This window comes from Pithys albifrons, chromosome 2 (assembly GCF_047495875.1).
Source record: "Pithys albifrons albifrons isolate INPA30051 chromosome 2, PitAlb_v1, whole genome shotgun sequence".
NCBI classification, from domain to species: Eukaryota; Metazoa; Chordata; class Aves; order Passeriformes; family Thamnophilidae; genus Pithys; species Pithys albifrons.
The window spans coordinates 55,863,643-56,007,821 of record NC_092459.1 but is presented as its reverse complement, the minus strand read 5'-3'; the positions used below and the strand labels follow the sequence as shown (position 1 = coordinate 56,007,821).

Genomic DNA, 144,179 nt, shown 5'->3' with positions numbered 1-144,179 from the left:
AATACAGAAACTGCCCTGCAACCTGCTAACCCTTATGAGTCATGGTCCCTTTCCCTCTCTTCCTGGCCCAGCGAGCACTTGGATCCCACATTGCATAAGGTTTCCTCTTTAACAGAACCTGTGGAAAACAAGTTCTCCAAAAGCCAGAAGATGAAGAAATTCTTCAAGGACTTCTAAAAGCAGACATCCCATGGACTGGGCAACTGTACTATTAGATGAAGTAACTTTTTGAGAATTAAGGCAGGCTAATTCCTACTCAAATGTCCATTAAAATATAAGCTATGGCTTAAAATCAGAACTGGACATTGCACTCCTGATAAAGAACTAGTTGGAGTCCAGACTTCTGAAGCTCAGAGATAACTAGATTTGAAATGCTTTAAATTAACTTGTTTGTTTTTATAAACAGTGACTTCTACTCAGGGATCCACAGAAGTAACAGCACAGCACTTTGAGCCTATTCACACCCATTCACTACAGAAACAGATCAATATTTTGTTCTTTTTATAACACGCCTTTTATATTATGTCTTTCTGTATCTGGGGTCTAGTAACAGAGATACTATTTTAGGTCACGGAGTACATATTCCCTTCACATAGCTTGCATTCACAGGAAGTCCAGAAACAAGCAAGCAGTAGGAGGGGCCAGCTTGCCATGCTGCACTTCTGCTCAGCAGTGAGGACTGAAATTGATGTGTGAAAGTTTTCTGCTAAATACTTCTGGTATAAATAGAGTCTGGGGGCTGACCTGCTGGAGAGCAGCTCTGTAGAGAGGGACCTGGAGGTTCTGGTGGACAGCAAGTTGTCCATGAGCCAGCAGTGTGTCCTTGTGGCCAAGAGGGCCAATGGTATCCTGGGGTGCATTAGGAAGAGCATTGCCACCAGGATGAGGGAGATCCTGCCCCTCCACTCAGCCCTAGTGAGGCCACATTTAGAGTACTACAGCATAGGAGACACACAGAGCTCCTGAAGCAGGTCCACAAGAAGGGAACAAAGATGACTGGGGGACTGGAGAATCTCTCTTATGAGGAAAGACTGAGACAGTTCAGACTGTTCAGTCTCAAAAAGAGATGACTGAGAGAACCTTTTCGATGTCTATAAGTATGTGAAGAAAGGGTGTCAAGACGATGGAGTCAGGCTCTTCTCAGTGATGCCTAGCAACAGGACAAGAGGCAACAGGCAGAAACTGATGCACAGGAAGTTTCCCCTGAATATGAGGAAGAACTTGGTTATTGTGTGGGTGACCATGGACTGGAAAAGCCCAAACTTGTGTTGTATGACACCTGCCATGCACACGATGGTTCCAAAGACATTGACTTGAGAATTTCCACACCCTCATGAACCTCAGAAAGTTAAGCCCCTTAGAACTCAATCCAGCTGTATTTCAGACAACCAGAAGATTGCCACTGGCCACAGTCAGGAGTGAAATGACAGAAATATTTCCTGCTAAGAGTAGCATTTCCTTTAACAATGGCTGGGTATCCTGGAAGTTTTCAATCATGGGAAACAACTGGAATCTGTAATGCTGTGTGCTGTAAGCATCCCCAGGAATTTGCTTACAAAAAGGAAGCTGAGGATACAAAAACACTCCTTTGTTTTATTCTTCAAGTACCCTAACAAATTAATTATATCCTGTAATATTTAATCTGCCTTTTCCCAGCAAAGTACTTTTGTGAAGCTTTTTTTAAATATAATCTGTCTGGAACTTTTGCATTTTGTCTCTCTCAAAATCCCTCTCCCTCCTATTAAAATTAATAAAAAATGTATCCTGTTCTGAGCTATTGACCCATCTCAAGGTAGGGCACATCTGTGACTTGGAAAGTATTACCCCCCACTGGCTCTTGTGGGCAAGTGTTTCCTACCCACTCTGCTTTCTGTGAACTGTTATATGCATGTTAAAGGACATTATTACAGAAAAAATTCCCAACATCCTGGACAAACTGCAGCATGCCTTTTAAAAAATCCTGTGAAGGAATACAGCCTCATACTGTTCCTCTGGCTCACACTGTCTCAGATGCAGTTTCTTGGAATATCCAACCCTGTATCAACCCTGTATGGATTACACTTTTCCATGGCCTACCCCTATCCTAAAAACATTAAACAAACAAACAGAGAAAACACCTAGAGCTCCTTGAGAACTGAGACTGAAGAGGAAAGCAAAGACTTTCCATTGAAAATATGGTAACAAATTAACAAAAAATAATAAATATTAGAACATTTATACCTCACTGAAAAGAGAAATGGTAACATAATACCAAAATGTTATAGCTGGTGGGCTTTACGCTCTCATGTCCTTTTTTAGGCAGAGTTCTCTGGTTAAATCACATTTTTCAGGGCACAATACAGCCTTCTTACTTGGAGAGGAGACCTGGTTCATTACAGCATCCAGAGGTCAACACAGGATTGTGCCTTTTCAGAAAATTTGAACACAAAGGTTCAAGTATAATTTTGTACCCCAAATTAATTTGTTCTTACTACTGTAATTCTACTTTTCCATAGGTAGCAATATGCAGTATAGTAGATAAATAGACAGGTACATAGACAGGCAGATAGACAGGCAAATTTTCTACCAAAGGCAAATATTTTCTCATGCCCTGTTTTTGGAAAGACAGTTCTCAAACATTTATAAAAGACACTGATTATCAGAGAATAATCAAAATTTGAAATCATCAGCCATTATAAGTCAAATTATCATGTACAGATTAATAACCCACCTACAACTCTGTGATTCTGGCCACATCTATCTGTTTATATGGAAACTGCACTGTAAGCCGGACCTGAGATATGGTCCTGCAAGACTAAGAGGAAGCTGGATGCTTTTAGCCACAGAAGTAACAGACATACTTGAATTCATAGTCCTCAAGGTGCATTTGATGTCTTGACATGGAAATGTTTTTCTGATCCACAAAATTAGTCGTTTAAGCTGTACCCATTTAGAAAATTATGTCCTTGCAAGATTTATCATTTCATTCCTGGATGTTTTATGCAGGCAACAAATGATGTAGAATCAACTATGTGGAAAGAAAAGATAATTTCACTTCAGGGCTCATACTCGCAGATGTTGGGAATAAGTCCTTCTTCTCTTGTCTCTTTAATTCTTATTTTGAAAATGTAATTATTGTCTGGGAAATCTGACTCCAGTTAGCCACCTGCCAAGTATTGACTCACATCTGTGTACAAGATGTTCCCGGCTCTTGTACTTTTATCTATTTGTAAAAGGTATCACATGAGCCACTTTCTGAATACATAGAAAGAAAAGGAAAAGGATCCCCAGCACAACCGAAATGTCAGGTTCTGGGGGTTCTTTCCCTTCTAGTTGGCCCTGATTCCATCTTTCCATTCTTGATGCCTTTTGACAGAATTGCTGGCTAAAATGGCTTAGTTCTCATTCCTGAATTACCAACTTAGAGCATTTCTCTAGCAATGGGAGCATTCAAATGTAATAACATTCCTGGTATCAGCCTTACACTGATGCCACTTTCCAGCACACTCAATGACATCTGGGCATTCCTGAAATTAATTTGGGCTTTTTTGTGTGTGTATGTGTGCACATGAGTGCATGTACATGCTGACTGAGAACAAGGGGAAAGAGAGAGTTGCTGATTTACATTTGGTATGGTTCCTGAAAAGGCTTGACTGCTAATAAACACTAAAAATCACTTATAATCAATCACTTAGGCTGGCCTTGCACTCAAATTTGGTTCAATCTCCCATCAAGGCACTTAGTATGCTGGAATGATACCCTAAGGGGAAGAGGAGCACTGCAGGTAATCACTGCTGGGTGCAGATGAAGCAGGGCAGTCATTGCACCCAGAACCCTAATGTCTACCATTGGATAGCAGGCAAATAACTTCTCTTACTAACACATCAGTAATTTATGCAGACTAGGAAAGAAATTCCTATAGAAACTTGCAATTTTTTCATGTTAGTCTATTGCTGATCTGCCTGTTGGCTGTCCTTGCTGTATAGTACTCATGGAAACCTGAAGTCACATTGTCAGGCCTTGCAGGCTTTCATCTGGTGAGCTGCAAAAGATCCTGGAATTTTCATAAGCTGGAAATAGCAGGAAACTTGTATTAAGGCACTATGGGACAGCATCCCTGATCTCTCTGAAGTGCATTGATACCAATCTGGTTCGGCAGAAATGTGATGAGTCAATATGGTTGTGACTGTATTGGAAAAACAATTGCTATGTAAATAGCACTGTACAAATCACTTAATGATTTGGTCCTGAATGTCTCTGAAGCACAACTTCATCAAAATGATACAGACCAAAGGAAGGGTTAGGGTTAGGGTTAGGGTTAGGGTTAGGGTTAGGGTTAGGGTTAGGGTTAGGGTTAGGTGCTGATGAAGCAAACCCCAAAAGTCCCTTCTGCTAAACTCTTAAACAGATGTGTCCTGCAGGTTTGAAGTTTTGGGGTAGCCCAAAGAAGATTGCTTCATAATAATGCAGTATGGTACCAGAGAAGGGGTGGGTTCTGGCAGGTGGGTTTACTCATATGGAGAGGTAGATAAACCCATTTCCTTAGCATTCTTCCTTGCCCAGTGGCCAACTGTGGCTGAGGAAAAGTACAAGGACAAAACAAGCACTGAGAGATGCATTCATCTGGAAGAAATGGCTGCAGCTTTCTGGCTATAAATCAGCATAGCTTGACTTTCTCAGTGCGTACTTGGTTTTGAAATTTGGAATTCTTAAATGATTCAAAGGATGGAACACTAAAAGAAGAAAAGAATGGAAAAATCAGAGAAAACAGTCTGATGTCTCTTGAAAAGCAACTTGAGATGCTGGCTGTTACTTCATCCACTGGTTCCATTTGGCAGAATTCAACCACATAATGCCCCACAGCACACATGACTGCTTCAGAGCACCTTCAGATTGCTTTTATGATGTTTCTACTAAGTGCAGAGTGTATTCCTTGCTGTCTTCTATCATGATCACCTTCAGCCCTTGCTATTTCTATAGGAGAGGTACAGAAAAAAACTCGAGTCTTTCCCGCCAAGGAACAAAACATATTCCCATTACGTAAAGACTAGATGCATGGAATTCGCTTCCACAAAATAAGCAATACTTTGTTTAAGCAGCTGTATCTGAAAGAGGTGTATGTTAGAACCAAGCAAGAAAAATTAATTAAATGTGAAATTGTCCACAGTAAATAATGTTACAGGTACAAAGCTCCAGTGAAGGAGCTTTGTGAGATGGAAAAAAAGATTATCAGCCAAGATAATGATGCCTTCAACCATGAACCATTGAAATGACAGCTATAGTATTGAGTTTTCCCTAGATTCCTGAATATGACTGATATGACCTCACAGATGTACTCTAGGATGTTCATAATAGTCTCATTACCTTCTGGAAGGTCTTGCACTTACCATGAAAGTTGTGCCATACCAATCATCAGCAGTCCCAGTTTTAGCACACTGGCTGGCCAACTTTCAGCAGCAGCTGCAGTGGCAGCATGGCTGGAGCTGCTCCTGTGAGCTTTGGAGATAAAAAAAGAACACCCTATCTGACTCACTGAGTTAATATCTGTCAGCCCTGCCAACACTGTATTCAGTGTCTGGGAAGCTGATATAGTAAATTTCTGCCCATATTGGTAATGGCAGTGATTCACTGAAAGCAGTTGGAAAGATGTTAACAGGATTAAGATTTCTCTACCTGGCAAAAGAAATAGGGATTTAAAGTACCATAAATTCACACTGATTTTTTTTTTTTGCATTGGTTTTCTTTTCCACTTTTCTTGACTTTCTATTCTTGATTTTCTTTCTTTTCTTGACTTTCTTTCTTTCTTTCTTTCTTTCTTTCTTTCTTTCTTTCTTTCTTTCTTTCTTTCTTTCTTTCTTTCTTTCTTTCTTTCTTTCTTTCTTTCTTTCTTTCTTTCTTTTTCTTTCTTTTTCTTTCTTTTCTTTCTCTTTGTCCCTTTCTCTTTTTTTTCTTCCTTCCTTCTCTCTCTGTCCCACTTTATCTTTCATTTGTGTTTTTGATCACGCTCTGTTTTTGTCTTTTCTCAAAAAGAGGAAACCCAGGAGTAACTGTTATAACTTACACATAAAATTCATGTGCATCTTCCTAGTAATTTGCAGATCATTGTTTACCCTTGTTGCAAGTGAGAGGATGTGTTTCAAAAGTCAATTTTAGAAAAACAGACTAAGTTACAAGAAACATATTGATTATACCAGAGTGTATGATCTTGCATTTTCACCCGTTGGTACTGGTTATTGCTGTGAGCCAAAAGTTTTGCCAACATGACTCTACAGATAGTTGAGACCTTGAAGTTTCCCCAGGACATACCTAAACCTATTTCCCTTCCTGAGAATTCATATTAACTTACTAACCAATGATTTACCACACCAGAAAAATAATATGTAGAAATACAGTATTAGATGTGAAGGAGCTAAAACAGAAACTCTAAAGGATTAATGGTGAAGGTTAGGGGAAACGAGGTTGCAGGGTTCAGACACAGCAAACATTGTTTTTATTTTGGATGGGTCTGCAGAAAGGAAGGAGGTTGGACTCAATGATCTCAAAGGTATTTTCCAACATAGTTTATTCTGTGATTCTGAGTCTGATGGGTAGAAGACCATGTGGACATAGAGTTGAACTGAAATTGAATTTAAGTGCTCCAGGAAGTGGCAGAAGAGCCTCACTGAGCAGTTGCCACAGAATCATTAGAAACTGAACTCCTGTGACTCTACTTGGGAAAGCTGGACTTTCAAAGAGGGAAACCCTTCCTTTCACTGGTCATCATGCCCCCAGTCTCCCTTCAGCAATAGCTCTGGATATCAAGAATGACATGATACTGAAGTAAGTGGAGTTCCAGGGATGCATCATCAGTGAAGTCTATCTAGTATTTATTAACTTCCACTAACTTTTTTAGTTCTATCTTCAGCCATACCTCTGAAAAGAGTACTATATTTGGCTGGGTCAAAAGAGAATCCTGGCTTATTCTGGTTCAAATCAGCACAGGCTGAATTTTACTCATTTAGGCGAGAAGGGAGACCCAGAAGTCTGCCAAGGATGCATTTCCTTTAAGTGAAAACCCCAAAATAAATCTTTATAAGGGCCTGGCAATGGCAGGGGAGAGAGGGGTGGCAGTGGTGGGGTGTGTGTGGGGGTGTGTGTGTGTGCACGTTTTTTTGGTTGTTTTTTTTGGAAAATTAGACAGAAAGACACAAAACAAAGTATGCAGCTCAGTTCATTCGAGGTGGCATAACAACAACAGACAAGACTGATGTCTCACAACAACATACCATCATGGACTGTACTCAGTACGTAGCATTCTTCAAATATTGAAATAGAACAGTGTTTAGATCCCGAGTTTGCTCAAAAACACTGGAATGAGAAAAATACTAAAAGAAAATAGTTGGCTACCGCTTATTTGGCTTCTGTTTCCTTGGAGTTGGGAGAAAATATGTTACTAGAAGCAGTAATTAGTGAAATTTTAGGACAAGACAAATTAAAGTCTAGGTTAGTTGGATGTACCTACTGACCACCAGCTGGGGAAAAATAAAAAAGTAACACCTTTTTTTTTGCAAAAAGTATCCTGGGGCTTCATGAAGGAACTAGAAAACCTCCTCACCTTGGCACACCCATGGCATATGGTGCTCCATGATTTTTTTCCCATGTGTCTTACTTTGACTTTTTGCCATGTAATCAAAGATTGTAAATCAAAAAAAAATCAAAACCAAAGAAAAACCTAAGGCTCTATGGGCAAAGAATATGTAGTACCAAGTAACATTTAAGGCTGATGTGGCAGAAGAAGAAAATGAATCAACAATTTGTGAATTACAGGTTTGACACTAATGGGGGAAAATGTTGCAACACATTTCGCACCCTCAAATATTCACTGTTTTCCTGTCTTTGCATGGGACCAAGTTCTGGAGTTCTTGTATGCATCTACTCATTACAGTTCAACAGCATCAAATGCCAGTGCAGAATGACATTTACCAGTTCCCTTTTAAGTATCTTTACTGGGAAGTGAGAATATTTGCAGATTAACTGAAGGCTAATTACTGAACTTCCTCAGTCAAAGAGAAAATTTTGCTTTTTTGACTTGACTTTTTCTTTTTGGCTGGGGGGTGGGGGGTGGGGACATTAAAAACATTTGATTTGGCCTGAACTAAAAGTGCATACTTCACACATATTTCTAACCAACCCCCAAAAACAGTCTCTGGCTTTGAACGTGTTGAACAGGAAGCCATTTAATGTTGGAATGCTTGCTTTGCTGGTCCAAGAAACACACATACTTATTACTCCTGGGCTATCTAAAAAGTTTGATGGTGAAAAAGTTTAATTTATATGTAGAAATTTGTTTCCTGTTTTGTTTTTTCCCCTTGTGTGCCAAGTCTGTTTTTTAAACTTAGTGATAGGAAACACATTTCCCTTTTTCTCCCTTTCGTCTCACTTTATTTACCCAGCTGTATAATTCACTTCAATTTATAGCTCATGCTCTTACCTGGTTTAAAATCCAAAGACACAGTGAGAGAGAGGGAAAGATGGATGTTGTGTTTTCATGGTTACTGAGGAAAGGGAAGAATCTGGGTGAATGTGAAGCTGCCTTTATAGCAATATCAAGGGAGTGGTGGTGAGAGAGTTCTCTTTCAGGATGTACCACAGTATATGTGTAAGAAAGGTGAGAACGAGGGCACAGGGAAAGCTGTGGCAGTGTAGAGTGTCCCATGATTATTGAATGAAGTTATGTGTGTTTTAACTCTACTTACTTTCTCCAAGAGATACCCATCTTAGCAATTTTGCTCCCTTTGAAACTACTTGCATGTAGAAGCATGAGTAGTTAAAAATAAAATTAAGTGAAGTAAAACAAAATGAAATAAATAAATAAATACATACATACATACATACATACATACATACATACATAAATAATAAAAGACCACTTCATAGATCTTTGGTGTGCCTAATACATGTATTTATGCATGAACTCTGCAAGCTCCGCAAAGAGGAAGAAAAGCCTTCCTGAACAAGAACTGTGGCATTTTAAAATAAAATTGTGCACATAAATTGAGATTTCTTCAATTAAAACAAAACCAGTGAGTGCTTGTAGAACTGTTTTTTATTATCATTAATTTAGGATTATTGTTTCAACTAGACTTATAGTAAATGAATTAATTTTTGCTATAGAAGTAAACTGATGGCTAACAAAAGCCATTGAGCTAGTAGCTATACATGTCTATCATAGCTAAAGGAAACTGCCAGGCAAACTACTTTATTTAGTTTACTACTTAAATTTTAAGACTGCAACAGTCTTTGGAATAGTTTGAGGCTTGGTTTGTGCTTTTTGTTGGTTTCTTTTTTGTTTTCTTTTGGTTTTTGCTGGTTTTATTTTTTTTCTGTTCTAGCATTTAAATATTTCAATATATTAAAAAAAAAAAGGAATCCAGGCTGTTAAGCAGAGGGAATGCATCAAGAAGAAACCTGACCTGTGATATAAATATACCTCTCCTCTGTTTTGCATTGCTCTTCCTTTGGATATCAATTGGTTTATGTTCATAGCCTCAAATTAAAGTTTAGCATACATGCATATGATTTCTTCTGTATGTGCAACAGATCCTCCACTTCCTTATACCTCTATTGCTAAGAAAGCCTGAGAGGTCAATAAAATAGTGAGTACACCTACCAAATCTGTCCAAATCAATCTCCATTCCTTCAGGATTGGGTGGCTGGGACAGACAGGCTGCCAAGGGTCATTACCTGCAGAGGAAATCACTGCTGCAGTGAGCTCTCACAGACCACCACACCTCATTGCTTCTGTGCAGGTTGATAGAAGGCCAAGCACGGGACTGAAGATATTTCATTTGGCATTTGCCCACATTTCTGCCAGTATTCCTGGCCAGACTGCCTGACACATCCTGGCCGGTGCTGAGGCACGATTGTCAAGTCTCTCTGGGAAGCAGAAATTCTTGAAAAAGACTGTTGTATTTGTTGCACCTTTCCCGCTTTCCATAGATCTGCAAACAGTTGCTTCCTAAAGTTGGTAGCACATCCCAGATGGTGGCATGCTGAGAAGGCTCTCCTGTGTGTCAGCCACAGCAGGTCTAGAGTTCGAGATTTTTCATCTCCCTGGTCCATGTCTTCTTCTGAAGAGAATGTATAAGAACAGAAAAAAAATTGTTCCTAATTTTTGCCGGAACAGCGCAATCCTTGCTACAGTGTCTCTGAAATGAAGCCTCATGCTTGCTGGTTTGAGGAACTGTTCTGCCTCTTTTCTCTCCAAGGATTTGGGATATGACAAGGAAGGAAGGCTGAGCCTTCAGTGCATATCACCCTGCTCAAAGACAAAAGATGCTGCATTTAACTCTCAGTGTTTAGATGCCAAATGTTCTGCAAGGGTCTCTCCTAACCTCTGGACAGCAAAATAGAGCCTTCCTTGCTCTGCCAGAATACTTGCAAAACAAAGTGAAATTATTACTTTTTCTGACTAAATAATATAAAAATAAGGCACTTAGTGCACCATTTCAAAGGCTGACTGCTAACCACCAGCAATAAATATATTTCACTGGTAACTAAATGCAGGAATTATGGTAGAGCAAATCACTATTTGGGGCCTGGTTGAGGCATATTACAATGAAAAATTGGCAGAAGTAGAATGAGCTCCTTTTACCCAACTAATATGCTTTTCATCTGTCATCACTTTTATTGTCTGAATAGACTGTAAATATATTTTTCCTTAGATCTTGTTCATTCTTCTGAGAATCCTCAAAAATACCTCTGTTTCCTCCCTTTTTTAGGAACTCTCAATTTTGTCTCTCTAGCACCAGCTACAGCCACATTACTACAGATTTCTGCCCAGGGAGTGATCCCACACCAGGTTGCACAGGGTGACTTGCATCCATGCTGCTCAGGGCTATGCTATGGAGCACCTCACCTACTGTCACTTCTGGAGTCCATTAGAAGTCACCAAGGCCATAAGACATAATTATTTTATGTTGTGAACTTTCAGAACACTTCAGCCTGCTGCAGTGGTGTCATTGTAGCCTGCTGTGAAATTATTGCACACCATGGAGCATAGTATGAGTCTGTGTGAGGGTACCTAAGAGCGTGAATTTGCTAGAATGACATAGAAAAACTGAACAGATCTTAACAAGCTGAAATATTCTGGAAATAAATTATCCCCAAAATAATTAGTGCATTCCACCTCAGGGAAGAATAGAGTTATTCCAAAGGGCAGGCCAGGACTCTGGTATCCATGGAATAAAGGTTCAGAGCCTGAGAACAGGCTGAGCACCTGAGTTAACAGTGCGGATATATCTACAGCCTCCGGCATTTCTAAGTAACCCCTAGTTCTCTCAACTCTTCTTCTTAATTAGCCATAAGTGATCATGCAAATGACAGCTGAGCACATCCTTGCTGCTGAGGGGCTCTGGGATTTCTGAAAGTTTCCAAAAGGTTGGATGGCTCAGAACATGTTCCATTCCTTCTTACCAACACAAAAATGAAAACTAATGGGCTTTTTTCATACTTTTTTTCCATATTAAAAAAATCCCCAAACATTGATCAGAACTTGGTGTAATAGACCTCCTTCCAATAGTTTTTATTTTATCCCTATAGGGTCATTCCAATCTTGGTCATTACTGTGCAAGCAAATCTAGCTACCTGCACTGGTGAGAGGGAGTTGAGAGCCCAAGTCCAATGTTCTGACAGGTCTCCAGTCACACTAGTTTTGGCCTGACATTTACAAAACTTCCAGACTCTATTCTCAGCAAAATTAGTAGCAACACTTCCATTGACTTCCAAAATTCCTTCATCTGTGTCAAAGCACACATTTCATAAGGAAGTCACTGGGGTTTGTGGAAAAGAAAATTTTGGAGAAATAGTGCCCTAAAAGAGGTTACTGGAGATCCCTTAGATCAGGGACAGGGACCTTGTACAATGCACATTAAAACTGAAGGTAAGTTTTCCTGCAAGTGAAAGCAGGCAGTCACACTGGGCTTTTGGAAGTCACTTACCACCAGCTAAGGTGTAAAGCCTAAACACATACTTAAGAGTAGGAGTTTGCTGATAAAGCCTAGGAACCCAAAATCCTTGGTTAGTGGTTATGAGTTTCCCTTGCTGATATTAGAAAACTAACTGATAAGGACGTAAAAAACCTGGCAAACACTTTGTAAACTTGGGCCAAATAATTCAAGCTTATTAGAGACCTCGTTACCTTCTGTATCCTGCTGGTATTAGCCCAAGAAACAGTGCCTTTATATCCATTTTTACAGAGGTCTGCCAATGTAGCAATTCCCTTGCATGCATAAACTTAAATCCTGCTTAATCTGTGAATCCCGACACACAGCCTGCCACCTCCAGGATCTGCCTCTCATCTAACCAAAGTGAGCCCTAGTGGTCCACTGTAAAACAAAATACACCTTTCCAAAACCTTGTTAGTGTGTGTTCCTTTCAGTTTATTATATCATACCAGTAGGAAACACAGAAGAATTTTCTCATTGTGCATAGCTCTCAGTGACTAGAAGTCATCTTCAGTCTTATATGTAAGTCTTATATATACCATATAGAGAAAGATACAGTTTATAATTCCATATCTGAGTTAGGCCGAAATAGAATGCCTGAGCTCTGCAGGCAATTAATGAGAATCAGGTGTAATTTTTAAAATGCATTTTATTTTTCTTTTCCAACACTGTGGGAAATGTGAGCAGCTTTTAAGGATTCCATGTCATTGACTTCAGCTTTCTCAAATCCCACAGCAAACTTTTTTAATTCTACTAAAATTATTTTCATTTTCCAAATCTTGCTATATCTGTATATTTGGTGATTCCTTCATCAGTGTATTTCACACAAAAATAGTTTTATACCACTTGTATAAAGATATTAGGATGTCTACAAGAAAAATAAACTTTTTTAAATCGTGTGTCTATGGAGATAAGCCTAGTGAAACTTTTTGCATTACATCTTCGTCAGCTGTAATTTACTTTGAAGATTAAAAATGGAAACATTTGTATAGGTAGTAGATTCTGGGGAAAAGAAAGTGACTTTTGCATTGAATCCAAAGAACCAAGAGGCATTTCCATTAATTTTAGATGAACTGTCAAAAAATAATCCTGAGGAATTTTAAGAACCAAAGTATGTATTTCCCTCTGCTCCTCAAACACTTGAGGTTGATGTTTTCAACCCAAATTTATTATGAGAGTCTTCCTACTATATATAATAATAAGGTCACGTTTTTAGTGAAGTTTTTATGTTTTGGGTGAGTATGCAAGAATACACACGTACATGTGGAAAATTGCACACACATAGTGTCAGGATGGTTTTCTGTCTGAATAAGGCTGTATTTTACAATTAATGGTATCTCTAGAAATTGTTATCTGAGAGTTCTTGTGTCTTTCAAGGACGTAGCTCACTCTTAAAAGAAGTTAGCTATACATACAAGAAACTAATTCCTTTCTGTGAAACCTTTGACTGCTTCCAGTTAGTAGCATTTTCAGAAATGGAACTTTATAAACACATTACTTTCCTTTGAGTTTTGCAAGTTTATACATATCTGCAGATATCTGTACATCAATGACTTCATTGTTTATCAAGGCAAACCCTCCCACACCATAAAAAAAACAAACACCACCAATTCATGTGTTAATGATCTTGTAATCCTGGTGGGATTTGGGTTTTTTTACTGTTTCATTTATAGATTATGTAAACATTACTATTTTCATTGTATTTGCACCAACTCTGCAGAAGTCTTCTAAATCTCAAAATAAGTAGTTTTCTGTGTATTGCCAAAGCACTGTTTAAATCCAGGCTGGCATTTAAAAGTGGTTCACATTTACTGTCTGTAAGTGACTTCCCATCACTTTTCCTGTTTAAAAGCAAAAGGATGCTGGTGGTTTCAGCTGTCAGGTCAAAGAGTTTTTTCTTGGTTTGAAAATAAGGTGGAGCTCTTCCTAGGTTAATGTATCATCACCTCTAAACTAGCTGCAGTTGCAGTAAGACATTAATGTAGAAAACTGGAGAGATCTTGAGAAGCCCAAATAACAGGAAAGCACCACAAGGTCACAATCATTTATAACAATGAGGTATGTTATTTGGCGTTGGGTAAGTGCACAGACATTGCACAGGAATAAGATTACTAGCTTATACTTATCAACAAGAAACAAGACCCATGGGACAGAAAGAAAAATAATATTTTACCTGTAAATGCATTCAAACTATTTTAAGCCAGACGAAGACAAAAACTGTGGCCATACCAGCATTTCTAGAGAAATATTTCAGAAGATAAAACTCTGCCTACCCATAAATACATTGGTCTGAGAGAAGGGCCCCTCTCTTCTTCATGGATATCTACCACTATTTAACAAATACAATTAATTTATCTTTGATAACACAGTTCATCATTATTTTCCTTTCACTAATACATATACTACATCACTACATTTGTCTTTGTTCATCTAAGGGATCTACATTTTAATATCTTGAGTTTCTTAACAGATGCTAAGGTGAAGATGGGCAAAGCAATTGAACTGAAATAAAACACCTTTGCCTATTCTTAAAAACAGTACTGCCCAAAGCTTGACTTCCTTCCTGAAATGTCAGGTTGGTCTTAAAAAAAATGTTTTGAATTTTGTGCTTCTAGAACTGGGAGAGACATGGAAATAAATGCCAACATTACAACATAAAAGCTAAAACTGCAGTAGTGCCAACTGGGAGCAGACATACAGGAAATCTGTCAAAAAATTCTTATATTCAAATAGCTTCCTCTCCAATTTTGCAGTATCAAGCATTTGACTTACTCAGATAAGGTCTGAATAGAAGGCTGGGCTCTCCAACATGTATCTGAAACTAAAATGAAGTTGCCAACATTTTGGAACAAAAATATTTGGGCACTAGCACATTTTAAATGTTATAGGAAGAATATTCTAAAAACTTCAATACTTATCTGCTGTATAAAATCCTGATTGTTTGAAATCTCACCATTAGTCAACTTTTTGCTAAACGGTGGAATAAAACCTGAATGTGAAAAAAAAATCTCATTAATGCAGTGCCTGCGCCTATTCTGGGAGCAGCTACTGAAATCTAGGGAATACATTATGAGGAAAAGTCCTGTTCAGAGCACCAGAGCAGACTGATGCTTAGCTAGTAGTCTTTCTAGTGACCTTGTTGAATTTTGGATCAGCCCACAAGATGTCAGATTATGTGTACTTTGGAATACAAATGCTATACAGATGCTTGTGTACACTGTGCCTTAGAATCTGCAAAAGTACAGATCAAAAATACAAGTTGGAGAGAAAGACAAATGTGATGGTAATTAAGTCTGATGAAACAAACAGATTTAAGAGCTGTTAAGCAAATGGCAGTTATGTATCTCCATCTTTCTAACATAGAAATGCAAGTATTTTATAGCTGTTGAAAGACAATCTTTGTAAACAATATTGTCAAAGTATGAGCAATCAGTTTTTATTTTAATTTTCCCAAGGTTCTGTGTTTTCACAGTAACATTAAAATGGTTCTTTGAGGGGAAAAACAAAACAGTTCAGACTGTTCAGCTAATAATGATAGTTAGATATGAAATAATACTTTCTAATTATAGATACAGAGTGGAGTTCCTATGTTAACCTAATTTATGGAGTCAACAAAAATATCAACACTAAGTACAAGGAAGTTGACTGAAGCCAGCATTTTGAGAAGCTGTTTTTTACAAATCTGTCCTTAGTTATTATTTGCTAGTTCATAGGTAAATGTAATGCTGCTTCCTATTACTGCTGTTGTTTTAAACATCACCTTTCAAAAACTTATTTTCTGTTAGTTAAAAATGTACCAAATTGAACTTTTGCATATGGCATATCTTTCTCATGATGAACATTTCTGAAATGTTTCAGCCAAGTCTATAGGGATGTTCCTGTGAACATGCAAGAATTTAGAGATTCAGTGCTTTTGATTTCCTGAGCAGACTCATTTCACAACTTAGCCATGTTTCAGCTGGAAGTGGCTAAGACTGCCCAGCTCAGTGCTGTGGGCATGTGCTAAGCACACTAAGCTATTGCTTACAACATGCAGTCCCACTGGACTTGTTCACAGGGCTTCTTAGCTTACAAAGCAGCAGAAAGAGGTCATTATGTAAAGACAAGCCAACAAAACCACTAGAACTAAGGCCTAGTGGGGATGTTTTGTGTTGGCTGCTCAGGTGTCTGCAGACTCTGCCTCAGAAGACAAGCCATTTCTCACAGATTACTTGAACAGCAAAATGTCTTCATCCTACCTTAAGTGACATTTATTACTTTTCTGAATCTGGGATGTGAATAAAAAGCAAGTCGTGCAATGAACAAATATCAAACTGTTTCTTCTTTATTGAGCACCAGTCAATCTGTGCCTCAAATGGAGCAGAACTGCTCTTGTATAACAGACTCACTGAAATGTGAGGCATGTGTTGATCACCTGAATATACAATTAGGTCTTAGTATCGACCTGCCTCAGTTCTGAGTGAAAACATATTAATATCAGCATTAAGTCTTCAATAAGTTGCAAAAGGGTTGCAGGAGGCATCTCTCCACTCAGGATGAGGTCTAAGACCTTTGTTCCAACCCTCAGAACTGCAGGAACTGCACCAGGTGTTAAAACACATATTATATCCAGCAGGTCCTGTATTACACAGTTACAGTCCGTGAATTTCCACTTTATAATTGTCAATCAATTGCAATAACTTGAATCATTTAGGAAAAAAAAACACAAAAAAACCCTCCAAAACAACAACAAAAAACCTCTACCCCAGAAAATGCTTCTTTTGCATTGTACAGGAAATTGTACCGATGTTAGAGTCATATGAATGTCCTGCAGAGGCAAGTTGTCTTCTGCATGCAATGGGTCTCCAATGAACCAACGTCAGCAGAAAGGTGATCTGGCTGTTGCATTTCACTTTTAGTTAGATTTCAGTTTTAAAAACAGCCCTCTGCTGTTTGTTTCGTTTCCCAATTAAAATCTTGCACTGGGAAAATGTGATGACTCACCTCCTGCTCCCTTTTTGCTACAGGTAGATAAAAGAGGCTGGTAAGCAGCTGCAGAGTAAGATGAAGTCAGGAAGAGATGCCCATTCTCCTATCCCATCATGAGCCACATCTAGCAACTGCTGCCTCTGCAGACCTTTTCTTCAGGTGACTCAATCTCCCAAATTGACTGTGATCCTGGAAAAATGGCTCATGCCAAATAGCCATCCAGATAATGCTGTAAATTCCAAGCTAATCAGGGAAATTGCCTATTCACTTGAACAACAGTCACAGGCCTGGGAGGCACCAGCCTCCAACTGCAGTCATGCCTTGGTTCATTAGTCCTATGTGTCCCCAAAACTAAACTGTCAAAGGGGTGTTGAGTGCACAAAGCACTGGGCAGCATCTGAATTAAATTCCTGCACAGAACCAAAAATAGAACACTTTGAGCCCCTCCTCTGTTGTAAAGAAAAAATTCCCGGACAAAAAAAATGCTTTTCTTGGTATTATTTAATGTGTTTTTCTGTCTAAAAAGCTAAAGATTTTTGGCCTCAAGGGGTGCTAGCCTGTTACCTTAGAGACTGTTTCTTTTAGAGGCAGTGGAGTGGCAGAGGGCATGCCTTTGTTGCTTACCTTGGCAACCATGAATTGCTAAATGCTGTTCCCATGAATGCAAGTCTTTCACTGCCATTAGTGCTTGCCCACAGGTATAAACATTCCTTCATGAAAAGGTCTAGGGGAATGTACACTACCTCGATAAAAATCAAGATGACAAACAAAAGCATATTATATAACAGAGCAGTTATATAAAATTAGATTTTAAAACAAGATGTGTCTTTAATGACATTGATCCTGGACGTGGTCAAATTTCCTGTTCCATTTTTATTCCCTACAGCCATAGCAAGTGGTGGCAGTGGGGAAGGGAGGAAAGTGAGAAAGCTCAACAGGATATTCTTGTTTCTGTAACAGCAAAATGGAAGACCACTGTGTCTATACTCAGAATAAACCTGCTGGATGGTTTCAGAGGAATAGTACAACTCCACTGGTCTCCCTCCCTGGCACCAGGGCAGATAGAGGCGGGAGGCAAGCAGAACTTTCTGGGGCTGTGCAATGGCACTAGATCCCCCCTGCTCACAGGAATTCTTTATGGTCTAGCTGGGCAAACACTACAGGCAACATTCTCAACGTGTTTACCTGTATAAAGCCCTTCTGCTGCAAAAACAAGAGATTTGTTGTATTCTTCCTGTAAAAGAGGCTGTTGAGTGTGGAGGAATTAAGGTCTAAACTTAATTCTCCCTCCCTTCCCACTCCCTGGTCTCCATTTTGTAAACTTAAAAAGCAAGATTTTCATTCCATTAGCAAGTCAATCCACTTTCTCAGATCCCATCTGATAGTCAGTACTTCTAATAAAACCTTGGCCCACTGGATTTTTATATTGCAGCAACGTGTATTTAGAAAGAGAACAACCTCATGGGAAAAGGGTGTAGCGTGTAAACAAGTCAAAAATATGTTTCTCCATTGTTTTCTGCCTCTCAATACATTCTGCTAACATTGCTATGTCAGCTTTAGTGGAAAAGCTTTCTCAAAGAAGTACTTCCTGCCAGAAAATCCTGCTTTTGTGGTCAGTTTCCCACATCTGGACCTGACTACGTGCCAAAAAACATGTGTAGAGATTGGGAAAGCATTATAAAAACCTGAAGATGAATTCAGAAGTTGGAGGAACAAGAGACAAGGAGAAACTAGGAAGCCTTGCCTAGTCTTCTTCTGATCTCTCCTCTCAGCTCGTCTTACCTTTCTTCCAACACCACCAGCCGTCATCTGCCTCTAAGGAGAGGCTGCTTGTCAGCCTGGAGAGAGAGCATCATCCTAGAGTGAGACTGCCTGGCAGCCTGAATGGTCTGTGACTGTCTGTGGAGGTATATCCTTTCTCTGAATTTTTCTCTTACAGGCTAAAATAAAGCACCCTCTTTTGCAGCTACACCAGAAGCTGGTCCGGTCGTGAGGGGAAATAACTGCATTTTGCATTTCAAAGACTCACCATCCTCTTGCAGCCAAGAGATAACATCGTGGCAGAAACAGAGAGAGCATCTGCATCCCCCCCCTTCCTCTCAGTTACATGGAGAAGGCACTCAAGTAGTTTTTCATGGTGGTATCTTTTCTCTGCTTCTATAAATAATCTTAAGCATTTTTCCTAACTGTTCTTATTTTTCCTCTTTTCCTTTCGCATCTCTCTTGCAATCAATTAATAAAAATCAGTTTTTGGTATTTACAGATAACTTGTTTGAGTTTTAATTTTGCTCAAGAGAATGATTCGAACTTGTAGTTCAATCTGCATAAAAAATTAAGCAGATCTGAACGTCACAAAGGGCCACTACAATGTCAATTTCTAAGGGTCTCTAAATGTCTGTCAAAGGGGACCCAGAAAGAAACTAGTGGCTCATGGGAACTGAAAAGTTTAGACTGCAGCAATGCACAAGGAGGCATGGTCTTATTTGCCTATACAAGAGCAACTTTGTACAATGAGATTAGGGTATAGTTCTATGGCAGGTTTGTTGGGCCAGGAAAAGTCTTCTTTTGCCTTGAGAAAATCCATGTGGCAATGATGCTTGGCACCTCCTATGTATCCCTCCCTTTGAGCACAGTGGGCTGGCCTTGTATCCACCACATGCCATGACACCTGGCAGTCAAATGAGCTCTTGAAAGCTGAGCCTAATGCAAGGTCACTGTCTTAAACCTTCAGCTGACAGCCATACAGCTGCACCAGTTAGCCACGTGTACACAGATGGACTGCTGCTTCTGAAATATTTGCATGGACCCAGGAGATGTCAGTGGAATGGCAGCTCTTATGATACCATGGAGTAGAGCATATCCATGGGCCATATCCCTAAAGAGCCCCACTGACACCAGAAGGATGACCAAGCTATTGGTGTTGCCCCTCTTCGCACAAAGGGCAAATGCTCATTGCTGTGAAAAAAAAATGGCAGCAGGGTCAGCATGTCAAGAGAGGTGATTCTTTCCCTCTGCTCTTCTCTGGTGAGACCCTACCTGGAGTACTGCATCTGTCTCTGGAGTCCTTAGCATAGGAAAGAAATTGGAGCAAGTCCAGAGGAGGGTCATAAAAATGATCAGAGGGATGGAGCACCTTTCTTATGAAGAGAGGCTGAGAAAGTTGGGGTTGTTCAGTCTGGAGAAGAGAACGCTCCAGGGAGACCTCATTGTGGCCTTCCAGTACCTAAAGGGGCCCTACAAGAAAGATGGGGACAGACTTTTTAGTAGGGCCTGTAGTGATAGGACAAGGGGTAATTGTTTTAAACTAAAAGAGGCTCCATTTGTACTAGAAATGAGGAAGAAATATTCTTATGATGAGGGTGCTGAAACACTGGAGCTAACAGGCTGCCCAGAGAGGTGGTAGGTGCCCCATCCCTGGAAACATTCAGGTCAGGCTGGATGGGGACTCTGAGCACTGTGATCTAGCTGGTTATCCCTATTTGTGGCAGAGGGCTTGGAACCAGAACACCTTTAATGATCCTTTCAAACCCAAACTATTCTATAAAAACATGCACAGCATTTCAGCAGGCATAAGCAACAGCCACACACCAGGCAAGGACAGCTGTCACAGGAAGAACCTGGTCTGTTGGCCAAGCTCTGCCCTTCCTGGCTCCCAGCAGGGTAGCTGGAGGCTGAGCAGACAGGACATGCAGAACAGGAGACCAAAGCCTGATCTGGAAACCTGACTGGCCTTTCCCTTACTCTTGAAACCTATGGAGTTGATTTTTCTCTCTCAAAAGAAGAAATGTTACACTTATGGAAAAAAAACCACAGATGTCACTTTTTAAGACACTTCTCTCTTTCCCCTCTTGGGTGGTTCTCAATTCTTTTCTAGTAAAGCAGCTACATTTTTGTTTTCCTTTGCCCTCATGTTGTAGAACTGTCAGAAGGTGAAGGATGGGGTAGAGGCTCCTCCTGGGCAGGGGTTGGCCAGCTGACCCTGGAGATCCTCCCTCAGCAGCTTCCCTCACTCTCCAGCCTTCTCACTTCCCCTCATGAGGTATGATATCAGGCACTGACAGCCACTATGAAACCATGGATGTTCCCAGCACCCTGCAAGTGCCAGCCAACAAGCCAGTATCCTCACACACTGCTATGGCACAAGATTCATGCTTGCTGGCCAGTTGGTGCTATAACTTTGAGCTTCTGATGGTGTCAGTGGGGGAACAGTTTTGAGCTTCTTTCTGCTAATCACATTGATGATCACACCATCACTGTTCCCTTGTGGGAATGAGGTCTTTACTGATTTACATCATGTTTTTCTGTTGAAATACTGTCTGTTCTACTACTTTCACACACCTTTGTTGATATTTCCATTCCTAGTGCAACCTTAAGAGAATGAGGAACTTCCTGGTCTGTTGCACTGGGCAGTGCCCATGGACTCCGCAGCCTCAGGGATTTTCAGGGGTGAGGTGAAGATCTAAACACCTCATTGTTAGAGGTTTCCTCTGAAAAGAAAACCAAAAAACTTGCAGAGCACAGAACTTACTGCTGCTTAAATTTCAAATCTTATGAAAAATTACCAGCCTCTCTCTCTATGTATATAAAAATACAACCAAACCAACACACGGCAAGTCCACCAGGAAAAAAAATAAACAAAAAGGACAAAATAATACTTACAGTTTTGGTCCCCAAAAAAGTGACTGTTCTGTTTGGCAGTACTAAATGCAAAAATAACAAAAAATGAGAGCAGCTCCTTGGTTTCTTGATCAAAACAACCTTCCTTCATGAAACAAACAATATCACCTTCCATGTGTTTGTTAAGAAAGAGACAATGGTAGTTGTGGGATATTTCTATAATCCACAAGTGAGAAAAACTTAAAATACATTTGATATGTGAGACACAAAACAGTTGTGAAGTGATGCAGCTGTGAAAACCATTAGCGCAAACATCTTACAAGGAATACTGAAAAACTGGGGACATGTAGATGAAGTTCAGCAAGCTTCTCAGTTTTACAAACTTAAAATGCTTGCAGTGTAGAGTTATGGTCCATCTCAAGAAAGCAAGCCAAAACATTTCTTCATGACACTTTTTTTCTGTTTTTTCTACATCAAGTAATTGCACGAAAATATTCCAAGAAGCAGAACATTTGCTCTGCTCACTTCAAAGAAGAATGTATGTAGAAATTGAAGAGATTAAACAAAAAAAAAATCATAAACATTTCTGAACTGAATATGCATTTCAGAAAAATATTCTGTCCTACAGTTCTTTGTTCAAAACTGGTTGCTTGAGTTCTGCTCTGAAGTCCCTACCATATTGAGAAGCTCTAGCATCTCCTTCAGGAAAAACAAAAAAGAAGAAGAAAGGAAAATTATCATGAGGGCTGGAGTACCTGTCAGCATCCACCATCTGAGCTGGTAACAATTAGACTTTAAGATTTAGAGTTAATTATTTATTTAGTGAAAAATCATCAGAATTCTGCTTCCTTTTAAAGTGTGGATGGTTCAGACTTGGAGTCCCTTCCTTTCTCTACCCCAAAGGCATCCTTACCTCCCTCCCTTGCCTGACATCCTCGTGGAAGTGCAGGCCAATGTCTGCCACTGTTCCTTTCCTTGCATGGAGAAATTATAACCATTTACATCAATGAAACATAAATCTGTGAGCAAAACTGCATCAGAAATTAATCAAAACAAACCAGCTATTAAACAAACATGAAGACTGGTAGAGGAATGAAGACAAGATCAAAGGCTACAATTCTCACTGCAATGTGAGCTTTTCCACTGCTTCCCAGTTGTGTCATTACTACTCAACTGAATGACAATAGACCAACACTCTTCAGAACTACTAAAGAAATTTCCACTATAGGAAACACACAGAAGGTCAGATATTTCATTATTTTAGTTTTCTAGCACCAATGTTAGGTCACATTTAGATTCACTCAGCTGTATATCCTACATCTGAACTGTAAATTCTTGACATATTCAGCAGTTCCTCCATAACTACAGCACCCAGAAGAAAGTATTCTTGCCTTGTCTTGTCTTGCCTTCCATTCCTTCCCACAAAAACTCCCGTCCCTCTCAAAGACAGGAATTTGGTGTGGTTTTGCCACCAAGTCTGGACACATCAGGTTTTGGAGGGTGGCTTCCCCCAGGTTCACCCTGACCTCAACCCCCCCGCAGACAGCCAGACGGTGGCCCTGGAAAGGTAGCACAGCCCTAGCCTTGACCCAAGAACATCTATATGATCACTAGGTCTGGTATCCCTCTCAGCCACACACAGAGCTTGCTTCCAGGGTATAATAGTCTGAGTGGATGTAATCAAATAAACTGGTATTATTGCATGGAAAGAAAGTAGCAGTAGTTTTGGTTCACTACACTGAATGTGTTAAAGGCTGAGGGTTGCCAGGGAAAGGACCATGCAAATTAAGGGATAATTTTTTCTGTAACATGGTGAAATTAAAGAAAAGCTAAAGTTAGTATTCTAACACTAGCCTCACAGGTCCCAATTCCACCATTATTGAATGAATGTCCTGAAATGTGAAGAAAAGAAGGCTTACTTCTGTCAGGAAGTGCTGAAATGCTGTGATTATTAGGCAGTAATGGAAAAGTTTCCTGGATTTATCTAGTGATCATGTATTGGGCTGTTTCAACTCATACTTGAACAACTCATATGTACTGTGGGCACACCAAGAGAGCAGCCCTCATCTCTCCTCCAGATTTTACCTGTGGGTTGGTTAGTCCTGATCATTCTCTTCATCTACTTGCAGCAAACATGTTCTAATTCACCCACCAATGTAATTTGTCATCTTCTGTTGTAAAACAAGTCACAGTTTGAAGGTACCAGTACACATGACTCATAGTGATCCTCTTATATTGCTCTACCAAAGTCACCATCAAACACTCCTCATTTGAAAGCAATCACAGCTGATTCTGTTGCTGATTTATATCATAAATTATTGTACTACCTAGTCATGGTTAAAAGCACTTTCCTCTGAAGTTTTGGACTAACAAGTATTTTGGATAGTAAATTCCATGAGAAGGTACTACTAATTTTTATCTATCTAGTGGCTTACTTTAATCACAGTGAAGTCACTGCTGGGATGGTAGACAGCAAATGTTTAACAGTAGTCAATAATGCTATGCAAAAATGTAGGGAACAAACTGAGGAAGAACACCATATCCAATTGAAGTGGCAGAGGAATGCAGTAGGCAGAATGTAATTACTTTTGTGAGAATTTGCCTAGGAAACTAAAGCAAATGCCTCCACTCCTTTGAAAAATGTACTTTTTAGCATATAATGATCTAAGTCTCTTTACTAGGTGAACATTGATTGCATTGCTAGAATGCTGGAAGCAAAGTTATAGTGAAAAAATCACACCAAATACAACTGAATAAATATTTCTCAAATGCTTACTAATTTCAATTTTATATAAGGAAAAATTGTCATAACTGTCTAAGAAAAGCAAAATCAAGGGAAAATAGGGCTAATTTTCATCTTCACACATTTCTAAACTTCTAGAAGCCAGTGCCACGGGAGAAAGAATCAGGGATACTTCTGACCCAGGAAATGCTAAATTTGATACAAATGCCTTTCTTCTTTCATAGGATTTAAGACCTGAGGTTAGGTACACATTTGGAAACTGTTGAAAATGGTTCAGCAATTCATTATGATTTTGATGACAGCACTCAATTTTTTTTAAAGATAATCTGGGATGTTTTGGATGCCTTTAAGTCCTGGAAGGAAGTTCTGAAGTCTACAGTCATTAGTAAGAGCAAAAGTCTACATCCACAAAGTGCTTCAGAGGTGGGGCACTGCAGGGATGTATTTAGAAACCAGCACCCAGCCTGGTGATGCTGGGCCCCTACCAGCCATTGTGAAGGGAGTGGCTACAGGGAATTCACTCTGTGCACTGCTGAGACTAACAGAGAACCTCTCCAGCTAGCAAACAGGGAAACCCTGAGGACAAGGCCCATCTATTGTACTCAAAGCTATTGGAAGGTGCTCTGCCTTCTTCAAACCAATGTCTCAGCTTGTAGGAAAACTGCCTAAATTACAACAAAAAGCAGAGGTGTCCAGCCATGCTTTGCAAAAATGACCTCAGAACAGTCTACAGAGCAGTTCCATGGGGAGTGGCTGACTGCTACTCACCTTGGTCCTTCAAAGCTGGGAGAAATCCTATTTCTTTTGAAAGCTCTCCAACCAGCATAAAACAGGCGTGTGCCCTCTTGTCTACTCAGACATCCTGTGCAACAGGACAGATGCTCTCAGACAAAGTGAGAGACTGGGGAGACAAATTTCAAATATAAAATTCACTTCAATAACATATCATGTTTTGGGCCAGCCTTCTTTCACAATGTTCCGCAAAATCAGTCTTAATAGAGACATTTACAAGCACAGAGTATAGATTTGGAAGAAACCAAGACTCCTTTTATTCCAGGAAATTGAGAGAAACTTTCCATACAGACATACACAGCCATGCGATCACAAAATCTCCTCGAGTGTAACTTTAAGAGACACAGCAGACCTGCTTGTCAGATCAGCCAGAACCACTACATTTTGATTGAAGAGAGGAAAAACAACAACAGCAAAACCGCTGGGTTCAACAATTTAGGCCAAGTCCTAAAAATAGAACTGCTTTCTTATGGAAAGAAATAAAAAACCTCAATCCAAAACAAACAAACAAACAAAAATCCCGAGAAAAACACCCTCCAGAAGATCTGAACTGTTCTCAAAGCTGTCTGAATTTGGTGCCAAGCACACAGGGGCAGTCTAGTACTTAAGAGGGTGCCTGTGCCAGCTCTGAATCCCTCCTGTAACTAGACACTGTATAGCCAAGACTGGGAAGTGACTATGGAAAAAGCCCCTCTTTTCTAGTGGGCAAGATGTCCACCCATTTTAACCTTTACTTGAACACTTGCCTTGAGGCCTCATGAGGCACACTCTTTCCCCAGCATACTGCTTCCAGCTGCCAGTGCTTGCAGCCTGGCATGGCTCCACAGTGGGACCAACCTCCAGCACCCATGTTCCAGCAGCGCCTGGGGTTAAGCAGCAGATTTGCTGCTTGCAAGGAAAGGGTTCAGCGCTGCTGGTGAGGCTGGCAACTCCAGCCTTCCCCACTGCACTGACCAGGTGTCTTTGGTAGTATATGAGTCAGCAGTACCCTGGCAGCCAGAAGGGCCAATCATGTCCTGGAGGGCATCAGGCACAGCATCTCCAGCTGGTCAAGGGAGGGAATTATCCTGCTCTGCCCGGCAATGATATGGCCTCACCTTGACTATTGTGTGCAGTTTGAGGTGCCACAATATAAGAAAGATATTAAGCTATTAGAGAGCATCCAAAAGGAACGAAACAAAGATGCTGAAGGGCCTTGAGGGGAAGCCAAATGAGGAGTGACTGAGGTCACTTGGTCTGTCCAGCCTGGAGAAGAGGAGCCTGAGGGGAGACCTCATTGAAGATACAACTTCCTTGTGAGGGGCAGACACTGATCTTTTCTCTGTGGTAACCAGTGACAGGACTGGAGGGAGTGGCCTGAAATTGTGTCAGGGGAGGTTTAGGTTAGATATTAGAAAAAGGTTCTTCACCAAGATGGTGATTGGGCATGGGAACAGGCTTCCCAGGGAAGTGGTCACAGCACGAAGGCTGACAGAGTTCAGGAAGCATTTGGCTGATACTCTCAGGCATGTGGTGTGACTCTTGGGGATGGTTCTCTGAAGAGCTAACATTTGGACTCGATGATCCCTGTGGATTCCTTTCAATTTAGCATACTCTGTGATTCTGTGATATGCCCTCAAGAAGGGTTCAGCCTCACATTTTGACCAAAGGGTCTTTGCATAGGGTCACTGTCCTGGGTTGAGCTAGCAAAACGCCAACTGTCCAGAACAGAGTGAAGAGGGTTCCTCCTCCCCTCAACCAGCTAAGGGAAAAAGAAGAGAGAGAGAAAAGAAAAACCCTCAAAACCAGGTTTATGCTGGAACTAACTACAAGTATTTATACAGAAAGGAGAAAATTAAGAGGAAACTACAATATAACACACACTTACACAAGTTACATATATATATAACAAGGAATAACTTCCCACTCCCCAATTAATACAAAGCCCATTACTCTAAATTCATAAGTACTCCAAAAGACACTCAGCAAGAAAGAGAAAGTATAACAACAAAATATTTCTACTTCCCTGAATGCAAACAAAATGCAAGCACAGGCAACAGGAACAGGGCCTAGCATAGTAGAGGAGCTGCTAGATGTCCTCCTCTTAGTGCAGCCATGATGAAACTAACTAAGCCACTCCCACACACTGGATTTTACACCCTTTGAGATGATGTAGTATGGTATGGAATACAATATTATTGGCTGGAAGAAGTCAGCTGTGAGCTAGCTCAACCCAGCTTAAATCAGCTGACAATCCTAGGCCTAGCTGAACTTTAAAACCTAAATTTAGGCCCACCTGGCTAAACCCCTAACATATTCCACCCCTTATTCTATACCATATTACATCACTCATATCTTAAATCTATCTATTCCCGCGCTTAAACAGTCTTTGTTCTTTCCAGGGCTGTCTTCTACCCCTCCATATTGTAGGCAATAGTCCATTAGGACGGGGTAGGTACTTTAGGCAGGAAAAAACAGTTCATCATTAGACACCAACACCAGTTCAGCTCAGGTCTTCTTCATCTGATGGTTAATGTCCTGCAACACAGAACTCAAAATGCAAGTTACCTTTTTTCTTCAAGGTTAAATGTCCTTGAGGCACACACTGGGACCATCCCATCCCCTTTCCAGGGGTCACTATACCCTCATTAGGGTCACCATCCCCACACTGGGGGCACTATCCCCTTTTCAGGGGTCACTATCCCCTTCTCAGGGGTTTCACAATAGCAGATAACCTGGGAAATAATGTCCATGGTTAAATCCACCCCTCGGTCTCGTCTATCTGCAGGTGGCCTGAGGCATCGTGGGCCCATTGAGCCAGGAACAACTCTCCCTTATGCTAGTCCAGGTGTGATGTTCCTTATTAGCTCAGCCTTTGGGCACATGAGCATCCACATGATGAATCTTTACAGATTCTACTCAAGCAGCAGTGTCCTGCCACACACCAACAGCCCACATGGGCCTCTCTATGCTTCAATTAATCTTCTATCAGTCCAGCCACCCTCAGAGGGGCACTGGCTGTCATCTACAAGTCAGTGTAGAGGTACAGTCTTGGCTAGTTTTCTGGTTCAGCAATGTCCAGTAGACTTGGTCATTCTCCTCCTCCTCTCGGCTGGAGGCAGGGTGGCTTAATTGCTGTTCTTGGCTCTGTTCTGGGATCTCTGTTTCAACATGTGGCAGCTTTTTTACCAGCTTTCTTACATTTTGATTTTCATACTTGGACTTCAAGCACAGAAGTAGATGCACTGTCCCACCTCCTCATGCCTTTCCCCTGGTCACACAGGAAGGACGACAGTTCACCACGTGACTCACGCTTGGGGTTTGTTCTCTGTTGAGGTGAGGCAGGAGAGAAAGACAGCTTGCTTTGGCTGTAAGGCTTCTCCTTGCAGTGGCTGCATTCACAGCAGCTACGAGTTGAGCTGTCTGAACTCACAAAAACAGTCAGTACAAGGAATAACATGAGGATCCAGTTGCAAGAGGACATTCTTATCTAGGTTGTTCTAGATGTACCATAACAAAGCAGAAATCAAAGAATGTTTCTACAACAATGCTCCCGGGAACCCTGCCAACTCTCTGGGACACTTGCTAGTGTCCTTCGTTTCCCGGCCAATGCACCATTTATTTGTCCTGGGTTGAGCTGGCAAAATGCCAACTGTCCAGGAGAGTGAAAGAGTTCCTCCTCCCCTCAACCAGCTAAGGAAAAAAGAAGAGAGAGAGAAAAGAAAAACCCTCAAAACCAGGTTTATGCTGGAACTAACTACAAGTATTTATACAGAAAGGAGGAAATTAAGAGGAAACTACAATATAACACACACTTACACAAGTTACATATATATATAACAAGGAATAACTTCCCACTCCCCAATTAATACAAAGCCCATTACTCTAAATTCATAAGCACTCCAAAAGACACTCAGCAAGAAAGAGAAAGTATAACAACAAAATATTTCTACTTCCCTGAATGCAAACAAAATGCAAGCACAGGCAACAGGAGCAGGGCCTAGCATAGTAGAGAAGCTGCTAGATGTCCTCCTCTTAGTGTAGCCATGATGGAACTAACTAAGCCACTCCCACACACTGGATTTTACACCCTTTGAGATGATGTAGTATGGTATGGAATACAATATTATTGGCTGGAAGAAGTCAGCTGTGAGCTAGCTCAACCCAGCTTAAATCAGCTGACAATCCTAGGCCTAGCTGAACTTTAAAACCTAAATTTAGGCCCACCTGGCTAAACCCCTAACAGTCACTCCCGCCATGCCCACTGGACAGAGAGAAACGCTGCAGCTTCCTTCCACCAGGGAACTAGTGGAGTATGGATCTGCTTTTGCACAAAAAAAAATCACTACTGGGGATGATTTGCCTGAAATTACCATCTTGGAGCAAGTCCTTGCTGTGCTAAGGGCTGTATAAACTCAGAAGTGCCTGTGTAGGACTGGAAAGGCACATGGGAATGGGCTGTTCCTGGCATGCAAAATAACTGAAGAGGAAAGGCAGTTTTCTGTTTCCCTGCCTGCACCATTCAGAATGGGCAAAACACAAAAAATAATGTTAAGAAAATAAGTCACAAAGTAGCTTACGTTTATCCCTTGTGAGACTTCCTATTATCTCACTAAGAACCAGGCAGAAATAGAGCTCCTCATGATTTTGCTTTCATGCTTTGTTCAATCTCAAAATGTATGGTACTAAGAGAAGGTGTCCCTTCAGGGACAGAATAAAGGACTAAATGCTTTCTGCACATTATACTGGCAAGAAATACAGGTCCTCTTTGTTCATGAAAAGCCAGGATTCTGGATTTTCACAAATCACCTGAGAGCTTCATGCCAAAACACCTATTGACATCTGGCAAGAGTTCTCAAGTGTTATCAAGCCTGCACCTCCTTCTCTTTCTCTCCGAGACCAATGGCCTAATAACTGTTTGTCTAGAACACCTGAAGGTGCTGCCTGGAAAGACTCTGGGAGGGCAACTCCATCAGTTCCTCTGAAATCTTTCCCACTCCCTTCTGCTCTTGTGAGCATTTCACTGGTATTCTAAAGCAACCTCTGTATTAGTGATTTTGACTTTTGCCTATGGTATAAAAATGTATTTTAAACAAGCACATAAAAGATTTCTAGCCGTAGTTTTAGCTAATCTTCATCAGTTTAATTGTTGCTAAACAGGCTCCAATGTAGCTCCACCAGTTTTCACATGAACTCAAGACACAGTCCTTGCTTCAGTTTCCTGAAAACCTTTGTTAGAATGACTGGATAAGCTAGTTTCTTCCATTCTACATGGCTGAAATTGGTCTAAGGACCAAGAGAGGCCAGTACATTTAAGGAAGAAAGGCCACTTTTTATGCAAAAATGGGTCTTCAAGAAGCCAGGATCACAGCTGAATTTTCACATGCCAACTACAAGAAATATAATATGAGAGAAATACTATTTTGGGTCATGTAATATCATATTCTGAATAATCCTTTTATTAGCAGGCTGCTCTTTCCTGCCTCATCTTTCTTGCCCGCATTTAACTCAGGCTTATACATTTCCATCACTGTGGAGAGAAGGGCATTTGTCAGCTTCCTGTCCTTAAAAAATATAAGTAAATCTGAACTTGAACTTGCCAAGAATTACAACACAAAGCACAGAGCAGCAACTCTCACAGTTGTATAAAAACGTATTTTTAGGAGGTCAATATTTTTTATATGATATTTATCTTCTTTCTAAATGTCTGATCCAAATAAGTAATCAAAGAGAATGAAAGCCTAAAGCAATCAGTTTGAATTTCATCATGTGATTCTGGCCTGGTGTGTAAGAAAATACTCTTTGAACTTAACAAGCAAAGTGTGCATTGGAAATATTATTCTAATGAAGTTGCATAACTTGTGTGTTTGCTAAAGATAGTAAAAATAATAAAGAAACACTTTTGCAATAAAAATGCTCTTTTATTTAAAAAAATAAAAGTTGCTCATGGTTTTTACAGAAAAATACTATCAAAGTGCATCTAATAAACATTTATTAAGGCTCTCCAGGTAACATTGCTTAACAAAAATACTCACTAAAATATAGTTTCTTTTAGCATGATAAAATGGGAATTGAAACTTTTTGCAAAAATTTTTCTTTCCAAACTGCTATCACAAACACTTTACTTCAGAGTACAGTGTGGTTAAATTGTTTACTCAAGAGACTAAAGCATTAGCACATTTCTTCCACTCTGTCTTTTTAAGTTTAACCCTATGTGTAAGTTTTGAAGCTTTCATATGATTTGGACCAACTACAGAAGCCCCTTGGAACAGAAGTTATGCCTGTACTAGGCATGGCTCTGATGTCAAGGCCAACTGAGTCAGTGCAGGAGCATTTTTAATTACAGCACCACCTTATGCATTTATGATTATTTAAGTGCACTTGACCCACCAGTTGACTAATCCTCTCTTTTAACTTCTCCACAGTCTATTAAACATCCCCATTTACAAGATTCTCTGCTGGAATCAAACCCTTGGTAGCTGCAATGTCTGCCTTTCCTGCTTACAATGTTCTGACAGCCCTTAACATATTCCAGTCCAGATCTGACCTCTCAATGTTACGTGTCTAAACTGAGCCAATCTCATTGACAAAGATCAAACCACTACTTAAAATGTCTCGTGGCTGGATTTCCTTCCCAGCAGACTCACAGCTCCAAGCTGAAGTAGACATGAAAGTCTGCATGCAGTTGCAAGCAGTATTAAGCAAAAGAACAGGGAAAGCCTCACATGATCTGAGCAGCCAGTGTTCCTGTGGCAGCAGTACAGGGAGAAGAGAGGGGAAATGGGTAACAGGCTTCTGACCCTACAGTAAATCCGTGCCTAGAAAGCATGATGGTGACACTCACCCATGCATGACGGTGATAGTCCCTGCACACTACACAGGCACAAAGATGATACAGACAGCACTAGATAAATGGCTTCTCTGAATGGAAAAGAAAGATTTTATGCTATTTCTCTTCTTTGTGGTGTTACTTGATTCATTTGTACTTATGGCTCAGAACTTTAACAAATATCATCTGGAAAAACAACTTGCAGGTGATCCAACAGTACAACACACATTATAGGTATTTTGTATGGAAAAAAGAATTGCTGTTTTCAAGTACATAGAGTAATTTATGAATTATGTCCTGAAGGTGATTGCCAGTTGACATTAAACTACAATAGACAATACAATTCCTACTGTTTTCCACTGAGAAGTCACAATGTAGTCAAAACCACTGCTTTTGCAGGGAGATGAAGAGGCTATGCAAAGAGCTATAGCATCTACAGTTTTACCTGTGATTTCATTATTTACTGACAATCAGGCATTTCATTTTTCTTTTAAGTTATATATTCTTCTTTAGGACAGTTATTCTCTCAAGGAGCAAGGAGAAAGCTCTTGATTTCCATTTCTTGAAAAGGCTATTTTCCCATTAATATGCTGGGTACCAGTCAACAACTATCTTCCTGCAGGGCCTATAGAAACCGAACTAGTAAAAAAAAGGTTGTAACTAATTCTTCCAATAGTCAAATAAAAGAAAATCATGTGCTTCCCAGACAAGTTCTTTAGGTCAAGTACAGCCAGAATGTGTACTTTGAAAAAGAGAATCTATTTTCCAGATAATAATGTTCTTTGGAAAGAATTCCATCCTAAGAAAGTGATCTGTGACATTTATTTTCTGGCTGTATGGGTGGAGGAACACAGATCCAGGAAATACACTCATAATTCTCAGTGGATTAGAAAAGTTATTCCTTGTCTTGCATAACTCCTTCAATCTGCCTTAGTCCTCTCCTCACCTTCTTAGCAATCATTTTTCTACAAGGTTCTATAGTGACTGAATGCAAATTTTTCACTCTTGAATTTCTTTATCTGTATTCCATTCTTGAAGAAATGTGTGGAGCTGTTATTCAAAATCTCCTCCTAGTGAGATCAAGCACCCAGGAAAACAAACCCAGAGGGCTTAATAAGATCTCACTGAGTGATCATGAGGGGTTAGGACAACTAAGACAAAGAGATATTATTTAATGTTCTGGTAATGGAAGCAGGAAATCAGTTAAACTGGAACTCTCAGAAAGCAATCCACATATAATACTTTGAGTTTTGTTCTTATAAAACAAAAAATTAAACCAACAAATGAGTAAGATCCCAACTGTTGTGGTGCAAATAGGTGAGTAACTGTTCTGTACTATAACTTAGCAGTGAGAAAACCACTATCCCATTTCAAAACTGTATCTGTAAGGAAGAGCAACTGACACCATCTACTTAAACATTTGACACTGTCCCATACAGCATCCTTGTCTCTAAAACAGAGGGATATGAATTTGACAGATGGACCACTTGGTGCATAAGGAATTGGCTGGATGGCAACACTATGAGAGTTGTGGTCAATGGCTCAATGTCCCAGTGGAGACCACTGATGACCGATATTCCTTGGAGTTGGTATTGGGACCAGCACTGTTTGACATCTTTATCAGCAACACAGGCAGTGAGACCAAGTGCACCCTCAGCACGTTTGCCAAGGACACCAAGCTGTGTGGTGCAGTCAATACGCTGGAAGGGAAGGGATGCCATCCAGAGGGACTTGGACCAGTTTGAGAGGTGGGTCCATGCAAACACCAAGTGTAAGACCTGCAGAAAGGTCAGAACAATCCCAAGTACAAACACAGACTGGGCAGAGAATGGTTTGAGAGCAGCCCTGGGGAGAAGGACTTGGGGATTCTGGTGGATGAGAAGCTGGACACGAGCCAGCAATGTGCGCTCACATCCCAGAAGGTCAACTGCACGCTGAGCTAGATTAAAAGAAGCATGACCAGAAGATCAAGGGAGATGATACTTCCCCTGTACTCTGATCTTGGACCCCACCTGGAGTACTGGCTCTGGGGTCCTCAGCAGAAGAAGGATGTGGACTTTTTGGAGTGAGTCCAGAGGAGGGCCATAAAGATGATGAGAGGGATGGAGCATCTCTCCTGTGAAGAGAGGCTGATAAAGTTGAGGTTGCTCACCCTGGAGAAGAAAAGGCTCCAGGGAAACTTTATAGCAGCCTTCCAGTACCAAAGGGGTCCTCCAAGAGAAGTGGAGAGAGACTTTTTACAATGGGCATGCAATGACAGGACAAGAGGCAATGGCTTTAAATTGAATTAGGACATGTTTAGTTTAGATATTAGGAAGAAATCCTTACTGTGAAGGTGGGGAGCTACTGGACCAGGTTTCCCAGAGAAGTTGTGGACGCCCTCACTCTGAAAGTGTTCAAGGTCAAGTTGGGTGGGGCTCTGAGCAACCTGGTCTAGTGAAAGGTGTCCCTGACCACAGCAGGTGGGTTGGAACTAGATGATCCTTAAGGTCCCTTACGACCCAAACTATTCTATTACTCCATGGTATGTAGGTATATATAGTAGCCATTTGTATGGTATATTCCCTAAGAAATGCTTCCTTCTTCATGTATTACACAATGGACTGCAGTTTTAATTATCCCCTCCACACTTTTTACTAGCTCTCTTTCCTGCCAGGAGGAAAAACACTGGCATTTTAATTGTGCTCTGCAGTTGAGCACTCTCAGTATACACTCTAGGTTTCTTGTCTTTAGGTAACAAAACCAATTTGTTAATTTGGCTGTTAATTCAGGGAGAGAGGAATATAGCTTCAGGACTTCTTTGTAATTCTTGATCCCTTACATATGTCTGGTTTTCTTCCAAATATACTGTGGGATTTAGAATTTGTAGTAAAGATAAGAAATTATTCCAAGATTTGCTTTTCCATTCAAAAGGTACTTAAACTGAGATATCTAGCTAGTACTTGAGAATTATTACTTAAAGTTCCTTGATAAACCCTGTGTTCCACCTGGTGCAATAACCTCAGTCTCTGTGCCAAAAGAAAGTGAGAGTATTCCATATTTCACAGAATCCCAGAATATGATGCCATTGTCTTCCTAGCCTGCAATAGGATGACACAGGGTATAATGAGTTACCACTTCCCCTTCCCACACAATTAACAGTGATAGCATCTGTCTGTAAGCACACTCAGTGAGTTCAAAACACACCATTTAAGTACAGAACATTATTTAAAATGAAGCACACTCAAGAAGGAGCTGAACTGACAAAGTCTGCAGAAGCTTTGAAGAAGAAGCCTGCTTTAATGGAGACTGCCTCTCTCTTTCCTAATTATTGCTAAGGAATTAATTGCTGCAGCTTGCAAGGGAAAAGCAGAACATTAAGTCAAAAAATTGTCATTTTACATTTACAAATCTCAGGTACTACCTTGACTTTTTAATTTCTTGTTTCACAGGATCTTGGTGCTTTTTGATAATGCTGATATAACTATCTTCAGAAATGGGCCTGACTGGGACAGTTTCTCACAGAAGACCTTGGTAGGAAGAATGCAAGAGCAAAATATGCAAAAACATGTTTCTCACTTCATGTGGGGTTGTTACATGAGACTTGCTTCTGGGATGGGATACAGATCTAAAGCAGTCTGGTTCTTAATATCCAGGCTAATCACAGAGGACAGTAAAACCCATGATATTTAAATTGAGTAAACAGCAATTTGAGTCATATTGTTGCTCTCTTCTAACATGCTGTATGCTGTGGCTGAAACCACCCAACATCTGGACTCTGAATACGATATTGTCAAAGCAGTACTTGGTCATTGCCAAACTCTTGAGCCCAAGTGTGTCGTCACAGCTTGATATCCAGAGAGCTCAAGTATGATTCAAATTCTGAAAAATCACCAGGTCTATGGTTGCAATATGATTCAGCAGTTTGGAGGCAAGCCTTCTTAAGGAAAAAAAAAAAGAAAACAGCAGCAAAAAAAGCCTCAACTGACCATATATGGCATACAACTTGTAGCAAGGAAACAAACTCCTTGAACTCCTTCACTTCATAGCAGAGCTCCGTAACTTGACTGGTTGATACAAAACATGGCTTATCACAAGCATTGGGCTAAATTCCGCTCCCCTAACAACTGTGAAAACTCAGATGAACTCCATTAATTTCAACAATGCATGGCCTGTTTAAATACAAATGTACAGAAGTTCTTCAACATGCCTCTTGCAGATGCTATTTGAGGTAAGTTTGAAATCATTAACCAGGTAGAGAGCATCATCCTTACAGAAAAAAGCCTCCAGCAGTATTCTAGGAATTTAGCTACAGAGGTGGACGCATTCCCTACTACATATATACTAGATTTTCCAAAGAAGCCTTGTGAACTGACAAGAAACAAAACTCAGGTTCTGCACCATGCAGAATGCACTGACAACCTCAGTCTTAGACCAATTGCTCTGTGGGCTCCAGGGTTGTTTACACACACAAAAGACAATCATAGCTTACCAAAAAAGGTGCCTACTGGCCTGGCACATTGAAGAGTTCAGCTGCTGATTCACATTGCAAAGCGTATTCCTCAAAGTTGGCTCCTTGCCTCCTAGTAGATAAAAATAGTTAAACCATGATTTTTTTTTCTTCATTTACTGATTGTACAGGTGAACCAGTACTGCAACAAGGCATGAGAGCCCTCAGCCCTTACGCTGTGCTGCTCAGCCCTGGTCAGATAGGTCAGACACCGTCCATCCATCTGTACTGCCCTCATTCTTCTGGTAACGATGCCCGTTCTTCTACTCCCTACAAAATACACTCAGTCATTTGGGAAATTAAAAAGTGACATAAATGCTGCACCAATTCAAGATCAGCACTCCAAAATATTGCTTTAGGGAAGCTCCCTTTTAATATAGTAAATGAGACAAATGGAGTCCTCTTTTTTCTCATTCCCTTCTCTTTAACAGCAATTGAATGAAGGGGAGATTGCAAGGTAAAATCAAGCACATCTGGGTCAATTAGCATGGAAAGTCAATTCTTTAAAACCTGATGGATGCCTCTGGGAATTGTGCACTTCACAGCATGAATTCCCAGTGCAGTGCCACACTCTCAGCAACTCAACTCAATTAAGCCATTACGTGGTTCTTTAAATCTGGGGATTCCAGGGAATTGGTTAATTGTCTGCTTGTCATGGTTCCTCCTCAGGGAGCATGTAAATGTCTTCTGTTTCTCCTATAGATGTGTGGTGCACACAAGAACAATCCATTTTAGCTGACTTATTCAAAGCTTATTTCTCCCGTGGGAAAATTAATCTTCCTCCTCAAACACAGAACAAAGATCTCCAGTGGAAACAAATCATGCCATCAATGTGGAATAGGTTTTCAATGACTACAGTCAAGTTTATATTTCCTTTTTGTTGCAAGGCTCAAGTATTCTCCCTAATTTCACTTGTTCATAACTTTCACAACCAAACCCCTCAGGCCTGTAATAGGGTTTCACCATTCTCTGCAGCTATGAGCAGCTCTGACAAGCTCTTGGACTTACCTAGTGCACTGCAAGTCACCAACTTTACAATCAGGAGAGCCTGAACAAGCCGTCTAAGCATTTATGAAGCACTTTACTCCATGGACAGAGCTGAGTGTCTCCAGAGGATACACATTCAGATAGACGGGCAGGATAACACATTAGGGGATGGTAATCTGTCCCAGCTGAGAGCTGCTCTGGATCCACCAAACCAAGAGATCCACTCAAGAGATGCCTATGGCAGACATTCCACTTTTAGACAGCAAAATTAGTGAGCTTAATCCCAGCTACGTTTCCTCACTGCTGTGACTGTGACAACCACTCAGGAAAGACAGACTGCTGTCCCTGTCTCACCACTGCACCTCAGTGAGTTCCTCTTCATGTGCACACAAGCAGCTGCTTTCACTCTTCTTTTGCTTCAGGTTCGGACTGCTGAACACCCAAAATCTCTACCTGGTCTCTATGGCAGACAGTTACTGGGTGCTCAGGATTGTGGAAACAAGTGACCCCATTTAGCCCCTAAATATGGATTTAGAAGGCTAACTTTAGCTTCAGATTTTTTTTAAACTTGGCATGGTAATAAAATCCATCCATGGGGCGAGTTAATTTTTTACCATCAAAGAGAAGTAAAACAACTTCTCCAAGGTCATACAGCAGGATGACTAGGATTAGAATGCCACAAATTCCATGTGCTATAACCAGAAAATTATTCTGTTTCCTAAATGTAACATAATTGGGACACAGTCTGATAAATGGAGACTGAGTAAGCCACACTAAATCTACTGATGTGTTCTGCAATGTCTGGATGCATCCCCAACCCTAGCTATGAAAGGAAATGTAATTATGGTAATGAGAAAGTGCAGTCCACCCACCATTTGGGTTACCACACACATACGTAACTGATTCTAAATATAGAATGCAGTAATGTCTGTTACACTCTTATCTCCCACTGATCCCTTTTCCTTAAGTTATAAACTTACCATCTTTTCCTCTGACAGGAGAAACAATCTGTTTTGGTGTATGCACACTCGTTAAAGGCTTATCACATCAATCAGGACACTGGGAACAGCTGCTGGACGTTCACCATAGAGCTGCTATTGGGAGCAGACACCTTCACTGGCCCACATACATGTAACCAGACTGTTTGCTCAGGCGCAATGCTAGGGATGAAGGAGGGAAGCTAAGTCTGAGGAAGAAAGTTCAAGGAGAAGAGGAGGATCAAGAAGCCAGAACATTTTATAAAGCACCCTTGTGCTTTGGAACCCATGCCAATTTTAAAAGTGAGGCATATGTCTCTCAGTGCAGTCTAAGCCATGAATGCAAGGCAGTGTAGAGATTCAAAAGCCTTATTTAAAAACCCTAGTTTGGCTCCAGAGAAGCAAAATAGCATAGCACACAGTTCAGGCTAGCTTACACAGCTTCTGCCATAGCAGTCTAGATCAGTCAGTGTTGTGGGTCTAAAAAGGTCTATGTACAATGGTGTCCTCTACATGTATCATTCACTTAGTTTACATCATCTGGAGGATGGGTCTTCACAGGTGGTGCAATATGTGTGTGTAACTTAAAAATCTCAGCTGTGGCTCTGGAGTACGTGCAAGGGATCCTGACAACAAACATTCTGGCTCTCCTGCCTGTCTGCAATCCAGGGACACAATGCCAGACACTTTTCCTCCTGTGGTGGACTGGCATGCAATTATTTTTGTGCACCTCAGTTTGCCTTGGCTACAAAAAAGCGAGGAAACATTTTATTTCCTTTCATCTCCTAAATCAGTGTGGCAGATAGCTAAACTACCAGTTTCACCAAGTTTCTGTGGGCAAAGGAGAAACTGCTCATTGCCAGGTGTCTATAAAGGCATTCAGAGGTATCTAAAGCTGAAAAAGAGTTCTAACTTGAAAATGTTAGTATCTTTAGGCTGTCATGCCTAGATGTTTGCCATGAGTTACAGGAGTATAGTCAGAGGTAGCAGAGGTAACAGTGAGAAGAATTAGAGAACAGGACTGTGACCTGCACATCCCCACGCAAAGCTCTCTTCTTGGAAGTGCCTTGCTATTGTGCTGAGCAACACCATATCACAGCAAAGTAATCCCAGCCATAGCAGGGGCTGGCAGTCCCAGTGCGTTGGTCACAGCTCCTTCAGTACTCAGTGCTTCCAGACAGTCACACATCAGAGCTTCACATCAAAGGGACTCTCTGTTCGCTTTCCATCTACAATGAAAGCAACACCATAGCTCTGTTCACAGTGAAAATAACACTGGTGCTCATGTACATGTGTCTGGACCAATCATGTGTGTGTTGTGGATTCAGAGTACTTTAATTTCCTTTTTAGAAAAGAAGAGAAAGGAAAAATCAGCAAACTACCTTTTCTGCCTTCTGCCTCTCTGCCTGGAATTAACCAAGATGGTGCCTAATCAGCCACGGATGGAAGAAGAAAAATAGGGATGGACTAGAGTAACCCCAGTAAATTCAATCCAACCAAGTCAACAGCAACTTGAAGGTTTTCTGGAGGCTCAGCAATCCACATGCAAGGAGTTCCTCCAGTTCACTTTCTGCTAAAAATGTATCTGCATTCCAAAGCTAATACAGTGGCCAGTAACAACTGAATTGCTTCCTGACAAAAGGTATAGTCGCGCCTACAGTTGAATATACACCATATACATGTTGAGGAAGGCATTGAATATAAATGGCAATGACGTGTAGTGTAGCCAATTCCTGACTGCTCTGCTTATTCTTTGCTGTAGCCTTCTATCCTGGTTCAGAGACTACATAAGATGGTGCTACTTTGTTTACACTGGTTTCACTGTGATTCAAGTGACTACCTGAAATGTCATACACACACACACACACACACACACACACACATATACACACACCCCAAAAGACAGACCTTCTTCCAGAGCTGTCAGCAGCACCTTTGAAAAGTTGTATAGGTACCTTAAAAAAAAAAAGGAGCCATTTTGAAGAACTTTTTTTTCTTACCTTTCTTCAGAAACAGCTCTAGCACCCTCTAACACCCAGGGCAGCATAAAACCTGCTATGCTCACCTTGTTATTTCAAACACATACACACATATGAACATATATACACACACCTACACAGACCCAAAACTCTCTCCCCAGGAACATGGCTTTCCGTTTTCAGGTACATACCAGCAGGAACACATACACTGAAGAAACAGGCAGAAAACAGTCATGTTTTTCACATAGCTCTTTTATTCTGCTTGCAGGAGTTCCTTTTCCAGCCACAGGCAAGGGTTGAATCCAGAGAAGCCAAAGGCAGTTGAAGCGGGATGTAAATGAGACCACACCTTCAAAACACACTCCAATCATAAGGGAAGGGCATAGATGTAAATAAAACCACACCTTTGCTGGACCAGCCTCCTCTTCTTACGTAAACAGTCTCCATGTAAGTAAGGTCACTCCTTCGGATGAGCTGCCTATTTCCATTTGTGATGAGAGGCATGTAGGCAAGGCCAGCCCCTTTCACAAACTCTTTAAAACTTTGAGAGGAGTGTAAGCTTTACCCTTCTCTGGCTCAGAGAAAAGCTAGTTCTTTCTTTGGAAAGCACTTTTCTGCTCTGCATGCGATCCCATGAGCCACCACAAATCTTTCCTCAGTCTTCCTGTCAGTCATTGAAGACTGCTTTATGAACTAACCACCTATAGAACATAGATACACATTTGCAGATGCAACTTTTGCCTTGCACTGACAAGTCCTTACACTGACATTAGATGGGTGCCTTCCATACAACGGGGCAGAATTCAAAAAAAACAATGGGAAAAGTGAGATCCTTCTGCATTTTCCCTTATATCCTTCTTTCCACATGCACATCCAAATCTGATTTTGAGATTTCCAACCCAGATCAAATGGAGGTTTCTCCCAAAAGGCGAAGAACTAAACTGCATCCAGGCTTCAGTATAACATTTTCCAGATGTCAGAGCTCACTATAATCATCTTCAATTTTGGTTTGGGTCAATGCGCAACATAAGTACCAGTAAAACTTTACTATCACTGACAGTCATTTAACTATTGGAAACATTTATAATGCCTAGGTTAGGAAGGCAACCACTGGAAGGCATTTTGAGAGGAAAAACATGGTTCCCATCGATATTCCTCAAAGGAAGAAAGTCCTGGAGAAATGAAACAGACAGACTCCAGCTTCCTTGAACAAGACATGAGACAGAATGAAAGTGCTTGCAATGGCACATACCTTAGCCAAACAGGTGATTTTTAATAAAATTGGGAAAGGGTGTACTGCATTCCCACAGAAATGGTGAAAACACAGATGCTGCCCAAGTTTAGAAAAACAAAATTGTCCACATTTTTGATGTTTGCACTAAAGGAAAAATTACTGCTTTGAACATTTGATTGACGACTATTAAAGGGAATCATTATTATCATGGCTCCCACCTGAGATACAAGAGGCCAGGATTTGTCAAAATTTTCCTTATAAAGCCATCTTTCAGTCGTGTCTAAATGAGCCTGAAATAACTAATTGGGACCAAAATCTGGATTGTGAGATCCCTGGAAACAAATCTGCATCTCGCTGTTTACAAAGAGACCATGAGAGCAGAAGAGAAATAATTTTTAGTGGTTAAAGCTATCTATCTTGTTTGTGATGCTTTACGGTGCTAATCAGTGATCAGCAACTGAACAGGAAGCTTGCAATTGGGGGTGATGAACATCCAGAAGCCCAGATGCACATTTAGCCATGTCCTACAGCATTTTCTTCCGAAACATGCAGCTGCCACATAACACAGGATGTCTTGTAATATATCTGAAGCCCACCTTTCCAAAGACATCCTGGACAAAACCCAGCAAGGACCACAGCAGGAAGAGAAAGATTCACAAACAGTCTTGGTTTTTAAAAAAATTATAATTATTTCATGCCCAGGCTTAAAACTAGGCTATTTCTATAGCACAATCATTATACTAATTTAATGAACAAGTTCATTAGGCTCAAAGTGTAGCACTCAAACCAAACTATAGATGCAGTTTTCTTTTTAAGCCAGTCCCCCAAAAGTCCCTATCCAAAAGTTGTACCCTTAAATGGAAGAAAGGAAGTAAAATGAGAAATGCAGTCATAGGACAGGTCTGATTTAGCAGATATTTCATTTAATGGACTGAGTATACTGGTTCCCATCCACTGCTCCTGCCTCACTGCACTGTTCAGTGGCCCTGGCCACTCTCATGCACATGTAGCACATTCCAGCCTTCCATTTGCTTCCACAGTTTCCTTCCACACTTCAACTTACATAGCAGTAAAAATGAAAAAAAGTAAATTGTGAAGTCCATTAATGTTTCCCTGTACCGGCTAATTAGGTGTTGGGCCAAACAGCAATGGGTCCTGATGCAAAACCCACCACAGTCTAATCTATCAGTCATTCTTGCATATGTTTTTCTGCTTTACAATTTGTTGAATTTCCCCCTCAGCATTTTCCTTTCTTGTTATTTCTGCTCCAGCTTATGCCACACACCTCTTCTTCCTCACTCTTCCTTTCAACTGCAACACCCCTAAAGTCAACCCACTTTCCCTGCACTGTGAGGAAATACCCATCCTGGGTTATTGGTTCTCTCCTGTTTTACCACATTTTACAAGCTTTTTTATATACGCTTGCTCTTAATCTGCAGCACAGTTGGCAAAATCTGAACCTGAGCCTGGTCTCTTCAACACAGAAGCGGTTTTACTGTGCATTCCTGCAACACTGCACACAACTGGTATCCTTTGCACACTAGTTTACTATCAAAAATGTATTACTGCATCAGTTATGTCTTAAATCTATTAGTTCAACAAATTATTTAAAACACATTTCACCTACTAATTAGCTAGATCCTTTAGGAAGACAGCCACTTAAATCCTAGGCTTACAATATAATTATTTTGTGAAGACAATCTCTACAACAGTGTCTGAGAGAAACTCTGAAACTAAATATTACAAGAGAGAAACTGCAGTTGGTGAGAGACCAATAAACACACTGTAAATTCTGAGTTTGCTCAAGAAACACTGAGTCGTGAATGACTATTCCAGAAATGGAAAAATAGAAAGTCTCTTGACATCCGAATAGGGTGAGCAGGCAGTGCTCCAACAAACAAATCAGGAGTGGAAAGAAAAAAATGCCTTCTTGTATCCAAATAGTTCTGAAAATGAAAACAGGGATTAAAAAAGAAGAACTAAAACATGGGAAGCTGAAGTCTATTCCCATATTTTATTGTGCCACTTAAAAGTAAGCTAAATGCAGGCTCTGTCCTGATGAGAAGCAATATCCTTTGTTTTTCTGCCAGCATTAGATAAGACTGTCAAAGATGGGGTTTAAAACAGGATGGGATTTAAATCAGTGCACAGGAAAGAGAGATCATGCTGCTTCCTCTTCTTTTCTTAAATGTAAGGGTGACTTTTCTAACCTGTGTACTCTAGAGATGGCAGCCCAGCTCTTGCCCACACCACTCTGCAAAACAGATTCTGAAAGGGCAGCTGCTGGTAAAACTGACGAGTGCTGAATGCTACTGCCCTTGGCTACAACAGGCAGGAGACCCTTGAAAGAATAACCTGCACCAGCCCTCTGCCCTGCAGGCACTGGCAACACAGCCCACATTTGAGCCCTCTGAAAACATCTCTGGCACATCACCCTTCTGGGAGATGCTTCAAGAGTTATGGCGGAAACCCAGCTACTCTACCTTGGAGAGCTGTTCAGAGTTAGAATACTTAAGTGAAACTCAATAAACACAAACCAGTCCTGAAGCAGCTGTAAGGGGAGGTAAGACCCTGGTGTGCAAGTACCATCAGAGAACAATTTAGTACCCTCAGGTTTCCAAAGCAGCTCTCACTAGACTCAATCCCTACTGCTGTGCCTCAGAAACTCCCCTTGCAAACCCAGCAATGAAAGGGCATGACAAACAACTAATGTTTCTTTATAGACAGAGAAAATTTAGCCCATATTCCCAACTATAATGCGCACTCAAGCACAGCACTCAAATAAAAGCACAGAAGATGCAGAATGATGGCTGAAGGTCTCCAAAGAAGTCATCAGTGATCGATCCCTACCTGTTGGACTCAGTGGCATGTGTCCAACACCGACATTTTAAATTATCCAGCCCAAGGTTCTGTACTGCAGGCACTTACAAAAATGGGATTTGGTTTAGGAACAACTACAGCAACAGTAAACAGTAAAACAGCATTACAGATTTGCTTCTACACAATAGGCTTTAATGACTCTAAATAAATCATAGAATATTTTTAAGTGATCCCTCATGTCGGCAAGAAAACGGATTTTTTTCCTCCTTGAAGAACACTTGTTTACAAACATCTCTTCATCCCTACTTCCAGTGGCAGACATTAAAAAATGTCACTCAAAAGTGAAAATTTTAAAAGTGTTTTTTGGGCCAATCAAGACCAGCAGGTCATTGACACAAAGTGGATTTGAAATAAACATCCCCAAAATTTCTCCCTTCCAAAATCAAATCAAAACATTGACATGTTTAAGAACAAAAGAATTCCAAGTTTTTTCTTGGCTTCGTTTTGCTGAAAATTAACACAAGCGATGCACAGGACCTATTCCATCAGGATTCCTCTTTGTAATAAAAACAAAATTAGATCAAAGCTCCTCAGTTGCCCAGAAATTTAGGGAGAAAAGACTACAAATGTTCTGTTGTCGTCTTCTCTCAGCTGAGAAAATGATACACTCTATAAACTGCATATGACAGATGAACAGATAGGCAGGCAGATGCTCCCAATTTTGAACACACACTAAAAAAATAGTCCTGGAGTTCTGAAAAAGATTTTCAGAGCTTGACTGTAGTTCTGACTGGTTCCCTAAGTGGAAAACAAATATCTAACTGCTTTATATACTCTTGCAAAAAAAAAAAAAACCTGCCATAATTTTAAAGTGTGTTGGCCATAGTTTATTTTTAGATCTGACAAACCACAGAAACATCTCCAAAAATATTCTAAAGAAACACAGTGACCATTTCAACTTGAAAAGCAGAAATGTTTTAACAGGATCCTCTAAGCTATGGTACAGGCTAAACAAATCTGTAAGATCCCTTAACAGCCTTTCAAAAAGCCTCCTACATTCACTTATACTTTGTTTCATAAAAACTTTTCACCTAGGCTAGCAAAGGTAGTCTTCACTAGAAGCTCATAGTCAGAAGGAGTCACTGATTGAAGAGGGGAGCATTGATCTGAAGACAGAAAAGAAAGCCCATGGGAATTCAGGCTGAAGGTGGTGAGGAATCATAGAATCATAGAATCAATTGGGTTGGAAAAGACCTCCGAGATCATCAAGTCCAACCCTTGGTCCAACTCTAGTCCATTTACTAGATCATGGCACTCAGTGCCACGTCCAATCTCAGTTTAAAAACCTCTAGGGATGGTGAATCCACCACCTCTCTAGGCAGGCCATTCCAATGCCTGATTACTCTCTCTGGAAAGAATTTTTTCTGATATCCAACTTAAATTTCCCCTGGCAGAGCTTGAGCCTGTGCCCCCTTGTCCTATTGCTGAGTGCCTGGGAGAAGAGACCAGCCCCCACCTGGCTATAACTTCCCTTCAGGTAGCAACAACCAGTTTCATCTCTTTGCTTGAGAGAAGGCAGTTCACTCAAGACAAGTGAAAAGAAAGGTGGTGAAAAGGCACTCAGACTCAGTCTAGGAAAATGATATTCAGGAAAAGAAGAAAGCTTCCAAAATGAGCAGAGATTTGATGCACAAATGATGCAAGACAAGTAAATACTGTGCAAGATGCAAACAGAAGAGGCTGGCAGGGAAGAAAGTTTTACCTCTCACGCTCTGGTAATACGTTACAGCTGGTCAGGGAGTGTGTCAACACTGCCCCATGGTCAATCTGAAGCTATCTACAGCTGGGTATTGTATTATGTCTAACAATTATCTCATCCCCTACACTTACTTACCAATTCAAAACTTCTTTCCAAGAAAGAACAGTCATTAGGCAATAGGATCACAAACGCTGCGTCTATTTTCACCAGAAGTCTCCCAGCATAAATACTGTGGGCCTGTATCACACGAATTATGGCTGCTCTACTCTCTTAACCTTTGGAGTTTTTTTCTCTCCACCTTCCCTGCTATTCCCATCTTAGTTCTCCCCAAAACTCATTGGTTCACTTAGTCCAGGATTATCAAATATGCTCTAAGTCCAGCAATTACATTCCTCCTTAGCTTTCTTAGTATGTCTGTGGGATAGAACTTCTTGTTACCTAGGTGGGTTTTTTGGTTTCCTATTATTATTGGGTTTACGGTTAAATGATGAGAATGTACTGCTCTGTGTTGACCTGAAGCAAAAGCAGGAAAAATGAAGGAATTTTGAGTAAAAACCCAACTTTGACAAGATTTGCTTTGATGACCTTCAAGAAACAAAAATTAGACACCTCATCCATACATCAGCTAATCTGACTTCAAATATAGCATGTGTGGTCTTCTTGCTGTAAATACATGACAATAAAATGTCAAAAGCACACAAGGAATCAGTTCTGGACGTAACATAAAATTTAATCTCTGCATGAACAAACCTGTGACTTCTAGTCCTAGAAATTCACATCTATATCTTTTCAATTAGAAGAATAATTCAATTACACTACAGCAACTATGCTGTCCATTCATCCTAAACCACAATGAAGAGTAGAAACAGAAGGGCTAACACATCTAGTCCAAGTGTTGGATGTCTTAAACATTCGAAAAGGATTGCACAATTTCCCTAAAATTTACTTATTTTTTCTTTTTTCCTTATAAGAATAAAGTGATGAAAACAGAAAACCCATAGAAACTGGAATTACAAACCATATAATGCTGGTTTTGCTCTTGGTTTTGTGTCTGTACACATATTGATTCTTCAAATGTTACAAAACACACACCATGTCCAGAATTAGTATCTGTACACTGTACTTTGTAAAAACATTTTAATCAGGCTTTAGGTTTTATATTGTTAGGTGCCAGCCTTTTCATTCTCTTCTTTTACATGCTGACACTTCTTTGCATATTTTCTCGGCAAATGTTCTAGGAAAAAAAAAAGCTTTGACAAACCAAGCTGAAAGTGCTTTAGAAAAAGTACTTCAGGTATCTTTAAAATGGATTTATGTGACATTGTGACACTGATTCAGGTCAGTGTTCTCCGGGGTTTTATTACTGCAAGAGTCCAAGTGCAGTCAACTGTGGTACAACCTTCAGTATGCGTCTGACTTTAATCCCTTCTATAATTCATGTATCATTGGAATAAAGGCAAAATTTTAAAGCCAGTCAGAATTTACTTAATTTTATCTCCTTCTCTTTGCATTTTTATGTCTGGTTAACTTCCCAAATTTGCAACAATTATCCTAACTAAAAACAAGAAACTTGAGGTTTAGGAACAAGTTTGGAAAATGTATATATATTCTTGTTATCTTAGATGTTTATTCTTGAGCAAAACCAGTCTTGCATTCCTTAAGAATTTCATTACACTTAACAAAGTTCCACTCAAACCTCATTACCTCCCAAAAGCATAAACAAATGCCTTATGTCTTATTTGGAAACTGGACTATTAATTCTCTTTCTTTGTGTGTGCGTATGTTAGGCACAAGGTTGTGGAGCACGCATTGAATTTATCAATATACTAAACACAAAGAATGTGGATTTCACCCAGCCTCCTTTTGATGATAGTTCAAAAGTCCAGGAATCACAGACATTCAAAATGCGCAAAAAAAAATCTTACCCAAAGAATTGTTTTCCTTCCTATCCTATTATTGTCATTAAAACCAAAAGCAAAGACCTGCTTGCCGTATTTCCCTTTGCATTCTAAAATAACACATTTAGCAAGTAATACACATCACTGTTATTTCTCATGATAGGTTACAGAAACATAAATGTGTTTCTCCTTTAATTCTTCCATTTTCCTCACTTACTATATCTCATTATAGGTCTGTGCATTCAGATCTGGAGGATTTTATAAAAAAACGTGCCTGGTTCATTTCTATCAGTTGCTTTCCTGATCATTAACTAGTTCCTGAAAATTACTTCATTCTTTCCTGACATTGTTGACTAGGTTGTCCAAGAATAAAACTCCCTAACACAAACCCCCCAAAGGAAGAAACATGTAGTCATTGCACTGTGCCTCTCAGTGGAGGTTATTCCTGAGAGCAGTGGGGCAAGAGAAAACAGAGAATGGCATGCCAAGGTGCGGAGAACAGGAGCACCCAGACTTTGCTGCAGACACATCTCTCATCTTCAGGCAATTGAGTTTGCTCCTGGTTGAACTGACCTGAGCAGTTTCCTGATGGTAAAATGTTGTGAAAGCAGTGGGAAGGAAGCTGCAAAGTCCACCTAATCCTTTACAGCACTCTCCTCATGCACCATTTTCTCCACTCCCTCCTGTCCACCCCTTTCCCCCACAACCCCTCCCACACAAACACAGGTGTGCACCTCTCTCTTTAGCCCTTTTTAGCCTTTCCCACTTAGCACCATGGCTGGTTGTAAATGCTCAAATTCAGCACATGGGTGAGAAGCTAACAGGAGGGATAAACCCTTTTCTACTCTCTTGTTACACTGCCCTACTCCGAAATGCCAATCCACTCCTTCAACTCACACTCTTACATCCCCATCACTGCCCACATCCCTCCTCCACAAAACTGCACCAAACCCCTCCACAGGGCAGAATGGTGGCTGACAGCCACGCTGCTACCACAGACTACACTTGGCAAGCGTAGCTGTGGTCACACACAGGACAAGAGAGCAATCCTGCAGCCATGGCCCAGATATGAGGAACGTATGGCCCTTCCCCATCCTGGCTGCAGACGACCCAGAGAGTCCAATTACTCATGCATTAATCAGACAGGGTGGATTTCAGCAACACTAACAGTCCCACAAGAACTCTATCAACTGGGCAAAACTGTCCTCCCTGTGTCCTCTGCCTTGCCTCTGCCTCGCATTTTTTTCTTCCTTAGTCAAGAGCCCTAACGTGGGAAAAGCCTTTTGTCAGAACCACAGGGGTTTTGCAAGTACTTTACAACTCCCACGTGTCATCCTCCCTCCTGAGGCAGGAAAACAATTCAGTCACATTCCTCTTACATCTGGACAGAAAAGCTGGTAGGAATGAATAAGAAAAACAGCGTGGTTTTGTGATGCAGTGAACCATTCAGCTTGTCCCAGCTGCAGAAACCCTCTAGCTCCTTTCTCCAACCAAGCCCTACATTCCTAGCACATCTGCTCTTTTGCTCCTCCTCGTCTGCCCGTGAGGGACTGGCCAGGGGACACATGTGGAATATAACACTTGCCTCGGTTCCTTCCTAGGCAGGTCAGTCCTTTCCAAACTTCTACTCCCCCCTGTGGCAGCTTGATGGCAAAAAAAAAGAAATAGAAAGCACACTTCCCAAGTCATGCACTCTACCGTCACTCTTTGTAAGCCATTTATCAAGGACAAAGCTACTTGAAGGCCGAGGCAAAGTTTCACTGAATTTAGATGGTAAGGTAAGAAAGCTGTTCCCGGGGAATTTGAAACTGTAGCCTATGAGTGACATAAGAAGAAAGAAAAAGATGTTGCTAGTTTTATATGTTTTTAAAACTCACCTGAAATTTTTGTATTACTAAGTTCATAACTCACAAAGGAAAATTGCTTAGCACAGTTTTAAGATTTCCAAATACTTTGCAAATCTTAGGCAATGAAAAAAGGCAATTGCTGAACTGTCTTTTCAGCCCATGTCATAACTGAATATTAAATAATCATACAGATCTACCATGCTATTAAGGTTAGACTTTTCCACAAGATCTATCATGGGTAACTTCCTCACAAGAAATGCACCACAAATAACTTTTTTGGCTCAATCTTCATAAAGACTCCATTCCCCAAAATGGTCAAAACAAACACCTAGGTACAGTAAAAACCTAACCTTGATTTCTATTTAAAAGCCTTTAATAAAATGGTTATAAATGGAGTAATATGCTCAGAAACATTTGCTGTTAGTGAGAGTCCTACCACTTTTACAACATCATGCTTATTACTTAAAAGCCACTCATCACTAAGACATCTGTAGAAACATGGTTGTAAACTCTGGACCTGAGACCACTGCCATTTAAAACAACTAGGTTTCCTCGATTAGTTCCCACAGGAAATCAAAATACCTTAGACATGTTCCCACTCCCCTAAAAATGCCCATTTCTTGGGTTATCTGCTTTTATTGTCTCCAAGTGAATAATGGTCCGACAGAGAATTTCTCACCAAAACCAGTGGAATTAGCATTTTAAAATGGTTTTCAGACCTGGCCTGGTAGTTGCTAAATTTCATACACATCTGTGGGTCAATAAGGAAGCCACCTTGGCTGTTGTAGGTCACATCCTAGTTTCCCTGTCTGCGTCACTCGTACAGATGTATTTACACAGGTCACATACCACATATCTCTTGCTGAAAAAAACAGCCAGCCAAGCTGGCAGTTGAAACATGGGGAACCATTATCCTGAAAAATCACACAATCTCTAAAATCCAATGTTAATACATTGAGGATGTTACGTTGCTTTGCAGGTCAGACAATGGAGTGTGCTTATCAAGTCCCTCAGAGGCATTACAGACCTATACAATTAACCAACTCTTCTACTTTCTCAGGAAGGGCTGTGTAAACAGAAAAGCTCACTATACCAAGGTCAGTAACTCAGGTTGCATCAGAAATGGAGCAAATTTTACAGACAGTTCTCTCTCTCCCCTTGTCCCCAAAGAAAACACTCTGTCACCCCTGCATGTACAAGTATCAACCCTATCTTATCGGACAATATGGACTATCGTATCTCACAGGATTCTCCACAGCAGCTACAATATAAATTATGATATGCCATAGTTTACAGCAGAGCACACTGCATTTGTTAAGGGAAGTTCCTAATCTGGTCAAATCTTATTAATTAAATGTCTCTCTCAGCTTGGGGAAAAAAAACACAAACCCTCAAAATTTACATTGACAGTTCCTGAGAGAAGCAGGTTGAAAGACTGAAAACAAAATCACATGCATTGTAGACTAAGCAGATCTGATTCATTCCTGCCCACATAATCCATGACAGTGGGAGGAAGTGTTCCTCCAGCTGTTTTCCACGTGGTTCCTCTGAGAATCTTGAAAGGATTTATGGTGCATGTTCTGAGTCAGCCCCTGGCTGCATTTCCTCTTCAGCCAGTGACACTAACTTTTTATGAATTGTTAACCATTTATGGGACAATTGTCAAAGAAGTGGTTAGTGACTCACTGCAGTCCTACACTAGTTGACTTACTATGGCAAGAGGCTGCAAACCTCAGTTAAATCTGAGAAATAAACAACTGAAAGCCTCTTCCCTCCTTACTCACCTATGTGAGCTGTGGAAGAGCACTACACTTTCCCACAAAAACTCAGGACACCACCATCCTCCTCGCAGATGTAGTGAATGCTGCTACTACAGTGCTTATAAGGTCTATGGCAAATATTTCAGAATAAAATCAGATAAACTAAATCTGAGGCTCAGCAGGTAAAGAACATTTGGCTTCAGGCTGCTTACAATCTCACTTTTGTACAAATAGTTTTACATGTGCTTTGAATACTCATTTACATTATTTTTACTTCCAGTAATCTCCTTGCTGATTTAAGATCGCACACGTTCACAAAAACTCCAGCTACTTTTTAAAAATAAAGCCAAGAGCTTAAAGCAGCAACTCTCAGTGATTCTAGGAATAACAAAATATGGCACGTTAAAACATAAAAAAAATCTTAAGTTTAATTAATAATGACTACAGAGGACAACAAAACTCAGGTCTGCTAACTCAAGTCCAAGAATTTTCATGGCCAACAATATATTTAGTGATCTGCCCAACTGATGCTAGCAGAGAATCTGAACCAGTATCTCAAGGAACTGGGACTAGGTCCATGAGTTTGGCAATAAACATTTAGATAGGCCTTATGCTCACTGCCCCTTCCAGCCTTCTTATTCTGGTTCACTTTGGAGAAGAGCTAATATCTCTCATTGGTAAGATTAGTTGATGCGAACTGGCATGGCTACAAAGCAAAAGGCTTTGTATCACTCTAACACAGCAATACAAGTCACACAACATGGATAACTTGCTTGACAGATCCTGGGAAATGTAGTTTTTGCTTTACCTTTATTCATTCATGAGCTCACACATCTCTCCAGAAAAAGACTGAGTAAAAGTCCGGCAAGTAATCTACTTCAGAGTCCCTTCTATGTCTACAGATAGGTAGAATAAGCTACCAGATGACTTCTAAGAAAGAGAAATACCAGGCAACCACATTCACGATGGAATCAATCTCTTTGTTTTTATTCTGTGTCTATTTCTGAGCTAGCAGAGTAAGTCTTGCTTGGAATCTGCATTTTAAGCAAAAAGCCTACTAACGTAACTTTAACCAGACCTCTCAGAATTTTGAGATATATTTATTACAATTTTTAAGAAATATCCTAGTGAGCATTTTGGGAAAGGAAGTAATTGGCATGCTAAACCTGAAGCAAGCCAAAAATGTCTGAAGCCAGCTACAAGCGTATGGTGATGATAAACAGCTCAGGGTCCAGATGTCCATATATGGCCAGACTTCCTATAAGACTGACAGTACTGTATGTTCATTGCCTACGGTTGTTGGATCAGATTCACATTCCTCGGGTATGTTTCTCTGGGAGCTTTTGATTTCCGCTTTGAGGGCTGGCTCAGACCTCCAATTGCTCTTATAAAAAAATATCTGTGACTGAAAGTTGAAAATGTGCAAGATTCTTTCTTTAAGTACACAAACACTCCAAGTCTAGCCACTTTCCTGTAGTCTTGCCAGGTTTTCACTATGTCTGATACCTGATCAAGTGACTTTTTGGGGGGAAGAAGGAAAAAAAAAAGAAGGAAAAACACAAGAGAGGAATGTAGCAATCCACACCTGAACATTTTACAAGACTTCATCAACTGAAGCTGATGTAGACACACACATACCGTATATAGCTGTGTAAACAAGTCTGCAGGACCAGTGTAGTGAATTCCTAGTTTCAGAAGAAAAAATATACTATCTTAAAAGCATGTGCTGTATAAACACCTGCATGGAAGTCAAAATTAGTGCATTTTAATCATTTTATGCATCAGTGCAAAGATATACTTCTTCAACTCATGGCATATTCAAGAGGCACCTGGATGTGGCATTCAGGGATATGGTTTAGGGGTGATTATGGTGGTGTCAGGTTGCTGGTTGGACTAAATGATCTTGAAGGACTCTTCCAGCCTCAATGATCCTGTGATATTGCCATCAGAAGGAATAAGCTGAAGACTAATTGGACTCTAAAAGAACTGCCTTTGCCTCCAGGTTCCCTGTGCGCACAACATACATGCACAAATGAGGTACCCATTGTGACACATCTAGCAGCACGGAAACCAAAATGGCAAAAAGGCACTCCTAAGGACTCTGATTCTTACCCACCCTTATGGGCTGGTACAACTTGTGATTTAGTGGGCTAATGTCCAATTCACAGTGGTGCAAGACCAGAATTAGTTCTGAATTCCAAATACCTATTAAAGTCATTTTTTTCAGGGCACCAAGTGTATAGGGCTTGCTGTACTTGGCCTGCAGCGGGAAGACTTAGGACAGATTTATCCTTTAATTTTGGATTTCCTGGTTTTCTGGTGGTTTGTTACTTTTAAACACACTTTTCTGTCAGTGAGATTCTTAGGTTTTGTTTAATAAAATTGTATCTCTAAAAAAACCTCTTACATGAAAAGTTATAAAACATGTCTAGAGCCTCTCTCAGATGTTCTTCTACCTTATTTAGGCATTTTAAAAAGGCATTCTGTTTACCTGGTTACATTTGCATTTTGGTATGCATGTCATACATAGTTTGGTACACATAGTATTTACCCAGCACCGAGGCCACTGGAGTCCTTCAAGTAAATACAGATTTTGGGAGGCCTCATGAGTTTGGGAACATATATTATTTACCATAACAATTCCTCTGGGATTTATTTTTTTCTTTCAGAGACAATTTCATTTCTTTTAATGGAGAATTTCAAGTAGAAAAAATGACATCCAAATTACTTTACCAGCCAGAGTACAATGCTGGAAAAATATAAAGACAGTTTTACAACAGTCCAACTGGTGCATAACATGAAGAACTTTTTTCCCTCATGAATCCTGTACATACACATTGCTGCATCATAGCATGGAAGTATGCCTACATATGGAGGGATGGGAAGAAGTAGGAGAGGGGCATGGTACGACAGCAGGAGAAAGCCTGCATACAAAAGGTGGCATCTTTTAAGATAACAATCAGATTTCAGTTTGCTTAACATGACGCATTAAGCCAGTCTCTCTCACTAAACACAACACACTTTTACAGGTCAAAGGCCAAAATACTGTCATTCCTTGTGTTAAAGTGGAGGTCAAACAACATGACATCACCAAATATTCAAATGTACACAGGAGGTGGGGGAAGAACCATCCCTTCTAGTAAAAACAAAACGTAACAGTTATCTACAATGACTTAATACAAGCCACAATGCTTATGTCTCGGGTTCAATCAAATACAAACCATAGTGTTAAGGTTTTGGGTGACTGGGTTGGGATGCCAGTCTCTTCTCCTTGTAATCCTGGGGTAGACCATTAACAAGGTTGGAAGGCAGGGCTGTGCGAGGGACGTGTTGCTCAGAAATGACAGCTGCACACAGGCAGTGGGAAAATAATACCCGCTTCTTCCATGCTTCAGACTCCACTCACAGTGCCAAGTATTTCAGAGTAAATAGGCACTCTCTCTCTATTCATAGAGAGCATGTATTAGGGAAAGGAACACATTACAAATATCCAGTATGATTCAGTGGTACACAGAGTCAATTTATACCCGGTAGCGTAATTATACCTTTTTTCGGTGGTACCAAAGCGCCGGGACCGTTCGCCGCCGGGCACCGGGTACCCCGCGCCACGGATGCCCCCGCCCCCGTCCTCCCTGCCGGGGGAGCGTAGGTTAAGGGAAAGGACGGATTCCCCCGGCCAGCCCTGGCAACCACCCCACCACCCCCCTCGCCCCTTCACTCTAGACCCGCCGCCCGCCTCGGGATAACGCGCTGCCGGGGGCGGCCGGGAGCGCTGGCAGCGGCGGTGACTCACATTTAAAACACATAGGGAGGAAAAATAAAACACCGGGGCGGGGGGTGTGCGCTGGGGGGGGGGGGCACAACCGGAGGAATGCGGGAGTCAGGGGTCAGGGCCGCTCCGGGGCGGCGGCGGCGGCGCGGGGCGGGGCGGGCGGCGCGGCGCGGCGCGCAGGAATGCGCGGAATGTCGCTGTTTGTCCGCGGCCCCATTCAGCCCATTGGCGAAGCCGCGCCGCCGCCGCCTATAAAGCGGCGCTCGTCCCGGCACTCGGCAGTCACACAGCAAGTCTCCCGCCGCAGTCGGACGGAGCGGAGCACAGCACAGCAGAGCCGCGCAGCACTCAGCAGCTATCCGCCGGCACAGCGCCCGCCGCCCGCCACAGCCCCGTCCGCGCCGCCGAGGAGAACCGCTCGGTGGGAAGCTCCCTGCTCACCCCGGCTCACCTCCACGCCGCAGCCCGACGCCGCTGCCTGTCCAGCGCCGCCGCCGCGCCGCCCACAAGCCGCCGACCGCTGCAGGATGGTCCCCTTCGCCGTAGCCCTGCTCCTCGCCCTCCTCAGCCCGGTAAGTGCTGCTGCCCGCGGCCCTGCCGCCCCTGCCCCGTCCGGGCGGTCCCGGCGGCGGGTCTGACTCCCCCCTCTCTCTCTCCCCGGGCACTTGCAGGCGGCGCAGGGCCAGGAGTGCAGCGGGCAGTGCCAGTGCGGCGCGGAGCCCGGCCCCACCTGCCCCGCCGGGGTCTCCCTGGTGCTCGACGGCTGCGGCTGCTGCCGCGTCTGCGCCAAGCAGCTGGGCGAGCTGTGCACCGAGCGCGACCCCTGCGACCACCACAAGGGGCTATTCTGCGACTTCGGCTCCCCCGCCAACCGCAGGATCGGCGTCTGCACCGGTGAGTGGGGGCCGGGGCTGCCGCGGGACGGGGACAAAGTCACGCCGGGCAAGGGAGCGAGGGAAAAGGGAACCTCCGCACCGCCCGCCCGCCTCACCCTCTGCTTCTTGCCCCTCGCAGCTCGGGACGGTGCCCCGTGCGTCTTCAGCGGCATGGTGTACCGGAGCGGCGAGTCCTTCCAGAGCAGCTGCAAGTACCAGTGCACCTGCCTGGACGGGGCGGTGGGCTGCGTGCCACTCTGCAGCATGGGCGTCCGCCTGCCCAGCCCCGACTGCCCCTACCCGCGCCGGGTAAAGCTCCCTGGAAAGTGCTGCGAGGAGTGGGTCTGCGATGAGGCCAAAGAGCAGACTGCCGTGGGACCTGCTCTCGCTGGTGAGTGGGAATCCCTTTGTGGATGGCACCTGGGGGAAAGGGGCATGGATGTTGAAGGCCGTGGGATGGGCTGACACAGGGTGCCCCAGCAGCTGGATGCTGCAGTAAATGAAGTCACCCCACAGATAAGTGTCTGCATGAATTTTTCAGGAGCAGAAAGTAGCCTTTAGTAAGGCATGTGAAGTCAGGCAGTGGTCTCATTTTGTTTTTCTGTCTCCTGCAGCTTACAGACTGGAAGACACGTATGGTCCGGATCCAACAATGATGCGTGCCAACTGCCTCGTGCAAACCACAGAATGGAGTGCTTGCTCCAAGACCTGTGGCATGGGCATCTCTACCAGAGTCACCAATGATAATGCCTTCTGCAGACTGGAGAAACAGAGTAGACTCTGCATGGTCAGACCTTGTGAAGCAGATCTGGAGGAGAACATCAAGGTAAATATGATTATCTCTATGTATGATCTTCGAGGATGCTTCCATCCACTAGCAAAAGGCCAGTGATCAAAGGTGCAGTTCTGACAGGTAGTCAGTTTCAAGTGATTTTCCTTGAAGTCTGAGTTTCACCCTAGTGGTGAACAGTTTACAATTAAATGTCCTTAATTTTCTCTCATACTGTAGTATGGCACAGTGTAAGACAGTCTTGCCTAATGATAATATAGTAAGGATTAGCGTGTCTGCTTGCCCTTAACTTGCAAGCTTAAGTGCTGTGTGAAAGCCTACCTTCTAAGCATATTTTATTCACTTCCATCCTAACAGAAAGGCAAAAAGTGCATTCGCACCCCCAAAATCTCCAAGCCCGTCAAGTTCGAGCTGTCTGGCTGCACCAGCGTGAAGACCTACAGAGCCAAGTTCTGTGGTGTCTGCACTGACGGGCGCTGCTGCACACCCCACAGAACAGCCACCCTCCCTGTGGAGTTCAAGTGCCCTGATGGGGAGATCATGAAAAGGAAAATGATGTTCATCAAGACCTGCGCGTGCCACTACAACTGCCCTGGAGACAATGACATCTTTGAGTCTCTGTACTACAGAAAGATGTATGGAGACATGGCATAAAGCCAGAAGGAGACGCTGACTAGATTCTCAACTTGAACTGATTTGCATCTCATTTTGTAAACATGATTCAATAGCACAAGGTATTTAAATCAGTTTTTTTTTCAATTTCAACAAACTGCTCCATGTGACTTAAGACAATTTTTCTACTGACCCCAAAGGGTGATTTGAAGAAGAAGGTAAATTGGACAGTGGGACCACAGCAAGACAAAGCTTCAGAACAAGTTGTTCCTGAGGTGGTGTGATGGGGTTAAAGGAAATAGGCAGGAAAAGCAGATTCAAGCAAATGTTCCCTTCATGTGGTACAGCATGCTTCACCTAGTAGTGCAATTGAGAAGCAGACCGTTAGCATGTTTGGTGGCACTGGTTTAGTGACAGAAACAGCTGGAATGCAAACACCCGGCAAAGTGATAAGTTGAAGGTGTTCTGTTAGTCAGGACAGTAATGTTTCAGCTCTGACACACTGATTCAGATGGCTTGGTCAACAAGAATCAGAATCATGTCTATTAGACTGGACAGCTTGTGGCAGTTAATTTACCTGTAACAAGCTACTTTTTATTAATATTGTAAATACTGTGTGTATATATCTTTGTACAGTTATCTAAATTAATTTAAAGTTTTGTGCTTTTGTTTATTGCTTTGAAAGTTCAATGATAGCCTTCTTTTTTGGAACAAGATAGGTAAATTTAAAGCTTGTTTGACAATGCATTCAAAGCATGAAATAGATACTCTGGTGGAAATTATTCAGGTAGGGCTAAATGGTGAGTTGAGGTCAAGATGAAGTTGCGGTGCTTGTAGTGTTACGAAGCATTCATCTGGCAAAATATGTTTACTCACACTTTATAGGACAAGTGGCTTTAAGAAAAATGGCTCTTCTGTAGGTCATCAGTCTTTCCACTTGAGCATTTGTTTCTTTCTTTGACTATGGCTCTTTTTGGACAGTTTATTTGTTGAGAAGTGTGACCAAAAGTTACATGTTTGCACCTTTTTAGTTGAAAATAAAGTATTTATATTTTTTATATAAATGGCTTGGTATTTCATTTACCTTTAGTCTTCACTATTCCTTTACATATTCCTAAAACTGTTGGGCTTTGCAGGAGATAAAAATCAAATAATGTGCGGTGGGTTCTTCGTCCAGAAGCACATACACATAGAAATAAGCTAATGAATTACAGTTGTTTATTCTGTTACTACTGAACCAACTGTAGCTTGTTACTCTTCTGAATTTAGAATGGAGGGAAGGGACATTAGAAATTGGAGCAGGTCTGTCATGCCTCACATGTGGCTTTGAAGGGAGCCACCTTGGCACCATGGTATTGAACTGCTACTGTAGTACACCATGCAATGATTTGTTTTGAACTAAGGTAAGGAAAATAATTATTGAAAGCACTGAAGTGGCTCTTGACTCTTAGAGTCAAATCCAGAAGTCCAAAATTTGGTACATTTCTCAGGGAAGAGCTAATGAGTTGTACATAAAAATCACAGAATAATACAGGTTTGAAGGGGGCTCTGAAAATTATCCAATTTAACCTTCATGCAGACTAGGGTGAATTTAGGTGTAGTTTTACTTCAATTAACAGCTAAGAATGGTATGGTAGACAGAGCATTGAACTCGGATGGCAATTACCTGGGTTACCTTCTTGCTTGATGACTGGGGCAATCATTTTACATGACAGTTCTGTGTAAAGTGTCCATTGATTCAAACTCTTGCAGGCCCACAGATGAGAAGTATGGTAAGAGCTACACATTTTGATAATGGTCCAAACATTCTTAGATAAGCAAAAAATAGTATAAGGACAGTTGTGAGTCACTTGCCTCATTCTCCCTAAAGCTAAAGAGAAACTTCAGTCCTGTGCTAGTTCCACATTAATAACAGACTGTTTTGTCCCTTTATTATGACAAGTTGATTCTTTGAATTCAAAATTAACCTTTGCACTAGAAGCATTAGTTGTTTTTTCAGAAAAAAACACAGGCTCTCCAACAAGAATCCTTTTCAGGCAAACAAGTTCAATCTGGAATTTCCTGGTACTGAAAGAGTGTTAGCTTACAAAAATGTCCATCCTTCTTGAGCACCTTCCAATCCCATTGATTTCAGCTAGCATTAGCAGCAAATCAGTGTAACACCAGCTTTGACTAATCATGGACAACAGAGCCCTAAACTAATGGCAAGTCAATGGGAGTCTTGCCAATGGCCTCACCAGGCTTTGCTCAAGGCCATAGAAGCATTTTCCCTTCCTCTGAAAAACACAAGGAATTCTCCTGGCATGAGGAAGTGGCTTTCTGTGCTCCATATGAAATAGTTTTGGGTAGCCTCTGGCTCTTAAACTCCCTAGACTATCCAGCATTTTTTTGAATTTTTTTTCAGGTTACGAATATGATGCTGCCATTCAGTTCACCCTGGAAACACTTCAAACACTCAGAACACCAAAGACTGATTGTCCTATTGCTACTGTGGCTCCACCCCCAAATAACAAGAAAATTCTTTTCTAGTTCCAGCAAGGACAGGATGTATATGGACTTCATTCATAGCCATCACTGTAGAAGCTCTCACCAACACAAGAACAGAAAGAAGCACAATGGCAGGTTGGAATTAATGCCAATAAGAGATTGGATGTTTATGACATCGCTTAAGCCTGTTGATGAACAACTCTGCCCTGCAGTCTTGCAGATTGGTATCAGATACTGTAATGTATAGCCTTTCCTTGTAATGCCAGCCTCATGACCAGCTCATGAGATTCACTCAGGTTCTGCTCCCAGTCCCCTGCAGCCACTCAGGTTCTGCTTCCAGTCCCCAACACCTAAGCCACACAAGGTTGTGGCCTCCTTGGGCACTGTCTGCCAGCTGTGCCTGGCATACAAGCCTGGAGGGTCAGCGAGTGGCAGCAGTTTAGGAAGGGCTATGTGTAGTTCGACACTCACAAAGAAGGTCCATCAAAATAGCCCAGTACTTCTACCTATCCTCTCTTTGGTAACTCAATGAAACTGCCTTGCCAGCCATCTGACAAAATATTGCACTGTTTCACAGGCCAGTAGAAGATGGAAGAGGCCTGTCAGAATATTTTAATATAGTGGTTTGCTGTTGTGAATCAAAATAAGGAAGTGTGCTGCATATGCAAATCTCTTTAGGAAGTTGCTCTCCCGTGAGCATGTCAGGGATCATAAATCTCAGGTATCTCTGCATTATGATGAATTGCGCTCTGTTTTTTTCCAGAAACTTGTGTAGTCTTTTGACAGAGGCATATATTTTACACCATTTCACAGGTGTCACACCTCTGAAGGTTTTATCTCTGAAGGGAAAGAAATTTAAATATTTTGTTGTAAGGTCTCCTAGAGGTGTAGGTAGGCATTATACTGTTCGTAAGACTTTCTTTCAAAGGTATTCTGGGAAAAAGCCCATGTGTGGAATTTATGGCATCTTAAATGATGGCTACAATGTGGGCCTTTCAACCATAAAGAAATTTCCCAATTTTATTCTTTGTGCTTAAGATGCGTAGATGGAAGAATAAAAACTTGATTTCAAAAGTCCAAAGTCACTTATATGCAAGGGAACACTGGTTGAAATTCCTTCCAAAATACCTTGGTTTAGAAGTTTGCTTTTGGCTGTTTACATCCTCAGAAAATCCTATTGTACATTTTTAAAATATTTTATTCATATATGAAAGTATATTCATTCAAATGACTAGCTCCTTAAAATGGATCTTCAGCTATAATAATAATGTAGTTGGTAAAGGACCACTGTAAAGTCAATACTCATTTAATAAGAGACTCAATTTAACATTAAATAGAAATTGAAGGTGGCTGAAGAACACAGTATTAAATACTTTGAAATAACTCTAAGCCATTGTATTTCAGATTTTTCTACCATAACACTTTTGCATGGATTTACAGCTTAGCTTTCTAACACAATACAGATGTGAACAACAGACACAGATTATAGCCCTTTCACATGAAATAGACTCTACTGTCCAGATGGAAATTTGTCAGATTCCTTAGAGCTAAGAAACATCCAAAAGACACTAGTTAAGAAACTCTTCAAGAATGAGCCACTTTTAATGATCCATAACCACACAGGAATTCATAAGTCTTTGAACAGTATCCAGTTGTTTATCTCACAAAGACGGGGACTCAGCTGAGAAAACTGGCTTTTGAACACAGCTAGAAATAGCATACTCTTAACTAGATTATTTGGATTTTTTTCACGTAGCATAGCTTTTTCAGACATTGCACTTGAAGAAAACCCTTGTACCATTACACTGAAAAGGACATTAAATGTAAGAAGCAACTGTAATATTCTTACCTAAATATATAATAATTCGCCCACTCTGACTTTGCATGCCACCGCCAAAAACCTTAGTTTCTTAAAAACAGTGCTTAAATGTGGCTTTAACTGATGTTACACTATGCCTACATATGGAGGTAGTTAGCAAGGAGAAGTTGGGATGAAAAACTAGTGTAAGGCTTTGCCCAAACCCCAAGAAGAATCTGAGAGAGGAAGTAGTTCAGTTAACTTGTTTTTCCTCTAATTTTCCACTTTTTTTCCTCCCTGCAGTTCCTTTGATTCATGTCCATAAATGGATATACCAAAAGCCAATACATTCTCACAGTGTTTTTCAGCCTGCCTGGAACCAGGAAATACCAGGAATTTCTTCAAGGAACCTGTTCCCAAGCTGTACTAAAGCCTTCAACACATTTAGCGTTTGAACAGAGCTTAGAAGCATGACTAAGGTCCCATCTCCACTGTACGATCCAGCAGTGGCTCCTGCATCAGAGAGCAGCAGCTTGCAGTCATTAGTGCTAGCCCTAGCTTTTTCAGCTTTTGTCTGCACTGATCCAAGTCCTCATCCCCAGAGCAGGGAATTTTGGGCTGATTCTGAAATGTCCCCTCCACTCCCCAAAACATCTGGCTGTGTATTGTGGCAGCATTCCTGAGCTCCTGTCAGTTACTTGGGCAGTGCCAAATGCAGGACTGTTTACATTTGCTTAATGGTAAGTAAATTCAGCCCTGATAGTAGTATAATAGTGTTTATGTTGTGAGGAACAAAGCATTTTACAGCCTCCTGAGCAGGACGAAAAGGTTGCTAACGTAGTACTGCAGTGTTAGTACAATCCAGTGGTGCCTCCATTCATTACTCAGCCGCATTAACTGAGCCACTGAAAGCAATGCACAACCCAAATAAATGTTTGTTAGTTTAAATTAGTCCTATTAAAAGCAGGTATTTAATAGCTTTCAGCAGCTACGAAATATGTTTTCCTGCTCCTGAGCTAAGTGCTAAGGACCAGCTTTTCAGCCAGTTTCCAGGGCTTAGGTCAGCATGGACACAACTGCAGCCAGACTGGTTAGACCACCTGTGTCCCAAAATCCTGAGGCTGTACCATTTTAGGGGAACTGCATGGGCTGTGTGCCTGGGACAGCTCCTGAGAGCACACAGGCTGGTTCCTGTGATATTTGCTGGGCAATAAGCACTGGCAGGAGCACAGATTGCACAAGAAAGTATTCTGCAAACAACTAAAAGGTACAATCAAGTACAACCTACTAGAGAAGTTATAAGCCAGTGTATCTGGTAAATGAAAGTGATGGACAAGGATTCAGAATAGATCTGAAATACTATTCAAACTGTAAACTGCAACATCTGGGAAGGTCTTAAATATAATCTTAAACACTGTAATAAGTAGTTAAATGCCATCCTGATGCCTGATCCCATCAGATCTCGGAAGATAAGCAGGGTCAGCCCCAGTTATTACTTGGATGGGAGACCTTCTGGGAATACCAGGGACTGTAGGTTCTAGTCCTGAGGACTTCACTGTCACCGTCCAAGCTCTCTTGGCCATGGCAAAGGGATCTTATGACTTAAACGGTGGGGCCAGTTCTGCGCACACTGTGCCTCATCTAAAAAATCCACTGAACAGGCTGGAAGGGCACACCCACGTGGGGAGAGCCCTTCCCAAATCTTCGTTCACGAAGCCGAGCTATGGTGATGATGAATCACTGTGATACGGTGTTAAGTATGCTTTCTAATTATGTTTTTTGTGGTAGTTTTGGGCTTAGTTTTAGCTAGGTCTACATCAGGCCTTAGTTTTAGTAGTCCCAGATAGTATTATGTAGATTGGAGGGGACAAGCATCACCTGACTTAAGCAAAGAGATATTTCATATCATTTGATGTCAAATAAAATATAAAAGGAGGTGTAGGAAGTGTGTACTTCTCGTTTTCTTCATAGGTTTAGCTAGGTGTAGGACTAAATTTAGGCTTTAGATTTCAGAGTAGGACTGAAATTATCACCTGACTTGAGCTGGGCTGGCCTAGCTGACAGCTAACTACTACTGGCCAATAGTATTCCATACCACAAAAGCCAAATAGGAGTGGCTTAGTTCAGTTGGCATCATGGCTGCAGTAGAGACAGGACACGCTGCCACTGGGTCTTGCTGCTGCCACCACTACGTCGCATTTTGTTTTAATTCAGGGAAAAAATATTTTATTGTTATTCTTTCTTTCTGTTCTTTGCTAGGTGTCTTTTGGAGTGCTTTGTAGATGCAGAGTAATGAGATCTGTCTTGAGTGGTAAGTAGAAAATTGTTGTTATATCTAACTTCTGTAAGTGTGTGATATATTGTAGTTTTCTTTTAATTTTTCTCTTTTCTATATAAGTATATATAATTAGTTTAAGTTTAAATCTGCTTTGAGTTTCCAGGGTTTTTTTCTTTTTCCCTTTTCTGACACTCTGTGTGGGGGAGTTGGCATTTTGCCAGCTCAACCTCAGACCTACTTTGCCTCAGTTTTCACCAGTAAGACAGGTGGCCCTCAAGACAACTGGCCTCTGGAGCTGGTAGATAGGGAGGGGGAGCTGTATAGCCCTCCTGTATTCCAGGAGGATATAGTTACTGACTTACTGAGCCAGCTGGATCCTAACAAGTCTGTGGGACCAGATGGGATCCATCCCAGGGTGATGAGGGAGCTGGCAGAAGAGCTTGCCAAACCACTCTCCATCATCTTCCAGCAGTCCTGGCTCTCTGGGGAGGTCCCAGATGACTGGAGGTTGGCCAGTGTCACCCCAATCCACAAAAAGGGCTGCAAGCAGAACCCTGGCAACTACAGGCCTGTCAGCCTGACCTCTGTGCCTGGTAGGGTTATGGAGCGGTTCATCCTGAGTGCAATCACACAGCACCTTCAGGGTGGACAAGGGATTAGACCCAGCCAGCATGGGTTTAGGAGGGGCAGGTCCTGTCTGACCAACCTGATCTCTTTTTACGATCAGGTGACCCACCTGGTGGATGAGGGGAAGGCTGTGGATGTGGTCTATCTGGACTTCAGCAAGGCCTTTGATACTGTCTCCCATAATATACTCCTGGAAAAGCTGGTAGCCCATGGCTTGGACAAGTGTACCCTCTCCTGGATTAGGAGCTGGCTGGAGGGTCGGGCCCAGAGAGTGCTGGTGAACAGAGCTGCATCCAGCTGGCGGCCAGTCACCAGTGGTGTTCCCCAGGGGTCTGTGTTGGGTCCAGTCCTGTTTAACATCTTTATTGATGATTTAGATGAGGGGATTGAGTCCATCATCAGCAAATTTGCTGATGACACCAAGCTGGGAGGGAGTGTCGATCTGCTGGAAGGCAGGAGGGCTCTGCAGAGGGATCTGGATAGACTTGAGAGATGGGCTGATTCCAATGGGATGAAGTTCAATAAGGCCAAGTGCTGGGTCCTGCACTTTGGCCACAACAACCCTCTGCAGCGCTACTGGTTGGGCACAGAGTGGCTGGAAAGCAGCCAGGCAGAAAGGGACCTTGGAGTACTAATTGACAGGAAGCTCAACATGAGGCAACAGTGTGCCCAGGTGGCCAAGAAGGCCAATGGGATCCTGTCCTGTATCAAAAATAGCGTGGCCAGCAGGACCAGGGAAGTGATCCTTCCCCTGTACTCTACATTGGTGAGGCCACACCTTGAGTACTGTGTTCAGTTCTGGGCCCCTCAGTTCAGAAAGGATATTGAGGTGCTGGAGCGAGTCCAGAGAAGAGCAACAAGGCTGGTGAAGGGACTGGAGCACAAGCCCTATGGGGAGAGGCTGAGGGAGCTGGGGTTGTTTAGCCTGGAGAAGAGGAGGCTCAGAGGTGACCTCATCACTGTCTAGAACTACCTGAAGGGAAGTTATAGCCAGGTGGGGGCTGGTCTCTTCTCCCAGGCACTCAGCAATAGGACAAGGAGGCACGGGCTCAAGCTCTGCCAAGGGAAATTTAAGTTGGATATCAGAAAAAAATTCTTTCCAGAGAGAGTAATCAGGCATTGGAATGGGCTGCCCAGAGAGGTGGTGGATTCACCATCCCTGGGGATTTTTAAACGCAGATTGGACGTGGCGCTGAGTGCCATGATCTAGTAAATAGACTAGAGTTGGACCAAGGGTTGGACTCGATGATCTCGAAGGTCTTTTTCAACCCAATCAATTCTATGATTCTATGATTCTATTGAGGTGCGAGGTGAACATGCTGTGCTATTCTGAGAGGATTAGGCCTCACTGCCACTCACCACTACTTTCACAGTTGGTTTTGGTTCAGGAAATTAAACATCTTATTGTTGATTTTTTTTCTCCTCTCTTGCCAGGTGTCTCTTGGGAAGTGTCTTTTGGTGTTGTTTAATGGGTTGAGGTAGTAGAATCTGCATTTTGTGGTAGGCGACTAGGTGTGAGTTATTGTTGTTTCTTCTTACCTTTGTATATATTGCATTTGGCTTTTAATTTTCTCTCTTCTGTGTAAATATAAAAGGTTTGCCATTTTAAGTTTAATTTTAGGGTTTTTTCCCTCCCTTTCCCTTGGGATTGGGGGCTCTGACTCTGTAGTTGGCACTTGGCGTTTTGCCAGGTCAGCCTTCGACATTTTAAAAATCATACAAATGAAAATACACAAATATTTATTCTTAACCAAAGAAGACATTTAATGTCTTATAAAGTTCATCTCATCATGAACTTTCTAATTTAGCATACTATGCTCTGAAAGATTTTCCTCTGCTTTAACTCTCGGAATTCGGTTGCATCACAGGCACTGAGCCATTCACTGATCCAAAAACAGGTATGGCCCAGCAAACATCTGCTGTCACACAGCGCCGTCCTCAGGTGGAGAGCCTGGTGGGAGAAGAGGACTAGTAAAATGACAGAAAAGAGATCAGCTAAGCAGATAACTGACCCTCTGGGATACAGCTTCACAGCCAACAAGAGCAAAACAGAAAGGTGTTACTGTGTAAAATTTGCACCTTCTTATCCACGGATCAAGAGCGAGAGAGAAATATGTATTTGATGAAAAGTATGAGAAAAGTTGAGGACTACTATATGCTGTAAAACCAGAGAGCAAAACTATAGTCTTGCTGAGACAATACTTAGTTTCACAGCTTTCAAAATTCTGCCACCCTAAAGAAGCTTTGTGATAAAGTTCATTGATTTCAGTGGAAAAGAGCATTTATTTTGACTTAATGCCTGTGAACACAACATATACAAGAGAGTAAATATGCAGAGCAGTGGAAATAAGTAAAAAGTCATATTTGGTCTTTTCCATTTATACATATTTTACATATTATATACACACACACACACATCCCCACAGTAACTTTCTGTATTATGTAGTTATTCTCATGAGGATGCAGTTATAATATCAGTGTGTCACCTTATACAATATTCTACTTTACAAATGTTAGTATGCTCATCTTAGCCTTTGGCTAGCTACATGCAACTGGGATTTTTAGTTCTGACTCTCCTGACTTTTGCAAGAATATAATAAGCATGGCAAATCTTGGAAGTACAGCCAGCCTTAAGAGTGCAAGGACTATCTGGGTAAAAACTCATTTTCTGTATGAAGAAATAGTAGACTTTCTACATGCAGAAATAAAGCACTATTCTTCTGTCCTTAAGAGTGCTTTAATTTCATACAGTTGAAAAGCAAATTAGAGGCTATGTAATGTTTTCTTTGGCTCCTGCTATAGACCTTATCACAAAACTATTTAAAAACAATATGTATATTCAGTAGTAACCACACACAGACATGTACAATGGTCCTCTCAACACAAATCACAGACAAACATCCAACTGTGATGCTGGCTGATAAAACCCCTTTGTGCTGTATGGTGACTCCTGACTGTGAGAGGCAGCAGATTGTTCCTCCAAATAGTTAACAGGTTGGTCTAAGATTTCTCTAAGGTTATTTATTAGACTTCATTAAACCATTCTTTGAATATTTTTTTACTTTGTATATCCATAACTGGACAACTTGTGGACTAGTAGGATTGCACAGAAATATCCTGTCCTTTTGACAGAAAACAAAGAATCCTGCACTGACATCTGTATTTTGTCTGTCTGCTTTTCCAAAACAAGGAGGAGACAAAAGCCAGTCTGTCATTTTATTTCATGAGTTCATTTAGGTAAAAATGGCTTTATTGATGAAGCAATTTTGGAGCATATAATTTCTGTTAGATGATGCTGTTAACAGATGGTGTAGGAAGTACAGCAATATACTCTCTTATTTAACCTAGCACTTAATACACCACCTGAACCAGTATCAGACTACCAGCTTCTGAAACTGCAAATACAGCCTCGCTGGGTACTACAAGGACCCAGCAGGCACAGGGCTATGCCAGGCTTGAAGCCAGACCACAGGAGTGAGGCGGGGCTCTCTCTGCATCACACTGACACCGTGTGGCTGATCTGCAGCGGTGGCAGCCGCAGCTGCCTCTTGATCCGTATACAAACTTTACCTCCCTACGATGGAAACTAAACTCATTCTGCAGTTTTTGATGGTAGGTATTTAATTTCTCACTTGAAACAATTCATGCTATTTTGTTACAAGGGATCGTGTGACGTAAGCATAGACTTGTTTGGGATATAGGGAATATTTCTTATTTTCTCGAAGTGTATTAAAGTAACAGCTACACAGCTCTGCCTGAGCACCATCCATTACTTAGATACACACAAATACAGTTTGTGCATCATTGTTACCTGTATTAAAGATGCAGAAAAGAAAACCCAAGAGCGTGGTTAAAAATCCTCTGGAACCAGCCTGCAATTCACAGCATGAGGCCTCACTGATCACCTTGCTCTTCTGCTTCGGGCTGTTGCCATGCTTTGAACTAGAAGCAGGCAGAGGAACAGAAGCCATTGCAGATCCTTCCTAGGCATCCTCTGACTTCCCAATGGCATCCATCCTGAAGGAACAGATCACTAAAATATGCCACAATACATCATAATAATTGTTACCAGCAGGTACCTGGAAAAATAACCCATAAGAGGGCTTTATTTATTAAATACAATAAAAAGGAAGAGCGTATTTTAATGGTCTTGCTTTTTATCTTGCATGCTTCTAAAAAAGTAATCAATGCTTTAAGGCTGAAGTTTTAGCATGAGCAGAACTTGCTTCTGCTCCTTAGGCTGGTACAGATTCTCCCATAGGCATTGGAGATCTGTCAGGAATTTGTGAAATTATCTTACATAATTTCATCTCTTCCCCCCCCCCCCATTTGAATAATTATGTTACAATAAGCTTTTAAGTTAAATTGTTGAAAGGCACAATTTCCTTTCTGACTTCTTCAATATGCATAGACAATGAATCACGTCTATTTTGTGTAGGTTTGGTCTACTACATAGGTCTTTGATGCTTTGGATCTAACCCAAACCTACTGTTAAAAAACTCTGATCCAGCTTCTTACTTGAGACCCATTACTGTGTAATGGATTTGGACATAGAAATGGGCCAGAGGGGTGCTATGCCTTGTTCTCTGTATGCTTTCTGCTTCAGCTGACCCCTCAGCCAAATCGTGGAGCAGAGTCTCATACAAGGACAACTGCACTACTTAGACTGAAACACATAGTAAGAAATGCTGTATGTTTGTTATGCACTTATACTTCTTTCATAAATAAAACTGTTTTCTACTACTCATTTGAATAAAACAGGTAGTAAATAAATTCAATAGTAGCAATGATGGACTGGCCATCCTTAGTCACTTAGACAAGTGTACCCTCTCTTGGATTAGGAGCTGGCTGGAGGGTCGGGCCCAGAGAGTGCTGGTGAATGGAGCTGCATCCAGCTGGCGGCCAGTCACCAGTGGTGTTCCCCAGGGGTCTGTGTAGGGTCCAGTCCTGTTTAACATCTTTATTGATGATTTAGATGAGGGGATTGAGTCCATCATCAGCAAATTTGCTGATGACACCAAGCTGGGAGGGAGTGTCGATCTGCTGGAAGGCAGGAGGGCTCTGCAGAGGGATCTGGATAGACTTGAGAGATGGGCTGATTCCAATGGGATGAAGTTCAATAAGGCCAAGTGCTGGGTCCTGCACTTTGGCCACAACAACCCTCTGCAGCGCTACTGGTTGGGCACAGAGTGGCTGGAAAGCAGCCAGGCAGAAAGGGACCTTGGAGTACTAATTGACAGGAAGCTCAACATGACCCAACAGTGTGCCCACGTGGCCAAGAAGGCCAATGGGATCCTGTCCTGTATCAAAAATAGCGTGGCCAGCAGGACCAGGGAAGTGATCCTTCCCCTGTACTCTACATTGGTGAGGCCACACCTTGAGTACTGTGTTCAGTTCTGGGCCCCTCAGTTCAGAAAGGATATTGAGGTGCTGGAGCGAGTCCAGAGAAGAGCAACAAGGCTGGTGAAGGGACTGGAGCACAAGCCCTGTGGGGAGAGGCTGAGGGAGCTGGGGTTGTTTAGCCTGGAGAAGAGGAGGCTCAGAGGTGACCTCATCACTGTCTAGAACTACCTGAAGGGAAGTTATAGCCAGGTGGGGGCTGGTCTCTTCTCCCAGGCACTCAGCAATAGGACAAGGGGGCATGGGCTCAAGCTCTGCCAAGGGAAATTTAAGCTGGATATCAGAAAAAAATTCCTTCCAGAGAGAGTAATCAGGCATTGGAATGGGCTGCCCAGAGTGGTGGTGGATTCACCATCTCTGGGGATTTTTAAACGCATATTGGACGTGGCGCTGAGTGCCATGATCTAGTAAATAGACTAGAGTTGGACCAAGGGTTGGACTCGATGATCTCGAAGGTCTTTTTCAACCCAATCAATTCTATGATTCTATGATCAGAACCAGAGATTCACCTGAGATTTGCTTTCCTTGCTCTGCTCCTTAACAGCACTGTGTACCTCATCTACATCAGCAAAGAACAGAGGCTCTTTAGAGATACCTTTCCTAGATGAAAAACTTTTAACAAGTGGTCTTCACAGAACTTCAAGCCTTTGCTATTGTCTTGTTAACTAACCTTGCTGGAAATGCTCATTAAGTCTCAGACCTGGCACAGGACCCAGAGGCCTTGAGATATCAGTACCACTTGGTCAGAAAAATCTCTTCACTCTTGTAGCGTCACCCCCTTCTTGGAAAGGAGGCTGTCTTGTGGATAGCCCAGCTTTGTGCTTACCATCAGCCTGGTCCTAATAGATCTATTTCTTCAGATTCTAAATCCCTACCAAGAGTTACATCCTGTAACTACCTGTGCACAAGTACTTTCTCATGTTGCTGGTTTGAGAATTCAGGTTAAACAAACATCCCCTTACACAGTTTGCTTTACACAGAAGTTCTTCTGCTCCCTTTTTTATGTTAAGGGTGGTGGCCTGAGTTAAGCAGGTCTGAAAACATACTCGGATTAACTTCTCTCCCCAGCACTATGTTCCCCGTATAAGTATTTTGCATTGTGATTCAGCCTTAACATTGTTGTTCTAGCTGTTTTCAAGATGACTTGAAATTCTTCTCATACGCACACCCTAACAGAACCATTATCTACATAGAGTGTCACCTCTTATGCCATCAAAATCTGCTACATGTCTGAGAAAACCACCTTCCAATAAAGGGCTCAAATTAATGCATGTTCTGTCCTCAAAATTTCTCTAACAGTGGGAATTACTTCTTTTTTACATATTTATCAAAGTCCTTTGGGCTAAAACAGCCTTTTGGTTATTGGCCTCTTCTCTTTTAAGTAGCCATGTGATTTTCTTTGCCAATAGATCTATTCCCTCCAGCTCCTGAAGCACTTCCCATTTTTTGATGTCCCTTCAGTAATGGAACCTTTGCACTTTTGCTGAAATATCTGCAGCTCTGTAATTTTTGTGGACTTTGACATTAAGGTCCATGTGACTTTTACTTGTAAGTAGGGCTTTTTCTTGTGATACCTTGGGTTCACCATCACATGTCTTAATAACAAAATTCTTCATCTTTCAAAAGTTTTTTTCTGGCATGGGTGATGCTTTAGCAAATTCTGATTGTGAAGGATTAATTGTGGATGTTGAGGGTATCTCCACACTTTCTGTATTCAAGGAGCCACAGGTCAAGAAGCTACACAAAATCAAGCACTGAATCTGTATAGATGTCACCAATGGTTTTGCCAGAGCTCAGCTACCTGTGCTCTCAGATGACACAGCTATGGAGTATGCAGTCATTCTAAGTCCTGAAAAAGATGTAGAGACATTTAGTGAACATGTCTAAAATTCGGTGCCTTCTTCCTCAAGATGTTTTCTGATCTTCCAAGTTTGTTTTCTTTGCCCTTTATGCATACTTAGAAGTGTCCAACCAAATGAAAACTCTCCATGTGAACAGCATATCAAAATGCTGTTCCCTGGAACTTGGGATCTCCAGCCAAACTTGTTGACTTAAGAAAAACAGTCTTTACCACCCTCTGAAGTCATAAATATTTATTGTCATGACACCATGTCCTAGTTAGAGCAGCCGGGACCAGCTTACTACTGTGTGGGTGTAACCAAAACTGTGTATTCAACACCCTCCATGTCATTTCTAATGAACTGTTAACAATGGACGATTTGCAGCAGCTGCTGAGAGCACACCTGACCCCTCAGGCTGCAAGCTGAGTATTAGAGAACCCTGTGAGGTAAGGTCTTCACAGCAATGTCTCAGGTGTGATAGCTCCCCTCTGAGGAGGCACTAGCACCTTCACACCCAGCCTGACAAATCATGTCTGCTAATGGGCCATCAAAGATTCCACATCCAGAGTTAGATCACCACTGTGGAACTCTCTGCCCTGGGGGAGGTACTGGGCATTCCCACCTGAACCTGAACATCTTGGGGTTTAAGGACTTCTGGTACCACTCGTCAGATCCGGAAGAGGAGCAAAACCTCAACAGGACTGCAATCACCACTCTAGACCAGACTGCAACTGTCATCCTCACAAACAGGTTTTTCCTTTCCTTTCACTTTGGACTCTGGAGGACCATATGGATCTCACCACAGGGGCTAATGAACATCATTCAGTTCATGCCCCAGTGTGCTGGGTTATACATCTGGGGTTTGTGGGTTAAAACCAATTTTTCTTTGTGTCGTTGCATTTATTGTATGATTTTTATTAAATTGTAACATTTTTATTAAATTGTAACTGATTTATAATCTCTTTTGAGTGGGGTTCATTTCTCCTGCCACTTTAAATCAGCACACACCAACCCACCTCTCCCATGTGTATCAGGCTGTTTTGGCCACACTATATTCTAGTCTTGAAGCATATCAGGGCAGTGACTGGAGTAATGATTTTACTATTTTGGTTTTTCCTTTTTCTCTTCAGAAAGCTATGGACAACCTGGTTTATACTAGGTAGGCTCCAAGATGGCATCCATTTCTGTAAGACATCCCAAGAACAATTATTTCCCCCGGTAATTAAGTAGTTATTAACAGATTAACAGAGTCATGCTGCATTTCTCCTCTGTGGAAGCCAGTAGTGGAAGTTAGCAATGCGCATCTCATGTGATTTTTAGCTCATTTGTACAAGAAAGTGTTAACATCTGTAGTGTAATTAGTTCCACCGTCATGTTTTATATATAGGATATAAATTAATTTATATGTAAAACTTCCTCAGTCATAGAAAATCATAGCATAACCTTCTGCAACATTTTGATTCATTGCACCTCAGTAATTCAGGCTTCCCCATGATCTCATCTCTACAAGTTGTACTGTGTTAGCTAATTACAAGAATAGGAAGTACTTCATAAGAAGCCTAGGACAGCCCATTATTTTTCATGTGGTTTGCCTGGATTTCTACTGTCCTGGGGATATATTTCATCAGAAAATGTACACTGAGCAAAACAGATCATTAACCAGTTATCCCAAATCAGGCCAGAAGAGGGCCAGATATCACCAGCAAATGCAGATGCATTCACTAATTTTTCAAATAAAATGCATCCCTACATGATTATCAAACTTTGCATTTTCACAAGCAATTTATTTTGAACAGCAAACCAAGTGCGCATCATTCCTTTCTCCAGTGTAAAAAGTCTAAGTACAATTCCAGACCTAGCCACAGCACTGTAGCAAAGAGCACTGTTAATTTTTTAATAGTGGACAGTACCATCTTCTGCAGCTAGCAGGTTTAAAAACTAATTCATCATCCTCAAGAAGCACACTTTTTGCCACACAGAAATTCAAAGCTGTGGCACAGATGCAGGATGGCAAAGTTAAGGCATCCAGCACAGAGATTTGAAGACATAAACAAATTCTCTGTCAAGCCCCAGAGGCTGGTGCTGAAGTGCAGTTTTACTGGGATGCCATGACCACAGAGACTCCTATCAACTAGCCTGGAAGTCAGCAAATGTGATATAGACCTAAAAGAAGGGCTGGAAGGAGGATCTAAGGAACTACATGCCTGTCAGCCTGACCGTGGTGCCAGGGAAGGTCATGGAGCAGATAAACTTGAGTGCTCTCACATGGCACATACAGGATAGTAAGGGGATCAGAGCCTGTTAGCATGGGTTTATGAAAGACAGATCCTGCTTGACCAACCTGACCTCCTTTTATGACAAGAGGACCCACTTAGGGAATGAAGTAAAGGCTGCGGCTGTTGTCTACCTAAATTTTAGTAAAGCCTTTGACATCATTTTCCACAGCATTCTACTGAAGACACTGGCTGCTCATGACATGGACAGAGGTACTGTTTGCTGGATTAAAAAAACTGCTCAGCTGCTGGGCCCAGAGAGTGGTGGTGAACTGAGTTACATCCAGCAGGTGGCTGGTTATGAATGGTGTTCCCCAATGCTCAGTATTGAGGCCAGTCCTGTTTAACATCTTCACTGATGACTTGCACAAGGGGATTGAAGGACCCTCAGTATCCCAGACTGGGCAGGAGTGTTGATCTTCTGGAAGGCAGAAAGGCTTTGCAGAGTGATTTGGACAGGCCGGATCGATGGGCCAAGGCCAATTGTATTAGGTTCATAAAGTCAAGTGCTGGGTCATGCACTTAGGTCACAATAGCCCCATGTAATGCCTCAGTCTTAGGGCAGAGTGCCTGGAAATCTGTCTGATGGAAAAGGACCTGGGGGTGCTGATCAACAGCAACTGAACATGAGCCAGCAGTGTGCCCAGGTGGCCAAGAAGGCCAATGGCATCCTGGCTTGTATCAGCAATAGTATGGACAGCAGGACCAGAGCGGGGATTGAACACCTGTACTCAGCACTGGTAAGGCCACACCTTGAATTCTGTGTCCAGTTTTGGGCCCCCCACTGCAAGACAGACTGGTGCTGCAGGATGTCCAGACAAAGGCAATGGAGCTGGTGATGGGTCTGGAGCACAAATCTCATGAGGAGCATTTGAGGGAGTGGGAGTTTTTTAGCCTGGAAAAAGAGGCTCAGGGGTGATCTTACTGCTCTCTGCAACTACCTGAAAGGAGGTTGTTGCCAGGTGGGTGTCTGTCTCTTGTCCCAAGTAACAAGTGACAGGAAAACTGCCTCAATTCTCACCAAAAGTTCAGTTTGAATAGTAGAAAAAAATTTCTTCACTGAAAGGGTTGTGAAGCATCAGAACAGGCTGCCCAGGGAAGACGAATCACAGTCATTGGAGATATTTAGGATATGTGTGGATGTGGCACTTAGTGACATTGTTTCATGGTGGACTGGGCAGTGTTGGGTTAATGATTAGACTTGATCTTAGATGTCTTTTCCAACCTGAATGATTCTATAATTCTGACTTACAGTCATACATATGTGTCTTACAGACATGACCAAGAGGCAATTCTGCTGTCTTCTGACCAGAGAAGATCAGTCCAGGCTTTAGGGTGACTCAAAATACTTCCATCCCCCTGTATTTTACTTCAGTAAACTAAAAATAGGAAGGACTAAACTTGCAAGAAATGGCAACAGAAATGTAACACATGTTGTGGCTGAGGAGAAATATGATAATTTGCAAGGGTATCCTCCAAAATCTGTTGCCAGGCTTCCATAATTATTCCAAGTTTGCCTGTGGTCTCCATAGCAGCCTTTCCTGAGGCTTGAGGCCGGTGTGATGACTCACAGTGGTTCAGTGAAGGACTTGATTCTTTTCCAAGGGGGTCTGAGTCACAGGATGCCAAACCTGGATTGGTTTCCTGTAATATAGAGGTTCCTGAGTTATCGTAGACATAGCATGGTACCCAAGACACCTTAGAGTGGTGTTCCAACACCTCCCAGACGCTGCCACAGGATATATGAGGGTAAGCAGATGTTGCTGCTGCTGGCAAACAAACAAAATTCTTTAGAAATTTCTGCTTTAGTAAGTTGTTGGGCTCATAGTGACTCTGTTCCTCTGCTCCTCAGAAGGGTAAAAACTGTTTACCACAGCACAGTAGTAACAGCACTGAAAATAGATCTTGCCATGAGTCCTGGACTGGTTTCCTGAACTCATTAGTGGTGTCACTGTGGGCACAGTGTTACAGCAGCTGCCCCACAACATGTAGTAGAAGTTCTTCATAGTGCTCTTACCCCTGAACATCCACTCTGAAGTGCTACAATAGGAAACTCATCCTAGCACATGTGCCTCCTCCACAACAGGCTTGAGCTTCGCAGAAGATTTTGGAAGAAGAGAGATCAGAAATATCATCTTTCCTCCTAGATGAACATCCCAATCACAGTCACAAATTTAGGCTTTCCTTTATATTCCTTTTTGTCTTCTGGTCCCCACGAACCTCATTTTCCTGGAAAATTGGGTGGTCTCCCATTCAACAGAGGGGTAGCTCCTCCCAGCTTGCCAAGTATGGTTTATAACCGTATGGTATTTAAAGGGATAATTTTGTATTTTGAATCTCCTCAGACTAAGAAAAGCCAGAAGCCCAGGCCACCCACTCACCAGATGACATAGGGCAGCCTCTGGCAGGTGCTGGTAGCAGATGCCTGTTATGTACTGGGCTGGACCCTGCGGTTTAGTGAATGCTGGCTGTGTCAAGAAGAGATTTACCAGAACAGGCCTGTCTGAAATATAGGCAACTAGATACTGCTTCATTTTCTTAAAATATAGTGGATGCTGAGGTAAATATCACAAGAAACCCATAACACATTAGTCAAACAAAGTTACTGATGGCAGCAACCAGTGATAAAAATCTGTATCACCTGAATATCTCTGAAGGCACAACTCCAGGTGCATTTTTTTTTTCAGCAGCAAAACCATCCCAAGGTGTTTTTTTCCCCACTGCTCATTCTTACCTCACCACCATCCCAGAGCCATCACCTTCTCAGGTACATTAAGGCTTGCTTGCCTGTACTTCATGACCCATTTAATTCCTTAAGTAACGGTCCACTCCTCTGTTTAACTGTATTCTGCCCCTCCACTGTCTTTTTCAACTGAAAGAAGCAGTTACATTGAAAAATACTGACAAGTCAAGTCACAACACTGTTACTATGACACCTTCCAGTTTCACCTACTGAGAAGACTTAGTGGAGCTCTGATACCACACATCAGCTGAAAAAGAAAACCAGAATATCCAGATGGACAAAGCTGTACATTTTTTTTTCAGAACTGAGATTGATGGTGGCTGTAGCATGCTCCTTGGGGCCCATCAGGCTTCAAAAATACAACGTAGTATCTGCCATCCTGGGGCATCACCAGCCTAGATACCAGGACAAGCACTAGCATTTATTCACATACTCTGACTACCATTACAAGTGTTTTTAAAAATCAAAGAAATTAAATAGCAAAACTATTTACACTACAATTATATCAGGGTAACTCTCTTCCTTATCAAGTTGACTTGTCAATTTCTGGCAGTCACATCCCAAATCTCTTTTAGCTACTACCCTCTCTTGATGATCATAGTAGCTTTCACAACTGCTCTTCATTCCAAAATCCTCCCTAGGTCAAACTAGCAGTCATCTGCTTGAAGCTTATCCTATTCTGTTTTTATCAGGGAGCTAGGCTAGCCCTGCCTTTTCTCTGAAACTGGTACTACTTCACTTTCTCAAGATGTCAATATCTCTTCTATTTGCATTCAGGAGACAGTACCAGTTCTAAAGAAAAAAAAAATCTTTAACAACCTTTCTTCCTACTTTCCCCTTCCAATAATGAATGTAACTAACATTCCACTTGAAGAAGTTATCTCCAAACCACAAAGCAAGAACTGAAGCACCCCCCTGCCCATGCCCCAAAAATGTGAACTAGTGCTCTATATCTGCATCAGTCAGTAGCATTTTGTGCAGAAAGGGTCATGAACAGCACACTACTTCTGATGGCTTTATTGGCCAGCGGCAAAGTTACAAAGCAGTTACACTGAATAATGCTGTCACATAATGTGAGGTTGCTACAACATATTTAGATTTCACACAGTGAAACAATTTTAGGAAAAAGAAAATCATGCTCATAACATAAGATCAAGAAAATACATGTTGCTAAAAGAAATATGGTCCCAGAATTTCAGCCTGCTCAAACTGAAGTTAATGGAACTCCTCTGACTTCAGCATGCTCTGAATCCAGTTTTCAACATGCCCTGACCAAGCTGGAAGAGAAAATGTCTCTTATCACAGGCTCTTAATTCTTCTGACATACTTGTGCGTGAAGTATTTTCTTCTTTTTAAGTGAGAAGAACATAATTGTGTAATTGACTATGCCAAATTTCATATATAACAGAGCCAATGTTGGGTCAATAGCTTTAGAGAGTGGGAGAATTACAAAGGTAATAACATGTACTGGAAAAGAAGGGAGTTCCTATACTCCTGAGTGCCTGTAGCAGCTGTTTGTGTGGCCTGAGTTTCCAAGAAAGCTTATTACACACTTCTTCAGAATTTGCATCTCTGACAGCATCTGCATTCAACAAGAGGATTTCAAAACCAGCTGACAAAATCATGTCCCAAACTGAGACACACATCTTAGCTTCAATTAAGTGAAATATTTTAATCAAATTTGAAGTAAGATAATTATTTCTAAGAGCTTAGAGATAACCATGAATTATTTTTGTTTTCATTTACAGGTGACTTGATGCATCCTAAACCGCTTGTTTAATGGGTGCATGTATAATATGCCAATTGTGCATCAAATTCTCCATCAGTCTGGGAACCACCAGAGAGCAGCAACACGCCAAGACTTCCCAGCCCAAGGAATTCCTGTAGCCAGGCACCTTTTCTGTGTTGGGGAAGTTTTAGTTACTGGTCTTACCAACCTAACCACATCTTTTTGCACCGTAACGCTGCATTCTTTTATCATAGAATCATAGAATCGATTGGGTTGGAAAAGACCTCCAAGATCATCGAGTCCAATCCTTGGTCCAACTCTAGTCCATTATGAGACCCAAAGCTCAGAATGTAATTCATGCTTCAAGGAAAATTGGAGTGAGAAGTGCTGTTGTTTAGATTTCAATGGTCACAAAGTATGTAGTTCTTTACCAGAACTGTATTTGCTAATTATTTGTATTTTTAAAAGAGAATATTGATTATAGCCCATACTTTATAAACTTCTCCCTCTCCAGTGTATATCAGAGATAACATTTATGTTCGTGTCTCAGACTATGATGACCAAATGCTGTTAGCATGATAATGGACAAGGTTCTGCCACAGTCAAGTGGGAATGACAGGCGCTGCCATCCTGTGTCACAAGCATAGTCCATCAGGAGTCCCTGAGATACAAATATGGCACCCACCCTCCTCCCTACAGGCATTTTGGTCAAGAGTTCTCAATAAATGTTCCAGCTTATTTAAAAAAAATACTTTTCATTAATTAAAAACAGTCTATTTACAAATCAGTTGTGAAATGGATAACAACATTCCATGGGAAAAATCAGATGGATTCAAAAGTTGGTAAATATGTTTTTAACTGTAGAATTTCAGATACTGGCTGTTTTCTGTCTTGATAAAAGCTGAGTCCAGTAAGTAATTCTACATCTCTGATCCGGGCTGTATGAAACTTCATTCTCTCTTCAACCCACATGGACTCAGACTTGCCATCCTATTGGGACAGAGAAGGAAGGGAAAAAAAAAAGAGGAGTTGTAAAAGTTTTTCCTGACATACATTTAAACTATTAACAAAAGAAATGGTGATGTTTTATAAAGACAGACAGCAGTAACTGTTGGCAAACATCTAACAACCAGAGTGTGCAGGATTATAAAAATTCAGAAGCTTGCCTGAATTTAGTATTTGCTGTAACTTACTCAGGTATACAAAGCTTGTAGCTGCACTAGTTGGTGATAATGGGGAATGGCAGGTAAAGTGCAGCATCTGTACACCATCTCTATGAAAAAAGTATTTCTGAGAGCTGTGCCTGACTTGAGCAGCGACTTCTGTAATTCTTTGCTGCAGGACAGGTCTATACGCTTTCCACACTTTTTTTGTAGTGTATATGGAGTGGAGCTATGTGCATTCCCATCACAACACCAAGGTACCTGAACTAGAAGCAACCAATACTCTTCAGAAACGTCTGTGTCTTCTTCTAAGAATGCATATCGCCTTAGCACTGATCTTTCATTATGGTTCACTCCTCCTAGAAGCTCTTCATCCTTCTCAGCTATTGACTGGATAGTTGCATTACAGAAGTCTGTGTATGTATCACATTGATGGCCTCTGTATACTCCGACTCTACTCCACTAGCTCTAAGTTTTGCTCATTGAACACGGAACTTCTATTTTCACATTTGATCATATATACAGACTTTAACATAATTCTGTTTACAAAAATATTGTCTTTTCTCTCAAGGTGATCATGATAGACTGTACCATTTTTACAGGATTTAACGAGTTAATCACTGATATCCAAGGAAAACAAACTCAAGCCTAACTTCAGATGTTCATGGGGACTGAAGATACTACTTACTGCACAACTTTCACTGTTGTCTTCTCTGTGAGGTACAATGAAAGACAAGGCATCTAGAGACCCTTCACACTCCAGAGGAGTTTCAGAAGTATTTTTACAGCTAGTCAGCACAATGAAAAAGTGGGTTGGAACTAGAACTGCTGAATTACCGGGGTATCTGAAATAAAAAAGATTTTTCTGTAAATCTACCAAATCATACTTGCACAAAGAACAAATGACAGCAATCAGTTGTATTCTGGCATATCGGTTTTAGCAATTCACCTCTTTTGTCTGAAGAAAACTTAGTTTTGGAAGGCAAATTCCAGATTACTATTTTGCAAATCAGGTTTGGCTTGTAGGCTGATTTCTGTAACAAGTTTGATGAGGTATAACAACAAATTCATTTATCATAAAAATGTGTAAAAGTCCAGAGAGATGAAGAGTTCAGCCCAAGCCTATCTGTCTGCTAGCTTGAACCAATTTTGCTAACTAGTGTAAGTCACAACTTGTAGTGGAACACTGCCAGCTCAGGAAGTGTCAACCATGCCACCATGTATAAGCCCTTGCCATGTCCTCTCCTAGAGGCAATGTAAGTTTTCAGGCTAGTGGACATTCTTCCACATGCAACAGCTTCTCTTACACTTCACCTTCAGGTTTTAGATGACACATATTCGAAGGTGCATTTTCTCTTTGCACTTGTTGCTTCTTCCTTAACTTTGCTTTTTTATATCACTTAGGGTCATCATGTTCCTTCATAATAAGGATAACAACTACTTTTAGAACACTAATGGAACAAAGAAACATAGGATGTGAAAAATTCTTACCTTTTCAACTTTTCTGGGGTGTCATAGAGCCCATCAGAGTCATAATCAAACACAGGACCACTGACTACATTGACACCACTCCTGGCTGCAGCATATTCAGGTAGCAGGTATTGATGGAAGTAGTTCCATAAAACTGAAAGACAGTAATGGATGTTGGAAACAATCTCCAAGATAGAAGCTGCTAATACAACTCTGCAGAGTATTCAGTGCAGTATAAACAGACATATAAGCTAGGAAAAGAATATATTCTACAGGTGTTTACTGTTTTTAAAGGTTGCCCCTAACTGGGCAGCAGCATGTACTGCAGTATCTTCTGGCATTGTGGTTTCACAGTCATCCTATCCACAAACCTGACTGAGGCATAGTGATGCTGCTCTCTTGTGGCCCTGGGTTTCTTTCCTTGGAAACCAAATCATGGATAGGCTAGAGGAGAAAAGGCCTGAGAAGACCATGCTTCCCTATGTCTTGCCTCACTATCAAGTTGGCCAGGCTAGCTTGTACACCCATACCTATGAGCTGGTAAGTATCCAACCCATATAATATTGTTAATTACAATTAAGAGTGGAACAATATTCCATTACAAAATAGGACATCTCTTTTAATCAGAAGTGCCTTCTTTTTCACCAGGAATATGCTTAATCTCTCTCAGCCAACCATCTCATGTTCCCTCTCTCTCAGGAAAGTTCAGGTCTTTAACTTTTCTACTCCTGCTTCCTTAGTGATTGAGAGCCTAAAATGCAAATTAATATAACTCACAATTGCATATGGTATCTGGATTCTCAGAAGAAATTTGATATAGGTGCATAGGAAAATGCAAAAAAATGCCAGAGAGTAAATTAAGACACTTATACTATGCTCCCATGTAATGAGCTAGTTGATTAGGACTCATTAGCTCATAACAGTGAGCCTTTTTCATAAGAATGATAATCCGACTTCAAGGAACTTTTCACAGTCACAGGAAGCCTTATTTTAACAGGAGCAGCTTAACCAGGGATCACTTGCATAGTTTGGAAGCAAACAAAAAAATTAGCAGTCTAACATTCAACTGTGCACATAAAATATGCATACAAAGTACCTTTAAATGCAGGATACATTGGCACAATGTTGCTAGTAAGCAAGGCATCGTAGTGAGGTCTTTTTGCATCTGTCATAAAATCTGAAACAAAAAACCAATTAATTACTTGAATTTGTGACTTCATACTTGCATTTTCATGATTTGAATGATGAGTGTAATAACATTAAGATGGAACTAACTCAACTTTCCAAACCTGACGTGGGTCTAAGTGCTAACTTCATTACATGCTAGATTCCATCTAAAATAAATAATCTTAGTACCAGATGCAATTGCATTTCTCAGATATACAGATGGCAAATTTTTGTGGAGGTTTAAACATATCAGAACAGCCTTCTGAATTGCAGGGAAGGGAATAAAACTCATGACTGTCAGATCAACTTGCCCTGATTGCAGAATCTATGCCTAAAGATAGGAGTTCTATTGGAACTTTGCAAATTACACTTGATGTGGCTGTTAAAATAATCTACTACTTGGTGCTCTATACCATAAAGTCAAGATAAAATGCTTTCAAATCAGGTCAGTGACAGTTCACAAAAAAATTCATTCACTTATAAAGAGCTAAGTATTTTGTAATATATTTGAGAATCAGTGTTCTTCAGACCAGTGCTGAATTTCTACACTAAAGACCACCTATGGCACACAGCAGCATTTTCAAATATAAAATAAATTTATTAAGGCAGTTTTTTACCTAGCGAAACATCCCTAAATTGTACTTTGGGTAGTTCTAACTAACACTTGCCATACAAAGTGAATTTGCAATTTACCAGCTTGCTAGACTTGACTCGATGTTTACCTATTCCTCCCAGTTTCTTTTATGAGATGTCAGTTTAGAAACCTGGGAAGTTTCAAAATTTCTGGGAAGCACTATGTGACCTTGGACAATGCTTAAGTGCCTAAAGTGTTTTTCTCTCTCATATGCTGAAGTGAACTAGAGCAATTCAGCAACTACTGCTTCATACTCTGATTAGTTATCAAAAACATCTACAAAAGATTACATCAGCTACATTAAAAATTATTTCAATGAGGTATGCTATACAATGAAGGCAATGTACTTACTTGGAGGAGTAAGAAATCCATAAGTTAGGAGAGGATGATTGTTGTAAAACAAACATGTCTGGTTATGGTTCTGTGAAATACGAACATCTTTGTGTAAACAGCTGGAGGTATCTTCTGTAGCAGAAACCCATTTGTCCTATTGAACAAGAAGAAAGTATCATTGTTGAAATCTAACTTACAATAATTCTCTTAGTATGAGGGACTCCAGAACTCCAAATATTTAGCTGCCTTTAATGGTGTGAAGGGACTTAAGAAAGATGTAAGAATTTTTCCTCTTCTGTCAGTGGAAAACAAGCCTTCTCATCCACTTCATATATCTTGGAAATAAAGTGAACAGAAACGCAGCATTTTAGTCAAATTGAGAATAACGTCTTCCAAAAGAGAATCTAGAGCTGTCCATTAAAGATAACCTGATCTACTGTAAATGTATTTGTTGGTTCAGGCTAGAAATCAGAGACACAGATGTGTGGCCCGCTTGTTACAATAACTGTTTGCTTCATGACACTAACCTCGAAATACTTAGAATCAAGCAAACCTTGCCAGAGTTTAGCTAAATTTAATTATAGCAGTCATTATTTAAAATCTATGATTACCAGATAATCAAATAAAAAAGCATCCTCTACTATCCTAATTCTTTTTAAGCATGATATAGCTTCTAAATTTTGTCTGAATGGGAAAGGCCAACTTGAAAAAAAGCTTTCATTCACCAGATCAGTGCTCCGCCTGAACAGGTGTATCTTAGCATAGGTTTCAGGACAGCAAAAACCTGATTTAATTCTACCAACCTCTTTTTTGATTCTGCAGTCAGGATTTTATTCTGAGAGAAGAATCATATCAGGGCATGGATGGTTTATGATGGACCAGAGATTACTTTTTCAAAAGGATTCTGCCATTTTACAAACACTGCCTTAAGACCATGAAACCCATGTTGAGACCAGACTTCTGGGACAGCACTGACAGACCATTATAGCAGACCTATGGCGCCAAGTAGTAAACCAGTGTGGACTCATAGGGCTTCTGTATCAATGGCTATGGACTTACTTCCTGGTGGATCTGTTCACTCTGGAGGCAAAACTGTATCACTCTGAGAAATGGAAGAGTCAAAGCCAATCCTTATCAACATAGTAAAATGAAGAAAAACTCAGAAAATTCCTCTTTATATCTTATGTAGTTTGACTTAGTTCCCTGGAAGGCAGTATTACAGAATCATTGAGGTTGGAAAAGACCTCTAAGAGCACAGAGTCCTACCTTTGACCAATCACCACCTTGTCAACCAGACCATGGCACTAACTGCCACATCCAGTCATTTCCTGAACACCTCCAGGGATAGTAACTTCACCACCATGATGACTCATAGCACACACAGATCTAAGGAGCATTCAGGAATAACTGACATGCAAGCTTTTTACTTTTCAAGGTTGCTTCTAACTTTTTTTCATATACTTACATCTTTGCTAACAGTGTATGCACTCCACAGAGACATCCTGTAGTCTTTGCTGTATCCGCTCACATAGCGGGAATGGTAAAGTAGGCAGTAGTTATGTCTCTTCTGTAGAACCCTGGGTCGTCCATAGGGTAAAGTAAGTTTCTCTGTCTTCATAACTGTAACAGAAATAGTACTTATTACTTTTCAGCTGATACTAGTTGTTAAGTATCTTTCTCTTTTACACACCTAGGGTTGTCTAATTTTAAACTGCCAAACAGAGATGTTACTGTAATGGGACAAAAGGATTTCATTCTTGTATCAAAGGCATAGTTTCTATGCCAAGGGAATAAATTAGTGATAAAGCCAATATAGAGCCATCATTTAAATTTATACTGCACAAATAAAGCTTATATTTAAATCAAAACATTTAAAACAGGAGATAAAGTTGCAAAGTTACAGTCTTTTTTGACTTTGTATTTCAACTGAAATATATAATGTGGGATCTGCTTCTGTGTGACATTTAGATGAGAGATAAACCAATTCTGGTGATTTGAAATGACCATTATAGTAGAAACCTAAATGTCACTTTTACATCTGACTTTATAAGGACTAAGAAATACAGCGGTCTAAACAAACAATACAGTGAAGCACTGGTTGGATTTTCCAATGTACAAGGACCCCATCACAAACCCTTCCCTTCCCATCTCTCTCTCATGGGCCACATGTCTTTATAAAGTTTGTATACAGAGAAAGATATCTCCAAGTGTTTCATGTATGATGCTACATAGGAGTTTTCACAGACCCTTGCCTAAGGCATTGCCTAAGCTTAATGGCCAACTACTGCTTCCAGTGGAAAAATGTAACCCTTCTTTTAAAACTGTCACAAAGAAGCTATGCAGGAAGTGGGTAAGAGGGGAAGTCATTAGACAGAAAAGTAAAGCTGAACTAGCAACAGAATTACTTTAATGCCAGTATCATTTATCTTAATGAAAAAAACAAAGAAGTAACAAAACAGTCATAAGAAACACATGCTCTTACAAACATCTGCTGCAGTCAAATGTCTTCAGAAAGTTTCAGTTTTCAACCCCTAAGATAAACTTCAACAAAACACTGAATATTTAATTTTTTGCCAACTGGAAACAAAGGGAACTTTCCTCTTCTCTGATGTAAAATAAAAACTGAGGAAAACTAGCACATCATGGAAATATTTTAAAATAACAAAAATACTACTTTGCCTTTGAAAATGCAAGAATTTTCAATCCTTATGTGGCCAGAATTATAAAGGTGTCAAAGTATATCTTCTATTAAATAGGTCCTTACAAGCCACAAATTATTCTACAATTTCAAGGCAACAATTTTAAATAGGGAAAGAAATTGAGCAATGAGTGTGCAGGGTATTTTCCACAGTAATCCCACAGCACAAAAAAAGATGTCAAGATTATGCCAGTTATCTCTTCACCAATAAGGAAAAAATAATTCATATTTTTTCATGAAACTAAAAATGCCAATAAAGTTTCTTGTTCTTACAGGCTGTCAAGTTACAACAATTAATGAGAAAATATGCAAACTGAGGTAACTAATAAACTCTAAATAACCTTAAGGAGCTTCTAGGCTGGTTACTAGAATTCTCTCTTCCATGATAATGTTTTTTTAATATCTAATTAGTGCTTCATTAATAGAAGTCATAATGAAATTACTGCTAATAAGACCAGTGCTTAACTAGGTATCACTAATAATTCAAGCAAAAATCCTACTGTTTCAAAAATGTAGTTTTAGAGCCTTAAGTTCCTATTTCTACAAAAAAGAACTGAAATAGGTTATTTTGCCTGGCCTTGTGAAATTTCTTCAAAGCCAGTTTAAGCAAGGCACTCAAACATCCACTGATACATCAGCAGAGTCTGTTTCAGCAAAACCCCTTGCATGCTTAGGGGAAAGTTGGATAACTACATTTTATTCTGTTGTGCTCATGAGTGTTACAATACTGAAAGACTTACTTTAGAAGGGTTCTGAGACACATTTTAAAATTATGCCCTGTCTTTAGTGGAAAAGATTCAAAAAAGCTTTATCCACTCTTTGTTGCAGGAAAAACTACACAAATCAACAGATGACTTAAATTAGCTCGAGATAAGAAGTAAGTATTGGATTCTGCCTGCAACTGGCATTTATGTCCAGTTCTTAATAGTGAGCTACAGTGGAGTGCTGCCAAACATAGTTAATTTGCAAAAAAACCCCAAGGTTTCATGCACATACACACCCAATTTCTGACAGCCAAATCTTTTTTATACCACCTTTTATGGATTAGCACCAAAGGCTGCATTCCATTTTTCAGAAACAAACAGTTTTCATTATTTACTTACTGTTTTACCTCCTTCATGCTCAAAATAGCGTATTGTCTTTTATGAGTCATGAGCAAGTCTACAGCCTTGCAAAATGCAGCTTACACATGGCATGTATATATCCAAAGAATGGAAATAAAGCATGAGTAAAAGAAACAACAACTTAAGGCCACATAACTCAACCATTGAAAACACTCCTAATGTCTCATTAAAAGTACGCTGCCACTATGATGTCAGTATTTGCATTGATTTCTTATCGGATACTTCCCCTTACACCATTTTAGCTTCCCATTCTGGAATGCTCCTTACTTCAGTGCTAGAAAAGTCAAAAGTATCAGATTATACATATGCCATAAAGACACATGCATAAGGATACACATTTATTTGAGAACAAATTGTTCAGTAGAACTGTATTCAAAAACATTGGAACCATAGAATGTTTGGGTTGGAAGCAACCATTAAGATCATCTAGTTCTAACCCCACTGTCAAGGGCAGGGACACCTTCCACTAGACCAGGTTGTTCAAAGGCCCATCCAGCGTGGCCTTGAACACTTCCAGGATGAGGCATCCACAACTTCTCCTGTCAAGACTATAGTTCCAATGAGTATTTCAAAGAATTTTTACATCATTTACTTGAGAGTTGCTCAGAAATTTAAAAAAAAATATAAGATGTTTCATGCATATTAATTTTTCTTGTTAATTTTTTTTATTTTATATTATTATCTGAAGTCCTTACCTTCTGTTTCAGTGAGATTTAAACGTTGACTAAAATCCCTTATTGGTAAGCCCTATAATTATAAAGCAAAAAGAGTGAGGTTCTACAAAGCATATTATGAGTTGGTACTACACTTAAAGTACTGCATGCAACTTCTGTCTTGCAAGTTATACATATACAGAACCCACTGACATGTACTGGAGAGGAGCTACAGGGAATTTGCAGAAACTAATTGGTTTTGCCACAAACAAATCTACAGACTTGAAAACCACAGCCCAAACAAGAACAGAAATTTAAACAAATCAAGTAAAGCAAGCACAAACTGATGCTTTCCCCATCAAGCTTCTGTGGCATTTTTCCAGGCTCTTGAGAGCTGAATGTGATTTTATATAAACACACTGCAAAAATTAATACTTGAATACAGGCTAGCACCCACTAACTCCAAGCAAGATTTGATTTTTAAATTAATACTAAGGGACTCTGAAACTCTGGAGAATGCAGGGTTTCACTCCTTGAATACAACACAGACTACTGCCTCCACAACTTTAACCATTTCAGTACTTACCGCTGTCCTGCAGGAGCAGCCAAGGCTCACTGAAAAGGCTCCTTGTCCCACCACAGAGCATTCAGAAGGATGGCTTGTTTCTTTGGGATGGTGTGGGGTATAAACAGGATTCCTTAATAGATGGTTTAGGCGTCCATGAGTTCCATTGTTTGGGGCTGGTTTCAAATCAAGCAAATCTGTGAAAGATATCAGGTGATATTAACAGGAAGAGAAAGATTGTAACACTCAGCTGATGGTATTCTGCTTACAAGTAGGGAAGAGGCACCACACTGCTTGCTTGCTGCTCGCAGCACCCAAAAGGCAAAACAATATAAAAGGGACCACACATGTTCCTAGTTAAGGTTCAGGATGGCATTAGTCTTCTTGTAAGCTGAGCGAGTCACCTCAATTAATTTATATCGGCAAGTTAACATGCTGGCTTTTATACATCCTATTCTTCTAATTCTTTCTGTACAGAATGGAGGAAACCTAGACTTCTATGAGTGCACTTAAAACATCTGATCCATCACTGAACTCTCTTAACTGTAAGCACTCTACCCCTTCCATGCAGCATACACAGAACAGCTCAGGTGGGCACAAGAAGGTATTTCAATATCAACCATGGCAGGAGAAGACAGCAAAGCATACAAGGCTGAGAGAGACATGCTTCCTGACAATGGCCTTTTTTCCATTACAGCAAACAATTTAAATACATGGTTTAAATATGGTATACTTGAATATTGCCACTGATCTCAAGCATTTGCAGTGTTGCCATTAAGTATTTTCTGGATCAAACCCTTTGGTAATATTTGGTTTGTCACAGATGCAGTACAAGTTGTAACAAAAGAGGGAAGTAAGCAGGAAATAGTGGAAAACAGGTGAAGACCTCAAAGGGAATAAACGAAAAGAAAGTGGTAAATCTAGTTATAGTCTTTTGGAGAAACAGAATGAAGGGACAAAGCAACAAAGAGTCACAATAATGTTGTGTTTAAAAGAGGGAGGAAAAAGGGGCCACAAGGCACCTAATTTTCAGAAAGAAACACCACTTCTCTGGTGAAGTGTGGTCTGCATAGTGTTAGAAAATAAAGTGAGGAAAACCTGTATATGGAGCACAGTCTGAGATCCTCAGGTACAGAAACAGACTGCATGGAATAGCACTCAATCATGAATTCTACAGTGACACCATAGGGCAGGGAAGAAACTCGAAACCTGAGTATTGCAGAGACAACTGGCTCTAGAGCGAGACTCCAAGGCAATGGGACTACAGACTAACAAAATAGTTGCAGTCCATCAGAAAGCCAAAAAAACCCACATATTTGAAACACCTGTTGTATTAGACAACAAGAATGTACAGGAAAACATTCAAAACTAGTATTACAAGATACAATACATAAAATTGAACAAGTGATACATAAATGAGGAATTTGAGAGGAGGCTTACTATATGAAAAAAGTAAACAAAAAAAATCTAAATTTTATCTGAATTAAAAGCCTGTTTATATTAAGGAACTAAAATTAAAAATATGGTAAAGGAAAGTAAATAAGAAAACCTGTGACAAAATACAAGGAACCTGCATAAAAATCAGAGAGGGTGACTGATGTAGGCATTCTGGAAATGAGCTGCCTGGTAGCTCCACCCATACCCACTACACTGCTTGTTATTTGTTGTTATGCCTGAATAAGGTCATCTGAGTGATTAATCTGATAAAACCTCTAGTTAGATATGAGACAGAAATATCACTTCTTGATGGTAGAGAGATTGTGAAGTAGCCAGTTTTAGTAGTGGTGAGTCAAAATGTCTGCTCTTGAGCAGCTAAAGGAATACATAGAGGCATGAATGGAAAACAGATGTACAAGTTAGCCTGACCAGTAGATCCTAAGCTAGTGTTAGTAATTTAGAGATGCACCTCTCTCAGAAAAACAGCAGTTTTATGCTTGTGAAAATTCACTAGCAAGTCTTAATGATGAGTTATTAAGGACACTTAAAAATCTGTTCCTAAAAGACTTACAATGCCCCAAAGATACTGTATTTTACTGAACAAAAATGACCCTTATCAATTGTACTTACCACACATTAAATTATATACTTCAATGTTTTCAAATGGATCAACTTGAGTGCCAAACTTGAATCCTGGTCCAAAACCAATAAAGATAGCCTAGAATTTACAAAGAAAAGCATAGTGGAATTCTGTTTAAGACAAGTTGAAATGGAAAATACCTTCATACTCAGAGAGCAGTTTCTTCCAAGAACTTAATATTTATTTTACCAACATTGGTCAGATCTAGTCAAAAGCATAAGTGGGTTTTGTTGATTTTTTTTAAAAAAGTAGAAGCATAAGAATAATTTTAAAAAGTAGTAAAAGAGTATTAGGGAATTCAATTCTGTCTCATTGTTGCCTTTAGCTATTTATGAAGTCCCTTGCTCTTCTCTGCTTTTGAAGAAGTAGTTCTCTTAAAAGCTTCAAGAGATTTAATGGAAATGTTGATCCAAAATAATCATCACATTTCATGTCCTGTAAACAATTTGGAAGCTTTTAACTTGAGGCTATAAAAACATCTGTTGGTAGCAATGTCTTAAGTGGTTTAGCAATAGCAAGATCATAGGCTTCTACGCCTGGTTTGCAGCTGTTCTTTCTTCTTGCACCATTTCCTGAGCTGTACTGGATCTGATCCAGGAACAGAGCCAGCTCAAAAACTACTCTGTTTTTTTCCTGTTGGCTCTTTCAATTCCCCAACCCACTTGACACTGCAGCCATGCGAAGCTTACACCAGCATACAGGAAGGTTTGCTGCATGAATAAGCACAAGGAGACAAGGGCAACAAATGCTTAAACTCAATTGATGACAAAAATATTGTTTTAAAACTTATCCTGAGATATTCAGCTTATTTTTAATGAAGTGAAACAGAGTTCATTCATTTGCGGTATCAAGATCCTGAATGAGTGATAGAGCTTTACAGTCTACAGCATCTTCCTGGGTACGATTTTCAAGATTTTGCAAACAATATAATTGCCTCATTTCATAGAGGTTAAAAACTCAACTCTACCTGATTTTTTTGAGATTAAAGCATAACACAGGGTGTCAGTCTGCAACTGTTGATACTAAAATCCGTAGGCTAATAATTTACTCAACAAACCCAATTTGAACAAGATGAGGCAGGGACATGCTACCTCTTTTCTGTTGATTGCAGTAATTACAAAGTATGAAAACTTATGCTGCTATAATGTTAGTCAGAAGAAGGGTAAATTGTATCTGTTTTAAGATCTGTTAGGGATGCTATGAACTGGCAATCCCAAATGTGGCAAAATGTTTGAATGGAGTAAACCTACTGAAAAGAATTTACAGTCAACCTGTATCAGAGAGAGACAACATACAGGCTGCCATTTGGCATTACAGGGCCTTGCTGGTTGCAACCCACTACTAGACAGGCTATCAACAAGCCTTCCATTGTCAAATCAGGGAAGAAGAGTAGGTCTGGAATCATAAACTGATAAAAAATTAACACATCTTTTGGTTAACATGTTTTTTGGCTGTTTTTTAAAAACAGTTTGATGCCAACACGATATAATTCTACAACAAAAAATGGTTTTTAAGATAAATCTCTCTGTTACATGGACTATGTAGGTCTTTTCATAAAACTTGTTTTCAACAAATTTCTCTCTACAGATGTTTTTACGCATATTCACTGTAAAAATTCCAAGTACCTCACAATTGTGGATTCTATCCTGAAAATAGCTTTTCAAAATCAAGAGTATGGCCTTTCATTTTATTGACAGCAGACAATAAAGCAGGGATAGGTTAAGTAACTTCCCCAAATTAGATTAAACTAAGAATCTGATTTCATATTTTCCTGTTACCTCTTCCCATTTCCCATTAAAAAATTTTGTGACTTTCCTTATTTTATACCTGACTGACATGCTTTCTCCTGAACAGACTACCTCAAAAAAGTGATACATCATGTATCATGACAGAGTAGAATTACATACTTAGAAGATTACTTTTTATTTTGTCTTTTGAAAGTTATGTTATTTCTGAAAGATGCTTGTCTGCTAGTTTTTAGGTAGTGGCTGTTGTAAAAGTTCCACAGACTTCCAGGGCAAACTAATGTACTCAAAATGGTTTTAAAAAAAGTTTTCTAATAACCAAACCAGCTCTTCATTATTACAGTTTAAGGCTTTTACTTCTATTCTTAGGCAACCCAAAAATCAAATAGACTAGGCTTACAGACGAGGAAACTGGCTGGCTAAGGAATAGCTCCCCTTGCAAGGGCCTGGGTGACACAGTGGACAGCAAGTTAAACCTGAGCCAGCATCACACCTTGGCAGCAGAGCATCCTGCGCTGTACAAACAGAAGCTCAGCCAGCAGGTTGAGGGAAGGGATTATCCCTTTCTGCTCTGCATTTCTTTAGGCCACATCAGGATACTGTACCTCCAGCATAAGAATGACATCAATAAACAATCATTGCAAATTCAGGGGAAGATCCCCAAGGTGGCTGGGGGCTGAAGTCCTTGCCCTGCGAAGAAGGAACAGTGCTTGTTGAGCACAGAGAAGAGACTGCTTCACGTGGACCCAGCAGCAGTCCCCTAGTACATACAACAACGTAACTGAGGAGATACAGCTCTTCAGTGCTACTCAGCAAGAGGCAGAGAGAAAACAGGCAAACTGAAACAAGAAATGTTCTGGATGGCTATAACTAAACACATTTACTCCAGGAAGACACTCAGGCAGTGGAATTCGTCCTTCAAAGCTGTAGAGACTCTGCCCTTGGTAGCTTCAAAGACAAAACTTCATAAAGCCCTGAGTAACCTGGTCTGATCTCAGAGCTGACTCTGTTTTGAGTTGGAGGAGGGAGTAGGGACCTCCTGAGCTCTCTTACAATCTGAATCCTCTTAAGATTTACAATTAGTGTATTTGAAGATTTGGTAAGTTTTCTCTTTTCCTGCTTTTAATGTTACAACAAATCAACTTGTCATACCTCTATACTCTTACTGGCACAGCAAAATCTCTGGGGTAAATCCTGCTGGGTTTTTGACCAACTCTTACAACAGTGGAATCCCATACTGTGTGGATTACCCAGCACATCACAATATCAATCCCATAGTTGCTTGATTTCTTTAATTGCAGAGGGAATAAGGCCACAGATATTTTAAAAAATAATCCAAAGACCCACCAAACACAACATTTGGAAATAGAAACTAAAAATAAGATCTAACACAAATTTAAATCTCACCTGCATACTGGGGAAGCGATTGTCTGAGCCATGGAATCCACCTGTGCATCTTTTAATCTCAAGTGGTTTTCTATTAAAAATACACAGTTTATATAACTCACACTTTACAAACCATATTGGTCTAAAATACATTCAGTGATGCCTTGCTTATTTTTCTATTATTTTTAGAGGATTTTCCATAGGGAATAAGAAGTCTTTAAAGCTCTGGAAGAGAATGCCTTTAAAATCAGAATGGTAGTTTTCACTGCAAATGTTATCCCTTCAAAATTTTAATGTGTCTTTCAGAGTCATTTAAAGTGAAATAGCATATAGCATACGAACAAAATATTTGTTCTCAATTTTCACTTCACTGTCATTTGGGTAACAGAACTTATATAAGTTCTTATATAAGTAGACCCTTAAATTTTTATTTTTTAATATAATGTACTTTAGACCATTCAGAGGGGCATCTTATGGTTTAATAAAAAAAGAAACCTCCAACCTATGCTAGGTCCATACATACTATTTAAACACATACAGTTCTAGTAACCCAAACCTAATTTGCACAACATTTGTGGTGTTATTCAACAGGACTTACTGGAGACATGGACTAGAAAACTTCCATATTGAAAGACCTGAAGTATCACAGAGGTGTTCAAAATTGTATTATTACAGCAGATACCACTGTTCTGGGAGCTGTACATTCTTTCATCAAAACATGCAAGGTAATTAACAATTAGTGGACTCAGTAAGTCCAAGGACTGACAAGACTGATTCAACCAAGTAATTACTTACATGCTTGGCTTTCATGGACTCACTTTGGAAATTCATAAAGCATAGCAAGATGTGCTCAAGTATCTAACAATGAGGACCTTAGTTTCTAACCTGCCACTACACCTCCATATCTAGCAGGGAGAAATAGCTGTTAGTTTATAATTAAGCCTCTCCAGGCCAGCAAAACCTGTAAAGAAAAACATGCATTTTTTCTTTGCAATATCACTTTGTTGTTACAAACAAGAACATCACACTCCAATAAATTCAACTGAATTTTAAGCATCTGGAAGGAAAAAAGCTATGAGAAAACAAGGAAATTATTCGCTGTATAAGAAAGTACTGAAAACTGTAACTTACCGAGCAAGCTGCCATTGGGAGGCTAAATAGAAGTGCAGCGGTTCAATCCGGTCATTATAGGAATAATGGAAACGCTTGGGTAGTAGCTGTTTCATATAAGCTTTGAAAGGCTGATTTGGTTTTATGCACTAAAAAGTTGAAATTAAAACACAGAACATACATTTCACCAAAATTTACTTATGTTATGTACAGTTCTTTTAAAGGACATACATTGCAAAGGGTCTGCAATAACTTACACTAAGAAAAATGTGACCCCATCAGGTTTGGAGTTATACTCTCTGGGACATCAATATGAATGAATACTTAAATAGTGACTGGTTTTGGATTAAACAGTTATTAGAAGAATATTTAATATTGGATTATAGGCATAACTTTTTTTTTCTTGTAGCCTACAATTGCACAGAACGAAACAATACTGTTTAGAATTAACAAATAATTAGCTAACACATGAATATCATAACACTTTCACAAGTGGTAGGAGACTATCCAATGCAATAATTCTACAGCTCTGTAATAGTGAAGGTAATAGACCTGCAAACTGATTTTAGACTCACAGAATATGTTAAGTTGGAAGGGACCCACAAGGATCATTGAGTCCAACTCTTAGCCCTGCACAGGGCCAGTCACTCAGGGACAAAAAGATTTTTCGATTTACTAGAATCCATTAATGATTAAAAAAACCCCACCAAAGAATAAAAACAATTGAACAAAAACAAAAAACCATAAACCAAAACCAAAACAAAATCTCTACTGTAATATTGGAATCTTTCAATAGTGAAGTCATCTATACAAACAGCATAGCTCTCACCAACAGCAGGGACAGAGCACAAAAGCAAAAAAGCTGTAATTGATAAACAAAAAATTCAATATTCTATCTCAAAGCTGTTTATCAGTGTGAGCAAGAAAATCTTATGCATGTTCTGACATGACAATAGAGCTGCACTTCACCCTGACTTGGCCCTCAGATAGTATGGTCCAGATGCACAATTTCTCCAGTTTGAAGAGCAACACGATATAGATAGAGAAAATAAATGAACACAAAGCCTTAGTTAATGCACAACCCAATAGCCATAGGTCACCTTAGTCAATTTTGATCTTCCCATGTGTGGAACTCCTTGAGTTGTTAATCAAGTAGCTTACAAAAGGTCACACACAGAACGGCACACAGAATCGATTAGGTTGGTAACGGTATCTGAGATCACCGAGTCCAACCTATGACCAAACACCATCATGTCAACTAGATCATGGCACTAAATGTCACATTCAGTCTTTCCTTAAACACCTCCAGGGATGGTGGCTTCGCCATTTCCCTGTGTAGACCATCCCATGTCTAATCACCCCTTCTGTGAAGAAGTTCTTCCAAATGTCCAAATTAAACTTCCCCTGCTGCAGCTTAAGACTGTGTCCTCTCATTCTGTCATTGATTCAAAGGCTAGAAGCTATGTAAGCAGTCCAGCAAACAGCTGACACTAAAAAAATCTGTGAGTGGAAATTAAGCTAGAACAACAGATAAGACAACACCTACCGTGAGATTTCTGACAATGCCTTCATAATTAACTGGAAGAATCATATGTAAGTATTAGTCACCTAAGTCAAAAAAATCAGATGTAAAATGAAAGTATTTCCATCATGTAATATAATTAGATTAGTTACAAAAAATTTCTAGCATAAGAAATTATTTTTTCCAGAATGAAATCCATATAGAACAAAATGATCATTAAACTGTTAAACTATTGCTTTTTCGAGATTTTAGTTCACTCTCTTCTCCTTGCTTATTTACAGCTTCAAATGTTAAACTGTATTAAACTTTAGTTAAAAGTGTTAGTTACATGTTTAACTGTATTTAAATGTTCAACTATATGAGTCACAGAATATTAGAAGAATAATCTGAGAGGTAAGTTTTTACAAAAGAAGCAACTAAATGCCATGTTAATCAAGCTGGATGTTTCCTGGTTGCTAATAAACTTATAAAGAAAAAGAAACAAATGCAACTATCAGGAGAGCAGTTTTATCTGGCAAGCATCCTTAGAAAGACAGCCAAGTGCAAGCTGGCTGAAATTCAGATGCTTAGACTCAAGCCAAAAGGGACGATTACATCATGCAGTTTGACATTTTGTATAACATAGGCCCACTATATTTCGTGCAGTTACTCTGTCGTGTAATACTTGGCTAAAGTACATAAAGTACATAAAGAATTACCCTGGCAAGAGAGCCATTCATAATTCCTGCACAGATATATGCAGAGCTACAAAGACAGCTATGCTACTTCATTAGAACACTGCACATATCAAAAGCAGGAGATAAGCTGCTTTTCTTCTTCTGGAATTTGCATCTCCAAGGAGAACCTGAAACTGCATTTGACTCCCACATTCTCTGAGTAAACTCTTAAAACAGTTTAGAATAGCATTAAGTAATGAAGTAAACAGGACTTAAAGTCTCTGGGGTTGAAGCCTACAAGTTTTAAATAGCACAGGGAACAATAATCTAGACAGGAAAAAAACCCACCCAAAAATACTATGAAACATAAAGAAAACTCTTGTATTGAAAATTCATAAGTACCAAAAATTGCAGGCATTAAATGTTCACCTAAAATGAGGCTGCTAATGAATCAAAGTTTAAAATTTGTAAGCATTCACTGATTTTCTCAGTTTCATTGTCTCATTTTTGTTTATTTGCAGTTTCCTCAACTACAGTCAGGCCATTAGGCCATTTTTTTATAACTATGAAACCTTATAATACTTAAAATAATATGTAAATTATGGTAATGATCTAACATTCCTTTAAGACAGAAATTTTACAAATTTGTACATGAACTAGCAAATCAGGAAATGAGGCGAGACATGAGGGGAGGACTTTCAGACTGTCTTGAGCACCAGTGATCTTATTCCAAGGAGTGGCATACACTAGGCAGGAGGTATTTGCAGTTGGTCACTGTGGCAGACCATGAAAACAATCTGGAGGATTCAAATACACTTTCAGACTTGAGAAGTCAAATGTTAAGAACACAAGCACACTACTCAGTATTTCCTCTTCATCATTACCCAGGTTGTCCCTAGTTGGCATTCACTCATTTACTAATAGAATATGTGGAGCTTAAGTTTGTATTTACAACATACAAAAACATATAACCAAATAACAAAAGTTAGTTTAGCAACTACATACAAGAGAAATACTCATCTGGAACATTATTAGGTCTTAGGCGAGCTGCAGGACCAGGTACAACTATGAAGTCTTGAACATCATCCAGGTAGCTGTTCAGATATGCTGTTTTTCTGCAGCTCCCTGCTTCCATCCCTGTAAAAGGAAATAAATTTTATTTTACAGTGGGAATATCAATGTAGAGTAGCTTTCCTAAGGGGACAGGTAACTTCAGTTGTTGAAGTCAGAAAATTAATTTCTCTGGTCTTTTTATCAGCAATCCCAAGACATTTGATCCAAGATGTGTGTAGAATAAAAAACCCAACACACAGATAAATACAAGCAACTATTTCCTCAGCTGAGAAAGACTCCCCAATTAAGTAAATAGACAAATTTTCTTCTCGGGAGGAAAAAGAAATCTTACAAGCCTAAGAACAGTAGTACAAGTCAGAACAAATATTCATTTAGCCCAGTATACAACCTAACAGTGTTCAGTAACATGTCTAGAAGAATACCTAATAAGTGCACCATTATGGACTGATCTTTCTCTCAGTGCCCCTTATCAGTTTCTAGAAGCCAAAAGGACTTCGAGTTGCATAGTGCATTTGAACTCTTACTTTTATCAATTCTTAACAGATTTACCCTTCATTAATTTCATAAATTTTTTTTTAAACCTGGAGAGATATTTTGCTTGGATCATTCCCTGTGGCAATTAATTTGCAAGGCAGTTTTGTGCTTCACTAAAGTGTGCTTTATATTTCGTTTGTCACAAAAAGAAGTAGAAAAAAACCTGGTTAAATAATAACTTACAGAAATAATTCCAGATATACAGAAAGGCTATTAGAGAAATAAATCAAGGTTTCACATTCACAGCCTTCTAATAATGATAACTTAAAGGAAGATATGGCTTGTATTTTTGGTTCTTTGGCAATTTGCAAACCGTTGTTACGTATTGGAGATAACAGACAGAGTAAAACAAAATCTACTTTTTACAGTTCAGATTTTTTATTCTATTTCTTTTATCATCTGATAATGCTCACAAAAGGAACTGGAAATAAAATATGAAAATTATTTAATTTCCCCCCTATATTTTCCACTTCAGCCCCTCATAAAATAGTCCGATTCTCCCTTACATTGGCTATCGCTTATACCACCTTGATAATATAAAACATATTTTATAGGTATTAGTTGCTTTGTTAACCTTGTCAGAAACATAAAAGTTTATGTCAGAATATTACTTAATAAAAACAGATCTCCAAAGGTCTGATACATTTAATAAAATCAAATTTACCATGATCTGATACAAAAATAATATTCAGGCATTTATGCAAGTTCATTTGCTTCAGACCATCCATCAGCATCCCTACTATGCTGTCCACTCTCTGTAATGCCATAATGACCTGTATGACAAAAACAGGAATGTAAAGTAAGTGTTAAAAATACTGTTAAAAACAGCTAAATAAAAATGAGACCCTGCAGACTGCCTATCACCTGCACTGTTCAGAGTTACCTTCATCTACAGAAGACTGGCTATATCTACACTATATAGGTCTTAGTCCAATTTTTCCTGGCCAACACACTGTACTATGACACAGCTACACATTTTTATGTGTTATTTCAGTTGAAGATGCTTAAAAAAAAAAAGAAGGAAAAAAAACAAAAAACCCAAACAACTGCAGTGACTGTGATTTCAAAGTATGAAATTGTGGATGCTTGCTGTATTACAAGTGGCACAACAGGGACAACAGGGCATGTCTAAGGGTACAGATACTGCTGTACTAAATAGAATAGAGGAAGCCAAGCCTGTAGCTCTCTTCCTTCCTGAAAATGCCTTTTGGGAGAGACCTTGGAGCAAACTGTCCAAGACTAATATCCATTGAAATCAGTTTAAAGAAACTGAAAAAGGCCAAGAATGAGCTACCAGTGTAAGCACTGTTTGTGATCAGTTGTTTAGTGTCCAAGCTCACTTGCACGGGTACAGCACCAGAGCTACTTTTGAATACTTGTTAAGTGCAAAAAATATATTTTAAAAGGTATTTTAAAATGAGGCAATTCTATTACATTACTGAACTACTTGTATAAACTGTCTTGCTGTGTGTGAACAAAGACAAGATGCTCCATCGAGGTCTTTCTCTCCAGAACATTTCTGACATACAGAACTTTAGATCCCCTGTTAACCAAAGTAAAGGATTACCAATGTAAACATGTTCCCTGAACTGCAGTTCCAATTATGTCTGCTACATGCTTACATGAACAGTAAGGGCTTACAGTTCAAGAGAAACTGGCAAGAGCTTTTTACTGTTGTCACCACTGAAGTTAAAGACCTAGATATGATGCCCAAACTTCCTGACCATTCAAGAAGGGGAGAATTTTAGAAAATTTCTGAATTTCCAAGAAGTTTTCTTTGCATTTTTTACTTTGGTTTGTTAAAAAATAAAGCTATTTAGTACTTTTGAAAACAGTATCAGACCCAAAGACTTCTTATTTATACAATAAATCACAGACTGTGATGAGGTGAATGTTATTTTTATCTGACTCTTTCAGAAATGGCATAAAGTATAATTGCAGGGAGATAGGACCAATAGTCATCTAATCTTAGCAAAGAGACTGGGGGGGAAATGAATGACAAATATAACATGAATATCAAAACTAGGACATCACTAGAAAAACCTCTGTTCTTGCTAAATTGAAAGTATACAAATTTTGTTCCTCCCCTCTGCCAAAAATCAACACAAACCATTAGTAGGTGCAGACAAAACAACATACAAGACACACTCAAACATGTTTTGGTAATTTAAAACTTATCAAAACAATGAAAGTAAAAACTAGACTTACTAAACAGGCTATTTATTATATACTTTATATCAATATTCATTATGGATAGGCTGTCTATTCACCTATTTTTTTTCTAATAAGCAAACTTCACATCATATTGGCTAATCTAGCACAAATTATGGAAATTATAGAGTCAGAGGAAAGATTTGAATAAAAAAAAAATTAAGAAACCACAAAAATACTTACTCCGCTGCTTACTGGTCCAAACTTATGGCCCGAAGAATCTGGTTCTTCTAAATACAGAGTGTAAAAGTGTGGTCTATATCAAACAGTACCAAAAATGTAATATTTTACATACATGTTGAGACAGTTTGAAGATATTATATTTCAACAATGGAGATCAAATATTGGAAACAACACTGTCATTCAGAGGGAAAACACATTAAAGGGAAATAGAGAAATGCAACTTAATGAAAAAGCTTTCCATCATTGAAACAGGCATTAAACCATATTTTAATGTGGTCAGAATAATGGATAAGACATTTCATTCAAACAGGAATTTACACTTGCAATTGTATACCTACCTTTCATCTTCAGGTAACTGCAGCCATCGAAGGACAGTTACTACTCTTTCTTCAAAGGGAATTGAGCTGTATCAGAATAATACAGTATCAACCAACTGCATTTCCAAGAGCTAAAAACTTTTAGCCATACATTACAAAAAAAAAAATCAATGTCTTTTAGCAGGAAAAAAAAATTAATTCATTAAGGTCTATTTAGCAGGATGCAAATTTATCTATGCTAATTGCAAGTGTCTCTACAGAAGTTCATGACCTGATCTAAAGCTCTCTTGATTGCAGTATGATTAGAAGAAAGCTCCCAGTACTACTTGTGTTTCTTATCGAAAGTGAATAATTGGCTTCAAGGTGCAAAGTCACATGCAGTTTTTCATTCCCGTATTACGGTTTGAAAAGGTTTGGTTAAGGGTGGGGTTGGGTTGGGGTTTTTTAATGTTCAAACTGGTTGGGTTTTTTTAATGTTCAGACTGGATGAATACAAGTTCTCATATTATGTCACAAAGTAGGTTCTCTGTATCAGTTACTAAAGTAGACCAACAATAAGCATGTTGACCTTTAACAACATGAAACACCCATAACGTCAGTACTCAGCTACAAGTTCAAGAAACAATGGACCACTTCTTAGGACAAAATGTAGGTAGCAAGACAAGAATCAAAATATTCATCCTATGAAGTGTGTCAGAAGAGAAAGTGATTCTAGGAAGATAAAAGTGAAAAGCCTGTTTTCTTGAGCAAGAGTAGAGATTATTAAATAAATGATGACGAACATTTTCATTAAGCAAAAAATGTTTAATTGCAGTGAAGAGCAATCACTGACTAAAATATGACTGCCTTCATGTGAAATATTTTCAAAATCTGCAATGAAAATAATTTAAAATTGGAATTATTTACCGCAGTCAGCGGTAGAACTTTACTGCTCATGGACAATATCACAACAAGACCTGATCCATTCACTGTATGAGAAGTTTGGATTGAAATACTCTACACCCACAAAAAGCTTTTACAAATGGAAAAAGAAAAGCACTAGAGCTCCTAAGTTGGTTATACTTAAAGCTGATTTTTTTCCACATCTTACCTTTAAAATATTTGCTGAGAAATCAAAGTATTATTATACAAAGACTCTACGTTATACTGAAAAAAAGTTAATTGAATCCTAGGGGTTTTTTCCATGTTCTACACTAGTTAGAAAACCAGGGGAAAAAATATGTTTTCTCTGGCATCTGTCCCCTTGTAATACCTAAAATCTAATATTCATCCAAGACACAGGCATTTACATACCTGTTGTAGTTTTCATAGAGGTTTGGAAATGTTCCATTAACTGCTACGTCAGACCCAGGCCAAAAGAATGTACCCGCTTTCAGCCCTTGGTACACAGCCGTCAGCCAAATCTGCAGAACATTTGCTGCCATTAGCGCAGGTCATGGAATTAGCAGAGTAACTGCCAGACCCACTGCCTCCCTCACCAACTCCGCATCCTTCAGCAAGACCAAAAGCTAAGAGTTTAATGGAACGCTCCAGTCACTCTTGCACAACATCACTGTCTGCAGCCCATATACACCTTGTAGACTGATTACTCATTGCAAACACTCACATCCCTTCTGCTGCCACACCAGGGGGAGCCAGGACAGAAGTAGGAACTGTTAGTAGAAACCTAATAGTAGACCCATGGCTGAACATCAGAAGAGGGAAATGTGTCAAGAACAGTGCCACAAGAAGGGATGGGAATATTACAAATACCTACATCCCACATGCTTTTGACATAGGGAAGGCACACTTTGGTCAGTTCTGATTTTACTGCTGATTTCACAATTTGCAGATTCATGCCTTCTGCGTATTTTCTGCCTGACTCATATATCACTCTCTTCTCAGTAGCCTAAAAAGTCTACCCCTGTATGCTCTTTCCTCAGGAAAAAAAAAAAGAAAAAGAAAAGAAAAAAGAAAAACAGTCCTCCCCACATTACTAAATAGTTGCATCTGGTTCCTTGCTATTTTTCAGGCTAGCAGTCACCCAAACTTTTCCATGCCACTTCATTTCAATGGCTGTCTCAGCAGTTTTGCCATAGGTGTATGATTGAACTGAAACAATTTCTTTTAAAACCACATCTTTAGACTTAGTAGTAATTTGCTCAAAGCATAAGATTTTATTAATGATTCTTATTATAAAACTAACTGGTGTCAGTTCCCTCAGAGAAGATAAGTGCAAGCCCAATCATATTAACAACAGAAAAAGATCTGGTATCTCTATTAGTTATTTTAAGCCAGCATTCTCCTTAGGGAAATTCCATTTAAGTTTAACAAAATCCGTTACATTTTGTTTCATTTGTTATTTTGCAGCTCTAGTATGGCAATCCTAATCATGCACAGTAATGCTTCTTGGCTGACCTAGAAGTACTCTCTGTACTCTTTCAACATCACTATGCATTGAAGTGGTATTAAGTAACATAACATGCTGATGTACGTTCTCAGAAGGGTATTAAAACTTACAGGCTGTCCTTGGTACCACTGTGGATTAAACTTCTCCTCACTTTTAAGGGTGAAAGATGCATTTCTTTTAGGGTCGTACATCTTGTTATCAATTATACCATGAGACTCGGGATACAGCCCCTGTAATTGAGAGTATACCATGTTGCAATGTAATAAAGAAAAAGAGCTACACAAACATGTCTTTTAGACAAGTATATCCATGAATACTCTGCATGTGACTTCTACTCCACCAGTACCTTAAGATCCAAATTTTACAGCATCACTTACCACTGCTTCCAAGCCCTACCTTCCAACTCTTAATTGCTTCTCAGTAAGATTAAAAAAAAAAAAAAAAAAAAAAAAAAAAACCAAACAAAACAAAAAAAATAGAGCAACAATTTCCTCTGGGATCAAACTGAAAGACACCCTATGAGTTCACACATTTTTTGTATCTTTAGTACCAAAGACAAAGCAATTACCTATGCTGGACCTCCATTACATGAGCAAAAGTTCTAGCTGGGATAGCCATTACAGGAGAGTGAAAGAAGTGCTCTGGGGTGCCCAGGGGCATCCATTCTTGGGTAGTTTTAGGAGACTTTGTGCTCTGCCTTTAAGCAGACTAGCTCCTTTTTACAATTATAAAGGATACAACATTACCACCCTTAGGACCCCAGCTACTTTTCACAAGAATGGGGAGTTGAGACAAAGCTCTGTCCTATATACCTCACAGGGCTGCAGGGCATGATTAATACCTCTTAGTTGCATATTCAGTCATGGAGACTTGCCAGGATTGCACAATTAAGCATCTCATTCCTGAACCTGTGTTCCTCTCTTACCAAATGTCCTGACAAACTGGAAAAGTAAGACAGAAGGTGCAGATCCTAGTATTTGATTGAATTTTAGTTCCGGCATGATGAAACTAAAACGGCTCTCCTGGATTACAACCCTACATTTGATGTTCAAAACCTTCATTTCTCTTTTGCAAGATCAGCTTTGTGACATTTCTATGCAGGCTTGGGTACAGTCCATCACAGACAGAGTCAACATCAGTGTGATGCTCAGATCTCTCATTTCATACTCTGCATCATGCCAAGATACCTTAAAGAAGTGGAATAAGGGTGCCAATCTAAAGGAGTCAGGCTGCTCCCACTCCAAGAGAATGAGATGCAATTTAGTGGAAATATTTACTCAAATGGGGAGTTATAAAGTGATGTGACCTCCCACTATATGGGAATTCTCACAGCTAGCCTTGGATCTGGCCACTTATAGTGTTATATAATGACTGTCAATCTAAATTATCTAAAGAATAATAGAATTTCCTATTCTGAATGGAAATCCTATTATTTTAATAACCCATCAGAAATATACTATTCCCTTGGAGACAACTTGATAATGAACAGTCTCTTTGGCAGTGGAAACATATAATATATAGGAATTCTTACTGTGACAATGGAGTAATGGTTGGGGAAGGTTTTTGAAGGATACACTGGTCTCATACTGGAAGTGTATGTTCCACATTTCTCTAGAGCAAGGAAGAAAGAAAATCAGAAAAATTACAGAAATAAAAATCTTTCAAGTTTCTCTCATGAAGACATATTCCTACTAAAAAAAATTAAAAGAAAGATATATTTCCAGAGAGTTTTCATTCTTCAGAACTGTGGGCTTAGTTTTTCTTTCCACATTCACTTGCAAGTTGACAAATAGCTATTAACATGAATTTTTATATTCCTAATAACTGACTGAAATGGTCACATAAGCAAAACCTACAGTCTTTGTGAAAAGCATACACAGATAAGAATGAATAATCAAAGAAATCACACACTCCAAAGTTGCCCTGGTATTCATTAAGTGCAGACTGCAGTTTGAGACCAGCCGGCTACTTCACCCTGGGTGCATCCAGAGATGTGGCCACTGGCACAATGGTACTCTGGCTCTCACAGTCACCTCTCAAATAACTACTTATTTTGCAGTCTCATTTTTTGGTTTTGGGACTTTTAAAACAAAAAAGTAAGCTCTTATTTTAGGATAAATTTCAAAGTTTTATCTTGATATAAAAATCACATGGTTGTAAGGAGATTAGTATTTGCTAGTATGAAGAGTAATTAGCCACGCCAAAAAAATTGAGAAAATCTTATTTAAGGGGCCTAAATTTCCACCGGCAAATGTATGGGCCCTGATTCTGAGAAAGAAAGAAGAAAGAAAAGAAAAATCTTTCATTCACAACTTAAAATTTGCTATGTGATAACCAAAACTGCTTCAACAGATGCTAAAGAGCCAAAAGTAAAGACTCCATAGAAAAAACACCACTGGGTCATCTTCACTGTCATTCTGGGTAATAAAAATAATATAAATAGAAGAGAAATGAAAGGCTTAATAACATAAAAAGTGTTGCATCAAGGCACTTTGACTCATTTTATTAGATTTCTCTTGAAATAATAAATTTGAGCTAATCAAGATAAAAATAAATCTCAAGTCACATAGACATCCCCTCCCAGATTTTCACTCTGTAGCAACAAATCATCACTTGTACCTTTTATACTACTGTAACACATTTAACTCATTTCAACCATTTCCAAGTCGTGTTGTTGAGGCTGTTTTCCAAAATCAGTTTTTTTAGTGTGACTGGATGGAGAGGTGTTTTTTTGTTTTGGTTTGGTTTATGTTTTGGTGGGATTTTGTGGTTTTGGTTGTTTTTGGTTTAGTTTTTTAAATATGAGAAAAATACATGTAGAAAGTTCTTGCCAGAAATCCTAGGGGGTTTTTGCTGGGACTCTCCTTAAAACTTATCTATTCTTTTTGGCTTGTTGCCTTAGTTAGACAATTTAAGATAAAAGGATGATTTATCTAGAACTTGCAATATCACAGCACAGAACCATGTGAAAATGTCTTCTCTGAACCCCATGAACACAGTGAGGCTATGCCTGAGTTCACTAAAACCCCTCAGCTCCATGCTGAATTGCCCACCTTTCAGCAGGTGGCACAGTGAGCAAGTATATAGTAAAACTTGCTAAAAGTGATATTATGATATTTTCTTCCAAGCATCTAGTCTAACAGATTTTTCCAAGGAGACATCAGAATATCACTGTAGGCATGGATGAATGAACAATATCAGATAATGGCAATATTTTTATCAATCAGAATGCTGAACTCATCACATGCTTTCAAGAGAAAATCCAGGTATTTAACATGATCCTGATTTAATTAAGAACCAGGCAACCTGATAAGTGACTTAATGTAAGTAGCTGTAACTGTTTTCTAAATGCCATCATTCATAAACTGTCTCTTTTTGAAAATTTAATAGTCCTATAAATGGATAACTACAGACTTCAAAAAGATTTAATATAAATTTCATCAATAGTCAAGCAATTTGTTGATAATTGTTACCTATCTACACAGAGGAATAGATTTCATTACTCTTTCCTGAGCAGTTAAATCCTGTAGGAATGTTTACTCACTCCTTAAAAAGTTTATTTTCACAATATGACTGTTTCCACCATTTTTTGTGCCTAGACACATGGAACATGAAGCACAGAGATTTGAAGACACAAGCCCTCAGAGTGTCATTTGATATACACCTTACTGACACCAATTTTCATTCACAAGACTATTTTTCTCTTACTGAAGAAAATTTGCCTTATCTAAGCATTCCACCCACCACTTTACTACGAGGGGGAAAAGGAGGAAGCTGAAGATCCTGCAGTATATTGTATTATAAAGCCTTCTACCATATTATCATATCGCTGTGTAGTAAACATAATGCAGAAATAACATTTCTTCCCAGACTATTCCTTATTTTCTGAGGTCTAAATTTTGTATTATTAGGCATTCTGATATTAGCATCCTTTAAAAATATAAGTTTTGACCCTCAGAAAATCTATAGTTCTGGAGAATTGAAGTGACTTCGACAAAGATAGTAAGATACTCATATTTCTTAGTGGTCAGAATTTATCATGGGTTCAGTGCACAGAGAAGTACAAGATTATTATAGAAGTCAATGAGAGAAGTCACACTGTAGCCTATCGAGACCAAAGAACGAAGAAACTTTACACATGAAAGTGGATATCACAGACTGGAAATCCTCAGATGCTTTGTGGCACTGCTTTTGCGTATCTCAGGGAGAGCTATAATAATTTGTAATAGCCAGCCTCTCCTAGCAATACCTAAGAAGATCTAAATTTTTTATAACTGCATCTAATGAAAACTTTTCAAATGCCTCACTTTATTCTAAAATGGAAAAAAAAAAGAAAAACAAAACAAAACAAAAACCCCTCAAATATATCTGTGAATTTTTATCCTCTGAAAGATGTCAAGTTGTAACAACCACTCTATAAAAAAGCAAGTATTTTTATGGATTTATTTTTAGTCAAACTGAAACCAGGCACTCCAGGTAGTAATTTATGAAGTCAAGAAGATAGACATTTTTCAGACAAGAAATACCATCAGTTCTTTACAGACCACAGCCAAAACAGAAACAAGAAAAGTTACTTAGGCACTACAAAACTAAGACACTACAAATTGTAGGGAATAAACATGTACTTGTAAGGCTCTCATTTCTTCTGGAAATGTTAGTTAAATGAAGGTTTTCTTGGATTCATCACATTTCTACTAGCCCTTCTATATCATCTGTTCTTAATATCTTCCTTCCTTGTCTTCTTTTTCAAATATAATGAAATGTTTTCTACTTTGCTTTCCATTTTCCAAAGTCATTCCATCTAAATATGAGATGATATGCATTGTAGAGTAAAAGGGGTCTATTTCTATATTGAAGAAATACAGTAAGCTCACAGCAAAAAACATCCACCTCCTAAATGTAACAGGGGCCACCTAATAATTGATAAGATTTCATCAAAAATCCGAAGGGCCCATTCCTCATGTCCTCTCTCTGCCCTTACACTCTCCCACACCTCAAGTCTGGTATGCATGGTTGTTTTTTAGGGCAACTACTTCCATATCCATGGAAGAAGAGTGAGGATATTAAACAGTAAGAATAGATGCATCTATGAATTTTTCAGGTAAGACATCATAATATTTCTTAGGCAAATAAACTACTCACGTAATTTGCTAATAACAGGTAGAAGTCCACCCCAAGTCTGCAAATATTCTGCTCTGAAGCCATCCAATGAAAATAGTAGCAGTGGAGACTTGGTAAATCTGAACAAACAGAAATTGAATATTAAAGACAGACTCTGAGAAATAATTTCCTATCACTTATTTCAAGAAAGTTTCCCCCAAATAGCTGGAATGTTCATTACGGGACTATAAACCAGACCAAGGAAGTAAATTCTCCTAAGCAGGAAGGTTTGCAGGCTGGCAGAGTGGTCACCAGACAAGCCATCCAGTCCCCCTGCTTTCAGGCTGGTGTAGCAACCCTGCCTAAAGACTGAGAAATTGCAGTAGGGCATGTACAGAAAAGTCATGACAAGATCTGATTTCAAACAGAGCCATAAAATGAGAAACTCAAGTTCCAACTAGTGGGTTTGATACCCCTTATCTTGAAATCAGTCCCACTGGAACAACGTTCAGCCCTTCTAACCACACTTTCTCACCCCAAGGTAAGAGCAGGCAAAGAAATAAGGCAATATGAAGTCCTGAGTTTCCTTTATTCACTTTACTCCTGAACAACTTGTAATCCATCTTAAAAAAAAAAAAAGAAAAAAGAAAAAAAGAATTTTTTAATATATACAGTGCACAAAACTGTAAGCAAGTCTAATGTACATGGGATGTTAAATCAGCAACTGTAACACACATTTTTCCTTTCATCTTACAAAGATTATTCAACCAAGAACTTGCTTTCTATACCAGAAGTACTGCTAATATCCAAACACAACAATGTGACCCTGAGACTGGAAATACTGTTAACAGTATTTCTGTCTGGAACTTGACAGACAAATTCAGAAACTGATTTCACTGGAACATGCTAAAATAAAGTCTCCCTTTCCAGTCTCCACAGGACCTATGTTTTCCAGTCTTGACTTGTTCCCAGCTTTAACCCTGTTCAAACAATTTCTCTCCAACTGTAAGTACTTAAAACATTGCATCACAGACAGGAATAGTCATCAGTAACTTCTTCCTTGAAAACATACCCTGTGTTTGACCTATAGATAAGAGGGCACATGAGACAAAAAAAACCAAAACCAAAACAACACAAACCACTACAGCACAGCAATAACTACTGATAATACAAATTCTCGTAAAACAATTTTATATACTTTACATGTTAGTTGCAAGCTCATGTTTCCTTTGCATGACAGCAAACTGCAAAATGAAATTTTTTTTAACCTTGTTGCTCTTTAGTTTTGCAAAATAAAACAGTGAGGATAGAAGACAAGTATTATTTATAAAGTGTTGACAATTTCTTTAATGTGGTACTCCACAAAAAATCCAAACAGTCATTTACAAGTGAAACATCTATAAGCCTTATATCAGTCAAACAAATGTGACTATATTAATCTAAAAATTAGTCAGGCAACCAAAACACGTCTATTCTAAGAAAATCTTCACTGACAGTTTGGACAACAGGTAACCCAAAAGGATTTCATTAGTCAGAACCATTACATAGCCTACCCTACACCCCACACAGAATAAAACATTTAGATACATTTCTAAGAGTTATGTTTGTATCCTGGTTTTTAATTTATATGGCACACTTAGCATCACCTTCAGAAAAATCTAGTAGGGGCAACTAGCTGGGAACTAGAAATGAATGGTTTTCAGCCCAAGACTAAAGCCCTTGGGCTTTCGTAGGGAAACTATGTACCACCCCTGCCCATAATGCAAGTATTTTTGGCACCACAGGTTCTGATCTCTGCACCTTTTGCAAATACCTTCCCCATGCCCCTCCTTGGTCAATAAATTGATTCACTCAAGCGCAGAGATCTAAAAATCTTCATTGCAAAGTTCCCTGCAATAAAAGATGAACTTTGAGGTAAAGACCGTTCAATATTACTTACAAACAATTCTAACTTTAAAAAAACCACAGAAAACCCCACCAAATTTGAAACAACTCCTTAGAAAGGGACTTTACGCAACTGTTTCTGGTTTGGCATTTACAAGTAAACCAGCTCTTAAGTACATGTTTTGGTTGTCTGCAAATCTATCTACTGACCCCTTCGCACATGTAAAATTAAACTTGGCAAAATAGAACATTGCCACAATGAGGCAGCTGGTCATTTCACTCCTCATATACTCTACACATGCCAAAACTCATATAGTTAGTGATCTACCCTGGTGCTCAGGAAAGTAAAGCATGACAGAACACGTGTAACTATCCTCTTTGGAACAGCTTCAATAAAATCCCCAGAAAAACTGACTTGAGCTCAATTCTGAGGTATATCAGTGACCTCCATGACTTTTTCCAAGATTGTACTTGCTACTTCAGAAGTGTGCTACCATGAGCAAGCAACCTGGGATGCTCAAGTTTTGGTCCTGCCAGTGATTCATACTGGCTGTGTCCAAAGAGTATGACAAGCATGTTTCACAGCTCTTGAAAAATAGGTATAGCAGTCACATCCTGACTCCAAACTGAAGGAAATGCAGTAGCAATTATTCCCTCCTATAAACTGGCCACTGTGGAAACACAATGCAGGCACCACAGGCTTTCCGTGGTCTAGTAGGTTCACCAGGCTGGATGATCAAGAGCCCAGAACCACAGAATACATTGCCAAGCTGACCTGCCTAACTGCAGGCAGGTTAGGCCATAATTAAAAGAAAAATAAAGAAAATAAAACAGAAAAGGAAAGAAGGTCCCTTTGAAAATCCTAACATACTACACAGAAAACTTCCTATCCCACACACACACTACAGTCTACATACAGCCATAAAAGCATAGAAACGAAAGCTTTCTTTTCTACTAATTGTACATAATGCCACAAAAGGAGGCACAATAGCAATCTTCAAATATACAGAGATCAGTAAAGAGGAAAGGAATCAGCTGTGCTTCCAGCATAACAAAGATGGAACAAACACTAATAGGCTTAAAGTACAGCAAAAGACATCAGGAGAAAAAGACAGCAAAAGGCTATCAGCAAAGCCATCTAGCTAAGCACTAGGATAAACTGCTTAAGAAGGTTTGAATTCTCAAAGCGCTATTTCACTCCTAGAACAGTGGGAAGGACTAGATCACTCCTAAGATCTTAACAGCTCAGTAACTTTATAACCCTATTAAATAACATACAACCTAAACTTGGAAAGACTTAAGTGTGTACTTAATTCTAAGCAGTTGACAAGTCTCCTTGGTCAGTGGGATTTCTCAGATTAGGCATCTCATTGAGCACTTTGTCTTTTGCCTATTCTGCACTACAAGAACAAATCCAGCTGAAATGAAAGCAGAATAAAACCAGAAATTTGAACCCACACAACATGCTGTATTAATATGCACAGAGTCAGAATTGATATCCTGAGGTCTCAAAATAAGCACTGTGCTGAAGTCACCCGCCCTCCTGCCTACCACACCATAGGAAGAAGTAGATTGTTTACAGAGTTGGTAGTTTTGGGAGAGGTTTTGTGTGCTATTAGTCTGAGATGAGCTGCCAGTCAACACTGTTTGATTCAACTTTGACCACACATCACCCTTTCCTGGGCTGGGTCTTATTGCAACACTTTTGGGTTTGCCAGGATTGAAACAATTTTAGTCAAATAACTACGTATCTCTTTCATACACTGAACAGGAAAATAACAAATAAACCCTAAAAAACAAGTTAACCAACAGGAGCTGCCCTATTGCATTTACGTCACTAACTCTGTGAATCTGTAGAAGGCTCTTGCTTGTTTACCAGCCTTTCTGGGGCAATGCTTCCTAACCTTGCATTAGGGAAATCAGCATCCTGGAGTCAGTTCCCATATGCAGTCCCAAATGGCCCCTGAGCTCACAACAAGAGTTAATGACAAAAGCTTCAAGGATCACCTAGCTCTCACCTTTCTACATAAGGGGTTATTGGGAACTGGCCATTTTCTGTCCTAGTGAAAATTCTGAAGGGTTAGCATTTGTTACTGCTCTGAATCAGAATAAAAAGTACTCCACTGGTACGAAATACTTTGAAAGGAAATGTATTTTGTTTGAAAGTATTATAACTCCAGTGAATAAATACAGGATTTAAACATCTTACGTCAAAAAAGTAATGACGTAAGAACAAAATAAGATATTTTTACTTTACTAGAAATATCTCCAACACACCATAACTTCAAAATCAAAATGGGTCTGATTTTTTAGTACTTGTCAAGAGGTTTTTAATACTATAGTCAAGAACACAATTGAACTCAACTTATCCCATAACATATTTACCAACTATTTACCAGTGGAACACATTTTAATCAAGAACATTTAACTCACTTCTATTAATAGCTAAGACAAACAATCATAGTTTATATTCAACTTTAGCTATAAAGTTAATTTGAAGATCTCACAGCAAAAACAGTACAAGAAATGCAGGGGTTTTTTTCCTGGCTGGTACTTTTGCACTATTTGAGCTTGAGTGCTGATGCCATAAACCACAAGTCATTCCTCAGGCAGTGTATACATAACTTACAGGAATGGGCCCAATGTGGAGCTGAGCCAGAGAAGACAAGGAACCCATGGCATTTTACACTTTCTAAAGCAAGTAGCTCAGACAGCTTGAAAGTAATGTTGTCCCACTGATGGTGAAGCTGGAACAGCGATCTGCCCACATTTTGCAGTTCTGGGGCTGTTAAACGCATGCGAAGAGAGGTCTTTAGAGGTGACCAGGGAGAGAAGGCAGTCTGAAAAGCCTGAGATTGCTGGATAGGTCTCAAAATATTTGGCATAGTGGGTAGTGAAACACATGTAGATCAATAATAAGCCTGGCAACAAAGCAAAGTTGCCCAGAGCACGCACATTGGTGAGACACAGCTGGGTTGAGGAATGGGCATGTCTTGCAAGTAAAGCAAGTGCTGGGATACACAAGTGCTGCTGGCATAGAGAAACTTGATGTTAGTAAGAACAACAAATGCTGGCTGAACAGGTGTCCTTCTCTGTCTGGCAGCTTCTCTTACTATAGATAAGAAAGGTAAGCGGATTCCAGAAAGGCACAGCAGGGAAAACAATCTCAAAAATTAAATGCAAGCAAAGAGCAGAGCTATGCAAATATACAATTTCCTCACCCTTTCGGACACTGAGGTTCAGTAATGTCCTCACACTCTTCTTCAAACCAGCTTGCCTCTCCTTAAAACAGATGAGTTAATTTTATTTTTTTAAGACAGTACATTCTTATTGATAAATGCAGGGGGGTTTTTTTTCATTTTACTGGATGCTTTTAAAGTCAGTATGTCCTTGCTCCTTTCATGCAACTATGGGTACATATGAAAGACTAGGAATTTCTTGAGAATACTTACCTCTACAAACAGCTTGATAATTGACACAGCAATCTTTGTTTTCAATGCAGTCATCTGAACATGAGCAATGATATTCTGGTCGCCTCTTCTCTCCACACCTGAATTTATTGCAGGTCCATATGTGCCCTAAAAAATCAGATGAGAGATAGGAACATCACAATTATTAATAATACTGAAAGTGCAGAACTAATAAACCAAGTGTAAAGTTGGGTCTCAAGTGTCTACTCACTAAAAAACAGTCCTGAGTTATCTCATTCATGCACAGTATTGCAAACTTTGGCACTTCAGAAAACAAAAACCCCCATGGCTAAATAATCCAAGAGCATAGCCATCTATATACAGTTATGCAGCATATGGTTGTAAGTATCATGGATCAGAAAGAATCTTTTTTTACTGATTTCCTTAAATATGATAATTTATGCGGCTTTTGTCTGGTAAACACATACTATAAACAAATTCCCAAACAGCTGCTCCATAGAACCCCTAAACGTGAGTCTGAATTTCAAATGCCTAGAAAACACTGAGCAGCATCAACTTATTCTGACTTCCACTGAAGTTGCAATGGATTTTACCAGTCGCCATCATGCACTCCAGCCTTGTTCAGCACCTCTTAGGCACAGGCATCACTTCCACTATTTGAGACTCTACAGATAAGCTCACACGAAGACTTACTGATTTCAGCTTCACTACAGATCTTAGTAGAGGTTCTGTTTTTCCTGAACTATATTGATTTTGCTGAATGCCGTAATTCAATACATTGTATCATTTGAAGACCTGGGGTCCTGGTTAATACCAGTTGAATATGAGTCAGCAGTGCCTTGGCAGCCAGGAGGGCCAACCGTGTCCTGGGGGGCATCAAGCACAGCATCGCCAGCTGGTTGAGGGAGGGGATTGCCCTGCTCTGGTCTGCACTGGGGCAGCCTCACCTTGAATATTGTGTGCAGTTCTGGGCACCATGATATAAGAAAGATATTAAGCTCTTAGAGTGTGTCCAAAGAAGGGGAACAAATATGGTGAAGGGCCTTGAGGGGAAGGTTTATGAGGAGCAGCTGAGGTCATTTGGTCTGTTCAGGATGGAGAAGAGGAGACTGAGGAGAAATTTTATTATCGTCTTCAATATCCTCACAAGAGCAAGCAGAGAGGCAGGTACTGATCTCTTCACTCTCGAGACCAGTAACAGGACTTGAAGAAACAGCATGAAATTGTGTCAGAGGAGGTTTAGGTTAGGTATCAGGACAAGGTTTTACATTCAAAGGGTGACTGGGCACTGGAACAGGCTCCCCAGGGAAGTGGTCACAGCACCAAGTGGGTCTGAGTTCAAGAAGCATTTGGACAATGCTTTTAGGCACATGGTGGGATTCTCGGGGTGTCCCAGCCAGCACAGCCAGGAGTTGGACTCCATGATCCTCATGGGACCCTAACTCAGCATATTCTACAATGGTATGATTTTGTTATCAGTTGTAAACACAAATACATCCTTTACATTCAGTATGGATAAGCATGAATTAATTTACCAGTTGAGTGAATACTTAAGTGAAGCTCTTAGAGATGTGGAAGCCAAATCTGAGTGTTTGTAACAGGACTCAACAATCTTCATACACGGCTAGCAATTACAAATCCCCAAAAGCATTGTCTGGAGGTTAATCTCATTTCAGGATACTGAACTTCAGTAACTCCACTAATATCAATATATCTTTACTTTTGTGAGAGATAGTGGTTACAGTTACACAATACTATTGGGAAACTAGAATTTGATTATCCACTGATGTTAAGGCTAATTTTTTAAAAAAATCAATTCATTCCCATTTTTAGTGCTAAGGCAAACTCTCCAATTTTTTTTTTTAAAGAATTTTTTAAATTGGGGGAAAGTGATGTAATGAAACAGATAGGAGAGTAAACACCATGCAACTCTATATATATATATATACATACACATATATATATCTCAACTATATTTGCAACTTGATATATATTAACAAAAATCTTCAGGCAAATTAGATGACCTTTGAATAACAGTCTGTTGAAGCAAGGATTTGACCTTAGTTTGATCATTTGGTTTTCAAAGTCAACACCGGAATTTGAAATTTATCAAAGTAATCTCACCAAGAAATTAATCAAATACATGTAAAGAGGAGCAAGAAGAAAAATATTTATCTCAAAAGAATGCTGCATTTGAAGCATTAAGGCAAAATCAAAGTAGAGACATGAATCAAGTTCTATCCTTAGTGTTCTACCCACAGTAACATCTTTCCCCCTAAAATTTCTTCAAGATATTTGTCACACCTTTTTCTGTCTGACCTTTTCTTTCTGGCAAATCATGATAACTGCTTCTCATTTCATAATCCTTCTCCACCAGTGCAATCTGTTTTGTCATCCTGTCTTGATTCATGCTCATGACCCTTGCTTCACACTCAAGCTCAGGAGTAACAAGGCAGGGGACCTGAACAGCTGGGTAAGGAGAGATGGCAGCTTTCACAGAGCTGCTCCATCCTTCCCCTTTTTCATGCAGGCAATGACAGAAAAGTACAATATGCAGAATGCACTTCTATTCCAGGCTTGCCTGAAAATGTAGGAGTTGTCCCTGATGCCAGGGACAATGCCAGTCACTGTTCTCTCACCACCAGACAAAGAACAAAGTGTTGGCTGAGACCTCAAGCTGCAGTTGTTCCTCCTCTTTCCAAGGGGGAGGGCAGCAGCAGTCTAATTCAGCCTCTCTCCTTACAGGAGAGCTAAAGGACTGACCCTACAGTAGCTGTCAGCTCCTATGTAGTCCAACTGGGTGAAATATAAGCTTTGTCTTTGTAAAACAGCAGCTGTGTCAGAGCCCTGATGTTTCCACAAGAGTCCCCAGCACCACCATCACCACTGCAACTCCACCCAGAAATGCAATGAATGGAAGGAGTACAAAGAGGAGACCACTGGCATCAGAACCACTTTGCTGTTCAGTAGCCCCTCCTTTGCACTCACAGCCCACCTGAAAGAAGTCCTGACCACAGCAGTACTCACATATTCTAAGCTGTGTCTTGTCACAGAACAGGCAGGATTGCTCCCACAGCTTTTTTTCATCCTTACCTGGTTGTATACATGTTTCCTGGTAATCCAAGCAGCAGTTTCCAAGCTTGACGCAATCTTTATCACAACGGCAGCTTCCAAAGGTCCTTTCAAAGCAACGACCTTTGCAGGTTTTCACTGTAATATTGGATAGTATTAGATGTCAGTGGCTGAGCCCAAATTAGTCAGTATGCATAAGAAACTAATACTTCAGCGTGTGAAATAACAAAGTTGGTCATGCCAAACTTACAAGATGGTTGCAAAAACAATCAAAGAAAAATCTTGACCCAGCTAAACAGTTCCTCTTACTGAACAAAAGTATTTTTTCATCATGTTGAACAAAGGGTTCTGTTCTGTTTTAGCAGGAACATGGCGTTTCATTATTGGCAGAAACAAGAAAAACAAAAGACTACAATTCTAGTTGTGACTGTCCTTGCCTTTCTGTATCACCAGAATATATGAGTACAGTCATTCAGAATACGGAAGATCTGTCGGAGGAAACGCAAACCTAAGTTTTGACTATGGGTTCCCTAGACAGCAACGTGCTTCTGCAGAGAACACTAATCTTCACTTTCATGTCGGATAACCTACCACTGTTTATAAGTAATCAAACATTAATTAGAATCTAGACTGAACTGCCTATACTTGCAACTCTCTCATGTCCATGCCTTGGAAAGGAGGAACTGAAGAAGCTCCAGTTCCACATCCTGCTGTACCATGAAGGTACTGTTCCAAAGCAGACATAAGAGGTACAAACTTGAGTGTATTGCTCACTGGCTTATTTTTTTGCTCTGTTTTAATGTGGAGAAAAACAAAAGACATAGCATTCTTCCACCAGACTGGAGTTGCTGGGGATGGGGTGGAGGGGGGAAACCAAAACAACAAACAAAAATCAAAACACCAGAAACAAGTGATGTGAAGCCTTAACAAAACTTAAGTAGTTGGTCGGTCTGTCTAATCCTGTACAACCATCAGAAGGGAGTGAGGTAAATCCCTGATCATCTGGCTCCTCAAGAATCTTAAGGTGTGTGATATTAGGAAAAGGAGACACTAATCAGCCGATATTGCAAAGCTGTAATAAAATGAGAAAAACACTACTTCTAGTGAAAAATTAATTATCTGAATTTTAGTTGAACAAAATCATTGTTCAACAGATCAACTTTGAAATTACTCTTGATAGTTGCTCACAAAGTGAAGCTTGATTTCTTAAAAAAAAATCTTTCATAATCTTCTACCTGAAGAAACTTCATCATTGAAAAAAACCACATATTTTTCAGGACAGAAAACAAACAGAGGAATTCCACAAGGAATGTTTTCAGGCTACAATTCTAACCAGTATTAAAAACAACTTTTTTTTTCCCCATAATTGACTGGAAAAGATGAAAAACACATGTTCCAGGACAACGTGAAATAGAAGTTGTTGGGTGGGTTTTATGGTGAACTGAGAAAAGCCATCCATGTGACACCACCACAGTGACAATTGGGATACATGGAAACTGCCAGATCAGACACTGAGTACCAGGATCACTTTACCTCTCAAGTGAGTACTTCACAAGTATGAGTACACCTGAGGCTTATTTTCTGGTATTTTCATTCCCCTCTAATTGATACTGCTTCAAGCAATGCATCCAATCCTCTTCTGCAGCAAGAAAGGGTGGCATTCTGATAACATGAAAATTAATTTACAAAATGAAAAAAAAACAAAACTAAAAGGAATTCCCTGGTGATATTACTAAATAAAAGGATTAAGAGTTACCATCTTTTGAACAGCTAGGCTTCAGGCCAAATATACATCCTAGGATTGTTGTTAACATGCAGACACAGAGTACCTGTGGGACAGGAAGGAAAAGAAAGTAATCTTAAATTACCCTTGCATGGTTTTGAAATCTCCCATTTCCTCTGTAATGTCATACAATTGTACTGAAATTTATAAACATGCAGATTAGGAGGCTAATTTCTCTGTTTTCACCACCAGTTTTCACTCTCACAAGTAGTTATTTGCAACTACTAGCACAAGGATTTGAATATTGTCACAACTGGGCCTATGCATATCATTTCTTATCAAGCCATTTAACACAGATATTATCATGTAGTTCTCATTTCTTTCTTTATTTCTTTTATATCATTCTTTTCTTATGATATATTTTTTCTTTATTTCTTACACATATATCCATGTTATAGAAAACTTTTGTTGCTCCACTATTTCATTCCTCCTTGTTTGTTCTAAGAAGGTGAAGCAAAGTTTTGCCAACAACCACAGAACACAAACAGAACGCATGGCCCTTAAGTGATACCTATAATAATGGAAAACCTTTCCTCACTTTTGAGTATTCGGTTCACACTAGATGTGGGTCCACACCACAGTAAGCAACTCTGGCATGTCACATTAAGACTGCCCACAGTATCCTGCACTGACCAGAAACTATGGCTGTGTTCATTTTGGATTCTGGATTCATTAAAGTTATCAAACAAGCACCACATTGTCCTTGCCCAGCATTTCAGGGCACAATTTAATGCCTACTTAAATACAAAGATTTCTTTTAACCTTCTTAAGTATCGGATTTGGTGCCTAAACTCTTTAGAAAAAGTATATTCACTATTACTGTATGTGCGGTTATTAAAGAGAAGCCAACAATGCAGTAATGAGTATTATTCAAGTGCAGAATGCAATAAGGTAATTTACCAGAAGTCCTGAAACAGAATAATGCAGATTTTCTTCCACAAAAGTATTTAGGGAGCTTTGGGTAGAGAGAATGTACATGTCACCTTTCCAGTCTGCTTTTTGAGGAAAAATTTCTTTGAAGCCATACTTCCATAACTTTACATACATGCCTACACAAAGTCTCTCCCTTTTCTCCTCTTTCCCAAGTCAGACTTTTGAGTAGGATGCCTGAATCACATTGTCATGTGCCAAAAATTCATTCCATTTTAAAATGTACCTACTTATTTCTCAAGCTTAATTTTTAAAGACTGTAAGCACTACAGTAACTAAAACCTATTTCTGTTATTTTTAACAATAGTAGTTTACTATGCAATTTTGTTCATTAAGCAGTTAATAAAGACAGTAAGAAAACATGCAATGTGTAGCATTGAAATTCGGATATTACTCTGGGTTTCTGAACTACATATTATCATAAACCAAATTTTGAACCTAAACATATCATTCATGAAAAAAAATTGAATGATAGACCGGACTTGATGAATCTTTGGCCAAGAATTCTGAACCACACAAGTCTGGAATCTTACACTATGTACAGCAGAGAAACAAGCACTTTGAGTTCAAATCTGTCTTTGAACTGAGAAAGAAGGAAAATAGTGAAAGAATAATGGGAGGGGGGGAGGGGGAGAATCTAGCATTATCAATGCACCCAGATATGCAAAAACTTAGAGAAAGATGCAAGTCTTCATTAACTCAGCTGTCAAAAATGAATACAACTGCAGAACTCTGTACTTGCCTTTTTCTTTTTTTTTTCTTTTTTAAACCAGCACACTGGCTCATGCAGTATTACCACATTTTCTGCTAAGTCAGTATCAACAATATTATCTTTAATGTACATTGTTCTGGACCTTTAAAATCTCACCTACAAAGTATAAACTAGATAATAGCAGGTGCACAGCTAGATAGGTAAGACGTGAAATGCAAGTTCTCAAAGCCCAGCAAAATCAAAGGAGAGAGCAAAGCCTATTATTGCCCTTTTAACTTATATTTATTAGTATTATGAAATTACAAATTGATTCATTTGTTTTTAAAAAGCCAAGTTGAGAAGATTTTTTTTATAGCAATGATACATTGCTTCTCTGCTACCACCAGGCCCTGCTACTAAAATCAAGGAGTAGATTGTCCTCTGACATGTAAGCACAGATAAGCTTTAAAATGAACAAAACCTGCAGCTACTCTTTAAGAGCTTTATTCCCATGTCTTCAAGTAACTACATGACCTATGGGACTTATGCCATCCAAGGCATCCTTGTACGGTAAACACATTGCGGTGCCATTAAATGGACTATCATACTTCCTTATAGAGATACCGTGTAGGTAATACAGGAATTGAATTGTGACACCAAACTAACGCAAAAATAAAATCTAAATAAAATCTCCTCCAAAGTGATAGCATTGTAGTAGTTCTCAACATAAAACTGGTAAAACTTCTTGAAATTACTCACAAACAATTCCTGAGATTTTGGCACCAAATGTTCAAAAATCACGATTTTGTTTTGCATTCCAGATTTTCAGTTTTATGCTTCTATGAACATAAATCCAATAAGCAAAAACAGAAAGATTATGTTCACATGAGTGCTCTCTTGGGTAGGAAATACTACAAAAAGCAATACTAAATGCACTAATAAATGAAGATTTGGAAACTCTATTGACTCACTACATATTAAAGCCTTTGTTTTCTTAACATTAGTCACCCTAGCTTGAACTTTTGTCTTACAGATATTTTACTTGCAAACACTAAAGCAAAACACTAAACCCCTCCTTTTTTCTTTCTTTCCTTCTTCAACACTTAATAAAGAAGTTTTACACAAATGGGAAGCTTAGAGGTAAAGCATCTGACAACATTCTAGGACTGCCAACTCTAATCTAGTGGACTATACCATGCAATTGCATCTTAGTGTTTAAGGCCTTGAATTGAAGCTTAATCCTTAGCCTGAATTACTTCAGTCACATGGATATTATCCACACAAGTGATAAAATGTTCTACTGGAACAATGAGGAGCAGTTAATACTGGCCAGCAACAGCAGTAGTCCTGACTCGGCACAGCAAGAGATGTTACACTAGTAGTTGACCTATTGCCAGTGGAAAGGCCCTAAGATTATCAGCTCTGCAGATGATGCGGAACATTCAAACTAGTTGTAAAGGTTGCCTAGATACAGAAAAACATCTTACTGCTGCAGCCCAAACTAATTCACTTTCCTTCTTTCTGTGTTGCAACATATCACTGTTGCCCAGAGAATTGCAGATGCCCCATCTCTGGAAGCGCTCCAGGCCAAGTTGGATGGGACTTTGAGCAACCTTGTCTAGTGGAAGGTGTTCCTGCTCATGGCAGGGGCGTTGGAACTAGATGGTATTTGAGGTCCCTTCCAACCCAAACCACTCTATGATTCTATATGGGACCTCACAGAAGCAGATAGGTTGCTAATGTTACCTCAACAATTTTACAGACAGGTAACTCATGTTTGGGATGCTGCAGCCTGCTGTGTAAAGATTATATATTTTTTCAATCTATAGAAAGAGAAGTAGCTGCATGCATTCTTGTTTACTAACAAGAACTTTGTTGAGCATCCTGCAGCATTCTGCTGCAAGCACCAAATTCAAATCTCTAGCTACTACCACACTGTCATCCTAACACTTGCCTTGAAGATTTAATCTGTCTTTTTTAAACAACAGGAAGAAATCTTACCTGTTCTCTCTCACCCATATTCTTTTACTCAAAAGAGAAAGCAAAAAAAGGTGCAAGTGAGAACAAATATGGGAATCCAACATTTAGTAGGAAGGTAAATAAAATTAAAGAATCTGGTCTTGTAACACACAAAAGTAGAAAATGAACTTTTTATGATCTGTATTTTGAGACATTGCTAGGACAAAATGTCAGATTCAGTTTTAATATAGTATCTGAGGAGTTTTTAAAACAACACAGTGACAACTGCAGAGAAGAAATTGTCCTTCTTTGTTTTAAAAATAATTTTTAGAAAGTTTGTTTTGGAATCACAAAAACATTGTCATCTAGGGATGAATCTCTGTGCCATCGCTGCTTCCTTTACGTGGGAGGAAGCAATAAAAGCTTTGCTTTGTAAACATTATAGTGGTTGGGAATAGGTGGTTGAGAGTCTGGAAAACTGCAATCCTGAAAACATTTCAAAAGCTTTTTATTTCAAAAGCCTTTTATTTTGAGCTGGGTAGGTGGAAATATGATAACATGGTCAGAGAGGAGAATCACTTCCATCAGTCATCTCTAGAGCTGTAGCTGAAGAGAATTTCTCAGCAGTGATTTTAGGGAGCGGGTGGAAGGGCCACAAAGCCAGCAAGTATGCAGGCTGCATACAGACCAGATCCAAAAGAGACTCATCAACTGTAGAAGTCTTAGTGATGATGGTGGCTAGTCTTTGTGAATGAAGATTTGGGAAGTGCTCTCCCCATGTGGGTGTGTCCTTCGAGCCTGTGCAGTGGATTTTTTAGGTGAGGCACAGTGTGCGCAGAACTGGCCCCACCCTTTAACTCCTGAGGTTCATCTGCCACGGCCAAACGAGCTTGGACTGTGACAGTGAAGTCCTCAGGACTAGAACCTACAGCCCCCGGTATTCCCAGAAGGTCTCCCATGCAAATACTAACTGCGGCTGAGCCTGCTTGGCTTCTGAGATCTGACAGGATCAGATGTCAGGGAGGCATTTCAATGCCTCACAGGTCTTAGTGACATAAAAAGAAATCTCTCACTAGCCTTAGCTACTGTCCCCTTTCCTTTGCTATTGTGTTTTACTCTCTTTCTTTTCACAGTTAATACTACTGTCCATCTCCCTTGCTTCCTTCTTCTATTCTGTATCTTCTTTGGCCAAGAATACATTGATACTTCTTTTAAGAAATATTCATACTGAATTAAGTTTCATTCTCTGTTGATCTTTCAAGAACTCTATCTACCATGTGCTCTGTTGCTTTCTATCTCCTGCTGTTCATCCCTGGCATTCATTCCATGGCCAACAAAACTTGTCACTCCAAGGTTTAAGACACATCCATTAAGAACTACGCAATGATCAAAGAAACAATGCAAAGTAATGGTTTTCCAGTCTAATATCCATTGATTGGCTCTCACAGTTGTGTCACATCTGTTCATGAAGGGAGGATGTCTAGACCAGATCTGTAATGCCAGTAATTACAAAAGCCCATGGAATTTTCCAAAACCACTAGGATCAGTGGAAGGCATACTATGTTTTCACATTTTGTGCACCTAGAACGAGATGACTAAGAACCTGTACCTTAACACTGAAAGATCTTTGAGAAAAATTTCATCTTCAAGTGTTAAGAACACAGTAATAAATAATTAATTTCAAGCAAGAACAGGATCACCTTCTGTCTCTAAAAGAGGACTGTTAAAAATGCAGAAAGCATACTTTATAAAGAAAAAAACCCCTTATCTACATTTGCTGGGGCACTGGAACACTTATTCATGCTTATAGAAGTTATTTTTAAACAAGCATAACCCCTCTGCCAACAGCTCAGTTTCATTCAAAAGCAGGGGATATTTAATAAGTTCCCTAAACTGAGAGGAAGTGGATACTTTATTCAGCCAGCACAACTACATACTTCAGTAAACCACCTAAAAAAGAAAGTTACCAGCACTGAATTAAGTGGAATCACCTCTTCACCTCCTTCCTGCACCACTCATCTCTTCTTTCCACATTTGTAAATATTTTTATGATCTTCAAAGCCTTGTTTCTGTTGATCCACATTCCACACCTAGAGGCCTGCAGGAGGGAAAGCTGCTGAGGCTCTCAGATCCTGGCTGCCCTGAAACACTGAAGGTGACTAAATTACTCTGAAGTCAGTGGATTAAAAAGCTGGAGCTTACACCCAAAACCTTCTCAGAGCTAAAAAGATTTACCCTAAAAATATATAGGCATTATTGTTTTCCTTTGCAGCACACAGGTGGTCTACTCTCATTCTTTCTATTTCATGTTCTCAACACTGTTATTATATACTATTGCAACCTAAGGTCATCCAAAGGAGTAGAATGTTTTAAAGGTAGATCGGTCCATGATAAGATATTATAAAAAGCCTTCACAGAGTTTATCAAAGAGTGATAAATCTTCATTCAGCAGAGAAATATCAGCAGAAGACACCATCATACTATAGCTCTCTAAAAACCAGCCAAAACTATTCAAGGATCTGTTTTTGAGGGAGAAAAAACCAAATAAAAAAAAAAGGTGCAAAAATACAGAACAGAGTTAGCACTCTCCAGCTGGAATCTAATTTTTCTTATTTGTTGCTTGCCCAACAGTAAAGGTACCTATTCTCCCAAAAGTCATTAGCACATGAGCTGTTATCACATTTTACCCTAACTGTTTAGTTCTTCAATGCATTTTACATCATGGGAGAATTCAGAGAAAAACTAAAGCATAAGTATATGTTAGCCACATAAAAAGCAGAATGACAACTTCTAATCAAATTTCCAGAAAACAGATAGCAACTGATTGCTATTTATTCACCATGTAGAGATTTTTGTAAAAACCTAAGGATAAACAGGACTGAAAACTGATCTTATGAGAAAAAAGTAAATATTGCACTTTCAAATACAATTCTTGTATTCAGCACAGCAGGCTAAGAACACAGAACAAAGAACACCACATGTCATCCAGATGTGATATGAATCACACAGTGGCAAGCAGATACAAAGTCATGGTTGCATAGAAAGAGAAGAAACTCTCAGTTATGCCAACTAAAAACAAGCTACAGTTGACTCATGAATAAAAACAAAACTGAATATGAAAGTATGGCCTACAACCATCTTCAGGCCCTTACTATATCAAAAATCCCTTTTCAAGACTAAAGTTGTTCCAGTTTAGAGTACTATCACGACAGTTGTAACAAGAACAGTGTAAAAAGTGGGCTGCTCCACTAGGTACAGATAATACAACCAAATGTACCAAGGAAACATATTCACTTCCATTTTTCTGTCACAAGTATTATTGTTACTGTTATCCTGACAGCAACATTAACTTCCACAGGAAGACACAGCAACCTAAAAGAGCAAGGGAAGAAAATCTGTAAAACGCTGTAAGAATATAAGGAGTGTAAAAAAATTGCCAAACCACAAAGCAGTACGGGAAGAAATTGGGACAAAAAAGGTTTCATATAAACATTCAGGTTGAAAAAGACCTTTAAGATCATCAAGTGCAACTGTTTCAGTATTCACTGTAGGTCTTTATTAAGCATGCTCATATCTGATATCAATCACAAACACATATTCAGCCTTCAATCCTTTGGCCATTTTCCCAAAATAAAGACCAGGGCTGACAAAGAGGCCATTATTTATCTCTGCACCCTTTGAATATAGCCCCTCAAAAAACAAAAGGCACACTATCAAATTTTGATGCTTCACAATATAGAAATGTATTTGAGCCAAAAGAGGATTCAAGAACTGGCCCACTTACCAGAGATAAACAGTACAACGAAATATACGTGGCCAGGTTTGATTATTGACTTTTGTTGAAGCAGCTTGTAACAACACTATACTTTTGTTATTCTGTGAACAACAAAAAAACATTTAACAGAAACTTGTGGTCAAACATTATTACATATTGGAAAGAATGTATATAGGTTGATTTGCCTATATGCCATTGAACAACAGAACTGAGTCAAGGTTCATGCTTACCTCAGTTCCTTCAGAAATGCAAATATTTAATTTTTTTTCTCATTAATTTCTAATACAGGCTCCAAGGTGAGAAACTCTGTATAACTTTCATGCATTCAAAGCCTCTGCTCCTTTTTTCAGATGGAAGTAACAGAAATATAGCTTCCACAGCAAGTTGAATCAGAAGAATTTACTCTCTGGAGTCCTACTGATATTAGTGAAAGGATGCAAAGGAAAATTTTTGAAGAGCTGGAGCTGGAAGGAAGATTAGCACAATTTTTGTATCTTTGGCCTTGCCTGAAATCTATGTTTTAGCACAGTAATTAAATAGTTCTGAATGCAAGTTAATAGTTAAATTTAGAGAAAGCCAATTCACTTAAACTATTTTAGTATCCCAGAGCCTTGTAGAACTACATGGAAGTGTGTTCAGAAAAAGAGCACACTCCCTACTCCCAGGATTTTAGTTGCCTGTGCTTGGGCCAGTTCTCCGCTATTGGTTCAGCTCTTGATAGAACTGTTTGGGAAACCCCAAACAGCCTTGAAGACAGCCCTTCAATAAAAAGTCTCAGAAGAGTCAGTCTCCCTTGTTGCAGCCACACTGCAGTCAAGTCTATCCTGGCCAAGCATTCTATCAACCCTAACTCACCGGCTAGCCTTCCTTCCTTCACCTTGGATCTGTCTCATCACTATATACTCATCTGGCAATTTAGACTATTGGCTGAGCCTGGGTAGTGCGTTCACCTTGCTCATGACCCCAGTCACTCACTTGTTTTGCCCAAATGGACCAAAGAGCTGATTCTAGCACAGTATAGCCTAATCTATCAGCAGATATTCCACACTCCAATTCCTAGGCACAACAGGGTTGTTCTCAGGCAGGCAACCAGCCAGCAGCATTGACAGAAGCACCAATCACCCAGCTGGGTGTACTTCAACATGTTCCAAGCTTTACACTTCAGCTGGAGTCCAGGCTTCACGCACACATTGTACTCCAGGAGGAGATTTAGCTAAATGGCATACTGCTTTGTCTGTGCAGAAAGCTGTATCTAAACTACACAGCTTAAAGTAAGCTGAGGTGTGCTTAAGCCAATTCACAATCACTCCTTTAACTGTGCACCCAAATTCAACCTAATTTGGCAGTAAAATTTAAACTGAGTTCTGAGTACAGGCATAAATAAAGGAGGTCTCTACTCTCCCTTTGTGAACATCTTTATAAAAGTGGAATTTAGGAGAGTTGTGGTTTGGTTTTTGGGTTTTTTTCTGTTGTTCAGTTGTTCAGTTTTTTGTTTGGGTTCTCACTGTTGTTTTGGTTCCCCCACCCCCACCCCCCCTTAAACCCCAATCAAACAGAAAGGCTCAATTCCTGTAAGTGTTTCTTTGGACAAGATTTTTTACTTCATATCAGCTTCTATCATCTAGGATAGGATGCACCAATCAGCTCTGTGAAATAAAGTGTAAATAAAGCAACAATACTAATTAACCATGGAAACCCTTCAGAGTTAATTTTTTTTTTTTTACCACACAAGCAAGCATGAGAGCAAGACAATGATTTTTGTCTTCAATATCCAGCATGAAGGTACCCACTTGAAGAACAATTAAGAAATTTTGGGTTTACAGCTCCCTGGGTATAATGAGAATTATTTGCCAAGTCTTCCTTGAAAAATGAGTTGACTGAATAGTAACATTAAAAGTCATATATTCTGGAATTCACCAAACCCAAACTTTCTTTTGATGGTTTAAATTTTTTGGTATTTATAGTTGCAATTGTATTCTAACTAATGCGTTTAAGCAATATCAACAGCAAACACAATAAAAAAAGTTTTGTCAAATGCCAGTTTTCACTGTGTCTTCAGACCTAAAATCGAATCACCATTGGAGCTGGAGAGCTGTAATATTGACAGAAGACAGCTGTAAAACACCCTTGTTTCCAAACACTGGAATAGTTTCCCACAAAATTTTAAAATATTGGATTTTGACCAAAAACTGTTTTAATATTTCTAAACTGAAAGCACTTCAAAGTTGATTTAAAATAAGGCCATCCTGTCACTGCCATTTTTTACTTCATATTCCACCAAAGGATGCTTGATGCCAAAAAAAATTAAGTCACCTAACAGTAAGTCTCTCTAATATTAATGTTAAGATGTGTGGTATTTCTTGGAACACATAAATCCCATCTAAGCTCAATCCAGCACTCTTGTAAGAGCAAGTCAATGTCAGCAAGGACCACCTTTTCCTACAGAAAAATGGAAAGAACCAAGGCACATAGAGCAAAACAATACCAAAAATGTTGAAATGGAATGATTTGCTGAGGGGAAAAAAAAATAAAAGATTAGAGGAAAGATTGAACATGGTGACCAGGTCTCCCAAACTCAGACAACAATCAGTCCTTCAACCCAATGGTGACCCAACCTTCGACCCAGAACTGACCAATACTCATAAAAATACTCACACTAAAGTTGGCTGAAGTCAATAACTGTGTTCTGAATCACAAGTTTTGGGCAAGAACACCTTCCTGTCATTGTCGTTCCTCTCCTCACATGAATTACATTAATTCCTTAGCCTTATGATAAGCAAAAAAGAAAAATCCATGAGATTGGAAACCAACTTCTACACAGTCCTTCCACCAGGAATCAAGATCACATTGCAGCAACACAGCAGCAATGGAAAAGGACACAGTAGTTCATCCAGTGATCACATCCCTCTCAGGAGCCTAAACCTGAGAGCAGAACAAGCCTTTGAAGGGTCTGGGGCAACAACACTACTTCTCACAAGCCCAAGGAATTTCCTGCCTGCTCTCACCAACTGCTGCCCATCTTTCCTTCTCCAACAGCAATTGTAGAAGAGAAAGTAAGGTAAATTTGACAAGTATATTAAATAATTTAACACATACTTTGCATTTTTTTTCTGGGGAAAGAGTACAGAAATGCTTGATTAAAAAAAAAAATGAAAAAGTACTAACCTATACAAAACTTTGTGTGTCCTCAAACACAATCAAACAAGAAAAACAATCAATATGAAACCAACCAAACAGACATGCAGTCTTCCAGACTCCTATGTAAGAAACAGTTGTTTCCACATCTTTATCTCTATGGAGGAATTCAAACCAAACCAAACAAAAAACCAAACAAATGCACAGCTGCCTCCAAAATCATGACATATCATACCCATCTGTCCCTGCATGAGCAGAAAGTCAGCAGCTTCGGGTTATTTTAGAAGGAAGTGGTGAAAACTTTCAGGACTCACAGAATATCTTGACATCCAACAGATGTCTGTTCTATAATTAGACTCTCTCCTCACTGCAGCAATGGTAGATATTAATTGGAACAGAAACTCTCCCTTGAGCAGAGACTGACATTTATTTATGATAAACAGTGGTTTAGGATTCAGATCTTACACATTAAGCTTAAGCAATAGACAATTGAAAACAGATTTACAGAACCATGGAGCAGATGCTTCTGGAAACTACACTAAGACACATGGAAAACAAGGAGGTCATAGGTGACAGCCAACATGGCTTCACTAAGGGCAAATCATGCCTGACAAATATGGTGACCTTCTATAATGGAGTTAGAGCAACTGTGGATGAGAGAACAGCAACAGACATCATCTATCTGGACTTGTGCAAAGCACTCAGCACTGTTCTGCATGACATCCTTCTCTCTAAACTGGAGAGACATGGATTTGACAATGGACCAGTCAGCAGATAAAGAATTGTCTGGATGGTCACGCTTATGAGTTATACTCCAGGGCTTGATGTCCAAGCAGAGATCAGTGAGGAGTGACCTTCCTCAGGGTCATTACTGGGACCAGTGATGTTTAACACCTTTGTCAGTGACATGGGCAGTGGGAACAAGTGCACTCTCAGCAAGTTTGCCAAGGACACCCAGCTGTATGGCAAGGTCAACACACTGAAGGGAAGGGAAGTGATACCATCCAGAGGGACCTGGACAGGCTTGAAAGGTAAGCCCTTACAAAGACCAAGAGTGAATGTGTGGAGATGGGTCAGGGCAATTGTAGTACCAGTACAGGGTAGGCAGAGAATAGACTCAGAGAAGCCCTGAGGAGAAAGACTTGAGGGTGTTAGTAGATAAGAAGCTCAAAGCAACCTGGCATCCTCAGTTAGTCTGCAGATGACACGAAGCTGAGTTGGTGCAGTTGACATAACAGAAGGAAGAGTTGCCATCCAGGGGTCCTGGACAAGCTTGAGAAAGGGACCAGTGGGAACCTAATGAAGTTCAACAAGTGCAAGATGCTACATTTGGCTAAGGACAGTTCCAGAGATGAGTACAGATTGGAAAAAGGACTCATTAAGAACAGCCCTGCAAAGAAGGACTTGGACATTCCCATAGATGAAAAGCTGGACATAAGCCATCAGTGGGTGCTTGCAGCCCAGAAGGCAAACTGCATCCTGAGCTGTATTAACAGAAATGTGACCAACAGGTCAGGGAGGCAGTTCTGTCCCTCTACTTTGCTCTTGCAAGATCCCACCTGAAGCACTGCACCTATCTGTGAGGCCCTCAACATAAGGAGGGCATAGCCCTGCAGGTCCAGAGAAGAGCCATAAAGATAATCAGCTGGATCACCTCTTCTATGGAAACAGGTGGAACAAATTTGGATTGTAAACTCTAGAGGGAAAAAAAGGCTCTTGAAAGACCTCATAGCAGCCTCCCAGTACCTAAAGAGGCCTGCAAGAAAGATGCCCTTCTTACAAGGAGTAGTGATAGAACAAGAAAGAATGACTTTAAACTGAAAGACAGTGTGTCTATATTGGACAGTAAAAAGAAATTTTTTATTGTGAGTATGGCAAGACACTTAGATTGCCCAGAGAAGTTGTGGATGCCTCATTCCTGACAGTGTTCAAGGCCAGGTTGGATGGGGCTTTGAGCAACCTAATCTAGTGAAGGTGACCCTGCCCACGATAGAGGTCTAGAAACTTCATGATCTTCATATGCAAATCATTGCATGATATGATAAGGGACCTGAAGAGGTTTTAGGTTCAATCTCCTGCCCAAAACTGAGTCAAAACTGAAGTCAGATGTGACTGCTCAGGGGTTTATGCTGTTGAGAACTTCTGAGGACAAAGACAACATAACCCTTCCGTGCAATCCATTCCAACACTTAATTATTCCTATAGTGATTTTGCCCTCCTCACCCATATTCTGTAAGAACCTCTCATTTCAATTTATTGCTATCATCTAATACTCCTCTGTGCATATCAGTACAGAGCCTGGTTCCATCTTCTTGATGATATCCTCAGCAGTATAAGGCTGCTGTTAGGTGTCCTCATCCAACTCACCTCCACCCCAGGCTGAACAAGCCCCAGTCCATCAGCCTCTCCTCTGCACATGACGAGCTCCAGCCCCAGACCATCTTGGTGGCAATCCACTGAATTTCCTCCAGTTGACTTGATCTTTCCTATATTGGAGGGTCCCAGGCTGGACACAGTGTTTGATGTGGAATCTAAGGAGTGCTAGTATAGGGAAAGAAAAACTTTCCTGGTTTACCAGTCCCTGGATATAGCCCAGCATACTTAACTTTCACTGCTATATAAAAAGAAAACTGAAATCAGTGCAGAGCCTTCTAAGGATGTAATTTGTATTAAGGTATCCTTCCCTGTTTTCAGTCTGAAGATGATTACAAGATCTTGTCCTAGCCACTGCCTTAATCTGATTCTCAGGCAATAAAGGGTTCACTAGCCGTCCAAACAAAAAAACCAGTAACTAATCTTACAGGAGTGCAGCCACATATCCTGGATTGCTTCCCACTGCATCTGCAACCAGCACGAAAACACAGCATCCTTCTCAGAGTAGGCACCAAGAGTTGCTCTGTCTTAATATTTTAAATAAGACCATTTTAATTCACAGGTATTTTCTGAAGTTTAGTTACCCTCTCAGTAAATTGCAGAAAGCAATTCAGCAAAAGATTTCAGAACACTGTTTAGTATTTGGGACATCCATAAAACTTTAGCCCTGGGCGGGGGCAGGGAAGGCTAAACTGGACTGGCTTAATGAATAAAAAAGTACAAGGAAAAAATTTATGGACTTGAAAATATTTTTAATTGTATTCCTACAGCATTTTTTAAAATCTTCACATTTTATTATCTTTATGCACTCTGAAATGCTTGAATTACTCTTTAGAGAAGGCTAACACACACTTTCAATGTGTCAGTTTAGACGTTACCTGAATTTTTTTTAGTAAATTTTTCTACTCAGGAATTCTCAAGCTGCAAAAAACTCCTTAAGAATTTTACTAACCAAAGTGTCAGTTGAAATGAGCTTTCCAGTTCTGACAAAGAAAGTCTGAAACCATCAAAAAGGAACATTCTCTACGTTATTACTTTTCTTTCCTCTCAACATTTCAGCTGTTATAGATGCATGGAAAACTTTATTTTAATGGAATGAATGAATCAGACCAAAATGCAGTGCCTGATTGTTACTGGCAAGTAGGGATAGAAAACCTCAAACTGAAGCAAAGGTTACACTGCTCTTGGGCAGTACTATGCTGCTCAGTCGCACAACAGCAGTGAGTGAGCCTGGAGAAACTACAGACAGGCAGACAGCTCACTGGGCTTTGATGGACAAAGGTTTAAGCTCAGAAAAGTGGCAAGATAGTAAATGAAAAGGTGTGCTTTAGGTGCTTAGGGAAGCACTGTGGATTAGTAAATCCCTGTAGGCCTGTCCAACCATTTACAAAATCCTCCCTTGTGCAGCAGCAACAGAAGAGTGGCCTACATGCTATGAAAACCTGCCACTGAACTTAAAAGTTATGTCTGCCACAACAAGCACTGCTAGAAATGAAGGTGATCCTCTACCACTTCCTTAATTACCTACATTCTGCCTCAACTAACCACTCTGTTAACAACTAAGCCTTGCCATGTAACACAGAGGCTTCTGAAACAATCAACAAAACACGTGGGTAGAGTGCGCAGGGGGCTGTAACCTTTGGCACATGGGAACTCAGCAGTTCCTCTGTAATAGGGTGAGATTTGGTCATGGACAGATGCCGGGAACATTGAGGCTGTGTTCACAAATTGCTCAGGTGGCAGACACATGCAAAGGATGAGGAGAATGCAGGCCAGTTTCTGCTTTCCAGAAAAAAATAACAGTAATTCAAGTACTCACTAATCAGCAGAAATACACACTTCAGTTTTTACAAAAATTTCAACATAAACTTACCTGAAACCAGATTTTATCTATCCAAATAAAGGAAAAAAACAGTGCATACAACTAGGGTAAACGTAGGCAAAGAAGGTTTACCTATATCTGGAGACTTTAATAGTTTCACATTGCTACAGGAAACTATAAACAGCAAGAAGATAAATTTATTCACTTATTTCTTATATTGGAATGTCATTACTGTTTCATAAATGGCTTGTGAGAAAGAACAAACTTTTATTTCCAACTCCTGTTTTCCACTTCTAACACATTTACGTTAAATATAGTCTTGTTTTACTCAATCCAATATCACCAGGAGTATTTATAAAGTTTTTCCAGTTCTCTCTAAATATTCTACATTATCTCAGTGTTTGCAATCTCCAAAAAAAAAGGTGCATGATCATTTACATTTAGAAGTTTTAAATTATTTCTGTATAGATGACCTGTACTTCACTCAACACAGGATGAAACTTTTGCCAGTTCTCAGGCAATGGCTATGGTTTGGAAAAAAACAACTTAATTCAGAAGTCACAGAACCTGCAAATATTTTAACATGTGCTCAACTCCAGTCTTTAACTGGCTATGTATCTCTAACCATTTTGTTATATTAGAGCCTAAATGCTCAGAGCAATAACATTAGGTTTTGAAGAGTATTTTCCGCTATTAGTTTCTAAGCCTGAACAAAGCTGACCTGTTTTCACCATCCAACTACAATGGCTTTTGCAGCACAACCTTAACCTCCCCAGAAGACAATGAAACAATGAAACTAATTACAAACACAGACTTTATTTAAGGTGACTCTTCATCAGAAAAACTGCCAAAAAATCTTCTGCGTAGAAACTGTCACAAACCTTTGCAGGAATTTTTGTATTTTTCTTGTAACATTCTGACAAACTTGGAAATGCAACTTACCACCCCCTATGGCAGGAAGTACAACCAACACATTGTCACAATGATATTGGTGGGTTGCTCATTTGAAACAGTAACTAGATTACAAAGTAATAGGTAAAGTCGAAAAGGCACCTTGATCCTCATGCTTTAACATATTGAAAGAGGACTACTTATGGATATATATGTAATGAACCTGTTGTAGTTCCCCTAAAGCTTCCTTCCAAGAACACCAAAGTTCTTTCACCTTAATAATGATTCTAGTCTCATAATGATCACCCTAGGCAGCCTGGAAGGTCTTATTTTCACATCTCTACAGGGAAGATAATTATAATACAGCAGCGTGGCTAAAACTGGAAAGTGACCTACCTGCTAACAATGGCTTTGGCAACCGGGGCTTCCAAACAAGGACCAAAAGTGCCTCCAAGCAGTTCTTGGAGGCAAACTTTCAACCCACAGAACCTCAAATTCAGTGAAAGGCAAGTTTTTACATTTCCTTTGTCCTTTTGGCTTTTGAGCCTTTTTCTGATTTCCTAGCCATGTTTTTCTACTTTAACCTGGTTTTGTCTTCCCTGGTGTTCTCCCAACAGCAAACAGTTAAAACCACGTGATGGAAGACGGGACAACCATTAACACCATAAAAGAATTAGAAAGATTCAACGCTGAGCACTGTCAACAGAGTAAAATAAATCAAGAGAAGAGTTACGAATGCCTCTTTCAGGCAGGTCGCTGTCTATACGCAAGTGCCACGCTCCTGCCTGAAGCTGACTCCCGAAGTGGGAGGAAAGAAACAATCCCGCACCACTGCTGCCCTGGACATCCCAAGGAGCCCGTGTTGCAGAGGGGATCTCCCTCTTCCGATGCCACCGGGAGGCTCCGAAGGCCCCGCCATGGGCTCACCTCCCATCTGCGGGAACCTGGGGCGAAACACCTGTCCCACCGCGCCGCTGCCCACGCACCCGCCGGCTAGCTGAGACCGGCACCGCCGCCTGCCCGCCCCGGTGCTTACCAGGGAGAGTACTTTGTATGTGTTGGGGTCCTTGCTCCTGCCGCCCGGAGCTCTGTCTGGCTCCTCGGCCACCTCCATTGCCGGCAGCATAGGCACAGCCGCAGCCGGCAGCCCGCCGTCAGCCGCCCCGTTCCCATCCAGGTGCTCTTCGTGGCCCTTCCCCGCTTGCTGCCCATTCCCCTGCATGGTACCCGCGGCTCTATCCTACAGCCGCCTGGACACGACTATTAATAGCGCGACAGCCCGGTCCAGTCCCGCCCCGCCCCTCCCGTCCGCCAGCGGCCCCCGCTGTCCCGCCAGCCGCGGCGCAGGGGAGGGAGCGGGATGTTCCCGTCCCTCCGTCCGTCCCTGCCCGCCCGATCGGTCCCTCCGCCTCGGCCGCCCCGGCTTCCGCCCGCTCCCTGCAGGTGAGGGCGGGCCGCGGCCGCCCCTCCCTGCGGGCAGGGCAAGGAGGCGGTGTGGGAGGGGCGGACATCACGCTGCTCCGAAATAGCGTCCGGGGGAAGGCGTCGGGCTGTGTTTACGCGGGAGAGCGGAGAAAGTTTCCGCTCCCCGAGCTGGCCGCGGGAAGGGCGTGGAGTCGGTGGCGTTCCCCGAAGCCGCCCGGCGGCGGCAGCAGTACAGGTGTGCGCGGGGGCGGCGGTGCCACTCCCGGTGCTGCTCCTGCCCCCATCTCCCCTTGGCACCCAGAGCGCTGCCGGCTGCTCACCTCCTTCTCAAGTTGACAGTGCTTCCCTCCCTGCAGTTCTTCGTCCTTTCCCAAGGAGGTCTTTTCCCCTCCCGTCCTTAAGTGCCCGCGGGACACCCACGGAAATCCCCTACGCGGGGCAATAAGCCCGCTGGGTGCCCACACAACAGCCCACCCAGGGGACATCGCTTCTCTTTTGGGGTGTCTTGGGCTTACCTCCCCCAGGCTGGGCCGTGCTTCGAGGGGCAGCGTTGCTGGAGTGAAATTCATGTTTGGGTGCTCTGTATTGGAACAGGCACCATCTGGCTCCAGGGTGTCACCTGCCTCTCGTTCCCGTTAAATTCAACCCTGCTTGTTTGGCAAGAGAAGGGTGTGCCACGGTCGTTTGCACCCACGCTGACTGCCCGTGGGGAAGGACGTGTTGCTTGGTGTGCGTAGGTATGGCCGTGACTGCAGGGACTGGCTCCGGGGATGGGTTATTCTTCCTTCCTCTAAGAGATGTGGAAGTGTCCAGTAACATCAAGACTTGCAAAGTATGCTTAAGCTTGAAATTGCTGAAATTATCTCATTTTTTAATGTACTATAAGTTATTATATACAGATATATATATTGACATTAGGCTTTGTCTTTCACTTCTGAATATGATGGTGGTTTTGGTTTCCTAGGGCTTGAGGAGCCTATGTTAGGTTTATTTTAACTGTCAGTGTACTCAGTTTTTGACAAAAATCCATATTTTCTCAATAATAGCTACAGTGAAATGAAATTTTCCTTTGGAAATTATTTTGAACCCTGTCAAAATATTGTTGCTCTGTTTTCTATTTCAGTTGATTTCAGCAAGATGAAGGTGTCACTACATCTTTCCTTTAAAAATAATGGCAAAGATACAGCATTTATTTAACTGCCAGTCTGGAGTGCTACTGCAGCTCACAGTGTGTTGAAGATGACTGCAAAGCTGCCTCCATATGCTTATTGTGATCTTATAAGGTTCCATAGGTGCAGTCTTGAGAATTTCTACACTAATACTTTGCTTGGTTCCTAAAGAAAGAAAAAGGCAACGGAAACTAGGAGACCTAAGCTCTTGAGTTTGCATTAAGAATCTCTTTTATTCCACTAATGTGACATTTCAAACAACTGTCCAACTGAGCAGCTGATTTATTATATGCTCAAGGCTTTTGACATACAAACTATTAAAAATTGTAAAATCGAACACTGATTCCCTTATAATTTTAAAACTCTCATGAAAATTGGCATAGCCCAATTGTTTGGGTTTGAATTTTTTTTCAGTGAATGTGGCCTTAATAATTAGCACAAGTGGCAGTAAGAGTCTCAATTTTTTCTTCATAAACATGAAAAGATACTTCAATCACATGGTTTTAACTTAAAACATTCTTTTTCTTTCTGCCTCTAGTCACACTAGCAGGAAAGAAAATGCCTTCCCCCTCAAAAAAAAAGTCTGGTAAAATTGGAAGCTTACAGGTGCTTTTATACAAATAACAAGAAGTTTATTTTTCATTTTCATGGTTTTGTATGTAGAAAGATTTTTTTTGATTAATTTTAAGACTGAGTGAAATAGAAATCTTTCTTGTTCTGTGTAACTCATCTACTCCAAATATGAATAGTATGGGTTGTATATTGATTATTCAATGGAAATTATGTATAACTACATTACAGACAGAAATGTATCTTTTTTCCATAGAAAGAAAGGATATTCTGCAGAAAGAGTTAACTTCTGAGTTGTTAATTCATTAACTATTCATTAACAGTTACTCTCCTGTGTACAAATGAAACACCCTCAATTTTATAATTTCTTCCTGTGACAACACAAATAGTTAAGGTGCTTCAGGCTAAGCATGGAAAATAATTAACCAGCATGGAAAATAATTAACCTCTACTGGTGAGAGGTAAGCTCATTTCAGCTGATTGACAGGGTATCAAAGTGCTCTACACAACACAAGAGGAGAATAGAAAGCCAAAAGGGACTAAGTTTTGATGCTGAATATATCAGATGAATCTGAAGAAATGTGTTGAATACAGGGTGAAAGAGACAAAGCATTTCCAATGTGAAGCCTTCAGAAATCCACAGCTGCTTGATCTCTTTGGGGTGAGGTTGTTAAATAGCAGTCCAATGCCATTTTAAGAAATCTGTGACAAAAGACATCATTGTGCAATGAATTAATTGCAGGGATTACTGAGCTTTCAAATCCAAATTCCAAAGAATTGACTGTGGCCATTTCAACAGAGACCAAGGAAGCTTTTGAGGAAGACAGGGTTGTTGCCAGCACAGCTGCCAGCTCCAGCTGTGACTGAATCAAGCTGGCTAACCAAATGTCAAGGGAGAACAGCAATAACACCAGCTTCATGTTTCCAGACCTTATCTGTAAAGGGAGTCATCTGATATTTTCAATTTTAATTTGCTGTTCAGTTGTTAGTGGCTGCAGTGAAGACAAATGAACATAAATGGTGTAGTAGGAGGAAAAGGTAAACAGGGAATTTTCCATGCTGCTGCATGTCAGAGCTTGTGATGCTTTCTACTCACAGTTTTTACCTTAAAGTCTCCACCAAATATTTGTTTCTTAGAAAGAGCAGAGCAAACACCAAGTACTCTTCTCTGGCCCCAGTTTGGGAAGTGTCCATGGCCCAAATAGGAACTATGGGCTAGTGACAGGGGTTGCAAATCGCATCTTGTTGCATGAGTGGATTATCCACTCACTCCAAACAGAGTGGGGACACCCTTGCTGCTGTCACTGCAGGGGCACAGACTGAGCTTGTAGGCAGAGGAGTACCATCCTGCAAGGTTGCCTGTGATAATCAGCTCAAGGCTGGCTGAGTCTTGACTCTTAAACTGCAATATAAACTTTCTCCCAGTGGTTGGTGGTTGTGGCAACAATTTCATTTTGCATTATCTCTAATCCTCAGCAAAATTTCTGTAGCCATAAAAAAGATCAGGAGCCCCATAAAAACCTGAAGCTGCTTGTTGAAGACCATTGCTGCTCAGTGTTAACACTAGACTGCCTACTTGAAGGTCTGTTTCTCAGCTCCTGCTATGAGGACTTCTCTGGCACTGTTACATGACAGGTGCATTGTAAACTAGTCTAAAAACCATTGAAAAATTGGTGATTATCTTAGTTTCTGAAATATCCTTACAGGGAGTTTTATTTAGCACTCGAAGTATAACTAAAACTATGAAAATGCAAGAAATCCTTAATGAAAGAAACAAATGAAACTGTTTCATTATGTCTGGGAATGATGCCTAAGATGAAGTCAGAAATCTCATGACATTTATGGACATATTAAACTGTGTGGACTGAACTGTGTTTTTCAGATTTGCATCTGTCAAACCAGCATCAGGAGATGATACACAACTGAGCAAATATCCAAGACACAAGGACAAGATAGAATTTCAAGACACATATTGCAAGTGTCAGGTTCTGAACTTTCCATCACAATGTCTTTTTGTCAGGGAAAACTACTTAGTTCTTTATAACTACTTGTTCCAGAATATGTTTATTTTACTCGCCAATATGCCCCTTCTAATAAGAACACAAAGAAAATTGGTTTTGCAAAGAATTACCCGTTTTTTGGCTGTTTTGCTGGTTTTCAAAAAAAACAAGAAGTGTTTTTTCACCTAATATTTTTCATGTAATTGAAAAGTAGTATATTTGTGCCTGCTTGCTGTCTTAGTTTGGCATTGTAAATTTAATAAGTTAATTTTTCTGTACGTGTATCAAGTCAGAAAAATAACAGGCGGAATGGGTGAGCAGTTGTTAGATTGTTGGCAACAGCACAAGCAAAATATGGAAAGTCAATTAGCAACAGGAAATAATTGATTGACAGCGATTGCCTGTCTCCCTTGCTTATACAAAAATGCCTTTATTTGATTTTTTTTAAATTCCCATACATCTTTAAACTGTAAAATCCTGTCATGATGGCAATGTATTGGCCCTGTTTCTTGGAAAGCAAATTATAAAATGTTTGAATACTTTAAAGCTACCCAAGCAGTCATTCATTATGCTGTTATGAGTGTAATCTCTCTGTCAAACACAATTTTAGTACCCAATCTGCCAACCATTTCTAAGTGGTCTGCACAAGCAAGCCTATTATCAGGAAGAATTTTCTACCTATGGTGGAAAAATTCAGGATGTTCACTAACAAAAAAAAAAAAAAAAGAAGGGCAGAAAAATACTGTGTTTGAGTAACTACTCCACTGATTTCTTGAAGATGTGAAAGATTAATTTGGTGTTGCCTGTAATGAGATTAAAAGCAGCATCAATCTGAGAGGAGTCCAGAACCAGGCAATAGTGTAGGTACTGTAACATCCACTAGATGGTGATTTAAAAAAGATATAAAGTTCTTTCACAAGTTAAATGTTGTGTTATGATTTAAATTAGATATCCCCTTACATCTCATTGATTTTTTGACCACTCAAAGTGAACAAGATTCAACAGAAACTAGGATGGAAAAAAAAAGGCCTTCAAAATAGATGGTCAAGTGGGAATAGATGGTCAAGTGGGGACAGAGCTTTGAAAAAATGCTTAAGGAATCTAGGAATGCACATACTGCAGCTCCATACAAATTTATATTCCTAAATCATATAAACAGTTTTGAAATCCATTTTTATTTCACCCCTACAAATACAAGAACTACTGTATTAAAGTAGGATAAACAGCAGTGAAAAATCTGCAGCTTAAAAGATTTTTGAGCCAGAGAGAAGCTCTCCTGCTGAAGAGACTATTTGAAATAAATTTTCATCCTATCTAACCCCTTTTTGAACATATGCACAATTTTAGGGTCTGCCTTATCATGCAGTAGAAAATTTTGCATCTTAATTTTCGGTGCCTGAAGAAATACCTCCTTTTTTTTCATCAGCTAAAATATGTAGGGCAATGTAATTTGAGGAAGTCCTATGTCCTGTGTAGTAGCATTACCATTCAGATGCTGCATGTGTCTTTTTCAGCATCTACAGGCATTGGCATTCACTACCTTTTTACTGGAAACAAGTGCATGAGCTGCCAAGTTTGTATTTCACTGCTGGAACAGCACCTATTTCATATGAACATACTAAAATGTCATCAAGACAAGGTTCTGGAAGAAATCTTTCCTTTAGAAAAATACTTGCAATGATACTTTAAGTCGGGCTACACTGAGTTATCATGGAGGGAAGAAAAGGCTGTGATTTTCAACAATGCAAGTTGTTTCTTCTGGTATTTCAACAAACAAATGATCCAGGAACTTGTTGCACATTTAAGGAAACATCTGGTATTGCAAAATATGAAATTACTCCATAAAATCCACAAAAAATGAGAATACTATTTGCAGAGATAATGAGAGAGAAACTGTGTGTTCCTTTCAAGGAAAAAAAAAAACAAACAAAAAACAACAAAACAAAACACAAATTAGTGAAGGTATAAGACAGGAGTTTAACATTATTGACATTAATAATACCATTATTAACATTAATGCTATACTTGACAAGTGTAATGTTAAGGTCAACTGGAAAACTCAAGAGATAAAACTCTAAAATCTCCTGGAGGGAGGGAGGAAGGAGCAGATGGAGAGGAGCACCTGGAAGGAAAAAGAGGGGAAGTTTACCTTTGTTTTTTAATGGTACAGATGCTGTTTCTCATTCATCTGAATTTTAGTGTCCTGTGTGCAATCATTGTAAGTTTAGGAGGTGATCCAATTCAATAAAACACCTAATGAAAACACTTTTTTGTTTGAAACACATTTCCCCTATGTAGAAAGGACGTCCATAAAGCCTCCAAGAAATTTGAATAGTTGTGGTATTTCTGTGTTTCAGAATAATGACAACAATAAATACTCTGTGTTTCTGAAGTCTTGAGCACGATAGCCTTCACTGGACATCTGGTTTTGCAATCCTGAGAGGTCTGTGTATGAACCCTTTTGAAAGCTTAAACACTGTTTAAGAATAACATCTGTCTATAAATTTTAAATCAACCACGAATTTTAGAGTTAATAATCCCTAAGAAAGCTGACTAGAATCATGTTTTCTTAGGGAGACTAACTTTTCCAATGAAAACAACCATCTAAATTAGGGCCTTACCTGTTGTCACTATGAGAAGTAAATGCCTGTCCTTGCACTGCCATGTCAGCCTATGCCTGAGTTCCTCGCTGGCAGACATCTCTTGCTCACACATTCTGTCTCTGTTCTTTTTCTGACTTGATACACGTACAGAAAAATTCACCAAGCAAGGGAACATGGTCTCCTGGTAGGAAATGTTCACACTCTCATCTCCAAACAGTATGAGTGCATGTGAGCAACACCTGAGCTCACCAGTACTCCCTCAAAGTTGGAGCCTTCAATTCTATCTTATCACCCAGCTAATCTATTCCACTTCCTCTCAGAATCCCACAACAGAAAACTACCTAGGGAAATTCTGGGAGAATGTTTTAGTATTATTCTTTTGGCTTCTGTTACTTGCATCCTCTATATTTATGAAAGCAGATATTTAGAAATAATTCTAAAAGTACAAGATAATGCACAATTTCTTGGAAGAAAGGCGTTCCAGTGTGATAAAATGAAACCCTTTTCTGGGACATGGCCCAGGCAAGAAACCCATCAAGAAAGGGAAACAATGCATGCTTAGATAAATATTTGTTGAGAACTAGCATAAAGTCTCTATCAGGGTACCTAGGTATTTCAGACAGTAAGATCTCAGCCCCGCTGAGAACTCAATCCATTCTTTGTTCAAGCTTAATTTGCAAATTCATTTTCTGAGGAGTAAAATATCCTTTATAAAATTGCCAAATAATTTATGTCAACTTTGTTACCAACTTTTATTTGCAGTTATCTTCATTAAACTACAACAACAATTATTTTACGTGGACATGCCATGACCAGATTATTTCAGACAGATTTGCTCATTCCATATTTGCTTCCCTTGCTGCAATTTGTTTGTCCCCAGTTTCTCATCACTTATGAGAGAGCAGATCTTGGCTAAACTTCACTCACTATAGGACTTGTAATGCAGACTCTGTACGAGTGTTACCTTCTCGTATGAGCTCTTCCTACTAGGACCTAGAAGCAGGGATAAAGGAAAATATCTTAAAAGGCAGGTGGATGGAATTTACCTGATAAATAACTCCTACAGAACAAAGCTGGAAAGCAAATTTTTATATTATTTTTTCTTTTGGTGTTTTTATAAGAAGATATGAAGAAAAAAACCCAAACAATTTTATCATCAGCTTTTTTGTAGCAATGTTTCTTTAGACTGTAGCCATTTCAAACCTAATATGTTCAACCAAACCAAACTATGTATTTGTCTTGAGGGAGGTTGAATTAATCAGGATGTTAGTGGTGTCTAGAAGTCATTTTATCCTTACCCTAAAATGAAACAGTACATTTTTAGTTAATGTTTATTTTTGTCTGGGGTTCCTTTTTCATGGGAATTTCCAAGAGCTCTATGTACCAGAAATTTTGTAAACATAGTTTACAAGTTATTGGTAAATCAGTTTATCCCTGAAGAACTGCTTCTCTTCAGAAAGCATCTTTCTTTAACTCTTTCGAGTGTTAACTAACCATGGGGTTGTTGAACTCCCTTCAGGGAAGGTTCAGAAGGATTTCAGGCTGAAACTAGATACCATTTAAAATTCAAGCAAACAGTGTTTATTGCAGAGAAACAGCAAAGACAAAACTGAGAAAAGGAAAGAAACAAACTCCAAGACAACTCTCACTCACTCATGTGTTACTCATGGTTACTGTACATACTGACTC

At 40.0% G+C, this 144,179-nt stretch overlaps 2 protein-coding genes across 6 annotated transcripts; one reads left to right on the top strand and one right to left on the bottom strand.

The window, feature by feature from the left end:
* Positions 1–55,687: 55,687 nt before the first annotated feature.
* Positions 55,688–58,754, top strand: CCN2 (cellular communication network factor 2). Its single transcript, XM_071547911.1, has 5 exons — positions 55,688–55,985; positions 56,085–56,307; positions 56,428–56,679; positions 56,903–57,114; positions 57,436–58,754. Exons 1-5 carry the CDS (start codon positions 55,941–55,943, stop codon positions 57,730–57,732), a joined length of 1,029 nt encoding a protein of 342 aa, XP_071404012.1. The 5' UTR covers positions 55,688–55,940; the 3' UTR covers positions 57,733–58,754.
* A 19,385-nt stretch (positions 58,755–78,139) lies between these two features.
* On the bottom strand, positions 78,140–136,712 carry ENPP1 (ectonucleotide pyrophosphatase/phosphodiesterase 1). 5 transcript variants are annotated; one of them, XM_071549095.1, is made up of 26 exons: positions 126,512–126,543; positions 124,719–124,876; positions 119,121–119,193; positions 117,386–117,502; positions 114,314–114,439; positions 114,083–114,143; positions 109,020–109,117; positions 105,409–105,488; positions 103,988–104,107; positions 102,782–102,891; positions 101,510–101,575; positions 101,172–101,244; positions 99,442–99,550; positions 98,175–98,306; positions 96,538–96,569; positions 95,013–95,140; positions 93,903–93,972; positions 90,741–90,828; positions 88,695–88,870; positions 88,151–88,202; positions 85,099–85,253; positions 83,652–83,787; positions 82,596–82,676; positions 81,521–81,653; positions 80,718–80,874; positions 78,140–79,856 (listed from the first exon to the last, which is right to left on the bottom strand). In XM_071549095.1, the coding sequence occupies exons 3-26, from the start codon at positions 119,176–119,178 to the stop codon at positions 79,689–79,691; spliced, it is 2,526 nt and encodes an 841-aa protein (XP_071405196.1). In that variant the 5' UTR covers positions 119,179–119,193; positions 124,719–124,876; positions 126,512–126,543; the 3' UTR covers positions 78,140–79,688. The 5 variants fall into 5 exon arrangements, with proteins under 5 accessions (XP_071405196.1, XP_071405197.1, XP_071405194.1 ...); XM_071549096.1 differs by lacking the exons at positions 124,719–124,876; positions 126,512–126,543 and adding an exon at positions 136,664–136,712; XM_071549093.1 differs by lacking the exons at positions 124,719–124,876; positions 126,512–126,543 and adding an exon at positions 135,760–136,112.
* Between the last annotated feature and the right edge of the window lie 7,467 nt (positions 136,713–144,179).

What these genes read in the sequence shown, in the direction of transcription:
- ENPP1 (XM_071549093.1), bottom strand. Translation starts at nt 135,945, where the DNA reads ATGCAGGGGAATGGGCAGCAAGCGGGGAAGGGCCACGAAGAGCACCTG. An exon ending in CATACACTGTTAGCAAAGAT is followed by an intron (nt 83,788 to 85,098) that starts GTAAGTATATGA and finishes CTTGTTCAATAG; the next exon opens with GACAAATGGGTTTCTGCTAC. An exon ending in ACCCCAGAAAAGTTGAAAAG is followed by an intron (nt 80,875 to 81,520) that starts GTAAGAATTTTT and finishes TTTTTATTTCAG; the next exon opens with ATACCCCGGTAATTCAGCAG.
- CCN2 (XM_071547911.1), top strand. Translation starts at nt 55,941, where the DNA reads ATGGTCCCCTTCGCCGTAGCCCTGCTCCTCGCCCTCCTCAGCCCG. An exon ending in TCCTCGCCCTCCTCAGCCCG is followed by an intron (nt 55,986 to 56,084) that starts GTAAGTGCTGCT and finishes GGGCACTTGCAG; the next exon opens with GCGGCGCAGGGCCAGGAGTG. An exon ending in CGTGGGACCTGCTCTCGCTG is followed by an intron (nt 56,680 to 56,902) that starts GTGAGTGGGAAT and finishes TGTCTCCTGCAG; the next exon opens with CTTACAGACTGGAAGACACG.